At 39.9% G+C, this 129,942-nt stretch overlaps 3 protein-coding genes across 3 annotated transcripts; 1 reads left to right on the plus strand and 2 right to left on the minus strand.

Annotated features, from left to right (window-relative positions):
• Nucleotides 1-21,497: 21,497 nt before the first annotated feature.
• Nucleotides 21,498-34,349, minus strand: ndnfl1.1.L (neuron-derived neurotrophic factor like 1, gene 1 L homeolog). Its single transcript, XM_018251997.2, has 4 exons — nucleotides 34,166-34,349; nucleotides 29,090-29,306; nucleotides 24,657-24,775; nucleotides 21,498-23,732 (listed from the first exon to the last, which is right to left on the minus strand). Exons 2-4 carry the CDS (start codon nucleotides 29,254-29,256, stop codon nucleotides 22,381-22,383), a joined length of 1,638 nt encoding a protein of 545 aa, XP_018107486.1. The 5' UTR covers nucleotides 29,257-29,306; nucleotides 34,166-34,349; the 3' UTR covers nucleotides 21,498-22,380.
• Nucleotides 34,350-45,360: 11,011 nt separating this feature from the next.
• gpx3.L (glutathione peroxidase 3 L homeolog) lies at nucleotides 45,361-56,780 on the plus strand. The gene is given in 5 exon segments (NM_001091850.1): nucleotides 45,361-45,523; nucleotides 51,088-51,241; nucleotides 54,484-54,601; nucleotides 55,390-55,489; nucleotides 56,230-56,780. Coding segments are annotated over 5 exon segments (702 nt in total). The 5' UTR covers nucleotides 45,361-45,436; the 3' UTR covers nucleotides 56,473-56,780.
• A 1,983-nt stretch (nucleotides 56,781-58,763) lies between these two features.
• Nucleotides 58,764-114,472, minus strand: tnip1.L (TNFAIP3 interacting protein 1 L homeolog). Its single transcript, XM_018251287.2, has 18 exons — nucleotides 114,374-114,472; nucleotides 100,363-100,538; nucleotides 95,398-95,553; nucleotides 89,877-89,968; nucleotides 89,540-89,608; nucleotides 82,219-82,413; nucleotides 81,489-81,583; nucleotides 80,124-80,259; nucleotides 79,151-79,234; nucleotides 78,285-78,350; nucleotides 77,454-77,585; nucleotides 74,637-74,765; nucleotides 72,481-72,603; nucleotides 69,681-69,806; nucleotides 69,372-69,443; nucleotides 62,789-62,968; nucleotides 62,103-62,172; nucleotides 58,764-61,457 (listed from the first exon to the last, which is right to left on the minus strand). Exons 2-18 carry the CDS (start codon nucleotides 100,496-100,498, stop codon nucleotides 61,414-61,416), a joined length of 1,905 nt encoding a protein of 634 aa, XP_018106776.1. The 5' UTR covers nucleotides 100,499-100,538; nucleotides 114,374-114,472; the 3' UTR covers nucleotides 58,764-61,413.
• Nucleotides 114,473-129,942: the final 15,470 nt, after the last annotated feature.

Here is a 129,942-nt window from a genome sequence, read left to right on the forward strand (position 1 = left end):
GGGTTTCCAACTTTTTTGTACCCATGAGCCACATGCCCTATTTGGCAGTACACCTAGTTTTTATTCAATTAAAACTTGCCTCCAAGTCAAGAATTCAAAAATCAGCACCTGCTTTCAGGCCACTGGGAGCAACATCCAAGGGGTTGGTGAGCAACATATTGCTCGTGAGCAACAGGTTGTTGATCACTGCCTTTTACTATGGGGGCTCTTTGGTTGGGTTAGAGGTAGCAGTGGCATCAGGCCAAAGGACAGCCTTAGTGCTCATTCAAAACGTCAAAAAGTTCAGGATCCTGCAGATAGTAAATAACCCTCAATCTATTTAGAATTTAAAATTGGGGCCTCATCCTATTTAGTAAGCCGTAATCCACCCTTCCCCCACTAGAATGTCTAGACTAAATTGGGCTAAGAACTGAAGCCCCTGGTGGAAGTGCAACATAAATGAAGTAGTATGGAGCCCCATGATTTCTGATGGTGGCTCTAGCCTGGGGGTCCCCAAACTTGTTTACATGTGAGCAACGTTCAGATGTAAAGAGAGTTAGGGAGCAATGCAAGCATGAAAAATGTTCCTGGGTGGTGCAAAATAAGTGCTTTGATTGGCCATCTGGTAGCCCCTATGTGGAACAAAACTTGCCTCCAAACCAGGAATTCAAAAATAAGCACCTGCTTTGAGGCCAACGGAGCAACATCCAAGGGGTTGGTGAGTAGCATTTTACTCATGAGCCACTGGTTGGGGATCACTGCGCTGGCCTGTGCACAGGAAAGAATGAATCATAAAACCATCATATGCTATTTTCAGCTTTAAAATCTGTAGTTATGTACACACTACAGGAAAAATCAATATTTGCGGGGGCCCCTAATGCTGTTGTATTTTTTGCAATTACGGCAGACTTCTGCTTTCAATTAACTCACTACTCTGCCAAAGCAGAGCACTCCCAGAAGAGTTGCCTGGATATTTTCTGCCATATTTATCTATGCCAGACATCTACAGTTTTAAACTTTATTGAAAGACAGTAGAGGGGAATTAAAGCCCACATGCAAATGTTACCTTTTATAGCTTGTGTACAGCACTACCATTCCTCTATGCAACCGTATCACTGTGCACAACAAAACCATTCATCCATTGTAGCACAGAGGTGACCACCATGATTAGCCACATTATTTTCATTCCTAGAGGTTGTGGCTGTGATTTGGGTCAAAGAGAATGCAAATTGGGCCAGTACCATGGGTCGCCTTCCAGGTGAATGCTCCTGCTCACCGCCATGTAACCTGGAAATGGAACAGAATCTGGAAAACTTGGCAGAAGCCAATACCACTGGGCTGCTCTGCAGTTCATCAGCTGTGACGGTGGGTGCTGTTACATTGGAAGCAGTGAAGAGTGATGTGGTTGGACAGGGGCAGGATTATTCCCATTATGAATGGGATCTGTTTTCCAATAAATACCCTCTGGCATGTTATTCCATAAATGAGGTACCAGCAGAAACACAGAGCACCATGGAATCTAGACAAAACCACCCGTGTCACACACACACATCGTCCTTGACCAAGCCCAAACTATATCATGATCAGGATTATAAAAGTATATTGTATGATTTATCTTTGTGTTGGTTCCAACATGCCCTTCTATTATGTCCAAAATTAAAATTGTATATTTTCATGCCTCCCAGTCCCACTTCTGACAGCAGTCTCGCATTTGTACTGAAAAGTCCCGACTTTCTCTGCACTGAACAGCTACAAAAAGATAAAAAGTTTCTAACTTAATTGGCTTTTTGCAGAGAGCCCAGAACAGCCACCAGGTGCAACTAAGATACTTTTGCAACAATTTTGAGACAAGCAAATAAGTAATTGTAACAGTTTAGATAAACAGGTCTCTTGTGAGAAGTTAGACTCACAGCTTAAAGGGCAATTCAGCTTCATTAGCAAAACTGTAATAACTGGAAAAAAACTGAAATATGTTCAAACGTTTATAACCTGCCACATTTTGTAAAATGAACATTGTAATTAGGGGTGTGGCCACAAACATGGACGTGGTCAAAATTTTACGTGCTAAGCGCTGCATTTTTTTTGTCCCTCTTTTTATTTCCAAAATGTTGGGAGGTATGTATTTTATATTATAATATAAGGCATGACTGTATGATTTTACTGGGAGGGTGGACCCAGTAGTGCATGTACTGCCATTTAGAATAACTTCCCCTAAATTTATATATGAGATACATGTTTGAGCTGAAACAACCCCCAAAGTGTGGCACTTACTCTTGAAAGAGTAGAGGTAGTTTTATTATTATTTTGGCATGCTTTAGATATCCTTTCTAGCCATGAGTGTTATTTTTTTGCACAGACTTTTTGGTTTGGGGCTAACACTACTTCTGCGCTGTACTCCAGTATTCAAGATGCCAGCATTAAAACGTGCTTGTCAATGGAAAGATCGTTTTTGTGAGTTAAGCTGCACTGCTATACTTATCTGCTAATTGACATAGTTGCATCCAACAACATGCTATATATTCAGTAACCAAGATTTTATGGAATCTCAAAGAAGTTCTATACATACATACATTTCCCTTCTAGTTTGCTTTGCTTTGTGAACAATAACACCAAAAAATGAAAGTTTTAAATTAATAAAAATATCATGTACTGTTGCTCTGCACTGGTGAAACTGATCTCTTGCTTCAGAAACTCTGCTATAGTTCATATAAACAAGCTGCTATGTAGCAATGGTGGAAATTGAAAAAAGGCTATATGGCACAGGTTAAATAGTGGATAACAGATTAACATTATGTTCTACAGAACTTATCTGCTTTCTGCTGTGTAACCTGAGCCATTTCTTCTTTGAATGGCTGTCCATTATTTATATAAACAATAGTAGCATTTCTGAAGCAAACATCAGTTTTACCAATGCAGGGCAACTCTGCATTATATTTTTATTACTTTAACACAATTCAATTTTTTGATGTTACTGTTCCTTTAAATCAGACATTGCAGTGATGTTTAAATCTGTTACAAGATTCTTCCCATCCCCTTGTGTAAACAGAGACTTGGGAATCCAAGCCGCCTTATGCTGTTTCCCCTTGCTCCTGTCATTCATGTCCAAATTCCAAATCAGAGACATATGCTCAACATCTGGAGGCATACCACCTTCTTATTGCAGATATACACATAATATTTTTTGGCAACAACACTATATCTTTGATAATTCTAGTTTTACTACCATCAATGGAATTTTTATAGGTCCACACCTACTAACTGGACATTTTTTTCTCCAACGACATGGGACAGCAATTAGGGATTTCTTTTGCCCTCTCCTTTGACAACCTTCAAGTTGGTAGGAGGCCTCCCATGTCTTTTGGAAAATTAATAATAGAATAAACATGTAGAGCTGCCACAAAATATCAAAATAAGAAGTTGGGTGAAAAATAAGATATTATTGGCTGCTCTCATGCCTGTATGACCTACTGATTCACCTAAGTGTGCTTTTATTGGACAAATGTGGAGTTTGGTTCTGTTCAAGCACTAAACTATTACAATTATGCTGTCATAGCGAGAGAAAGAGGTCACTAGACTAGACTTTTGCAGGTAGGGTTGCTACTTGGCTGCTAAAAATTATGCTTGATGCCACTGTTATTGATAAGTAAGATAGATAAACATATAGGAAGGCTAGCCCTACTTGAGGGCCATTGAAATGTGTTGCTTGAAAAGCAAAACTTAATAAAATGAATTTATGCTTTCCTACGGGAATACATGTGCCAATGTCACACTTGCCATGCAAAGTATATTTAAAGCACATAATGGGGGCCAGATGTCCATGGGTCCATAGTGTCCCTCCTCAACATTAAAACACATATACATATATATCTCAAAAAAGACGTAGACTGCTTTACACAAATCGATACACCCAGGCTCTCTCAAGTGCAGACTCCCTCTTCTAGGTAGTATGGGGATCCATGATTTCTGACAGTAGCTCTGAGTGTTTATCTGATCCGGTACTGAGCACTCAACATCTGTACACAGTAGTAGTAGTAAAAATATTGCAAAACATACGTTTCAAAGATTAAAAGACAAGGAATCCCCCTAGGGATTCTAGTCACTTACTTCAGACCCCAAGTTAGTGTTCCTATTCAAAGGGACCCCTGCCCCATAGACTCAGTCTGTAAGAAATATAGGGTCTATGGGACAAGGTTCTATAGTGGGCCTCCTGTATCCCAGTATAACACTGACAATGGATAACTGGGGAGTTTAAATGGAAGAGGACAATTAAAGGTAGCATCACTAAAGGATGCCAAGTAATTAGACACCCCCAGGGATTATGGTTGTTTACTACAGACCCCGAGTCAATACCCTCTTTTGAGGGATTCCTGCCCTGTAAAGCAGAATGCAAGAACTATGTGGCAGATCTTTGGGGTCCGATTCTCTAATCGGCACAGTCCAACACTGACATAACTGGCAAGTATGAAAGGAAGAGGATTTAAGAGGGAGAAGATCATTTAAATCATAAGCAAGGATTTAAAAGGGGGTCAGAAGACCAAATAGGGTCACAATGAGAGGGTCAAGGCTAGCAAGTTTTTTTAAAACTGATCTCAGCAGGACCCCTTTGTACATACCCCATCCTGGACTGGACACCCATGAGACAAAGAGGGCCCCTGAGGCAAGGAGAGTCTCAGGAGGGTCAGATACATATGAAGGCATTAAATCATAATAACAGCTGCCTGACCATTAAATAATAATATAAGTGCAAGTGTTAATTTCAAGAAATGGAGCAATATTTATTAAATAAACAGTAATATTATGGGAGGTTCACTAAACACTCAGGGGGTACTGATTGCTTCCCTTGTCTTGGGTGCCAGAACCGCTTGGCCAATAAGATTTTACAGTAGTTTAAAAAAAGTGTAGTAATAAATTACTTTTTCTCAACATAAATTATATTTACATGCTTATTCAAGAGATGCCTGCCAAAAACAGAATTGTTGCTTGATGCACAGAGAAAGAAAGGAAGGATGATGTGCTGTGTCTCTGGTTTCCACTGAGGAATTCTAAACTTTGTGTATACGTGCCCCAGCATGTAAAATGAGAAAAAAGCAATTTCAAAGTAGTTGAAGGAAAATAAGCGATGATGGGAAATATCTGGGAAAAAGTGAAACAGACTCATTACAAGGAAACTGCCAACGCACAGTGGATAGTAATCCATTTTCACAAAGGCTAAAAGGTTATGTAAATCTTCCACAGACCTCTCTCTGTGAAAAATGATTTCCCTAAAACATTAGTGAAATTTTGTTCTAAATGTCTGTTTGCTTAGCTCTCACTTTATGTACAATTGTAATGCATAACCTAATGCAGTTAATGGACTGACATCAATGCTCATTTGATTCTGTTTAGACTGTCTGATAACTTTATCTTTAGCAACCTGTAAATAATGATTCCATTAGCACTTCCAGACACTTTAACCCAATGTATTGCCTTAAAGTTTTTATTTTTGTTTAAATTAAACCTCTGAATGTGCCATAAAGCATTTTGTTTTCATAAAACTGCATGTACACACAGAGGCATTTCTGGCTCAAATTCTGCCCTGGGTGCAGGACCTGATTTAACGATTTTACCTCTCTAGGCTGTAGGGGCTTGTCCCCCATTAATTTAACTCCCACCCACCTGCTGCCTGCAGTGTCCCCCCCTTCTTCCACTGCTGCCACTGCTACTGCTTCTACTCATGTGTAGCACCTCCACTGGGGAATGGGCAGGAGATTTAAATGGCTGTCAAAATTTCCTGCCAGGTCCCTAGTGGAAATGTAACCAGTGGGTGGCATGCTGCCCTAGGCTCATGTCTTTTTGGCTAGCCTACAAATTCGGGTTTGCCTAGGTGGCCAACCTGATGGCCATCCATCACTCCAGCATGCTAAATTCTACTGCCCTCAGAGCAGGGTTATTTCTCTCTGTTAAGCAGAACTAAATTTCAATTAAATAATAAAATTGTGGCAGCGATGGCAGAAGGAAGAGCTCAGCCTGAACCCACCCATAACCCACAAGTCTGGGTGTGGGTGTCGTGTGGAAGTCAGCCCAAACCTGGCCAACCTGCGGGTAAGCCTGCCAACCATCACTAACCAAAAGCTTAGGAAGAGGAGCCACTGCATGAGCTGTACAAACTGGTTACAAACCTAAAAATAAATATCCTGAAGCCGGCTACATAGTAGCTGGTGATTTCAATAACTGCTACCTAAAAAAATGCCTACCTAACTTCCAGATGAAAATCCTGCTCCCCACGAGAGGTGACAAGTCACTTGATCAGTGTTACACAGCCTTAGAATAGGTGTAAAAGGCTACTGTTTTTTAAACCCAGCCTGGGATGGTTCAATCCTTGCGAGATAAGACAACCTAAAAAAGGCATCTGAAGTCAGTACTGCCCCAAACAATGACAATCCAGAAATGGACATTGATCAACTGCAGGACTGCTTTAAATCCACAGAATGGTCACAGCGTAGAGACGCAGCTGATGCCAGTCACCAACATGGTGACAAGGTAAGCTGCTACATCAGCAGGTGCACCTGTGTTCCCCAAAAAGAAATAACAGTCTATCCTACTCAAAAACTAGCAAGGACCCTAAGGACCCAGTGCAATATAACATTGGTATACACTTGAAAAAACTACCAAGAAAGCCAAAAAGTACTACTTTGCCAAGCTGAAAAATAAATTCACAAGCAACAACCCGTCTGGATGCATTTCAGAGCATTACAAACTACACAGGTTACAAAAGTAGCTGCATACATATGGATGCTAGTCTTACAGAAGACCTTAAGCATTTCTATGAACGTTTTGAAGCTAAAAGCAAGGTCACCGCCAAAAAATCTCAGACAGACATGACCAGAGAATATCAGATATACAAAGCCTATCAGAGCTGAACTTCTCCAAGCTTGTCATCCCGACATCCTTAAATTTTTCAAAAAAAAGCAACCCACACAAAGCTACAGGACCCAATGGAGTCTCTCCAAAAGTCCTTAAAAATTGTGCAGATCATTTAGCTAAAGCCTATGAAGACATCTTCAATGCCTGCCTAAAGCAAGTCTTAGCACTTTTAAGACCTCAATGAGTATACTCTTATCACAGAAGCCTACAATTGATTGTCTCAATGACTATACCCATTGCCCTAACACCAATTGCTATGAAGTATCTCAAAAAAACTGGTCACTCAGGGCATGAACAACTAATAATCTGACACAAACCAGAAGCACAGATTATTTAATAGTATATTATCAAATGCAGTTAGACTAACCACCAATGAGCCCAGATGGAGTTGAAGGAAAACATTCTCAGGACTTGCCTATGTACCCATTGCACTTTTTATTTATGCTTGTATATACTGTAAAATTCTAAATGTGTTGTGCTGTTCCATGCTGCACAAAGAATTCTTATGTACTATATTACAAATGACAATAACTTTCTACTTGAACTTAGAAAATTATCTCAAGCAAGGACCAAATCTGGATGTGGATATGGTCCTCTCATGAAGGTTCTGCATGGAGTTCCTCTGTGATTAGATTTCAGGCCTGTGGGTCAACCAAGTGGATGTATTTATAAAGTGAATTTTCTCATGTATGGCAAATATTTATATGCCATATATAATACAGTATTTCATTTTAGTGGTGATTTGTTTATATTTACCTCCCGCTTAGACAGCCCTCTCTTTCAGGCCCTTCAGGAGAGTGTGGTTGGGGCATTGTGCTGGGTGGGGTTTTACTCACAGAAGAGGAGTTTACATCTTCTTTAACTCCAATTCTGAGCCAACATTTCCCCAACTGTCCTACAGTTTCTATTCTTCTAAAGAAAGAGAGAAATCAATGGTTTACATATGGGGTTCTTTACTTTCCCACTACATAGTTGGAGCCCTACAAAGTGTGTGGTCTTTGCAACAACCTCCCTCCTTTGCCTTCCCCTCTCACTTTGAAGACAGCTGTTGGAGATCTGAGCGAGAAATTAGATGAGCACTTAGTCACTGTTATACATAGAAAATAAAATAAATATCATTCCAGCTTGTCCTTGTACTGGGACTTTTTCCACCCCAGGCTCTTCACACACACGTTCTCCCATCATTTCACACGGAAAACCAGAGCTTATCTCCTTCCCAGCCTTTCATGCCACAGGGGGTCACCTGACTTCTTTCCAACAACAGAACTGGCCCAGTACACATGCTGTTGCTATTGAAGACTAGAGGATCTTAACTGCCATTTAAACTTTACGGTATGATTTTAGCCAGACTAGCTTGTCTCCTAGGTTCAAGTAGTTAAATACCACTGCAGAAAGGCACTCAGCAGATGCAATAGAATAATACTAAAGCATTCAAACATGGAAGTTTTATTGGAATAAATGATATTAATTAAAGGGGACCTGTCACCCGAAAAAAGTATTCAAGATCCTTTTTTATCACATTAGTCAAGCAAAATTAACTTTAATTACACAATATAAATTATTTGAATCTTGTTTCCTTCAGTCTGGGAATTCATAATTATAGCAAGCCGGCAGGAGCCATTTTGTGGACACTATGATTAAGGCAAGCCTTGTATCATCTCAGAATCTTGTTTGTGCACCAGAATGGGGGACCCGATGTCCATTCCCATGCACTGGCTACACAATTAAACAGTGAAGAGAACAAGGGGAATGTGTGGAGAGCAGTGACATCTAGGAAGTGCTGAATGGAAAGTGAAAGTGATTGTATGGCCTAATGCATAGAAGAGGAGCAGACAATATATGATTGACAGCTGAGATTTTTGATTGAGCTTACAATCGCTTTGCATGCTTTAATAAAAAATAGAAATTGGATTTCATGTTTAATTTGAAAAGGACTTTTGTGTCTGGGTGACAGGTCCACTTTAAATAGTCATGTAACAGCAACATTTCAGGCAGCAGTCTGCCCTTTATCAGACCTCACTGCTGTGTTCTCCCAGTGCATAATAAAACACACAAGAGGACCATTTACTATCCCTCTAAACAATCTGCAAACAAATAGACAACGTAAGTGACAAATAGAACAAGGTAAGTAATATAAAGTCAGATAGTGTTGCAACGGTAATCCGATGTGACACAACTGTCGGATGCAAATGCAGCCTGTCTATGCTCTGTGTGTGTTCAGTAGGGCCCTTCTAATTCAATAGTATTTGGAGCAATGACAGACAGAGGGGCATTTTGTCCACAATCATTAACCTTCTAAGATCAGCAGCAGACAAAATGCCCTGTGTGCCAGAGGAGTTTCAGTGCTTCAAGATTAATAATAATAAAGTGCCTTAAACTGGCCATAGACACAAAGATCCTATAGAGGATTTGTACGATTCTCGGACCATGTGTGGAGAGTCCTATTTTTCGTCCCATGGAGATCAGTCGTTTGGTCGATTGGCCAGGTTAAAAGATTTTCGTCAGCTGTATGTATTGCCGATCGTACGATTTTCAATGATAGACTGTCACTAGCTTTTGTCGGACATAGCTTTCGTACGATTGCTGTAGGGGCAGAACATCGGCTGATCTGTTCTTTACTGCTTTATTTGATCTGAAAGGTTAGTGGCAGGTCGGGAGATGGGGAAATCCGATAGTTTGAGGATTCAAAAGATGGATCTTTGCGTCTATGGCCAGCTTTACAGTTAGTAGCATGCCAATATCACTTTAACAAATATATTTTTCTTTTAGCAACTGGTAAAAAAAATGTTTTTACAAAGCTCTTTGCACTGCCAGAAAGAGCTTTTCTAAATCATTAAGCATTCTATTAACCTGCATTGCTTGTTAATTTGTGAAGTGCAACAATTCAGTAAAGGTATTAAAGCTCGATGCTGCTACTGAGCTCTAACACTTCAAGCTATAGAAAAGTATAGAAAAGAGCTCACGCTGACTGTAATGAAAGGACTAATAATAAATCTTCTTCATATTAATACAATGAATAAATTCTGTGGCTGTAACATCACAAATAAGTTGAAAGGGCTTAAGGGTTAATAAGCAGATAATTAGTGGGAGTTAGTTTTCAGTAGACTGGCTGCGTCACTGCACTGCTGAGCAAATTGTCTGTAACCGTTCATGAGTCACTTGTGGGATGCTGCCGCTGAGGCTGAATGTAATTAACTTGGTGCTGAGAGTGAGCAACAGAAAGGTTTCTGTGTTTACTTTGCTTACTGCTGCTTTCCATAGGTTTCTGCTGCAGGGAAGTTCAATGTGTATCCATATCAAAGATACAAGCATATATACACATAGAATGCTAAAGGCATATCTGACAGAAAGCTCTTAATCCCCAAGTCATACTATAGCAGTGTGCCAACTATTGTGAACATTAGACAGGGCCTATTTAATAAAGAGACACGCACCAGGTCAAGAGCCCACTTGCCCTTCCATCTGCAATATATGTGGCTGAAGAATCCCCCACAAATGACAGAGCCCTCATTTTAATCAACTGGAATAGTTCTACCATTTATATTTTTTTTATTTATTTGTTAATTCTTTTGCTTTAAGGCCGTGGTTTCCAAACTTTGGGGATGAAGCAGTGGCATGAACACCTTAAACCCATCTTGAAATCATTTGGAGTGAAATTCTAGGTATTCTTGAAACTAGGGCTGAATGGTTGATACCCCATTACTTTTTTCTATATCGATAACTTTTATATGTGTCTTAGGCACAACGCAGAGGGGGCACTAGACACAACTTTTTGTTTGGCTACCCTTAGTTCAGGGTCCTGGAGGAATTGTGGATGCAATTTTCCTGTGGACAAGCAGGGGGGGTTATCCTTGTCACTCCAGCAGTCACACACGCACCCGATCATTATGCAATAGTGTGTATTGTTTGGCACAATAGTCCTGTAAATACTTATTGCACTAGGTATATATTAAAGGGAAAGAGGAAGACATACCTTGCAGAACAGTACTCTGCACTTCAGCCTTTATACTTCTTATGTGAGAACTGCCATAGTGCTAGTTTTGAATGTCAGTAGTTTCTTTAGAATTTGCTGTGATGTTTGCACAGAAGCCTGGTCTGCGCTCCTTTTGTTCCTCTGACATTGCATTAAAGGAGAAGGAAAGGTTAAAACTAAGTAAACCTTATCAGAAAGGTCCACCTAAATATACCAGTAAACCCTCAAAGTAGTGCTGCTCTGAGTCCTCTGTTAAAAAAACACTGCATTTCTTTCCTTCTATTGTATACACATGGGCTTCTGTATCAGACTTCCTGCCTTTAGCTTAGACCTCCTTGCCCCGGGCGTGAGCGTGCTCAGTTTGCTCCTCTTCCCCTCCCTTCTCTGCTGTAATCTGAGCCCAGAGTTATAAGTGAGCAGGGAGAGACTCATATAGGAAGTGATGTCACACCAAGCTAATACTTCAGCTGCTATCCTAAACAAACAGAGAGCTTCCACTGCTTTTTACTCAGGTATGGTAAAACGTTCTACAGAATAAATATAGCATTCTAGCTTACACTATTGCAGCTAATCTATTAACAATAAATAGCTTTCCTTCTCCTTTAATATATCAACTAAGGTAGCAAATTGTAACAGGCTAGAGTCTGCTAATGATTGTCTGAAACACAGGCAGATTAAAGCAGAATAAAGGACAAGGGGTGAAGTTTGTTAGGAACCCTCTCAGTGACTGTTATCACTTGTGTCTTACCCCAGACTTGTGGTCCTCATCTTTTAAAAGCACACTGGTCCAGGATAGTTTTTTGCTGCTGCTTGGAAAGCTTCTCCCAGCTTTTCAAGCATCTCTCACAGCTCTTTACATTAGGTACTGTGAACACACCAAATGTGAAAGTCTGACACTAAAGCACAGGGGATATCTGGAAATCTAGAGGCTTCCTGCCTTGCACAAAACAACCCTAGACTGGTGCACCCAGTGAAAGGGCTAAGCGATTAGTGGATGGGAGGTGCCCACCACCCCATTTGATTTAAGTTTTCCTTAAAGTTATATATAAATCTTGTGTAACACCTATTTGGGCTGCATAGCACACAAATAGTTAAACTGTCCAGCTAGCAGTAGAAGCATGGGTTACACGCGACTTCACACAACAGGGTCAGGGCGTTCGCCATGTGGAAGTGTTCCCTCTATGGTGTAGTGCAACTACATCCCCCAGGCTACTGTGCATATAACAAAAGATGGGGTTCACCTGGTCCCCGACTTCTTCTCCAAAGCACATGGGCCTTTCTGGGCCTAGCTGTGCCCAGGCTCCCCTGAGCACACCCAGCTGGATCACCATCCACAGGCCAAAGAGGAAGTGGCCACTCCCTACACTCACTATATAGCAGTGTAGCAGGGGAGTGTCATTCTCTCCTGGCAGATCACTCTAAGAAAAAAGGTGGGGGCCTTAAAGCTGCAGGGCAGATTACCCAGTAGGGGTCCCTACATACACCCGGGGGAAAAACCCATTTCGTTCCGACAATGGTTTAAACATCCCCAACATATATCAACTTACAGTACCATCACATCCACTTCTGGTATCCTCTCCTAAGGCATACCTGGTAACAATGGTCACTGTAAAGGAAACACAGCATGCACAATACTGTATCAAACATTTTCAATTGCATAATAAACATTGCAGTTGGTCAACTTTATTACACATCAGCAAAAATACTTCTCCCCCTCCCAAGGGTCCACACAGGCCAGTCCTTGGGTGCAGAAACACTACTCAGCGAGTAGGTGAAGGCAGAAGAAATGGTGGTGGGGATCAATAGTCCTGAATTAGAACCCACTTAGTCCAGCAGTCCTTCCAGCCACAAAAAAACAAGCAAGCAGCACTCTAGGCATCTCACTCTGCAGGAGTCCATAGAAGAGCTGTAGCAAACAGAAGAATCCATCCTCCAGGTTCTCTTCTTCCAGATCCATGATCCGGGATCACACATGAGCAGGAAATGGCTCCATCCGGGACATCCATCTTCCTCCCATCCAACTGACATCCGCAGGCCTTCGTGAAATTCGGGGCGAACCTCCAAGCCCGAACCCACGGCCAAATACTTTGAAGGAAATCCATACGATTCGAACAAAACAATGCACAGCCTGGTTTTAGGGAATCGAGCCCCACGTTGGGCAGCCAAATGTAACACCTATTTGGGCTGCATAGCACACAAATAGTTAAACTGTCCAGCTAGCAGTAGAAGCATGGGTTACACGCGACTTCACACAACAGGGTCAGGGCGTTCGCCATGTGGAAGTGTTCCCTCTATGGTGTAGTGCAACTACATCCCCCAGGCTACTGTGCATATAACAAAAGATGGGCGCCAGGAGGTTCTTGCAGTAAAACAGAAACGGTTTATTTAACTATGCACGAGGCAAGTGACCACAGGTTTAGTAGTCACACAGGAGCTGAGGCAATAGCACATTTCTCACACAGAGCTGCAGGCATTAGGCATTTCTCACAGAGGAAAGGTCTCCATTAGGCATTTGCAGTATCACACACATTCCCTCCTGGAAGTTGTCAGGAAAGCAGCTTCTACCCTACAGTCCCTCTTCACTGAGGTCCCTGACTGGAGGCAACACATAAAGCCTCTGGGAAGCTACTCCCTTACTGCAAATCCTTGTTGGAGCTTCAGCTGCTCTTTCTCTCTCACCTCTCTGCCTTTCTCTCCTAGAGAGACTATAACAAGTCTGCCCTAGTGCAACTATTCCTCATTCACGGGGTTACCTGGTCCCCGACTTCTTCTCCAAAGCACATGGGCCTTTCTGGGCCTAGCTGTGCCCAGGCTCCCCTGAGCACACCCAGCTGGATCACCATCCACAGGCCAAAGAGGAAGTGGCCACTCCCTACACACACTATATCGCAGTGTAGCAGGGGAGTGTCATTCTCTCCTGGCAGATCACTCTAAGAAAAAAGGTGGGGGCCTTAAAGCTGCAGGGCAGATTACCCAGTAGGGGTCCCTACACTTGGAAAAATGGTCACAAACAAATCAGAGGTGCCACTATGTATTGGGTGCACTGGAGTCGAATTTGTGTGAATTTATAGAAATTGTACTGTAAAAGAAACTGTGAACAAATGAACTGGATTTGCACGATTACCTCTTACAAGGAGTTTGCCTTATGCAGTTTATTGAACAAGAAGTTGAGTTTGTAATTGCTTGTGGTGCTAATAGAGGGAATGACACAAGGCCCACTCAGTGATTATCCACATCTAGTTCAAATAAGAAAAGAATTAATCAAGCCAGTGTAATCTGCAGAATATAGTAGGTGGAGCACCAACAAGGCACAAAAAGCAAATGATTCAGCAGCTTCATAGAGCTTGATGCCAAGCACTATAGAAATAAAAGAGAAAAGTCAGTGTAACCCTTTCTTGGCAGGAATATCCAGGGCCACACTGTGGCGCTAACAGTATAGATCCCAAGCCTCCGCTAAGTGGGAGATTTGCGGGGTTTGGATAAGTTAAGTGCCTCCACCCAGGGCTAAAACCAGATATTGGTGGCATACAACTCCCTGGGAACTGCAATAGCAGTGATTTTGGTACCAATTGTAGCAGACAATAAACCACACAATAGGCAGATATGCAGTAATATGTAATATTAGAAATGCAATATATGCAAATGCAATAAGAACAGTGAAATAACAATAATACGATGAATATAAGACAATATAATAAGTATCACCCTTGGTATGAAAATGTCCACTGTCACTTTAAGAATGGTGAGTGTGCACACTAGAGGTCTGAGGGGATATACCAAAGTAGTAAGATCAGAGGTATGTGTTGCAACACTAGATTGATGCACCCCGGGGTGTGTAAAGTGAAGGTCTCACCAACTCCCAGTGATAATGAAAGAATAAAGATCCTGTGAGGCAGAGCAGATACAGACAAGCAGTCTGGCAGCTTTAATCCACACTGTGCTTGGAATGCTGGTGTAGGGAAAGGCTTCCTAAAATCCTGAGGATCCACTGCACGTGTCACGGAGGCTGATGGGAAATCCACAGTCCAGATCCGGTGTACACGCTGGCAACTCACTACAGGGCTGAAGTCCTATCTATCCTAACAGGGATTACTTCCCTAGCAATAGCTCAGGCAGCTGCACTTGTTCCAGTCACTATGATGGCTGACTGGAAAGGGTTAACTAACTCCCTGTGCTCTGACTATGGGATTGCCTATATGGGTAAATGTTCTATAGGTGAAATCCCTAGCTTCCTACTCAGATAAATCAGCAGGAACACTCACAAGAGAGAAGGAGAGATTGCAGGCTGCTCTCAGTGTATTAGTCCATGCTTTCCTCTTCTCTTCTTCCTGGTTAACCTAAGCCTCACTTTCATTTTGGCTCCAAACTTCTTTCAGAGAGGTCACAAGGTCAGAAGCAAATCCTTCTTGCTGATTGGACAGGCTGTGGCTGAAAACTGTCTCAATGCAGTGCAAGCAGCAGCCATGCTTTTGGTGGATCCAGATTTAAAGTCACAGGGTTATGCAGTTAGGGAAAGGGCAAATAACACTTCCCTACATTAGCTTAGAGCAAAATGCATTTAGCACTGAATATTTCCTATTAGATAGAGAAGAAGGCATTGAATATTGCTATCCTAGAGATTGTTTATGTAGCACACCCTTGAGTGTACTTTTGCTGTGTATTGAGGCGGTGTGTGACCAGGCTAAACTTGCTTGTAGTGTTCCCCGGACCCCCAGTGTACCAGTGCAACTCCCTGCAACTTCCGGTACCTGGTGTAGATCAATACAGCAGGATAATCAGCCAGACAAGTTTCTTTGCAGTAACATAAACTTGTTTATTAACGGAGAACTGTTGCAATGGAGTAGTTCACAGGTACTTAGATGTTCACAGACATAATAGGATAGATTTAAACAGCAAGATTCCCTCCAGGGGTACAAGGTGCTCCAGGTGAGCTAATATCCAATATATCAAAGTAACAGTGATAATATACTTAGGAGATAGTTACCACTCTCACTAGGCACTATCCCTCCGGATGAACAATAAGGCTTGGGTTTCTCAGCCTGGGGTCTTGTATCTTGGCACCGGACTTGGTCCTCACCTCGCCCACTGTATTCAGCCTGGGGTCTTGGGTCTTGGCATCCTATCTGGTCCTCAACTTACCCACTGTAGTCCCTGCTCTAGTGGTTCACATACTACGGGGTCCTAACCCCACTATTTCTCCTCGTTGGAGCCACATCTGCTCACTAGCTACCTTGTGCTGACTCTCACTCCTAGAGTGACTATTACCGTATTCACTATCACTAACTCACACTTAACTAACTTCACCGGCAAACATGGACCTGTAGTACCTCTCAGTGAGGCAAAGTCCCAAGACTGACCACATGGTGCTTAACCCCTTTATATTGACAAACAGTGCCTTCTAGTGGACAATCTCCATGAACTAATGTGGACCCAGCAAGGGACATAGCTGCCTGAGTTAACTAAAGGACCTTTAGGTGTCCTATTACCAAGGAGAAACTGCCTGAGATAAATACACCCAAATCTCAGGGTCCCTACATTTACTCTTAGGGCAATGATACACGGAGCTATTAGTCCCTGTGATTTTTAAAAAGCCTGATTGCGGCAACTAATCAGCATAACATTAGTAATGGCGATTTGTACTGGTAACTTTACCAGCCACTATATTCCTATTGTATATGAAGCCCTATTCTGCTACTGCAGCAAATCTAGCATTGGTTTTATTCCTTGTGGCGCTACAGGAGTCCTGTGTCTCAGCTACATGGGAGAGCAAGTACACTATGATTTGGTGTGTCTCCACCCAGGGTCAGGACAGACTGGGCTGTAATACCCTCCATGGGATCCGATATCACACACACAGAGGAAAGGTTGATGGGTTTATTTGCAGGACACTGTAACTTTGAATAACTGTGGTGCATACAGCCTGTCAGCCAGGAGAAACTTTACATAATATATCTGAGCTGCTGGGCAAATCTCCACTTATGTGGCAGTTTCTTCAGAGTCCTGAGAAGGACTCCCTTTGGCTTTCCATGCCCTGAGTAGAGTATGCTTTGCTCTTCAGAGCCCTGACAAGGACCACCTTTCTTCCGCACTTTTCTACCACTGGGTTTCCCTACTGAGTTTTTCACACACACAGTAATATGTGGGAGCTTGCAGCACCTTGTTTTCACTCTGCTGCATCTCCCTCACAGCAGAACTTCCTGTGCAGCACTTCCTTCCTGTCAGCTCACAGGGGTCTCCTCACACAGAGGAGAGACAAGTGTACATAACTCCCTACATATACATATAGTACATATAGTACATATAGTAATGTGCATTTTACATGAGGCAACTTGTATGTTTGTGTATGGGAGGGGAACTGTGTAGTAGTTGCCCCGTGCCTTAGAATCAGTCCCTCTGTCAGATGAACGCACACATTCATTTTGGGTTAGTGTGAACTCAGGTCACACAATTAGAACATTTCACCAGTCGACATGTGGGGTCTGGGTGCGCAAACCCCAGTCCTTCAGCTCTCCTTTGCGTAAGGCTGTGTTATATCCTTATTTACCTAAAATGAATTCTACGGTTCTTTCCTACGCCTGTGTGTGGGATCTGTGAGTGCCTGCTTTGTCTTCCTAGATGTAGCTTAAGCTAGTTAACCTGCCAGGACATTTTAAGGAGAGAAAACGTACTTATACTGTAGACTCCACACAGAGATAGGCCTTGTTGGAATTTATCCCAAGCTTTGCCGTGCAAAGCAGAAATGCTAGCTACGAAACATGACTGGATGGCTTATATGTAAGCAAAAGCAAAGAGAAGTAACGTTTACAGGAGAAGTAAAGCATGTGCACAGTGATATGCCCAGACAATTTGCAATAAGGTCGACTTTACCCTAGCAACCAGACAGTAGTTCGAATGAGAGACTTGAATCTGAATAGGAGAAGGCCTGAATAGAAGAATAAGTTATAAAGTGTAACAATAAGGATACATTAGCCTCACAAGATTTTTGCTGCTGGGGTCGGTGACCCCCATTTGAAAGCTGAAAAGAGGCAAGAGAGGAGGACAAATAATTCAAAAACTGTTATTAAACATACCCTTTGGGGAAATTTTTTTATCCCCTCCCCCCTCACCGGGCAGAAGTGCAAATGTGCTTAAGGGCATAGGAGCATGTCCCTTTTGTGTTCATGCAAAGAGCAATTCTGGCCAGGGGAATGATCACGATCACGAAATAAGAAATCCAGACAAGTGCCAGCAGGCATAGGCCCGCCTTTCCTTACCACTACTGCTCAGCTTGTGCATCTAAATCAAACACAATATGGTGGGTGGGAGAGGGACACCCATGTGCCTCTCTCTTTGCCCGGCCTTCATCAATAAAGCACTGCCAAACTCAGGCAAAACTGTATTCATCAGGTTCCTGCAGGTCCCTGTGGGCCAAAACAGAGCACAGAATCCTGCAGCACCTTTTCAAAGGAGGATGGAAGGGGTTGCACCCATTTTTGGCATTTTGCACACTGCCTTCCTGTTCATAAATTACCCATTTATAACTTTATACAAAATTTGGTAAATCTTTTTCTCCCCGAGCTATTGTATTCTACTCCCTTTATATAATGATGGTACAATTTTATTGTTTAAATTAAACAACCCCCCAAAAAATATAATGTAAAATTGCAGCTTGCTCTTACATACGGCCGAAGGCCGAGTGTTTTTATACAGGTCATGGAACTCCGAGGTGACTTCTAATATCCTTTCAGTGAGTCATGTGACAGAAATGACATCAGAACTCACCGTTTATAACTGATGACATCAGAACTCACCGTTTATAAGGATATAATTTACAAGATATTCATGGCTTTTGTGTATTATATACATATAATGAATTTGCAACAGGAGACTTGGATTAAATAAGACCCTTCGTACATCACTAACAAGTTTCTGACTGGAGAGAGCAAGGAGCTCTGCAAACTGCAGAGTGCACTAAACAATTTTACTTTTATTGGTTTAAAACGTCACATTTCTGAATAGAGAGTGGGCGTTGGAGTAGGCAAATGTCATGAAGGCTCAATGGTTACACTTCTGCCTTTCTGCACTGGGCTCCTACTTTTAATTCTGACCAGAGAACATTCTACAAGTATCTTGCATTTTCTTATTGTGCATGGGTTATTTGCCCTGGTGCTCCTCTTTCTACCAACATTCCAAAAACATACTGGCAGCAGAGGTTATACAACCCTTATAAAAGTACCTTTTGTGTTGGAGAGGGCGTCTAACACCTTAACTTCCCATTTCTGCCACAAGGAGTCAGTGTGCCACCTCATTTGTGAAAAAAAGGTTTGTTGCCATGAAGTAACAAAATTAGTTCTCAGAAATCCAGATGGTTACACAATATAAGATTTTAGACTCTGTAAAATTTTGCTCCAGGTGTTCATGCTTTAAAACTAGGGATGCACCGAATTTGGTTCTGGATTCGGACAGTATTCTGCCTTTTTCAGCAGGATTTTCGGATTCGGCCGAATCCTTCTTCCCGGCCGAATCTAAATCCTAATTTGCATATGCAAATTAGGCCCGGGAGGGAAATCGTGTGCAAATTAGGATTCAGATTCGTTTAGTTATTCGGCCGAATCTTTCACAAAGGATTCGGGGGTTCAGCCGAATGCAAAATAGTGGATTCAGTGCATCCCAATTTAAACATAAAAAAAAGGAATATGGCTAAAAAAAAAAAAGCTGTATTGTAGCATATGGTTTTATATGCTAAATTTGTTTTACCAGTCATGTAGTTAATCTGAATGAATTACTAATCATCCTTGTATTTTGAATATTATATTGTATATATGCTCTGTTGTGAGTCGGCTCTATAAGCCCAGGTAAGTGACAACAGCCGACAACATGTGATGTGTCAACAGAAAAGAAGATGGGGGCCTGACTGACGAAGGGACCAAATTGTCTCCAAAGTCTCCAAATTGTTACATCAATTTGCACATTAAACGTGCAGGGGTTCTCCCCACTACAGTTGCCTTTGTTTGCTTGGTATTTTGTTGTGGCATCCTTAGGGGCACATCTTCACTGCTAAAGGTTGGCCTTGCAATGATACATGCTGTAGCAGCATCGAATTGGGGCACTAGTGGTCCATTGAGGCTGCAAGTTCAAGGGCCCTCCTCGCAACCTCCATGGACCCCCTCTGACGTTGCCACCCCCCATGGTGCTCAACCCCATGTGTGCGTACATTTTGCCTCCTTTACATTGATAGTGTGGCCAGAGTAGGGAAGCAGGCCTAGGTCAACGGAGCCCATAGCATATTTTCCTGGGGTCCAACGAACCCAGTCCAACCCTGCAGTTGTAATAGTTACAAGTCTAGATCTTTGTTTAAGTTCTCCTTAAATGCATACTATTTCCAGGAAATCTTTTAAAATGGTTTAAATTTAACAAAATTCAAAACAATTCTTTTTTAATACAATATAAACAAATTTTATTTACAGATATTAAGGCAAAAATATAACATAGCATTTTTATTATAATATATATGGGCAGAATTAATTTGTATTTACAAGTGTACAGAACATTTAATACCTTTTATATAATTCCTTTTAATGGACAAACCTATAAGTCAAGTACAATGATTAATTACCTAACTTACATCGGGGTGAGAGACCATGGGGAAGGATGTGGCCCTTCACAGAATTTTCATGGTCCCCAGCATAGTCTACAAACATATGAGCATTAGTATATATACCTTTAGCATTTCTGTAGAAACTATTTTTTGTGATAGACATTATATTTTCATGGACCTATTATATTTGGTCAAACAATCTAGTTACAATGTATCTGCCAGTGCCACCTCAGAGAAGGGTCAAAGAAGATCAAAACTAGCATTGTGCCATCAGCCCTAGAGCTATGGCACATTGGGTATATTATTTATTGGCTTCTTTAAGCTGAAGAGAACTGCTACATGTCGACATGTCGTCAGTTATTGATGTTGGTAAAAGCATTTTAAGGCCTGAAAGTGTATATTTGTGCATATTTAAGCTGGAAATCACCTGGTACTGCTTTAATTCTAGCCAATGACAGGCAGCAAGGGAGGTAACTTTTCTATTAAAGAATGTACCTAGTTTCCATCAGCCCTAGGGCATCAGCAGGCAAAGTGGTTTCACCATTCTGTACTGTTAGGGGGTTATTTACTAAACTCTGAATGCAAAAATTCGTGATTTTTTTTTTTACAAAATTTGGACATTTAAAAAATCACGAATTTTTCATAATTTATTAAACTCTGAGGATGGAAAAGTCTGAATCTGAAAATCTCAGACCTGTCGAGGTTGCATACACGTCAATGGGAGCAGTCCCAATGATTTTTTGATGTGCACTGGGTTTCGTGCAATACCCTGAAGCAGGTACGGACTGAGAATTAAAATAGGCCCTGGCATTTCAGGTATACAGAGGCCCAATCAGCCCACATAGAGGCCCAAACAGCCCCCACCAGCCCTCTAAATAATGACTCTCTATGGGACCTTATAGCAGCCCCTCTGGCATTTGCTAGAACCCACAGATTGCCAGTCCAGGCCTGCCCTGAAGTTTTCAGAGTTTACGGGTGAAAATTCCAAAAAAAATCACGAAAATCAAATTTTTTCCTGCAAACCAAATTTTTCAGGAAAATGTAATAATAAATAAGCGTTACAAAACCCAAGTGGATTTGATCGGGGTTTGTGGCAGAAAATATTGAGATAAATTTGGACTTTGATAAATAACCCCCTTAGTTTTAAGGTTTAGAGAAGTTTAATTCAAAAGCCATTACATTTTGGATGTTAGTACATTTATCAGGATCACAGATGCAAGAGTGCTATTTATGTTCTAAAATGTGTCTGTGGAGTGCAGTGTAAGTGTTGTAACTAGCAGCTTTGTAGTAAGGCACTGTAGTAACACAACTGCAGCTACACATAGGCCTATACAGTTTTATGCGTACTTGTGTTTTGTTTTTGTGAATAGAGTCACTGTGCAAGCATCCAGGAAGCAGATAGCACCATTATATCTGGTAAATATAGTCTAGTGTTCCAGATCTGGTGTGCAAGGCGATACACTTAATAGTACATACTTGTGTGCTTACAAACCAAATTGCACACACCAAACTTGGTTGCTAACAGAATTAAGCATGATGCATTTATGAGCCTTGGAAGGATATAATTAGCTGGGGTCATTTCTCACATCAAGTCACACTGACATCTCAATCCACTTCCATTTGGTGAAACTCAAACTCTGTAGTGGTATGAAGGCAGATTATTTGTTCTGTTACATTAAGGACATTCCAGTTGAGTATTTGCCTCAGACTCAGACCCTAATATGTCAGAGGTCCCCTTTATGATGTATTTAACTTCAGTTTATTTGTTGCTGGACATGTTCTTGGTGTTTCTAGTTGTATATAAATGTATAATATTTCAGCACACATATATATCTGTATATTTATATGTGTATTTGCCTTCTCATCTTTAGAAAGAAATAAGCATTTTACATGCAGAAAACTTGTTGGTGTCACGCAGAGAAATCTCAAGCTTTATTATGTGGTGTGCTCAGGTGCACCAACCCTGAGTTCTTACAACACGGCTTGGGAACTTGATGGTACTGTTGTACAGACCTATGAAGTACAGATCCAAGAGATATGTTTTCCCAGGCTTCAGGTCTGTGATTTCATCCTCCCTTGGGGCATCGGGCCCTGCATTCTTGCAAAACACTTTTTCAGCTTTGGAGCGGGTGTTTGTGCTGAGGCAACTGTTTTGATGCATGTGAATCAACTTTAGATCCAAGCTCTGCTCTAGGTGCCTGGCATAAATGCAGTATTTGGTCCCATGTCCACTTCCAGTCCATGTCACAGTAGCTGATGAGCAGGTTGAGTTAGAAATAGAAAAACTCATGTCCGAGAAAAGGTTCGGGAAGGGTAAGTCATGATGGGCAGTAGTTGAAAAGATCTTTACCAGACCAGGGCCACCCTTACTAGATTTTAATGTAATGATGCAGCTGGCTTTTGGCCTGCCAGAAAGCTTGAAGTTATGAGCTCTGTTTATGTTTTGGGATACAATCACCTTTCCATTTACCGTGATCTGAAGATGAACCTTATGGAGACATGAATGAATGAAGAGCCATTTGGAGCCATGAGATGGAAGGTCAACGGTCATCATTCTTAGAACTTTGCTTTTGAGGAAGATGTTCACCATCTCATCATTAGGAAGAGTTGCTTGTGACCTGTGCTTGTTTTTGGTTTCCGCAAAAGTCCCTGTATATGCTAAACTTGTGCCTGTTTGAGAGTTTACAGCAAAAACATCAAAGTAATAAAGGGTTTTAGGTTTCAGCCTAGAAATGGTGGCATTTGTCCACTGTCCAACACATACCTTTTGAGCTCCCACAAAATTCTTGCTAAAAAAAAGGTCATTGTTGACGTTGTGCTCCTTAACATTTTCTTTAAGTTTGTTAGAATATGTTTTAGATGTCTTCATAGCTGTCTCTAAAGACTTACTTGATTTGTCTTCATTTTCATTCAATCGATTACTGAACCTTTTATTTGTGTTGGACATTGTAGCACATAAGGTTTTGACATTGTGTTGCTTATTTACAAATACACAATAATTGACCTTCTCGTCATCTCCCAGACTGGGTTTCCATGACAGCTTTATTCTATCTTCTTCCACAGAAATAATCTCCAACTGAGAATCATTTGGAAGTTGAGGCCATAGGTTACCTTGATTTTTGTGGTCCCAGACAAAAACTTGGAAGTTGGTATCTGACTCCAAAGATGCAATGTCAAGAAGATACAAACTATCTGATGTCACACCTGTACTGAAGGTCTCTTCTCCATTACCCTGAAAGGAAAACAGTGTTCTGGTGTGCATACGTTGGTCATAAGGCTTGAGGTGTTCCATATTAACTTCTAGGGAAGAATTAAAAAGAGAATTCAGAAAATGACATCTTAAAATTCAGCATTATACCTTTTTCATTTGACTGACAAGGCATTATATGTGCAAAAACAGATATAAAACCACTATAATTCTTTCTGGTGACGCACATACACACACACCAGCCTATAGTAAAACATTTGCCGATGTTCCCCACACCGTCCATCATTTTTTATGTTGTCTTTTAATTCACTTCTATAACTAAAAATGTATAGCCCTTTCTTGTTACACATGGGCCTCTCCAAATAATGTGAGCCTTGTTCAGTCTCATCTAAGCTTGGGGGGGATGCTAGCACTGCCAGCTGAAAATAGCTTGAGAAAGCCAAGGTTGACTTTCCAAGCAACCCCTTGCCTTATATCACCAGGGTCTGCCATGGGCAGGGAGTTTTAAATGTATATGAACAGAAAGCAACATCAGGCAAGTGAGGGTGTTTAGACCTTTGTCCTTCTCAGGGACAACTTACTGCCCTGTGCTCCTTGTTCATTGTCCTGTCACCATCCCTTTTGACCTGTGTCCTGGAAAACTTGACAGTTACTGAACACAGTCATGGTACCCAGTAACCTCTACATCCAATGTTGTAGGCTGCTCCAGTGTTCTATCTATAGGTTACTGGGCACTACAGGAATTAACTCACTAAACTTGGGAATAAAATATTGATTTCACTTTTCAGTTAGTACCCCACTGGGCCCTATGTACTTCCTAGTCCTGACACCAGTGGTAGGGTCTATTTCCATTATAGCTACACCCTAGCTGTACATTATTTTACCTTTTAAATGCCTTTTCATGTGTTATAAGTATAATAAAAGCTAAAATACTGTCTCAGCAGGGGTATTTTTAACCATGAGTCACAGGTGGAGCTGAACGTGCTTAGTAGGAGTTGTGTTATAACCATCATTACCTCCTGCCCCATGAGCCTTCTTGTCATGTACACTGGATAGGGTCCAGAAGAGTGGTGATTCACAGGGGGTTACTCGGAGTGTTAGTATGTCATGACTTCCATTTGCAAAGAAGTAAAATCTGTGGAAAGAAGACGGATTGCAGTGAGCAAAAACACAAGAGATATGATTTAGAACTTCTTGCAGTACATTGGCAGTCCCCCAACGGAACCAGAAACACAAGCTGGGTAAAGCTGAGGCAATCATTTGGTATTCAACCACTTATTTGCTTCTTATAGTACTACTAGACTGTTGTCAGTAAGTTTCTAGGCACTCATTCTGTCTCAGAGTTTATGACCCAGCTACCTCAACCTTGTGCTTGATTGGGACTGGGATTTCAACAGATATATCCTAGGGCTTATTCACCTACTCGCATGGGGTTCAAACCCCACAGCTTGCACTTAATTAGAACTGTCAGCTAGCATAGTTGCTACATGCAAATGTCATACTCAATTAGCTTTCATTTAACAAGGACTGATTTTATCATGCTATACAACTAATGGGACCACGTGTGCAGTATGAACTTATTTGTGATTATTGACATGACTGATAACTGAAGAAGTGAGGCCCTATTGTTTTCCAACCCTGTATTCCTCCCTGAACAACTGAACTCGGGTGCAAGCGATCAAATATCTCCACCAGAACAGATGGTCATACTGAATAAACCAAATACACTTAGTTAATGCATTAACTGTTAAGGTGGTCATACATGCTACAATTACAATCTTTCCTGCGACCACTGAATTGTCAGCTATGCTGGTAGAACAATAGAATTCTACCTCTAGCTGACAATTCAGCTGTGTCCCTTTATTGATGTTTGGGTGCCTTCAAAGGCGTACCGAATATAGTACCTAGCTATGTTTTGTACGATGATATCTTTGAAAGTATGGCCACCTTTACTCTTCTAGACACAAAATTGTATTAGTATAGTTTCTTTCTATGCATGTCTCACTGTGGTCTAATATTGATTATATAATGATATCAGCTTACAGCATAACAATCCCTTTGGAGGACTAGAAGACAAATACAGACCTCTGATGTATTTGCCCCCCAACCTGCTCAAAGACAAATAAATGGCCTATTACCCAGAATTGGAATGCATCTTGTGCATCAGCCAGGGTGCATTCCATTTTATAACATCAGGTAGGCTATCTGTAGATAGCCTACCTGGAAGAATGGAAGAATGGAAATTGTACATACACATGCACAACCACTGATACAATATCCATCCCTAATGTTATTGGAACCTTGTTCAGTGACTTACACTGCACCCACACATACATTTGGCAAGCAGAAAAAGGAAGTCAATAGTAACAGGGACTAAAGGTGAAAGTGCTACAGAGGTATGTAAATGTAAAGCCTGTGTTTTGATAACCTGTAGGCTGTCACACTGGGCTGGGGATCCTCTTTTCTCCACTTACAGATCTGCTCTCATTGGTGTATATTTGTACTAAAAGGCAGTGAGAATACACAAAAATCCATACACCATTCTCACACTGAAATCCGCTCAGACAGATGCAGTGCCTTTCAGTACAGATATAAATAGGAACTGATGAGTGTGGATCTGCTTTTCTCTGCCTGTGTACAAAACACAGAGACAAAATGTCAATTCCCAGCCCTGTGTGACATTAGGACATGGCACACCGGAGAACTGTCTCTGGCGGCAAAATACTCAGTAGAACAGACGATAAATCTTCCAAAGAGGATTTTCCATTGAATAATATAATGATCACTGCAAATAAAACATAGTGCCCTCTGTGATCTGGATTAATCATGGGAAAATGTGAAGGGAGGTAATTTCTCGTGGTTACATCAGATCGCTGTGAGTAATAAGCTGTACTTGCGCCCATTGTAATGTTATTCAATAGAATGTCTATTTCGGGAGATTTGTTGTGGAAGTGAAGATTTAATCACCGGCCTGTAACCTCACTTGCTATGTTAAGATAATACATATTTCTTTTATTATTATTTTTTTTTTGCCAAACTAATAAACGAAAGACTTTTTGCAAGGAACCTAATCTTTCTGTTTAAGCCATAACATAACGCCGAAGCATGAAGATAAATAACTGGCCATTTCATTAATACTTTATTAGGCAGGAATTCTAAAAGTATCTAAAAAAGATACTGACCTGAGTCAGCCTTTGGTTGCCATTGGGTGTGTAATGTGCTGTAATGCAACAGCAACTGAAGGGCCGCAGTTTAGCAAACACTGATATAAAGTGTCATCTTGCTGTGCTGTACCTGTTGTGTTCCCATTCCTCCTTCCATTGACTACTAGGCTATGGGACTCCATTGCAGGGCATTTCCTTCTCTATGCCCACCTCTACAGAAAGAGGTTTCTATTAATCTAGATATAAAGTGGACAAGTGGCACCCTTATCATATATATTATAGTAAGGGATCATTTACAACACCACAGCAGTGTTCAAGGTGCAAAAAAAACCCAATAGGCCATATTTTTGCACACTGCGTAGTGCCGCATGCCTCAAGTATCCAATTATCCAAGAGCAGTGGGCAGGGGGGCACATAGGGCTGTATTGGTGACCCTTAGAACTCTAGCACTTGTGCCCCAGGGTATAGCAAATGAGTATGAGCCCTATAGTGTTTTGCTACCAGTCAAAAAACTCTTACTAGAATATAAGTACATTTGCTCTTTCTGTATAAGTATATAGAAAATAACAGAAAGAAAGGTCAGCATTTAGTTTGATCTAGTAAAATTATGTAACAGAAATGTTAAACTATAACAACTGGCCTTGTTCCTCCTTATGCAAAGGCTGAATGGCAGGGCAGAGGTCCATTTTGGGGAATGGGTAAACAGAAAGACTTTCTCTTTTTATTTGTTTGCATTTGGCTTCCTGGAAAAGCCAAGTAAACTTTGCCCTAAAACTTATCAATTAACTCTTATCATTATACGATCATATAATGTTCCACAGGAAACACAACCATGGGTGTTGGGAGGGGTGCGTTTTCAGGATAGTCACTGACCCAAACCTAAAATATAATACTTTTACATTAAAAGTAAAATATTGAATTTAAAACATATTTTTCCAGAGCTGCTCGGGAAATATTTGGGTGTTGTTGGGCATACATGGACACAGTAGTTTGATGTGAAACAGTCAACCCAAATGTAGCCTATAGAATGTGTCACATATAAGTCTAGCACGTAACAGTAAAAAACAAAGACTGACCAGCCTATTTTGTTCAACTGAGGGACTATTTTCAGGTTTTTTTTTAGAGGTCCCATGCCAATTCTGGCAGTTAAGCTTACATTAAAATTACATCTAAAATTCCTTTTTTTTCAAGTTTTATCACCATCTTTCCACATTTATTATCTCTTTAAGCGTTTTTATGTGAGTGAATTATATTAAAGCTATGACTGACAGAACTTAAACAAACTTGCATGTCTTTGGTCAATAGGATAGAAGTTTAAAGCTGTCAAAACTGTTTTGCGTAAAAAAGTAACAGTGGGTGAAACATGGAAGTGCTTTGATAAATGAGCCAGATTGCTAGAATTAAATACGACTCCCCAAAAAGTAATGAAAAGTTAGTAACAGTAAATGCAAAATCTATTCAAATGTTCATATATCTCCTATAAGGCTATGGCCAGGGCCGAAAGGTGTGGGGATACAGGCTAATTTCAGCTCCTACCACAGGCAGTAGTTTCTTTCACATCCAGAATCACTCTGTCGGCTCCGGCACAAATACACTCGCCAGATATGGACCTTTAAGAGCTGTTTATGGCTCTGGACTGCCCAAGAGTTCCATACTGTATATTCCTTAGCATGAAATCATAATTTTTATTATACTTAAGTCCCTGAGGATGTGGTAAAGTAAATCAGTTGCCCACTTTAGGGACACAGTTGGGGTGATTTGGTTATAGAGAAATTGAGACCATTTATGGGTTGATATCACTGCAAAGCAGCAATGCTAGCTCCCTGGGTTTGTGTCTAACCAGATAACGTTTATGTTACTCCTGTACTGCTTTACACCCAAACAAGCCTGATGGTTAAGTACCATTAAAAAAATTTACTTTTTTTTTTTAACATTGAAGCGGAGTAGTCTAAGATTTTCTTGGCATTCCCCTTCTGAATTTCTGCTGTGCCATGTGTTGGATAGACTCTCCATGTCTGTAGACCAGTGAAGAGATACAGATAAGTGAATATTAGTCACTGCATCGGCCCTTCCCAGAGTAAGGTGATATAAGGACAGGAAGGAGGTAAAGCTTCTTACAACTGTCCCCATTTGACCAACAAACCATTTTAGCTTCCTTTTAAAGCAAACTTTTTTTTTTCCTTTTTATAATTACAGACCAATATTTTGTAGCACACATAAAGCATCGAAAACAAAAGAGGCAAAAGCATCGCCCAACAGTATTTATTGTCCAATTGTTGACTTACCTAGAAGGTTTGTCCATACGTAGAAAGCCATCCACTCTTTGTCCAATGGGAAGAAGGTTCCTGGCATGAATCTTGTGATTTGCATGTAACTGAGACAAGACATCACCCCCAAGACTATAGGATGAGGACTGAATGGAAAGCACTAGAATGAGAAGCAGCTTTTCCATGTTGCTCTGTTGTTCCTCCAGCAGAGAGGACAATGTGCTCCAAAGCTGCCCTATAATGAGAACACAGGAAAGCTTATAATGCAGAGCTGTTTGTTTGTAGTGTATTCTGGAACAGTACAATGCTCTGTGGAGCTGGATTCACTAGAATGTCTGCTACAAAATAAAATCAAGTGTTTTGTGCAGGAAAAACAATGCCATTGTGACGAGGCCTGTTCTACAATGAGACAGATATTTCTGTTTCCTAAAATAGGGCCCTTATTCTTTGTAACTGAATATATCTTGTTCCTTTTTTTAGCTATTGTTTGTGTTTCTATGGCCATACTATTAATATACTGTAACAGGTATGGGACCTGTTATCCAGAATGTTAGGATCAAGTACAATGTACTGTTTTATTATTACAGAGAAAAGGGAAATCATTTTTCAAATGTTTTATTATTTGGATAAAATCAAGTCTATGGGAGACATCCTGTAATTTCCAAATAACAGATCCAAAACCTGTACTAACATATAAAAGTAAAAAACATATATACAATTGGGTTCCCATGTCATGCAATGCAATAATAATATTCTATACTAATTTTATTACACTGATGTTTTCATTATATGCTTGAGAAGGTTTCCCTTTTTTCCTACTAAGAATGCCAGGTATAGGCACAGATAGCTGGAAGTCAAGCTACACACTGGGACAGTATCTTGACAGCGCTTTATAAATAAATGATTATGATGATGACAACAGGGATGATATATGATTGCTATAAAGGGCTGAATAAAATATAGTATGTTAGAACTACATATATAAAAAGAGGATAATGAATGAAGGAGCGGCAGCAGAATCTTACAAGGGATATTGCCCATGAAATAGCACAAAATGTGGTGAAATGCATGAATTTAAAGGCAAATAGTGCCTTTAAATATACATCAAAGAGAACAAATGGAGCAGTTCTATCTATTCTCTGCATTCCAGTCAAACAAGTTACAAGGGAAGCTTAGAATAAAAGAAATTTTACATTTAGCTCTAGGCTATTTGTTGTGTTATAAATACCCAAACTTGGGAAATAACAACCCTATGGAAAAGTGAATATACTGCTTGAAGAATGTGCCGTATCTGTTAAAAAGGAGTGTGTTGGGTGGAAAGGAATAAGTACTTGTTTTATTTTGCAACCTGTTTCCTGTACTTTTACATGCAAAATTAAAAGAGTAGGTGGGAGTGTCTGTTTTGATATATTTATGCTTTTTATCTGTGTGCAATTTAAAGGGGTTGTTGGCCTTAGAGTTACATTTTAGTATGACGTAGAGAGTTATATTCTGAGTCAAGTTGCAATTGGTTTTCATTTTTTTTTTCATTTGTGGCTTTTGAGTGATTTAGCTCTTTATTCAGCAGCTCTCCAGTTTGCAATTTCAGCAATCTGGTTGCTAGGGTCAGCATTACTTTAGTAATCATGCACTGATTTGAACAAGAGACTGGAATATGAATAGGAGAGGGTCTGAATAGGAAGATGAATAAAAATTAGCAATAATAATACATTTTTAGTACATTACAGTTTTTTAGATGGGTTCAGTGACCCCTATTTGAACACTGAAAAGAGTCAGAAGAAAGGTGGCAAATAATTCAAAAACTATAAAAAAGAAATAATGAAGACAAAATTAAAAGTTGCTTAGAATTGACTTTTCTAGAACATACTAAAAATTAATTTAAAGGTGAACCACCGTTTTAAAGTGCCAGCTAAAGCCTTAGATCATCCGCATGGCCAACTGGATGCCAATCAAATTATTAGAACATTTATAGCATAATGATTACTGAGGATAGCTGCCAACCACTCTTAGGGCAAAGGCAAATAGGATAATTTGTCGCCCACGGTAAATCGGCACTACATCTGAAGTTCCTTTTCACCAGAAGTAACTTGAAACACTACAAATTCCGTAGATTCTACATTTCCAGTTTATTTGATCCCATTTGTGGATAAGCAGTTGGCTCACCTTGGATCTCCATTAATACCTGTGCTTAAAAGAATGTACCTACCTGCCTGCCAGATGACTAGCCCAGAGACCCCCAGATGTAGACTGTATAATTTTCCTTAGTTTTGCATAGTAATGAATCTTTCTGTTATTTCTCAATAGCAACCATGTGATAAGCAGAGGCTCCTATCTTTTCCCATTAATGTGACCCAAAAAGTCTGTTGATAGCAAAAAGGAATCTTAGATGCGTGTGCTACCCAGCCTTGGTGATAGGTTTGTTCTAAATCTTAGAAGTAACAAGAGACAACCTGCCAGTTCCCAGCCCCACCTAAAAGCCATTACACCCTCACCTGTCCTGTCATAGCGTGCCGAAAAGTGATGTATATAAGGCCTGGCATTAATGGGAACCAGTGGAAGGAAGAGTAACAGGTTTGGTCTGTGAGAATGGGAACATCACTTGTACAATGGATTCAGAAAACAATTAAAATGAATTAACCTGCAAAATCTCTACTCAACACCCATTTTGTGTTCAAATGAAATAGGCTTGTATAATTAAAACTTGCATCATGGATCATACAGCTGTGATTTCCCAGGATTTGCTATGGGAAATGGTAACAACTGGTAAAAATGATTTAGCCTCTTTTGTCCCCAAGTGCATTATGGCTGTCAAAACTATCCGTGTGCTTTAGCTCTAAAGGGACAATAGACTGATCATTTAGGGCTATAGAAAACTTTTACCTTTCTTTCTGAGTCAACAATGGCATTCCAAGGTCACAAGGCACAACACACAACATTTTGATCACTGCTGCTTGCAACAGGACTAGAGATGAGCAAAGTTTGTCGGCAAGTTTTGTCACGAAAGTGATGCCCATAGACTCCAATGGGTGAAAAAATTGTCACGCGTCAAAATAATTGTCACTCATAGACTACATTTCTGCAAAGCGAAAAGGGTCAGATTCGCCCTTTCTACACGTGGCTGCTTACACTGACATTAATAAGTACACATATTCCAATGTAGTTTCTGCTGTAGAGTAACAACCTCACCCCAAGTGTGATAAATAGCGAGCCTAAGCAATATGAGCTCCGATGGAGCACGTAATTAACGAGTGGTTCACCTTCAAGTTAACTTTTAGCATGTTATAGAATGGCCAATTCTAATTTTAATTGGTCTTCATTTTTTCTTTTTTTATAGTTTTTGAATTATTTGGCTTCTTCTTCTGACCTTCTTTCCAGCTTTCGAATCGGGGTCACTGACCCCATGCTCTGTAAGTCTACAAGTGTATTGTAATTTCTACTATTTTATTACCTTTCTATTCAGGCCCTCTCCTATTCATATTCCACTCTCTTATTCAAATCAATGCTTGGTTACTAAAGTAACATGGACCCTAGCAACCAGATTGCTGAAATTACAAACTGGAGAGCTGCTGAATAAAAAGCAAAAGTAACTCAAAAGCCAAAAATAAGAAACACAAATTGTCTCAGAATATCACTCTCTACATCATACTAGCAGTTAAATTTAAAAGTCAACAACCCCCTTTAAATGCGTAATGTCCTATTCGGTGCATAAGGGTACAGAATTTAACCCAAAACCTCCCCAATCACTACCATTTTCTAAAGGGTTAATTTGCTGGCTTATAATAATTTAAATGTGCATTGAAAATGTACAGAGAATTTTTTGGCAGATAGTTTGGCAGAAATCCAGAATTCTTCAGTGTCTCCCCCTTTTTTTTTACTTTCTTTTTTTCTTGCTTTGGATCACCTAACGTCTAGGATGGAATTATCCGAGAGTAGCTAGAACATTTATCAGCCTAAAAGACTATTACTCTGTAATCTAATTTTCTGAAAATACTATCACATTCTTGGATGCAAAGCAAGGCAGGACTTTGCGTTAAATTGCTTGAAAGACAAATATCACTGTACACAGAATTTGAAAGCATAAACCCTTTAGTCTTTTTTTCCTAGATGCTCTTTGCTATTGCATGACACAGCCTGGCTGGTGTGCTTGGGCTGGTAGGCAGCATAGGACTGGGGGGTCTTGGCCCACCAGGGCTAAAACTTTGGGGCCCCCTGCCCCCATGGGCTCCAGCCCAGTCAATAATACCAGTGAGCCCCAGCCAAAAATCACCTTGGGGCCCGCCACTGCGGCAAATCCACCTGCCTCAGACGTTATCTTCCTCGCTCCCCTTCCCTCCCACACCAACGTGAACTTACGTATTTCTTCTTGTGATCACCAGATAGGGAGGTCAAGAAGCGCAGGAGCTGCTGGCCGCGGGGATCGGGTCTGGGCCTGTGGGGCCCACAAGGACTGGTGCCCACCGGGTTTTTTCCCGGTGTCCCGTCAGCCCAGTTGGACCCTGATTGCTGCCATGCAGCCCTGGGTCACATGTTCAATTCCAGCCAGGGCACTACCTGCAAGGAGTTTGAAAGTTCTCCCCCTTAATGCATGAGTTTCCTCTGGGTACTCTGCTTTTCTCACACACTGCACAAATATACATGCAGATTTTAAACTGATTCCTCATAAAATAGTTCCTAATGTATGTGAACCTTAGATTGTAAGCAGTACTGGAGCAGTGAATGATGTATAGCAGGGGTCCCCAACCTTTGTTACCCATACGCCACATTCAAATGTAAAAAGTTGGAGAGCAACAAAAAAATGAAAACAGTTCCTGGGGGTGCAAAATAAGGGCTGTGATTGGCTATTTGGTTGCCCCCATATGGACTGCCAGCCTACAGGAGGTTTTATTTGGCAGTACACAGGGTTTTCATGCAACTAAAACTTGCCTCCAAGCCAGAAATTCAAGAAGAAGCACCTGCTTTGAGGCCACTGGGAGCAACATCCAAGGGTTGATGAGCAACATTTTGTTCACAAGCCATTGGTTGGGGATCAATGATGTACAGAGTAATCTCTGTAAAGAACTGAAGAATAAAAAAATATATATTCTCAATCATTACCTGTTCTGAATAGAGGCAGTGAGTCCAAAGGGAAGTAGCCTTTCTTTGCTTGCCCTTTTCTTTTATTCCGTTGGCTTAGCCTGTAGCTTTGTATAGCAGCACGATCCCAGGTGATGTTTATGCCTGTGCTATTTACTTCTTACATCTGGCAGAAAGAAAGGCAAATGCTACACAGTCTTTTCTAGCAGAAATCTATTTCCCCGACGCGGCCGCACCCTGTGCAGACACACCTGCAGCTTTGCATGCAATCAGTAAAATCTACATATGATAAAAACAGGAATGCTCTATAATAATATTATATTGCGGCGTCTGAGAAATGTAACTCAGATCTAGCACTTCTGGGCTGTCCCCCCTCACACCTGCTTGGAGACAATTTTCTCAGACAGTAAGAGGATTTCCTAAATTCTGTACAGGTCAAGGGCTGCGGTAGAACTGGATTTAATTATGTAGTGAGTAATATTATGGGGAGCTGCTGAGCAGGGCTGGGGTAAAGTATGTGTTTGATGTGCAAAAACAGGTTGCGGCCTAATGCAGCACCGCAGTGACTGCTTCTAAAGAAGGGTTTCACTGACTGCTCCAGGGCAAGTGTGACATTCACAAAGATTGTGTCAATCCTTGGCCAATGACGCAATAGCATATAAACCTTTCAGTTAGACTTTAATACTTAAAGAGGCATTATACTGACAAATTAGGACTTTGTAAAAGTAGTAGCTGTTTTTCACTGCTTTTCTTGCCAACTGAACTGAAGCTCAGCACTATGTTTGCCCTTTGGATGTTTGATTGTAGTAAAATATTAAGCTGACACCACACAATAATCTCACTACAGGTATGGGATCCATTGCCCGGAAACTAGGGATGCAGTGAATCCACTATTTTGGATTCGGCCGAACCCCCGAATCCTTCTCGAAAGATTCGGCCAAATACCGAACCAAATCCCTGGGAAGGGGAAAACATGTTTTACTTCCTTGTTTTGTGACAAAATTTCATGTGATTTCCCTCCCCACCCCTAATTTGCATATGCAAATTAGGATTCGGTTCGGCCGGGAAGAAGGATTCTGCCGAATCCTGCTGAAAAAGGCCGAATCCCGAACCGAATCCAGGATTTGGTGCATCCCTACCGGAAACCCATTATCCAGAAAGCTCCAAATTGCAGGAAGGCAGTCTCTATTTGAATCAAATTATTCCGATTTGAAAAAATTATTTCCTTTTTCTCCGTAATAATAAAACAGTACCTTGTACTTTATCCTAACTGCAATATAATCAACCCGAAGCAAAACAGTAATGTTGGGTTTCATTAATGTTTAGGTGATTCCTTATTAGACTTAAACTGTGGAAATCCAAATTACAAAAACATCTCTTATCTGGAAATCCCCAGGTCACAAGCATTCTGGATACCTGGTCACATACCTGTATGTTGTCTCACGATGGCGGACAGTGATTGCAGGCAGAATTTTCATTGGAGAAGAAGACCTAAAGCTTAACAAAGAATTACACTATAAATACTGCACACTTTGGGGCAGATTTACAAAATTCGAGTGAAGAATTCGAATGTAAAAAACTTCGAATTTCGAAGTATTTTTTGGGTACTTCGACCATCGAATTGGTTAAATTCGTTCGAATTCGAACTATTCGAACGATTCGAAGTAAAAATCGTTTGACTATTCGACCATTCGATAATCGAAGTACTGTCTCTTTAAAAAATACTTCGACCACCTACTTCGGTAGATAAAACCTACCGAAGTCAATGTTAGCCTATGGGGAAGGTCCCCATAGGCTTGCCTGTGATTTTTTGATCGAAGGATTTTCCTTCGATCGTTGGATTCAAATCCTTCGAATCGTTGGATTCGATCGCAGGATTTGCGCAAAATCGTTCGACTTCGATATTCGAAGTCGAACGATTTTAGTTCCCAGTCGAATATCGAGGGTTAATTAACCCTCGATATTCGACTATTGATGAATCGGCCCCTTTGTGTTGGGGTTCTATACTAGCCCAGGGGATCACAGCCCTGTATCTGTAGTCATGTATCTAAGCTGCAGACCCCCTCACAGTTGTGTCCTAGGCACATTCCCTTCTGCTACCCATATTTCTTGTCCTGATCTGAATATTATCTCCCCATTTTTTTTCTGCTGATTACCATGAACTGCTTGTGGTTGCCTGAACTTAGGGACCACCTCACAATGTACAATATATATATATATATATATATATATATATATATATATATATATATATATATATATATATATATATATATATATATATATATATATATATATATATATATATATATATATCATGTACAGTGTCACTGGCACTGAAAAGACTGCTTAACCAAACCAAGGAATGAGTCTTAACAAACCTAATACAGAATCTGCAGTGTATACTGTAAATTACAGCATTTCTAGACACGTATTTTAGTTTACATTACAATAAGATCCTGCCTATTTTAGAGAGATGGGAAGTGGCATAAGGGCTTTTCTCCTCAAACTAGTGTGTTTTGTCAGCTGATCCAGGTGCTTCTGAGCTGACTGAAATATTCAGTCAAAGAACATGCCCCATGGGCCATCAGCACATTTAAAGTGGACATTCACCTACCCCAAAATACTAATTATACATTCAAGAATATGCTCCAATAAGAATTCATCATAAGAAGACATTTACAAGCATCCTTTCCATTAAAATGGGCATCCCAAGCCATAAAATATCTAGGAATCAACCTACCATCTCAGTTGGTAAAAATATACAAACTAAATCACATTCCACTACTGAAGGAAATTAGCACCACATTAAACCAATGGCAATCCAAATCCATTTCATAGTTCGGAAGAGTGAATGTACTAAAGATGATGATAATGCCAAAGCTACTCTATTTATTCCAAATGACTCCAAACTACCAAAACTATTTTTTTTTTAAAAAAAATAAATAAAAAAGGAATTCCCATGTTTTCTCTGGGCAAAAAAGCATCCAAGAATAAACTACAGACAATTAACAAAGCAGAAAATAGATGGTGGTCTAGCTCTCCCATGCCCAGAACAATATAACGCTACTCACCTGCACAGGATTTGGCTTTGGAAGAGAGATTCAATCCTCAAACTGTGGAAAGAACAATATGAGATACAAGGTAGTTTGAGAAACATTATGCATGTAAACTTTCCAGACTTACCTGAACAGATCAAAAAGCATCCTACAATATTAGCCACACTGGAGATATTGAACCAGCTGCAAGAAGAAAAAGAGGTATCACCATTTCCGTCACCAGAATTAGAGCTGTTAAACAATTCATAAATAACGGGGAAATAATACCTCTACACAATATAAACGAACAGTGGGGACATCATCCCAGGAACCAGTGGAACTATATACAGATAACCAACTATATAAAGTCTACGAACTCCTCAAATCTAAACAATATATACGAAAACGTATCAGAGAAGTGCTGGTGATGCAACAAGTTAGAAGGATCATTCAGTCACATCTGGTTCTTATGTGAAAAAATAAGAGAGCACTGGAAAGAAGTATCGGAGACTTAAGACCTAAGATGCACACAAACTGCATAGAGACAGCTGTATTTAGTCTTGACAAAAACAAAAAAAAATGTGATAAAGGATAAGCTCATTATACATATGCTACAAGCAGCGAGAATGGTCATCCCAAAATATTGGAGAAGTCAGGAAACACCACATAAAAATGAATGGATAAGAGAAATAGAAAATACTAAGGTAATGTAAGAACTAACAGCATTCAAGAATGGGACAACCAAAACATTTAGAAAAGTCTGGACAGACTGGATACAGTATATTGGCTCAAAATAATAAACAATCAAACATGTAAGGACACAAGTACAAGAGTGAGCACTTGTAAAGGAAAAGTTAACCAAAACAAAACTCTAGACCTGAGTCCATACCCCCTTTACACCCATGCCCTAACCCCCTTTTTACCCTCCCCTCTACCCCCAATCCTATTTACTGTTCAGTAGAAATATGAGGTTAATAATAAATAAAATTGAAGACAATCGGCAGTAATCTAATATTGGAGACAATATGTGTGTATGCAATATTCGGATGATTCATGTTATAATTTACCCCTCCCCTTCTTCTTCTGTACCCCTTGTTAATATGAAAAGCAAAATAAAGACTTCAGAATTCATCATAAGAAACTATATGTAGTACTGGGTCCGGAATAAGTGGAAACCAATAATGTCTAAGAGATGTAAATTGGTAGGATACATGTAGATAAGTAATGTAACTAGTTTTGACCAAGAAAATTGAATTGGTAAAGGTCACATTTTGTGGACCAATGATACCGAGGGCAGATAAATTGGAACTGTAAGAGCCCTACTGAGCCATTCACATCTGCATGAGAGGAGGTTGAGAGAAGGCCATTTTCTTGCTGTGGTTCTTCTTTAGATGGTGTCTGTATTTGTGTCAGTTACTGGATAATCTAGGCACCACAGCTGCAAAGTAACATCATTGGCAAATTAATAAATCATAATAAATAAATGACCCTCCAGCACCTGACACGACATGATGTCCAATGTTTGTTAATTGACTTTAAGGTTGAAGTGTCAATACGGCTTTAAAGCTGTTTTGCAACATTGAATATTGTTCTCAATGCGGATCAATATTGATTCAGGGAGGGAGCGAGGTTTCTGCTATACAAAGGGCTGGTACTCTTGTTTGCATGTATGTGTACTTTTATTTAGCACTACTTATGTACGTACCCTTTTAAGGGCCACCACTGAGATCACCTGACTGTAGCTGGGAAAGGTGGGAGCTGTCTGGTCACAGCCTCATTGCACCCCTGCCTAAATGTTTAAAATTTGGTAGTGAATACAATTTTCCCTTTTTTCTTATAGTTTATACAGGATCAGTGACCAGCTCTATGTTGTAGATCTCACCCTTTCCTTCTACAGTATAGTCAGGTGATCCCAGTGTGGCAATAAAAGGGCAATTTAGGAATTGGGAGTTTTAACCTTAAAAGCACCTTAGCCCTAAAATGTTCCTATTATCACCCCCTAGATCTCCCAAGTAGGTGACCCAGTCTTTATTACAGATAAAGGAGGCTGCTCCAATATCCTAATGCAGTACTAATATCCAATATCCTAATACATAGTACAAATACTGTACTGTAAACCCAGACCAGTCATGAGTCTCAGACCTCTACGGAAAACCTTGCTTGATGCTGTATACATGTTTTTAAGGCTTAAAGCCGCAGCAGCCTTTATTTTTTCATCAGTCAGTGTCACTAAACGTTGAAATTCATCCAACACAGTATCAGTAACAGATCTTAAATCATACCAGAATCGACACTGTTTTAAAAGCCACAGTAGTAAATCTCTAGCATGATCAGTGGCACAGGGTTACATGCACTGGTACTAAGCTCTAAATTTGAAACCGTATCACGAGGAAGAAGTTGCAGTCAGCGACCTAATATTTTGTTTGTAATATAAAGTTTATTACTCAGTGGGAGGCCTTTGGTTAATATTTCATCTTTACATGATGATCCCAATAAAACAGAGATATTTCTGTTATAGCAGTCTGAACTTCTTCTCTTAGTTTATACCAGAAATCAGTTTCACATGTATGCCATATGTACCAGTTATCCGATCTGTTATCATACTTATGACTGTTAGATGATTTGGTCATCATTGAGTCCCTAGAGTCTATAGTATGTTTTACAACACTAGGCGGTCTGTGTTTTTTAGACCAGACATTCAATGTTTTACACACTAAAAGCCATTTTACTCTAGGAAAACTGTTATTACTTTGCTGCACAGGACACTGATGTGATGGTTTTTTGTTTGCTGACTCACCAGATACAGGATCATCGATATCCAGCGCAGTTAGTCTGTTGCACTGATTCGTAGGATCTACATTTAATGGAGACAGTATCTCGAGTTCATCAATATAATCAGATGGCTGCTGAGTGGGAGACTGAATTGATGCTGTTAAAAAATTAATTAATTAAATGAATAAAAAAAAAAAAAGCATGAAGCATTAAACATACGCCATATATCCGTTAAATGCATCCTAGTCTTGACTAGGGTTTATGGCTATTACACAAAATGGCGGCTGCGCAGTGGACGGGGAATGCTTTGCAGCAGTGCCTGTGGCTATATCAGGTCAGAAAGGCCAGCTCAAACTTAGCTCTGCCCATTAGGGGCGGTAACTCCTGAACGTTAAGAATGCAATGTAATAAAAAGGTGCAAAGTTTGGTACAAGTCTAGTAACCCACAGCAACCAACTGGCAGGTCAGCTGTTGAAAACAAACATCTGACTAGTTACTAAGCGTTAATAGACCTGGTCAAACATTGCTCCTTTAATTGCATTGCCCTGTATTTATTAGAAGCATCTAAATGTTTAAAGAGAAAATATATTTTATAGAAGAAATAAAAAAAATGCACTTGTTATAAATGCAAACTGTATTCTTGGAAAATAACTAATGTAAACAAGGTGAAAAATTCTACGTGGGTTTATTATTTTTACTCTCCAATTTGTGCCTGTAAAGCTGGCCATAGACGCAAAGATCTGATCGTACGAATCGAGCTATATAAATAAATGATGATGATGATGATGATTCGTACGATTTTCGAACCGTGTGTGCAGAGTCCCGACATTTTTCGTCCGGCGGAGATCGGTCGCTTGGTCGATCGGACAGGTTAGAAAATTTCTGTCGGCTGCCGATAATATCTCTGCGTGTATTGCCGATCTGACGATTTTCAGTGGGAGACTGTCACTAGCTTTGGTTGGACATAGATATCGTACGATTGCTGTCAGGGGCAGAACATTGCTGATCTGTTCTTTAACTAATCTGACTGGTAAGACTTTGATCTCAATGGTTAGTTGCGGGTCGGGAGATGGGAAAGTCCGATCGTACTATGATTCGTACGATCGGATCTTTGCATCTATGGCCAGCTTAAGTTTTCCACAAACAGGGTCAGACTGGTGGGTGCAAGGAGCACCGGAGCTGCCGCCTCAGGGGCCCCTGCACCTCCAAAGGGTGGAGGGGATCGCTAGCGGAGTTCGGGACTTGGCCCAGCCTGACCTTGTCCACACTCTTAGATTGTCAGCTTTGTGTGGCAAGGATCTTAGCACGTGGCACTTTATACTTGTAACTTCATATTTATTTATTTAATTGTCCTCCCTCTTTGTACTATTGCTGTACTGTAAAAATGTACACTTCTGCATATACAGTAGCACTATCTTAGTAAACACATACATACATAGATACATTCAGCTGGTCTGTTTTGGAGTAAATATTTGAGCAAAAATGTTGAACTTGAGGGCCAGGTGTCAATTCACTACACTCAGAATTTCACAGTGGGCCCCAGCCATAGCAAGCTTTTAGATATCCAGGTTCTATTTCAACTTGATGAAAATATATTAAATCAAGAGACAGGGTTTCCAAATAGTAAGTGATTACTCACCACATAGAGGAAGAGGCCCTGGTGCAGCGCCTTAAGCCCTCAGCATGGGGAGCGGACAAACCGAAAATTGTTTGGAGCAGGCACTCAATAAAGGCAATCTTCCATCAGGCAATTGGGTCAACATGAAAAAATTGTTTGTGTCCACAGCCTTATGCATTTTGTGTTAACTATTTTTTCACATTGAACCAATTGCGTGGTGGAAGATTGCCTTTATTGGGTGCCTGTTCCAAACAATTTTTGATGAAAATATATGTTTACATAGAATTCTGTATGGATAGCAGAGGAACTTCAAGTGGCAGAATCTATCACTTTGTGATGAAACAAGGTAAGGGAGGAGTTGTATTACAACGGGAGCCTACGGTTTATGTAATATATATTTATTTCTGGTAGTTCAAATAGTGCTTTTACATAAACCCAACAGAATGAGCTCATGTCAAAAGGAGAGTATATTTTCCCTTTGAGCGGTCCTGAAAAGAAATATACATATGCATAAGCATTATGGGAAAGATATAGGAAAATAAGCTATGCAGAGGGCAGTTACACATGGTATCAACTGGCTACAATAAAAAACAGCCAAATGTAAATTAGAACTAAGATGTGAAACATACCTTCAGGATTCCCAAACATTTCATTTGTGGGTTTATATGTTATAGGGATGGGAAAGTTGGTTAGATGAGCAGACATTACATTGAAAGCCTTCTTAAAACTCTAAGGCTATATTCCCCTTTGTTCATCATGAATGCAATAAATAGGGCTCAACACACAATAAATAGGGCTCAACATACATCTATCGCTTTAATCTTGAGCTAAAGAAGGCAAACAGGGAAATGAAAGCTGTTCCATGTTGGCCATTGTAAGGCCATTTAAATTATATGATAGCTAGACAGTATCACACATGAATCATACATGTATCCTAAATGTAAAAAAATCAACCATACCTAAAAGGACAGAGATACCCAGGGGAGTCTCTGAGCTGCAGATGATTTCATGTGAGATACTGCTTACCATTTTTTTATTATATTGTTTATTCAGGCTCTAGGGTGGTATTCACGTGTTTCAGGAAATCGCTTAATGAAGTGCTGTCTACCCCTTTATTCTCACTATAATTATTAAATATGACTTAGCTTCCTAATTTCATTAAATTCCAAATTTCATTTAAATAAAATGTATAATATAGATAGATATAATTAAGAACATACGTGTTTAATGTATTAGACATAAAAAGCCATTGCACACCTACAGATATGTACCTTGTCCATTGAATGTTTATACAAATGATATTCCTGTAGCTCCTAAATTTGCATCATGATATGATCCTATGTGTATGTGCATAAGATAAGCCTTGTCTGTATAGTCTCTGTGACTGAAGACAATCAGATAGCAAAATGCCAGCACTTGAATTACATGCCATAAAGTTTTTTCCAATACAGGTATAGGTATAGTACCTCTTATCCAGAATGCTCGGGACCTGAGGTTTTCTAGATTACAGATCTTTCCGTAATTTGGATCTTCATATATTAAGTCTACTAGAAAATCATGTAAACATTAAATAAACCCAATAGGCTGATTTTGCCTCCAATAAGGATTAATTATAGCTTAGTTTGGATCAAGTACATAGTTTTATTTTATTATTACAGAGAAAAAGGAAATCATTTTTAAAAAATTTGGATTATTTAGATAAAATAGTGTTTATGGGAGATGACCTTTCCCTAATTCGGAGCTTTCTGGATTATGGGTTTCCGGATAACGGATCCCATACTTTTTGCAGTGGAATACATACCTTGGGAGGGAAATGGCCACAGCAGAGTATGTCTTGGTAAGAACACTGGAGAGATGGAATGCAATGTGAAAAAGCTAATGGTATCCAATTTCTTACAAACAGCTCTTGGAAGTCATGCATTATGCATATTGTTCAGGTTTAGTCTGCTGGTGCAAATAAAGGATTGTGAGCTTCCCATAGTGAAACACAAGAGTCACGGCAACGTTTTCAGCACAGAAAAGGATGCTGAGAGCACTTTTTACATTTGAATGCAGCTTTGCTGGCTTTTATTTTCAACACAAGGAGCAGGTTCATCACATTTGCTTCACATAAGCATTAACAGTCCCGCTTTCACACCCTCATTGGCGTTCACACAAATTCACTTTTCCAGCACTTATTGCCTTCACTGGACACAAGTCCCAGAATCCTCTTTGGGGCTAGTGTTGCCACCTTTTAAAAAAAAAATTAACGCCAGTGGTGGGGGGCAGGATGTGAGACAAAAGGGCGGAGCCGGCAGGTTGTGTCACAAAAGGGGCGGAGCCACTGGTAGTGCCACAAAATGGGCGGGCTACATGGCCAGAAGCGAAGAAAATGTTTTCATGGGATTTTGTAAATAGTGTTACAAATTACCGGCAGCTACTTTGCCGGTAAATTTGTAATACCGGCCCCGGCAGGTGTTTTATCGGCTAGGCCAGTAAAATATCGGCCGGGTGACAACCCTATCTGGGGCACACTGGAGACACTCTTGTCTCCTGGGAGGGGTTTCTCTTTTCCACTCTCCAGTCCTTTGGAGCTCTCTCCAACTCAGGGGGAAATACTCTTTCTTCCCAGCTGCACACAGGCACCTTCCCTCCACTCAAGGTGATACTCAAGTGGCCCCTCACCTTCTTCCACTCAAGGAGGTCTCTAGGTGGAAGCTCTGAGGTGTCTAACATTTGGCACCCCCAAGTGGTAAATGACTTTCCTTCTCCTACTACAGCTCACCTGTAGCTAATTACTTAGCCACCTCTACGTAGGCAGCTGCAAAACCTTTCATGGAGCAAGGAATGGAAGCCAACCCTGCTCTCTTCCATTCACTCCAGGGACCCATTATCCAGCTTTTCCTAAGCCAGAACAGAATTAAACAGCATTACTTGCTGCAGCCACACAGACTTTTCCCTGGAGTTTCACATACAATATCGTGCTCTTTTGACACACATATCTTACACTATATATATATATATATATATATATATATATATATATATATATATATATATATATATATATATATATATATATATATATATATATATATGCCCAGTATATGGCTCAAAGGACAACCCCCCCCCATCCACGCAGTGGCGTAACTAGTTGTTACTGGGCCCCATAGCAAATTCAATTTAGGGCCCCAAAATATTTATAAGTTGGCCTATTTTACCAAGATATATTAAAATTGCTAATTAATTAGGGTCTCACAGGGTCTGCTTCCTCTATAGTTACGCCCCTGCATCCACGGGTTCTGTAAAAAAGCACAAGAGAATTTGCTCGACAGAAACAAAAAGTGGAACAGGACAACAATAAAATCTAACGTTAAGGGTAAGGCCACACTGGGAGATTCGGGGAGATTTAATTGCCTGGCGACTAGTCACATGTTCTTCTGGGCGACAATCTCCCCGATCTGCCTTCCCCTACCTTCCCACCGGCTATAATGAGAAATCGCCAGCGGGATGGCACACGCGGCGCTTCATTTTCCAAAGTGGCACTTCGTTTTCCGAAGTCGCCCGACGTTTCCTCGTGAGGCATTTATGGGTGATTAAACCTTAATTGTGAAAATGTTCATATATTATTTGGAAGCCTTACCAATGTTATCTTTTTACTGAGGCTAAATGAACTGCTAGAATATTCAGCTATTCTGGGAGTTAACAGTTTCCAAGCTGTTCCTCTCCCGGATTGGCTGAATGTGACACAGCCTCAAGCCTTTATCTGTGAGAGCCTGGAATTGGTCAGATTATTCCTGAGAGCTGGAGGAAAACACAGATAAATAGAGCAGGGGCTGTTGCACAGCACAACACAGAGAGCTGATCCTTTGTGCTTCCCCAAAAATGGGGGTCAAATTTAGGGGGCTCTTAATGCTCCCGTGCATCCTGGCTGCATTTATCCATGCACAGACTGATGTGGACCAGAAATCGGTAAGAGAAAATCTCTCCGTCTCTCTCAGAGGTCTGAAGGTTAGATTTATGATTCTTCTGAAGGGATATTTGCTGTTGTACGTCTATGACCATGTGGGTGATATTTTTTTAAACATTTTTTTAGCTAATGCATTCAGAATGAGGTTATTTGCATTCAGAATGATGCTGATCTCCATTTGTGATAAATATATTCAATCTAGTACATTCTAGCATGAACAGCCCCGGGAAAATTGCTGTGTTGACGCTATTTAAATATAAAATAATAAATAAATACGTTGTTCATGTTGCTGCCCTACTTTGTGCTGCTGTAGATCAGAGTCTGTACTAAATGAGCATTAAGCTGGCCATAGACGCAAAGATCCGATCGTACGAATCAACGTACAATCGGATTTCCCGTACAAAAAGGTTCCACCAAAGCTAGTGACAGTCTCCCTCTGAAAATCGTACGATCGGCAATACACGCAAAGATATCACCCGTAGCCGACAGAATTCTTTTAACCTGTCCGATAGACCGATCTCCGCCAGACAAAAAATGACTCTCCACACACGGTCTGAAAATTGTACGAATTCTCGATTCGTACGATCAGATCTTTAACTGTAGTGGCTTTGTCAAATTGTTTGCCTTGGCCAAGACATTCTCTATAGATTTCCATAGAATATCAACATCTCATTATGGGTTTGACCCATAGTGGGGGCGTAACTACAGAGGAAGCAGACCCTGCAGCAGGGGGTCCCACGAGGCCCTAAATAATGAGCAATTTAAACCTATATTGGTAAAAGAAAGAGGACAACCGCTGGTTATATTGGGGGCACTGAAATGAATTTGCTGTGGGGCAAAGTAACATCTAGTTATGCCTCTGGCCCACAGAATAAATACTGATCGGGAAGGTACTATGTTCTCGCATCTACTGTCCCTATTGGAAACCACCATTAGCGAAAAAACAAAGGTTTAGCTAGAGCTGACAAGGCAACCTTCTGTGCTACAAGTGTAGTTCAGCAGCAGCGTTTTGGGTCTACAATTTGCATTTCTCACATACCAGCTGCACTTAGCAGACATATCCCTACTTAGCACATAACTAATATTTACTCAGTACCGCTCTGTAGGTTGCTACAATGTAAATGAAGAGAAAAAATGTAAGTTATGTTAAGAAAAAGCACACAATAACTTGCATATGTCTTACATGTCAGGGGACCTTTGCAACCAACCTTTTTACCCGTGAGCATCAATCAAATGTAAAAAAAGAGTTGGGGAGCAACACAAGCATTAACAAAGTGTTGGGGTGCCAAATAAGGGCTGTGATTGGCTCCTAAGTGTACTAGCAGCCTACAGCCTCTGTTTTGCAGTACATCTGGTTTTTATGAAACCAAAACTTGCCTCTAAGCCTGGAATTGAAAAATAAGCACCTGCTTTGAGGCCATTGGGAGCAATATACAAGGGTTGGTTCACTGCTTTAATGTGTATAGCCACATGTATGATATCCATCCTTTCAACCCACAGGTTAATTGTCAGATAGTCCAGGCCATCATTAGTCTGGAAGGTCCTATTCAATCTGTGCTGAAAACACAAAGCGTTGGCAGACAGACGTAGCCAGCTCTAGATTGTGTTATCACGGCTGGTGTGGCCGTCTCTATGCGCCAAAGTTTCGGTCACGGTTTAAGGGTGGAAAAACATATGCAACAGAGATAAGATATTGATAATCGTATCTTTATTTGTAGAGTTTTTTTTTTTTAATTATAGTGGGCTTGAGGGTTGCGTTACTAAAAAACTTACATTTGTTTTACCTGTGAAAGGTTGCTAAAAAATAATTCTTAAAGGAGAAGGAAAGCTCCAATCCAATAGGGGGTGCTGAATTTAAGGGCACCCAAGGATTGTAATTGCTTACCTAATACCCCACGGTTTGCCAATGGTTTGTGGTTTGCCAAGTCAGGCAAAGAGGATGCCACACAAGCAGATCGGCACAAATGCTGGTGGGACAAACCTTTGTCACAAAGGTCATCATGCCTAGGTGGTTGGTGATCCCCATTAGTGTGTACCTAATTACAAGGTATGTCTAAGGCTAACCATCAAAAAGCTGGACCTATTGTTTCTATGAAACGTGAGCATAGACCTTTCACTAAGTAATATCCTAGTACCTCTCCTTGTTCCTTAGTTACAGGCATGATGACAAGCTCTTTTGAGGCAGGGGACAATTCAGAAGAGAACAAAACATATTTGTAGTGTTACAGGTATGAGATCTGTTATCCAGAAAGCTCAGAATTACAGAAAGGCCGTCTCCCGTAGACTCCATTTTATCCAAATAAAAATCTTCATAGTCACATTTTTAAAAATGATTTCCTTTTTGTCTGTAATAATAAATCAGTACCTTGTACTTGATCCCAACTAAGATATAATTAATCCTTATTGGAAGCAAAACCAGCCTATTGGGTTTATTTAACATTTACATGATTTTCTAGTAGACTTAAGGTATGAAGATCCATATTAAGGAGAGATCCATTTTCCAGAAACCCTCTGATCCTGGGCATTCTGGATAAAAGGTTCAATACCTGTGTTATATAGATTCTATTTAACAAATGGTACTTACTTTATAATGTCACCCACTGTAACCTGTAGCGCTTAATATCCTCCTATTTGTGTCCGTAAGTTACCCTCCTTTTTAGATTGTAGCTCTATGGAGCAGGGAGCTCTCTTGGACACTTATATTATATCTTAACTGTAACTATACTTTTTATTTATTATTGTAATGATTCCCTGATTGTTGTTGTATGAATTTATAGTTCTGCTGTACAGCACTGCGTACATAAATATCGCTATATAAATAAAAATGTACATACATATGCATACAAATGGAATGCCTCTCCAGTTTGCTGTGTTTATGTCCTAACGTGTTTCATAACATCTGGAAAGAATTACAGCAGCACGATGAAAGAATGCTAATAACTGGATTCAGCCAGAAAATTAGGAATTTCTTCATCTCTCTGGTGGTTTAATGCTTGTTATTGTGTAAAAGGTTTCCTATTTTATTCCCTTGAAACACGGAATTGTGGGGGACGGCTTTGCACAATGCAGACTGCCAGTTAATATATATCAATTTTCAGAATTTGTGAATTAATCCCCCTGCTGCCTCTTTCTTTAGCCAACGGTGGCCTGGTAGGAAGAACAGAAAGAATCTTATAGTTTCCACTCAACCACCAGATATGAGACACTACAGGAAAATAATAAAAAAGCAGCAAGCCCAACACAGACCTGACTATTCTTCTGGTACACTAGTGATGACACCAGTATACATTAACTTGGGGATGCACCAATAATTTTGTATAGAAAACTAGATATCTGTCATATTTACTATACACATAATATATCTAATATAAAGATAGTTTGCTATTGACTTGGACCCACCCCACGGTTCCATGATACTGAAGAATTATGGTTGCTGATATTATATTGTTATTAAACCATAACATAGTCCTGTTTTGGCATTAGAAAAATGAATGGACTACCTCCAGCAGTAATTGCATCAATAAAGAACAAGAGAGCAAGTTGGATTTTTGCTGAAGGATCCTCTTTGTTGGGTTGCTGGTCCTGGAGATCTGGACAAAGGCATGCTGGGAGCTGTAGTTGAGGAACAACAGAGATGTTTCTATAAATCCAGTAAATAAATTTATCAGTCAGTGGCCCAAATATTGCAAAAGGATCCTTCACTGAGAATCTGTACTGCATAGTTTTCTCTCATTGATTCATATAATTATAGCTGGAGGACACATTTTGTCTAGTTCTTAACACCTAAGCAGCACTATGTCTGCTCAGCTTTGACTATAGTATAACACTTGCAAGCAAAAGTTGCACAGTAAACTCCAGAGGGTAAAAAGTGTGCGCCGGCCCCCCTGCAAAAAAATCTGGTCTGGTGCATGGCAATCCCTACTCGGCCGACGTTCTGCCCACTCCCTGCCCCATGCCTGTTTCCTGCCCACCTACAACCCGCTTCTCTGCCCACAGGTAGGAGAGCAGCTGGGGAGGTGGGTATTCTTTTCAGCTATAGAGGAAGCAGACTTTGTTGTCTAGGCCCCTTTGTTCCCCGGGCCCCCCTGATTGAGGATCTGCTTTATATATATATATATATATATATATATATATATATATATATATATATATATATATATATATATATATATATATATATATATATATATATATAGTCAAATACAAGAGTCCTCTGCACTCAACCCATTATCAATATATTTAAGACAGCGACATTTTGTGCATACTGCTACTAAAAAATGCCTTACCCTTTAAACAAAGCAGGGATTGTTTGTCCATATATTGCAATATATTTAAGCTGGCCAACTACGTCAAAGTCATCCCATATCTGGCCAGTCCTATGCTCAATTTGATCTGATTCATTAAGAATTCTGTTGCTTCATTATACATTTTACAAAGGGACTTGGTTTTACCTGCAACTTAACTTGCTGCTTTCAAAGTAAACCTCCATACTTGGCTGCCCTTTTATTAGACACCAGTGGGATCACCTGACTATAGCTGGGAAGGGTGGGAGCTACAACATGGAGCTGGTCACTGCTCCTGTATAAACTATAACAAACAAGGGAAAGTTGTGCTCACCACTATTTTTTAAAACCATTAGGCGGGGGTGCAATGAGGCTGTGACCACAAAATACATATAGTCAAATACAAGAGTCCTCTGCACTCAACCCATTATCAATATATTTAAGACAGCGACATTTTGTGCATACTGCTACTAAAAAATGCCTTACCCTTTAAACAAAGCAGGGATTGTTTGTCCATATATTGCAATATATTTAAGCTGGCCAACTACGTCAAAGTCATCCCATATCTGGCCAGTCCTATGCTCAATTTTATCTGATTCATTAAGAATTCTGTTGCTTCATTATACATTTTACAAAGGGACTTGGTTTTACCTGCAACTTAACTTGCTGCTTTCAAAGTAAACCTCCATACTTGGCTGCCCTTTTATTAGACACCAGTGGGATCACCTGACTATAGCTGGGAAGGGTGGGAGCTACAACATGGAGCTGGTCACTGCTCCTGTATAAACTATAACAAACAAGGGAAAGTTGTGCTCACCACTATTTTTTAAAACCATTAGGCGGGGGTGCAATGAGGCTGTGACCACAAAATACATATAGTCAAATACAAGAGTCCTCTGCACTCAACCCATTATCAATATATTTAAGACAGCGACATTTTGTGCATACTGCTACTAAAAAATGCCTTACCCTTTGTTTAAAGGGTAAGGCATTTTTAGTAGCAGTATGCACAAAATGTCGCTGTCTTAAATATATTGATAATGGGTTGAGTGCAGAGGACTCTTGTATTTGACTATATGTATTTTTTGGTCACAGCCTCATTGCACCCCCGCCTAATGGTTTTAAAAATAGTGGTGAGCACAACTTTCCCTTGTTTGTTATAGTATATATATATATATATATATATATAAACAGTTGTTCTGTAAATGGAGCCTCAAGCTGTGAATTTAGAGATTTCACCCTATGCAAAATAATATATTTGCTGCTTTTTTTTCTTGTTTAAGGTGGATTGTTACAGCTCCGCTGATGGGTCCATCTATGATTATGGGGCTACTACATTAGACGGGAGTCAGTTCATCCCTTTCAAAGCCTACCAAGGGAAGTACCTCCTGTTTGTGAATGTGGCCACATTCTGAGGTCTGACCATGCAGTACCAAGGTAGGACTAATAGAAACTAGTATTCTGCTTTAGCTGAACCCCCATTTGCTTTATGGGTTTTCTTTTCCAATCTCCTTGGTCACTTTAAACTGCTTACAGGAAATCTGCCCAATATGCTGAACATTTTCTTATATACATAAATAACTATTGATTAAAGACTAGTAAATGCTGGAGGGGTTGAACTTGATGGACCTGATGTAACTTGTTGATTTGCTGTTATGGGTTACTGAAACTTGAACCAATTTTGACTATATTATGCCCATCAGTTCCATAAAGAGCTAGATTTCACACATGATTTTCTATCCCTATGAGGTTGGTAGCTCTTCAGGGTACAAGTTGGTAAAAATGTGGGGTGAGGGTTAGCAGGTCCAGGTCAAAGTGGATCTATCCAATATGTCCCTTGCACCCTGGGCACCAAAATATGGGGCATACAGTGAATGCAAGAATTGTGGTCTAAAAATGCATCGTTCTTGGTATGGTGCAAATGTTGAGAAGATCACTTTAACACCCCATTTAGCCATAATGAACATAGTATTAAGGTGTTGTTCACCTTTAAATTAACTTTTAGTATGATGTAGAATGCGGCATTCTGAGACAATTTGCAATTGCTTTCCATTTTTTATTATTTGTGTTTTTTAAGTTATTTAGCTCTCCAGTTTGCAATTGCAATCTGGCTGCTTAGGTCTAAATTACCCTAGCAACCATGCACTGATTTTAATAAGAGACAGGAATATGAATAGGGGAGGGTGTAAATAGATATATGAATAATTGTAGCAATATCAATAAATGTGTAGCCATACAGAGCATGTGTTTTTAGATGGGTTCAGTGACCCTCCCCATTTGAAAGTGGGAAGGAATCAGAAGAAGAAGGCCAGTTGAAAAGTTGCTTAGAATTAGCCATTCTATAACATACTAAAAGTTAATTTAAAGGTCAACCAACCGTTTAACCATAGACATGCCAGTAAAATCTTGACAAAAATGGCTTCAAGAGCAGCTCATTGCAGAAGACTGATTCAGAGCAGTTCACTGTAGAAAGTGGATTCAGAGCATTACATTAACCCCAGACACGCTTATGGGGATTGCCTCAGTTGTCCTTGATCTGGCCCTACACTTTTCTATCCCTGAGGTCAGATGCAGTATCAGTTTACTTAAATACAATGTCCCAATTGCATATGTGTTAACCGTGTAATAGATATACGTATATCTTTTGAAGGAGCCCCACGTGATAAGGCATGCCTTTACCCTGAAGGTACACAGTCCTAAAACATAAGTCCTCGGAAGCACATTAATGACCTAAATTGCCCCCTACACTTTGGCTGGTCCCTTTTGCTATGTTAGTCTTTAAATACTCATCCCTGCCAAGTCTGTACTCAAGTACACACAAGAAAAAAATTTTTTTTCCAAACACTTAGGCTTGTATACACAAGCACCTTTATCTCTCAGACTCTGCAGGATATTAGAAATGGGTGGGTTGTCATTCTGGGAGTGGTAAATTGTGGAGGATGACAGCAGCTATATATCATTGCACAGATTTGCCTTGATCCAGCTAAACCCGACAGCAGACTGATTTCATTAGGGCAGTGGCACATTACTAGGTGTTAATTGCTGCAATCAGGCCACTTAAAAAAACAGATGAAATAGCACTGGATTACAGCTTCATTCTTTGGCAGTTCATTTTCCATGAGAAAGTAACACTGGCCTCTAAAGTAAGCATTTAATTATGATAAAATATAAAATGCAATGGAGGGTTGAAAGAAAAAATGCCACATATTTAAGGCCTTCGTGGAAAAGTTAACTTTTATATTACATATATAGGACCTGTTTTCAGTGTCGGACCCCGGCGGGGGCCCCGACCCTCGTGGGCCCCCGCCGGGCCAGACCACCTCTAATAGTATAAAAACTTTGAAAAAGTTTTCGGCGATGCGCATCGCGTCGCCGCTTGCGCATGCGCATTGCCGCTTGCTCAACGCGAAGCGCTGCTCGCGCATGCGCATGGCGGCGGTCGGGCGGCGGTCGAGCGGCGGGGGGTGGGGGGCCCTGGACCAGCAGTCCCGGTGGGCCCTGGGCCCCCCAGTCCGACCCTGCCTGTTTTCCAGAATGCTTGGGACCTGGGGTTTTCTAGATAAGGGGTATTTCTGTCATTTGGATCTTCATACCTTAAGTCTACTAGAAAATCATTATAAACATTAATAAACCAAATAGGTTGGTTTTGTTTCCAATAAGGATTCATTTTATCTTGGTTTGGATCAAGTAAAAGGTACTGGTTTTATTATTACAGAGAAAAAGGAAATCATTTCTAAAAAATGTGAATTATTTCATTATAATGGAGTCTGTGGGAGATGGCCTTTCTATAAACTGGAGCTTTCTAGATAACAAATCCTATACCTGTAACAATTATTAAAACTGCAGCTCTTCTTATTAGTGTTGAATGGGTCAGAAATCCAGCTCTCGTCTGCTGCTTTCCAGCCTCCACCCAACCCAGTCCAAAATCCTTGTCTATTCCTGCACCAGGTCCAGCCACCAAAGGGGAGGGGTCAGCACTATTACATGAGCAAAAGGGAGGGGCTTTGCTTGAATTTTGACCTGCCGCCTGTGCATCTGGACTCGCTTTGTTGGCAAGCACCCGCTCTTCCAGGTTTCATCTCAATTCGCTCATCGCCACTTAATATTCATGTATATGGGAAGAAAATAGCATCACGCAGCAAGGTTTTCATCACTGTAACAAATTGCAGGGATTGTGTTGTGTGCTCCTAAGTAGCTTTAAAGGGCACCTGTTGGGCAAAAATATTCTCCCCAACCAAAGGTTCGAGCTAATAGAGCCTGTACTTTTTTTTTTTTTTAATATAAAAAATATTTGCCCCCCGCCAGAGCTAGGACACGCTCTCACCAGGAGGAGTTCCCGGTGCGAGTGGCATAGCGTACATAGCACATACGCATAATGAGCTTATGACATCACTTAACACACACAATGAACTAATCGCAGCATTAATTCATTATGCATGTGCCCCAACATGGTCACTCGTACCGTGCGATCCCTCTCAGTGCAAGTGTCCTAGCGCTAACAGGGGCAATTTAAAAAAATAAATAAACTACTGTTACCCCCAACTGGAGTGCGGGCTCACACCTTTGGTTGGGAATAATATTTTTGCCCAACAGGTGCCCTTTTAGGTGTTTCTTACTTAAAGTTTAGTTCTTGTACGCTTTTCTATATTCTTTAACTTCAGTTTTCTATTTTTTTGCAGAAATGAATGCACTACATGAAGAATTAAAATCCAATGACTTCGTTATTTTGGGATTTCCTTGTAATCAGTTTGGGTTGCAGGAGCCTGGAAGAAATGATGAAATTCCTTTGGGACTTAGGTAAGTGGGTTGAGCACAGAAAAGCCAGTACAGGTATGGGACCTATTATCAAGAATGCTCGGGACCTGGGGTTTTCTGCATAATGGATCTTTCCTAATTTGGAAGTCTACTAGAAAATCATGTAAACATTAAATAAACCCAATAAACTTGTTTTGTTTCCAATAAGGATTAATTATATCTTCGTTTAGATAAAGTTCAAGGTACTGTTTTATAATTGCAGAGAAAAATTAGATTATTTTTAAAATTTTGGATAAAATGCAGTCTGTTGGAGACAGCCTTTCTGTAATTCAGAGCTTTCTAGATAACGGATCCCATAGCGGCACAATGATTTGGGAAATTACTTTTTTGTGTACTAGCAATGGATTATAGGGAAATCAGTTTGCATCAAAGTATACAAAAGTGGGAGTAAAATGAAAACCTCTTTTTATAAGCAGCACTAATTTAGGTGTTTCAGTGCAAGTGAGTTTTCATTTTATTTTTTAACTAAACCGGGACAATGAAATTTTTTTTTGCGTGGTACTTAAGCCAAAATCAGCACAACAAAGGGTCAAGAAAGGGGGCTGTTTATACAGAGCTCATTATCTCTGGTTAATCTAACAGCTAATTACATTGAAGTTAGTAAACTGAGGATGGGTTGTTTATACAGTTCACAAGTTAATATAACAGCTAATTACAAGGAAGTTAGAGTAAAAAGCTAAATAATTCTCTATTACCGCTTTATAGTGAAAACAAATAATTAATTAACAATGGCAAACTTTACTAAAAGTGTAACTGTTTTTGACTGCCAGGTATGTGCGTCCCGGGGGAAACTTTATTCCAAACTTCCAGTTGTTTGAAAAGGGAGATGTCAATGGGCGGAAAGAACAGAAATTCTACACTTTTCTCAAGGTATGAAATTAAAACCTTTTATTATATAAAGCAGAGAGCTGCTAACAACATTGGCTTATAGAGTGTTGAAATAAGGTGTAGCCCCCCCGTCAGTACTGTCAATCAAGCTCTTTTACAATTACACATACAACCCCTATCTCTGTACATTGATCCAAATAATTGGCATAATGTGTCAGATAAGCAAAATATGAAATTCCCTAGGTGTTTCCAATTGTACAATATCCAAACAATTTTGAATACCAATCACATAACTCTGCCTGTGTGTGGTCGGCTCCAGTAAAAAGTCACTTGCCTGCCAATGGAGTGTAATCATTTACAAAATTATATGTTTTTAAAAGGAACCAGTATTTCATAGTACTCCTTAGTTTTCCAAATCAGCATACTTTTAAGTTTTCCCCTATTCTCTTCACCTCGAATAGTATTGTGCAGGAGTTTTGTAGAATGGGCCTATATAAATATTTTTTTTGTTTTTATTGAAGTTAACACATTCAGATATATTACAAAATATCTATTATTGACAAGAGAATCAATACAGAAACTCAAACCAATGGTTGATAGCAAAAAAAATATTAACCATATTTAATTAATGAATTAGTTAATAACTTATTAGGGATGCACCGAATCCAGGATTTGATTCAGGCAGTATTAGGACGAATCCTTCTGCCCGGCTGAACCAAATCCTAATTTGCATATGCTTATCTTTCTGCTTATAAATATATTTTAACTTCTTTATCACAAAGAACTCATGCCCTCCTGTTGGTGACACCTTTGGTAACCCAGCTTTCAGACTGAATTGGGAACCCCTAAAGGTCAATGACATCAAGTGGAACTTTGAGAAGTTCCTTGTTGGACCAGATGGCCGTGCAGTGAAACGCTGGCACCCCCGCACCTCTGTCGCCCAAGTGAGAAGAGACATTGTGTCTTACATAAAGTTACAGCAGGGAACGCAAAGACTTCTTATGCTTGGACTAGAGCAAAAGTAAAATCATTACAGTGATGTTCTTGTAGTTCAATCCATGTTTGCTGTGCTCATGTATGTGTTTTGAGTGGTCAGTTGGAGATCCAAGGGAATCTAGAAGCTATCTGTATGAAGGCCAAGTCCAAAAGCATTTATGTGTGGGACTTGGCTGGAAACCAGTGCTGGGGCAGATGCTACTTAGTGCATTCAGGCATCTGTGCCAGGCTGGGATGGGCTTCATAGTGTTACCCTTAGCTCCCAACTTTCCTATTGAACACTAGAATGGAATGTAATTTGTGCCAATAGTCAATAAATAACATTTGTTTGTAAACAGCCTTCCTGAAGTTTGAATGTGTTGAATAATAAAATATCGTTCAAGGGATATAGAGTGACACAAACTTTTATCTTGAAGACATCTGTGATGAATTAGAGCTATGATTGTCATAGTCTGCCAATCGGTCTCTGTGTTTAGTCTATAACAGTGGAGGAAAACAGTGGCCCTCCAGATGTAGAGCTATTACAACCAGAACCTTATCAGTTTGAGGATGTTGAGGATTTTAGGCTTGTAGGAGGTCTTCAGGAAGCCCATTCCAGGTCAACACAAATACTTCCAAACCATTCATTGAACTACGCGCAGTATAGGGAGCCCTATATCATTAACTGAAGGCAACCCTTGATACTGGATCTAAAACATTTGTTGTCCTTTGATGGAAATTCATCTAGTGAGTGATGAATGACATTGAGTAGACCTGACCAAGTGCTGGATCACGTAAATAGGGTTGAACCCTATGAGTGGAATGTTATAACAGATGCTGAGCTTTGTTCTAGCAACCAATCGGCAGTAAGCATTTTCTGGTCTACTGTTTGAAAGCAAACGTCTGCGAAAACAATGTACTTTATAACTTGTACCAAATAACTTGCAACTCTGAGTCAATAACAACAGTAGACCAGACTTAACTGTAACTATTTTTATTTATTATATATGTGTGAAACCATATGAAAAGGTGAATATACATAGAGCCTATAAGGTAATGTTTCTGACAAAATCCAGTAAAATATACTGTACATCCCCAACTAAACTGATAAATAAATGTCTTGGACGATTAGTCATCTGGGGACTGCAAATGGTACATTTTCTTACTAAGCAAATGTAATTGATATTTGTCCATTTCAACTTATAGAACATTGACAGGCTAGGCTGCCCCCTCTGTATTGAAGATATAGTCAGGTTTCTGTCATTCCGCAAACATACCCTACCTATGTATAGGTACAGTTTGGCTTTATTTTTAATTTTCCTGAACTAGGTGGGAATGTATAAGGTCTTTTATTGTGTGCATAGAATATCCTTTTTTTACATATCTGAATTTCTACCTAAAGTTGGAACTGCCATACTGCTTGCTGCAAATGACCTTCTCCATGGTCTTTATCTGATAAGCTTTATGTAGTAATCTAAAATAGATACAGTAACCATCAACTTTTGGAGGCTTCAGGAATTCTTTTTTAAATAATTTCCTACCAACCAAAAGCTACTCTACAGAATTTTATATATATATTTACTTTTTATAATTACTTTTATATATTTGCAAGCTATATGGAAGATCCTAACAATTACAATATTAGCATGGACGTGCACTGATGATATTGCTTTTTCCTGCATTTTCCAGTGCTTATGTGGTCCATGTGTTTTACCACTGACACCATTGACAACAATGTAAAGGTATTTTCTGATATTTTGCCATCTAAGCTGAAGAAGGTTAAGTGTCCCAAGGGTTCAGCATCAGTTCTGCTGAAGAGCAGGATCTTGTCCAGTTCCTGCAAAAAGTGCTGGGATTGGGCTACATTTAAATGGATTCAGGGCATCTTAAAGTCACCCCAAAAATGTATTACAAATCCGATTTTATTATGTTAGTCAAGCAAAATGAACTTTACTTACACTGTATAAATAAATTGAATCGTGTTTCCATCATTCTGAGAACTCATAATTATAGCAAGCAGGCAGGAGCCATTTTGTGCACACTGTTATTAAGGCAAGTCTTGCATCATCTCAAAATCTTGTTTGTGCACCAGAATGAGGGACTCCTTGTCTATCCCCATGCACTGGCTACACAATTAAATGGTGAAGAGACTGGGGGAATGTGGGGAGAGTAGTGACATCTAGGAAATGCTGAATAGAAAGTGAAAGTAATTGCTTGCCCCTCCTCTATGCCTAAGGTATAGAGGAGGTGCAGGCACTATTTGATTGACAGCTGAGCTGTTTAAATGAGTTAACAACAGCTATGAACACTTTAATAAAAAAAAAGGAATTTAGATTTCATGTTTGATTTGAAAAGGACTTTTATTATACAGCTTTTTATGTCTGGGTGACAGGTCCACTTTAAAGAAAACATACAGGTATCTGTCATTGTAAACATGGCTGACTGCAAGCTGAGTTTTATTTCTAAGTAGGGGAATGGTAAAGAATGAAACGCTTTCATTTAAAGTAAAATATTCAACATTTAAATAGCATCAAAGAATATACATACCGTAGCTAAAAAGGAACAACAAAATAAAACATGAAAAAGGAGAATTTAGTTGACAAGACAGCTGCTTGGATGCTACTGTACTATACAGAGATTAACTGTATAGTACAGTATATAGTACTGATTTCCCAAACCTCTCTCCAGTTATATAACTTATATACACTCTGTCTATTTTAAGGACCACCATACATTTATAGTCTCATGGAAATAGTAAGAGGTGAATCATTTCCCTCTTGCATGGTTTTCTAGTTTGTTCTTCTGACAGCTCTCACCTATTTTTTACTTGTTGCCTGTTCACAATTCTCTCCTTCCAAACACTTCTTCTCAGAGTAGGATGCATGGTCTAGAGCAGAGGGCCCCAACCTTTTTTTACCCATGAGTCACATTCAAATATAAAAAAAATGGAGATAAGGGCTGTCATTGGCAACTGGCAGCTCCTATGTGGACTGGCAGTCTACAGGAGATTCTGTTTGGCAGTACATTTGGTTTATATGTAACTAAAGCTTGCCTCAAGCTCAAAACTCAAAAATAAGCACATACTTTTAGGCCTCTGGAAGCAACATCCAATGGTTGGTGAGCAACATGTTGCTCGCGAGCCACTGGTTGGGGATCACTGCTCTAGTATAACTGAGGGCATGGCCAACAGGCATAAATTGTATTCTAGAGGCCTAGCTGCAGAAGGAACAACATCTGTCCGTATAGGTATTGACTATATCAAGCGCAATACAGCAGGAACAAAACACAACTGGCGCTGAAGTTCTGTTCCTTTTCAACAGATATACAGGCTCAGTAGCACAGCAAATGAAAAAAAAGTCTCTTTCGCTCTTAGACCCACATATTCAAACCCATAATTCCATGGAAATACAGATTGGGGTATATTTATCAATGAATGACGTTATGGATCGCCACAGTTCACTAGAGTGATATTTCGCCACTCTCCATTCATTTCTATGGGATTTTTAAAAGAGTTTTTATCAAAGGGTGAAAATTCATCCTTTGATGAATATACCTTTCACTTTGATAAATATGCCTTGTTCTTTGATAAATATACCCCATAGACTGTTATATGAGGTTTGCCAATGTCTGTCATTTGCTTCACCAGTATTGAAGTGAAAACAGCAAAACGAGTGCTTTCTAATTGGATATTCTGCTGCCAGCACCAGATTTCAAATCAGTGTGCCCCTGGGCCAGACTGCAATCTCGTTCCTCACACATGTGCACGCACACTAGAAGTGCTGAGGCTAAGTGCCCAAATCTTTCATTTATCAACCCCTGCATGTGTCCTGTAGCCCTTTACCTAAATAAAACCAGAGCTGCACCAGAGATCTACAGCCTTTCTGGCTGTGCCACAAATCCACGACTGTCTGCTGCTCTTGACTTACACATCCCATTATCCACAGATAGCTCCCCCATTCTCTGGCATACAGCTACTATGACCCTTGATCACCCAGCCGTATTTACTGCCACTCAGTGGTCATTTGGCCTTGGAAAACATAAGCAGACACTTATATTACATTCAAGAAACAGAAGTGGGCAGGAGGCCATGTTAATGGAGACAGTGAATCGTTTCCCTGGCCAATTTTTTCTTCCAGCTCACATGGTAATTCTATAAGATCAAATATCAGAAATAATTTCCTTTTTTTTACCATCAACATTCATCCAACCTGAAAATTACAGTTAATTAAAAAAAAAGTTTTAATTATTAAAAGGGCTAATCATATATTTATAAATAGAGTTTATATTTAATTTTTTCACATTAAAAGTATAATACAATTTAAGGGGCATGGAGCTTTATAGGTTCAAAAAATCAGGTTCGGAACTAGGGGTTGCCCAGGAAGCAAAGGTGGTGGTGATGGACACTAGGCATGTACTTCTTCTGTTTGATCAGAGCTGCTTGCCTTGGATGCCCTCCTAACTTGGCCCAGCTGTTAATATTGCTTTTCGTTCTACAGAGCCATTACATTGCTTGTCTTATCTAGGGCATTCAATAAACACAGCAATGTAGAATGGCACTTCTGTTTATGATCTCTAGGTGTAGTGTTGACCTAGCGTCTATAGGACCAGAATATAATAACATACCAAGATTCACATTCTATAATATAACTAACAACTGCAGAGTCTTGGAGCAAACCACCTCATATGATCTCTGTATTGTATGAAAAAAAAATTAACCTCTAGTCACCCAATACTTATTAACCATAGCTCCTAAAGGATCCATACTGTCTTTCTTCTTCATCTGGATCTGGTACCCTCCTCTATCCACAACAACTAACCATAAAACCAATTTTTCATTAGCTCCAAGGTGCATTTGAATTTCCTTACAAGAAAACCACTTGTGGGTTCAAGCCCAAGCAGAAGCACATAAGGGTAGATGTAATAACACAGAATTATAGGTGTCACGATGACAACAAAAAATCGACAGCATAGGACATCCCGTCTGCAGCGCTTCATGTCTGTCTTGGTGCGTTCTGTGTGCCACTGCCAGAAACATCTAGAAAAGAAGAGGCGATAAATGTTTAAATAATAAGGCCTGATTTTTCTGACAGTTTTTAATGAACTGACACATATATCAAAGTTGATACAAGTGTCAATTTGTGTCATGTTTAGAATGGCATTTTCATCTACTAACTCCTGACACCCCAGTGCAATTTGCATGTGACGACAAAGGATTTAAACAATTATTCGTTCAATAAATTCAATCCTAAAGCAACAAGCAGAAATAATCATTACCCCGCAGTAAACTGATATATCAGATCCATGTTTGTTTTATTTATTTTTTTGTTTCAAATGCAAATTGTAGAACATGGGACCTGCTGTTTAGGTTCAGGTCAAACGGGGCTGAAGATTTCTCCTTTATTCGTTTAAAATAGTACATCAATTGTATCCAAATAATCCAGATTTTTAAAAATGATTTCCTTGTACTTGTACCTTGAAAACCTTGTACTTGATCCCAACTAAGATATAATTAATCCTTATTGAAAGCAAAACCAGCCTATTGGCTTTATTTAATATTTCCATTATTTTCTAGTAGACTTAAGGTATGAAGATCCAAATTACAGAAAGGTCCATTAACCGGAAAACCTCAGGTCCCAAGCATTCTGGATAACAGGTCCCATACCTGTAATCAATTTCTTACCTTGTTCCTTCTTAGTTTTGGAGTACTGCATTCTAGGAAGGACGGTGGCCATTCTCCATGGGTATGCAGGCTGTAAAGATAGTACACAGCTTCAATGAGAGGCTTATTTGTCAAAGAATGAAACAACAATTTGACATAAATTCCATATAAGTGATTAGCGTTTTCCTTTGCTGAATTTTCTCTATTCATCCTTTGGTAAACATTCACAATAAAATCATATGGCAGAAAAGAACCAATTACCCATTGAAATATTTTATATCCTTTCCCTGTGCTTGTATTCTTTTACTGAATTTGTTTCTGCCATATTTGCTGGATGGCTACTCCATTTATTTATCCCATCGGGAGGGACACCTGGGAAAAATTTGATAAAAATATCCATCTTCATGGAATACCCTGTACGCTACATCTCACCTATTAAATTTACTGCACACCCAGAGCTGATCAGATCCCAGTTACAGCAAAGAATATGCCATATGCGCAATGAGCCTAAAGTAACGTAAAAATTGGCTTTTTAAAAATAATATAAATAAGTGCTAATTAAATTAGCTAAATATTACACTCTGTGCTTGATCAACATTTCCTAGATCCCTTTCTCCTGTCCAGCAGATAACCATTCAGTCTGTGTATGCTGGCCTAAACACTGCCACTGAGCAATAAAGTACGACATGTATAAGCTCAGAACTTACGGGAGGAACATTGGGCACATCCTGTATTTGAGAGTGTTCCGGATGAACCACTGGAGGGGGGTAATGGATTTGCCAGTCTTCAAACGCTGGATAGACCAGGCCAGGTGGGTTGTATGGATACTGGTATGGGGGACAGACACGGCCCATGTGGGGATCTGCTATATACCTCTCCCCTAAAGCCTGAAAAACAAAGGCAATTTAATGAAATTCACTCTGATAGATTGTAAGATCTTGCACTCAGGACCCTAATTACCTTATGCATCACTTTGTCAGTTATTCACCCTCATGTACAGTGTTGTGGAAAAGGTTGAGGACTTATAAATTAAGGTAATTATAATTCATAAAAGGGTTGTTCAACTTTGAGTTAACTTAGTATGATGTCGAGAGTGATATTCTGAGACAATTTGCAATTGGTTTTCATTTTTTATGATTTGTGGGTATTTAGCTTTTTATTCAGCAGCTCTCCAGTTTGTAATTTCAGCCATCTAGACGCTATGGTCCAAATTACTCTAGCAACCATGCATTGCTTTGAAGAGGAGACTGGGATATGAATAGGAGATGAGAAAGATGAGCAATAAGAATAACACTGCATTTGTTTTAGATGGGGTCAGAGCCCCCCCCCCTCCATTTGAAAACTGGAAAGAGAAGGCAAATAATTCAAAAACTATAAAAAAAAACAAAAAAACAATGACAATGAAAACCAATTGAAAAGTTGCTTTAAATTGGCCATTCTATAACATACTAAGGGGTACATTTACTAATGGTCGAATATCGAGGGTTAATTAACCCTCGATATTCGACCGTCAAAGTAAAATCCTTCGACTTCGAATATCGCATTTCCTGCGATCGAACGATCTAATTGAACGTTTCGAAGGATTTTAATCCATTGATCGAACGATTTTCCTTGATCAGAAATTTGTTAGAAAGCCTATGTGGACCTTCCCCATAGGCTAACATTGATGCTCAGTAGGTTTTAGGTGGCAAAGTAGGGGGTCGAAGTTTTTTTTAAAGAGACAGTACTTCGACTATCGCAATGATCGAATATTCGAACGATATTTAGTAGTTTGATGTCGTAGTCGAAGGTCAAAGTAGCCAATTCGATGGTCGAAGTAGCCAAAAAAAACCATTCTTCTATTCATTCACTCAAGCTAAGTGCCCCTAAAAGTTAACTTAAAGGTGAACCACCACTTTACTGCAGTTCAGAACGAATGCCCAAGTTTCTATTTTAAGGTGATTTTCTCAATAACCAAACACTCTCCTTATTTCAAGCCTCAGAGAAGATCATGACAACCAGCTAATCATACAACCATATGTCTGCTAAAGGTTGAACAATTCAGTTGTTTTTAATTAGATTGTTGTACAGTGCCAACCCCCATCTAGCTACAGGTTATGGGATTATAACACAATAGGAGGGCTATAGGAGTTGATAAAATATGGCCATGACACAATAGGAGTTTAGGCAAATTAGGAGGAAATTTAGTTCACCTCTTCTTATTAGATACATACAGCGGTCCTTTTATTGCATTACTAAATCTGTGACATTTAGAAGGTTTACTTAAGCATGGGTTCTTACAATTTATTTACATCAGTTACCTGTATCTTTAAGCAAATAAAAAGCTTTACTAGTTAAACCTGTGGAAAAATGTGAAAAAAGAAGAAGCAGGGCCGATCGGCACTTGAGAAATTCAATTAAAAAATATTTGTATCCACCCTACGCGTTTCGCACCCATTCAGGGCACTTAGACATGGAAAAATGTGGCAATACTTGATTTTGGGTTTAAAAATTCCTACCGTTCAGTTACTGTAAGTCGAATATTAATGGGGAAATCTATGTAAGCGTAGAATTGGTGTACTGGTCTAGCTACCAATGAGCAGTGCCGGTAAGCGGGGTCGTATTTACTATATAGGCACTTAAGGGTCTGTGGCAGCTTTAAGGGGGCAGCCCTTGGATGCCTATATGGTAAATATTTCTTTAAAAAATCCGGTGGCAGAGGTAGAGGAGTAGGGGTGTTGGGTCTGGTGCCTAGGGAGGTGCGGGATCAGAATACATTGCTGCCAATAAGCATTCGCTAGTCACAAGCAAGCATCTCATTGGTTATTATGGATTACTGAATCTGGGCAAACTTACCCTATATGTAGTAAAAGACACTAAGTTTGCCCAGTAGCAGTAACCCATAGCAACAAATAAGATGGTTGCTTTTAAACAGGTGACTAGTAAATTCTACCTGCTGATTGGTTGTTATAGGTTACTGCTCCTGGGCAAAATTTGTGCCTTTTATTACACAACCCCTACCGGTGGTAAGTGATGAACCTGAATCTTTATGTCAAGATGCTTTAAAGCTCCGTGCAACTGAATGGGACAATGTTTTTGCTCATAAATTCTGCAGCCACAGAGCTGAACTAACTGCAGGCTGGTGATGTTTTCAACTAAGAGGAGCACTGGCCTGGGGTCTCAGGTAAGGGATTATAACTACTGGGGGGGGGGTACCTAACAATTAGCATCTTCACGTGATTATACCTTTCCTTCTCCTTTAAAAGCTCCTGAAGGTTTTTATTTATCATTTGACTTTTATCTGTTACATTGTGAGCTTTGTACCTGAACAGCCATGTCTACAGAATACAGGACAGGTATTGGATCCTATATCCGGAAACCTGTTATCCAGAAAGCTCCGAATTACGGAAAGGCTGTCTCCCATAGACTCCATTTTATCCAAATAATCCACATTGTTAAAAATGATTTCCTTTTTCTCTTTAATAATAAAACAGTCCCTTGTACTTGATCCCAACTAAGATATAATTAATCCTTATTGGTATCAAAACCAGCCTATTGGGTTTATTTAATGTTTACATGATTATCTGGTAGACTTAAGGTATCAAGATCCGAATTACAGAAAGATCCATTATCTGGAAAAAGCCCCAGGTCCTGAGCATTCTGGATAACAGATCCCATACCTGTACTTTACCAAACTAATTTATAATTAATACTTATTGAAAGAAAAAAAACAGTCTATTGGGTTTATTCAATGTTTAAATGATTTTCTGGTAGACTTTATCCAGAAAGCCCCAGGTCCCAAGCATTCTGGATAACAGCTCCCATACCTGTATTTAATTTTCTGACATCTTAGCATCCAGCTGCTTTAGTGAAAATGCATCTGCCGACCTTTATAACTGAACATTTCTAGAAAATGTCATGACTGTATTAATGCCTGACGCACATTTGGTGACTCACCAGGGAGATTTCCATTTACACAATATACTTTCCTCCATTACTGTGTTCCATAAAAATACTCTATTCAGCTAAGCAGCAGGGAGATTTTATACCATCCACCTTCTCAGTACAGAACAATACTGAATATTGCTCCCCCCAGCCTCATTTGTGTTTGTGCAACCCTTTGCTGAGAAGAGATATATTCAGCTAAAAAGTCCTTACTGTTTAGGATTTATGCCTTGGTGGTTGCAAAACTATCTGTTTCTGGGAAGGACCCCCTCCTTTTGTGAAAGTGGGCCTCACACATCTGTAACCCATATTTTCATAACAGCGAGAACCCCTGAACTATATATTTTTGCAAGCTTTGACACACAGATGGTTTCTGCAGAACACACAAAGCTGAACTGAATTGAAGGGGTGTAAACCCAAAACATTTGGAAATTGTTATTCTTAGAGAGTTATTTACTAAAATCTAGGGATGCCCCAAATCCACTATTTTGGATTCGGCAGAACCACCGAATCCGAATCCTAATTTGCATATGCAAATAATGGGTGGGAAGGGAGATTTTTTTTTACTTCCTTGTTTTGTGACCCAAAGTCATGCAATTTCCCTCCCCACCCCTAATTTGCATATGCAAATTAGGATTCGGTTCGAATCCGAATCCTGTTGAAAAAGGCCGAATCCTGGATTCGGGGAATCCCTACTAAAATCTGCCACCAATCTCTCATACCCAATTTTACCTTATTATTAAAAAAGCTCAATTCAATCGGTTCAGGTAAAAACTCTATAAAAACATTAGCAAAAACCTGAATTGTACGATTTTTCATGGGGGTGTTTTTCCTCCGAATCACTCAAAGTTTTCAGATTTTTTCCCCGATCTTTTTTTCCCCCCAATTTTTCGTATTTTTTGCCGGAAAGCCTAGACTTTCAGGCTAATTCCAGCACTGACCACAGAAACTAGGATAGGGACGTCTGCCATTGACTTATACATAACCTCGGTAAGTGTGAGATGATGGATTTTCGGATTCGGGCTTTTTGCAGCATCAGATTTAATAAATCTTGAAAAATTCAAGTTTTTAAAAAAAAAAAAAACATGAAAAATCCTAATTTTGACCTCAAAACCCCCCTAGTCAGTTTACAATACATATTATTACACATTGTTAATGGTTTTAAAGTTACTTGCAAATATAGCTGCTACAATGTCCTTTTCTTTTCCCTACTCTAGTGGTTCTGACTTTTGACGCAATGTAGCAGCAGAAGCCAGATAATTAACAGACCTGTAAAAAAAACAGCATGCATAGCTGAGCTCTACTACATTGTTTCAATAGTGAAGCAGTGCAAAGATGTATAGTGTTTATGTATGTTTGTGATATTCTGGGACTTGTTCCCTATGCTTTCCACAGAATCAAATGTGCACCACCCCCTAGGGAACGCAGAGAAACATCAAGTCCCAGAATCCATCAAGAATCCATCATTTCACATTAAATGTTAGGGTGGGGTTCAATGACTGTAAGACTAAAGAGGGTGGTGGAATGGACCGTGTCTCACACACACTTATTTATATGTCAACAAGGAGGAGCACTCACCTAACAGGTCCAACATTCCTGGGTGCAGGTAAAAATCTTTATGCAATAGTAGGACAGAGTACCACACTTATCAGCATTACGTGCAAAAGATTTATTATAGAAAAATATATATATTTTTTCAGATAGTGTTTATGCACCTAGATAAGACCAAAACTGAAAAAGCGTGTGTCTAAAAGGGGCTATTTTTTTCCTCTTTAATGAATATACTGTAGGGTGGAAAATTGATTTGAATGAAATCTTATTTTATAAGGCAAAATGTTATTTTTGGGTTTACATCCCTTTTAAAGTGAGATACAAAAGTAGGCCCATAGATCGTAGAATATATAATCTGTGGATAGAAAGACTCAAGTGCCACAGATCGTAGATTCTACGATCTTCTGCACTTTAGGGTTGGGGAGCAGAGGGGAGGCTTTTCAAGTCGCTCAATCTGCCCCCACTCGTTCTCCGAGTCCCCTGCCGCCGAAATCCCTTGTCGAGCTGCCACCCTACCATCACACATGCGCGTGTGCGTATGCGGGCATACACATACACATATACACACACACATATACATTTTGGGGAACAGGGGCATCACACACATTCACAGCACTCACACGCACATAACACACCCTTTGTCCAGTGCAGACACACATATGCACACTTACGCAATTTTGTGCCTTATTTTTATCACATAATTATTTTGCACGAAATACCGGTTTTACTGCCATTGCCAATAGTGCAGTCACTAACCACACTGTGCGATACCTTTTGTATGTTATTACGGTGATTATATTGTGAATTTGGTGCATTTGTAGCCATTTTATTGCATTCTCAGCTCTGCATAGGTGGTGTTTGCATGTTTCTGTCATACACACCAGGGGGCCGATTCACTAACTTCGAGTGAAGGATTCGAAGTAAAAAAACTTCGAATTTCGAAGTGTTTTTTGGGATACTTCGACCATCGAATGGGCTACTTCGACCTTCGACTACGAATCGAAGGATTCGAACTAAAAATCGTTCGACTATTCGACTATTCGATAGTCGAAGTACTGTCTCTTTAAGAAAAAATTCGACCCCCTAGTTCGCCATCTAAAACCTACCGAACTCAATGTTAGCCTATGGGGAAGGTCCCCATAGGCTTGCCTTAGTTTTTTTGGTTGAAGGCTAATCCTTCGAATCGTTCGATTCAAAGGATTTAATCGTTCGATCAAAGGATTATTCCTTTGATTGAACGATCAAACTATTTGCGCTAAAATCCTTCGACTTCGATATTCGAAGACGAAGGATTTTAATTCCCAGTCGAATATCGAGGGTTAATTAACCCTCGATATTCGACCCTTGGTGAATCGGCCCCCAGGTGTTATAATTGTAGCAGCCAGAATGTCAGTCGTGAAAATGTATATGCACTATTTGCATATGTGTATTACACATAGTTTAGTAAATCTATGATTATTTGGAATCAAACTGTTCAGTAGACCTGTGTAACTAATTCTATATGGGCGATAAGATGCATAATTATAAATAGCAATTTTTTAAAAAAAATGTTGGTATTTCACTAAATCTATCGTGGAAATACACAAAAATTCAGGCACATTTAAAAAGCTCAGGTTCGAAAAAAAAAAAAAACAATGTATAGTAGGTGAGCTAAATCCTTCCCATTATATGCCTCTAAAATGAGTAGAATGTTCAAAAACATCTGGCACCAAGTGCAAATTAAATGCATAATTTTGCTGAGGGTTAATCGAAAAACTCTCGCTTTTGTTTGGCAAAAGCATAAACAATAGAAAAGAAAATAATTGACCATCATACCTGTTGCCTTACAGCGTCACGAGCAGTTTCCCTTTCCCTTTCTCTGCACAAATCTTCCTGGCAAGAGTGCAGCTGAAACCAGACAAGGGTTGGTGGGGGTGTTAGACAAATCAAACATATTGGACTCAGCAGCACTGAATATGTTCTGCATTCAACCATAAATTCACAACTATTTTTATTTAGCGTCATAAAAATGCATTCTCCCTTTTGATTTACACAATTGTAACAAGACTGCAGCAGCACTGCTTCTTTCTGCAAAACCTGCACAACCCTAAGTTCTCTGATTATATATAGTTCTCCAGCATTTACCTGCGCATTGATCTGCCCCAATTGAGTGTGTAGCAGTTCCAGCTGTCTCTTTAGCTCTTCTTTATCCTCGTTCATTCTCTCCCGGTCTCTCCTTTCCTTCTGGAAGTCTTCTTCAAAGATCTTCACCTGAATAGAAAGAGAGCACTGTGCAGTAAAACAGCTAGTCTAGTCCTGTTACATGGACTCTTGGCCAACAATTTAGGGACTCTATTATGTGATCCCACTGTATCACAAGAGCTGTTGCTAAGAGAAAATTCCATGTCACCCATCCCACTAAGCTGCCAAAAATGATAAATCTTGTAGGTTGGTCTCCCAATTGGCTCATACAGGAACAGGTCTGTCCATGACTAGATTATGGGTACATGACATTTAGTCATCTTCGCTTCCCTGTGTACAACAGAATGGCAATAATGAATGCAAAATACAGGTATGGGACCTGCTATCCAGAATGCTCTGGACCTGAGGTTTTCCAGATAACAGATAAGTAATTTGAATCTTCATACCTTAAATGAGTTGTTCACCTTGGAATTAACTTTTAGTATGATGTAGAGAGTGATATTCTGAGACAAATTGCAATTGGCTTCATTTTTTATTATTTGTGGTTTTTGCATTATTTAGCTTTTTATTCAGCAGCTGTAAAGTTTGCAATTTCAGCAAATGACCCTACCAATCATGCACTGATTTGAATAAGAGACTGGAATTTGAATTTGTAGCCTTACGGAGCATTTGTTTTTTTAGATGGGGTCAGTGACCTCAATAGAAAATTGGGAAGAGTCAAAAACTATAAAAAAAAAGATAAATAAATAATGAAGACCAACTGAGAAATTGCTTAGAATTGGCCATTTTATAACATACTAAAAGTTAACTTAAAGGTGAGCCACGCCTTTAAGTCTACTAGAAAATCATGCAAATATTAAATAAACCCAATAGGCTGGTTTTGTTTTGATTAATTATATCATAGTTTGGATCAAGTACAAGCTACTGTTTTATTATTATAGACAAAAAAAAAATCTGGATAATGGGTTTCCAAATAACGGATCCTATACCTGTACTCTGTTTTATATTGATGCACATAATGGTTGTGAGCTTGTAGACATCTTGTCTCAGTGAATGCCAGAACAATAGCAATACGTCTGGTCACGGCTTATACTGACAGTTGCAAGAAAACAATTCAGCAAAAGAAGTCCTCTGTACTACGGGGAAAAGCAAGCCGTGTAGTGTTTACTGTCCCTTAATGCACCATTGCAGTATGTGCTCATAATTTTCAAGTGCTTTTAAAGTAAAACAGCCTTAGTGTACGGCATATTTATTTCAACACTAAAGGATCTATTACCTAAGCACTTTCCATTTACACAATAGCCTGCTGCATTAAAGGGTCTGTTACCCAAAGTGCTTTACAAATACAAAACACGCATTGACTTAAAAGGGTCAGTAACCCAGATAACTTCACAATTACATAACACTCACTAAATTAAAGTTCTACTTACACACACAATGTGCATGGCTGGTCTGAACCCCTCTGCACTGTACTGTATTCAAACATCATGTTTAATCAAATGGAATGAAAGCAAAGCTTTTATCAATATGGTAAACAACATCTTTCACTATGCATCCTCCGCCCCCATAATGTATTGTAAGGTTAAACCATTTTTATTTCATGGGGAGTTTTTGGCCTGGCTACTCACAAGCTACTGCTATTGCTAATGTAGTAAATAGAGAATTAAAAAACTCCCATTATCTTGTCTATTTGTAGAAGCAGAAGAAAGGAAAACAAGCTCTTTGCCCCGAGTTCAGGGATTGCTGGGAACGGAGATATTTGCAGTTTCTCATAAGTTAGCCTGAATTTAAAAAACTCTTACTATGAGTGACATATGGCTGCTTAAAACATGTTTATTCTGATCATCAGTCCCACTGCAAAGTCACTGCAATTACGTACATTTTATTTCTCCTGCTCCCTGAAAAAGTCAGAGAGCTGTTTGTATGTTTAGACCCCAAAGTTAATTTAAAAAAATTCCAAAACCGTAGCGCTCTGATCACTACTAGTGTATTTTCTTTTTTACAGTAATCAAATATATTGGTGGCTCTTCCCATTGTTAACAAGCTAAAGCAAAGCAAAAACACCAATATATTCATTATCACTGAAAAGGGAAAAAAGGCCCTTTTACATGGAGTTTTTCTTTAAAGGAGACATATTTATTGTGTGAAAAAACAAGAATGTGCCAGTGCATTATAATCTTTTAAATAGAAGGAATGTGCTTTAAAAAGTAGTGTTTGTAGTTGATTTGAACTTTCTGTAAAAACCCTAGTAGTCACACCCATCTGTTCCACCTTCTGCTGCCTCCTTTCCCAGATTGTGCAGGGAAGCACTCAGCACACTGCATTGTAGTTTTGGAACCAATCGGCAACTAGGCTGACCCGATAGGAAAACTCGTCTTTGCTTTTGTGACTTCACGCCTGTTATTGGCTATTCCCCTAATACTGTGCTTCTGGCAGGGACCGTTACAGCACGCCCACCCCTTATTTGAAACATGGACAGGGATCATAGCACATCTATAGGGAGATCCAACGAAGAAGCTATTTTAAAAGATAATATTCATTTTTTAGCACCAAGTGAAACCAGTGCCATTTATTTTTCATTATTTCCTAAAAGAGTGTAGTTTTTTTTTTTTTAAGTTATGCTATATGTCTCTTGTAAATGTTGCACACAAACAAGTTCAAATATCCCGGCCAGATGCACAAATGGAAAGTAAAACTGTTTCCCGAAGCCCTACTCTGAGATGGGTTGAGAGTCCAAAAATACCTGTTGCTTAAGGACATCATTCTGCATCTGAAGTTCCTCCCGCTGGGGGAGTCCCGAGTCCTCGAGGGATGAGAGTAAGGAGGGAGAACAAGGCCCAGGCATATTGAGTGCTTCTTTCAGAGCCTAAAAGTGCAAATATACTGTTAATTATAGTGCAAAGATACTGTTAATTATACAAATGTAATGGTTATAAGGTGGTTATACCTATAGTAAATGGACACCGACACAGATCAGTGTTCATATCGTTGTTACTTATTATAAGTTTACTGATTTTATCCTGAATAAGGTCTATGTTCAGAGTTTACTTATTTTTTTCATGAATACCCTTGATTAAATACATTTCTAACCATTATATATACTTCTTTGAAGTATGTTTTTTCCCCAGGTTACTAAACTAAGCCATAATCAAAAACAATCAATATATACAAAAGTGTTAAAAAAATAATCTACAAACATTTGAAATGAATTGAGATGTACCCCAAAGCCATTCCTGCTGCCTCCCAATAACTTCAGTGACTCTGTTAGCATAAGAGGTTCTTGACCAGTAGGTTCCCCAAAGGTCGACCTATATCTCTATACAGTCATATGAAAAAGTTTGAGAACCCCTCTTAATTCTTTGGAGTTTTGTTTATCATTGGCTGAGCTTTCGAAGTAGCAACTTCCTTTTAATATATAACCTGCATTATAGAAACAGTATTATTTCAGCAGTGACATAAAGTTTATTGGATTAACAGAAAATATGCATCATAACAAAATTAGACAGGTGCATACATTTGGGCACCCCAACAGAGATATTACATCAATACTTAGTTGAGCCTCCTTTTACAAATGTAACAGCCTCTAGAAGCCTGCTTTAGCCTTTGATGAGTGTCTGGATTCTGGATGGTGGTATTTTTGACCATTCGTCCATACAAAATCTCTCCAGTTCAGTTAAATTTGATGGCTGTCGAGCATGGACAGCTTGCTTCAATTCATCCCATAGATTTTCCATGATATTCAGGTCGGGGGACTGTGACGGCCATTCCAAAATATTGTTCTTCTCCCACTGCATAAATGCCTTTGTAGATTTCGAAGTGTGTTTAGGGTCATTGTCTTGTTGGAATATCCAACCCCTGCGTAACTTCAACTTTGTGACTGATGCCTGAACATTTTCCTGAACAATTTGTTGAATTCATCCACCCCAGTCCCGGAACTAGCCACACAGCCCCACAGCACGATGAAACCTCCACCAAACTTGACAGTAGGTAGCAGGTGTTTTTCTTGGAATGCAGTGTTCTTCTTCCACCATGCAAAGTGCTATTTGTTATAAGTGCAGAAAGGGCTTCTTTCTTATCACCCTGTCATACAGATGTTCTTAGTGCAAATTGCGCTGAATTGTAGAACAATGTACAGATGCACCAACTGCAGCAAGATGTTTTTGTAGGTCTGTGGAGGTGATCTTTGGGTTGTCTGTACCCATTCTCACAATCCTCTGCATATGGCGCTCCTGTATTTTTCTTGGCCTGCAAGACCTGGGTTTTTCAGCAACTGTGCCTGTGGCCTTCCATTTATAGATTACATTCCTTACAGTTGAAACTGACAGTTTAAAACTCTGAGATAGCTTTTTGTAGCCTTCCCCTAAACCATGATACTGAACAATCTTTGTTTTCAGATCTTTTGAGAGTTGCATTGAGGATCCCATGCTGTCACTCTTCAGAGGAGAGTCAAACAGAAGTACAACTTGCAATTGGCCACCTTAAGTACTTTTTCTCATGATTGGACACACCTGCCTATGAAGTTCAAGGCCTAACGAGCTAATCCAACCAATTTGGTGTTGCCAGTAATCAGTATTGATCAGTTATATGCATTCAAATTAGCAAAATTACAAGGGCACCCACATTTTTGCACAGCCACTTTTTCACATTTGATTTAATTTCATACAACTGAACACCGCTTCACTAAAAATATTTGTTCAGAAAACACCCCAGTACTCAGATGTTCCTGGGAAATAAAAGACATACCACTGTTATCTTTTTTTGTTGAAAGTGGAGTAAATTATTATGCAGGCTGAGAGGGGTTCCCAAACTTTTTCATATGACTGTATACCATTTTCTCTAGTGTGTCCAATCCCCTAAACTTCTCTCAAGCTGCCAACAGCACCCTTGTAGCTCAATTACCTTGTTTAGTCGGGTAATCTCTCGTTCCTGGTATTCCCTTTGCTTGCTGGTGGAGCTCAGTTTCTCATGCAGAAATTTGTTCTTCTGTTTTAGTTCCTGTAGCTCAGATTCCAGTTTCTGAATCTGTGACTGTAAAAGAGAATAATGGAAAACGTTCAAGAAGTGTACGGAGAGACCTCCCAGCAGCAGGTTGCAGCCTTACATTGTACTGCTCACTACCTGCTGTATCTTAAAATGAACAGGCTCATCAGTATCATAATTACTTCTTGGACATCCTGTAAATAAGAATTTGTGGGTCCTATTTTAAAGAGCTTCAATTAACTCAGAATGAAGATGTTTCGGTAAAACTATATGCCATGATGGGTGCTCTGGTGCTGAATCTAGAAAGCAAGAAGGCCAGAAAAAATGGATTCCCCAACACACCCACTAAACAGTCATCTCAACTGTAGAAACATTTCAACTTTATGGCATATGATTCCAAATATGAGGCATGTGCTAATAATGTTCCATGGAATGCTGAATAGTCTCTTATGGGCTTCAGGGAAGTTGTGTTAATTTCTATTTCATGCTTGGGGGCAGTGGACAGAACTACATTAACAACATTGTAGACTTCAAGCTCTAAGGGGCCCACTTCCTCTATTTCGCATTATAGTAATTTAAAGCTGGCAGGAGTAACTGGGACTTGCACACATGGGTGCATATCAAACATTTTTGAATCATTCATATGTGAATAGATTAAAAGGTATGTGGAGGACTTTGAACACATAGTGTAAATATTTATTTCCCGTGGTTACTATTTTACTTGTGGTGAAAAGCAAATACATGACTACTGTGCACGTGAAGACTTGCCAAACAGGATCACTGATAGATAATTATTTGCTTTTAAACAAATAAGGCAATGGGACAAAATAAATAAGGTGATTAAGTTCCCGTACCCCCACATAGAAATAATCTGACATGACTGCTGCAACAGAATAACCTTTATAACCTGCTATACTGGACTTTCCATTCCAAAAAACAGTGCATGTGCTGAAATAAAGGTGGCCATACACGGGTCAATAAAAGCTGCTGACAGACGACGCCGGCAGCTTATTGGCCCATGTAGGGGGCCCTCCGACAGGCTTCCCCAATATATGACCAAAAAATGGTTTTAAAAAAAAAGTTAAATTTTACAGCTCATTGATGCGGTCCTTGCTCTGAATTTTTTTGTGCAATCAACAAAAGCAGACCACTAGGCTGGCTGATGACCAAAAACCCAAATATAATAGGGGAGCAATTTCATACCTAAATCTGACAAATTAGCCAGTGGGGTGATCTAACAGTTTTGGTTATTTCAGGGGTCAATCTTCTCATTCTACCCCCTTGCCTGCGCTATTCAGCATGTCACCTCATTGGATGTGGTGTGCTTGCTCTGTTGGCCTGGAGTCCAGGTAAGATGCACCATCTGTTAGTTTAAAGGGGCAGTATACTATAGATAAATATTTTATTTTATTAACATAAATGCAATGACTAGGGCTTGGGCTGAACATCCTTTTTTTGCATATGATAAACTCAAATAATGGACAGCACTTCTGGACAAAGGTTTATTAGTAGGCTGCTGAAAAATGCCTAACGCTTTTCAGGAGTGGATCCCTTAATCATAGGCTAACCCTCAATTACACACAGCAGTTCTTTTATAGAAACAATTCTAGCGACCCCTAATGGGCTTTCTATAAAAGTGCACAGTTTATTTAAATACTCCCAATCACGTGTCCACCACTCCCCAAGTGACAGAGGATAAGTTCACAACATTTAGTATGTCCTGTCCTTCCTTTTTGGATTCATTCTCAGTCTGTAGGGCCTTTCCCCAAAACCGTTTCCATCCTCTTCTAGTCTTCTTTCGGGTCTGTCCTTTCTCCAGTTCCAATCTCCCCCTTTCTTGTTTCTTCTATTTCACTTATTGTTCCTGGTTGAAGAAGTTTTTTGACCTTTTTGACCGTTTCCATCCTCTTCTAGTCTTCTTTCGGGTCTGTCCTTTCTCCAGTTCCAATCTCCCCCTTTCTTGTTTCTTCTATTTCACTTGTTGTTCCTGGTTGAAGAAGTTTTTTGACCTTCTTGTATTATCTGGGACCTCCCCTGAATCACTTGAAAAACAGACTGACTTATTGTGGTAACGTTATTTTGTCTTGTACCTCAAAATGGATTTTGGTCTCTTCCACGTATATACTGTATTGCTCTCATAGTCAGCTCTGTCTCTGTTAAGTTTAAATTTTTCCGTAAGCTTACTGTTTGTTCAAGAATTGATAGATGCTCCTTTAGTTTTATATCCAGCTTGCTCAGCTCCGGTAATTCATTGTAGCTTGACAAAAGAAGTTGGGATTCATTAATAAGCTCCCTTGTAGCAGATAATTCCTGCTTCTTATAGTCAATAATAAGCCCCATAAAATCAATAGAGCATCTGGACAGGATATCATTCCATTTCTTCACAAATACCTAATCTTCTCAGCCGAATGTAGGGAATTTTCTAATCCTCAAACCCCGGGGATCCACTTCTTATGGACGAATGCAATAATGGGAGGCAATGTTTGCTTCCATTTTGGAAAGTCTAGGAAATATTTATAACAGATCATATGCCAGGAAGGGATATTTGTTTCTCAAACAACTTCACTGATGGTAAAATGTCTGCACCAAGAGCTCTCTCTAGTGGCACTTGTTTGTCTGGTTGCAAGCTGACTAAGACATGCCTATCGTAAAATGAATGACTATATCCCTCCTTTTGACTTATTACATTCATCTTTCCTCTTTTTATTACCCACCAGCTCCTTTACATCCTCTCACCTCTTTTTCCTCAATTTTGTCTCTAGCTAACAGAAGTTTTCGGTCAAAATCCCTCTGCTTCTGATCCCTTTGCACTTCTTGCTCACTTTCAGCCTTCACTGCTTGCGAGAGCTTCTGCCTCAGAGATGTGATCTGAATAAGAAATTTGACAGTATAAAGAGTGGGCTGAATTTTATATACATATCATTTTATGATTAATGTTGATTAAGAGGTTTTAAAAGGGGTTGTTTACCTTTGAATTAACTTTTACTATGATGTACAGAGGGATATTCTGAGACAATTTGCAATTGGTTTTCATTTTTTATTTGTAGTTTTTGGGTTATTTAGCTTTTTATTCCGCAGCTTTCCAGTTTGAAATTTGAGCAATATGGTTGCTAGAGTGCAAATTACCAATTACTAATTATCAACCATGCATTGCTTTGAATAAGAGACTGGAATATGGCCTGAATAGAAATATGCATAATAAAAAGGAGCAAAAATAGATTTGTAGCCTTCTAAATCATTTGTTTTTTGGGGGGGTCAGTGACCCCCATTTGAAAGCTGAAAAGAATCAGAAGAAGAAGGCAAATAATAAAAGAAAAAACACTAAAAAAAGAAAAAATGAAGGCCAATTGTAAAGTAGCTCAGTAGTACTGTAGCTGTTCTATAATATAATAAACCTCACATAAGTTGAACTACCCTTTCAAACCTAATCATCTACAAAAAGAGACATCATTGTAAAAATGAAGAAGAATCAGAAATCTGCATTAGGCCATTAATCACAGACACTTGAAAATGTAAATAAAGTGAAAAAGCAATAGAGGCGGGACCATTTCCTTTATTAGCAGTTACCTTCTCTTCATATTGCATTTTCATAGAGCGGAACTGTTGATCCCATTGTTTGTTCACTTCCAGAAGCTGTAAGAGAGAGAATATTAGTGCCCGGTACCTCTGCAGAACTCGGATTTGCTGGTAGATGCCTACAGGCTGAATTGGCACCAGTTATAATTCATCAGTTTGCAATCTGCCTAGATACTTTAGGAAGACTCGTCAGGAGAAAACATATGATTTAATTTAATAACAGGATATATAATTTTAATTTATTTCAATTTTACCCTTCTAGGTCTACATATTTAATTTACTGGCAATAATAATATTAATAAATAAACTAAATAATATTAATTCAATTGGTTTAACCATCAAATAGTATATTAAGGACTTCTTAAAACGTCCTTTTGTAAATTTTCCTTCCTTTTTTTCTTTTTTCTGTCACTGTTTGCATGGCCTAGGTTGTAATTTTTCAGTTAAAACTACAAGTAGGTATGAATTCTTTACTGGCACGTGGGAGGTTAAACAGGAACATGGCATTATGCCTACGTAATGGTGCCCAACACAAAGGTGTCTTCGGCTGCACTATTGTTTAATAAGAATGGCTCTGAATGGAGAACAGTATCATCAATCATCAATGGCACTGAATGGAGAACAGTAACATCCTTGGCCAATTCAATTCTTCACTTCACCAAAAACAAGGTGTCCAAGACCCTAAAATTGCCCATTATTGTCCCCATAAAAATTGAACATAGGCAAATGTCATAGATCTTACCCAAAAGCATACATACTGTAGCTGTGTAATATTTGACCTACTTTTCGAGTTTCGAGTTGACTCTTACTCATTTCTCCATGCAATTTTTCTATTTACATGCAGTTTTAATATTTACCTCTGTCCTCTGGTGTTCCAGTATTTTCACCTTTTTCAGCAGGGACACATCTTTCACTGCTGGCTTCTCTGTCAGCTTTGCTACCTACACAGAGATATGTCATTGGTTACTGGGGAGACTGGGGGCTGCATTTCAGCATTTGGAGGTACCATAAGGGACATCTGTAGCCTTGACAGAGGGTGGCAAATTCTATTAGTCGTGTAATATAAAGCAGTAGTAACATCAGCAACAGTATAAAATGATAGCATTGCGTGCAACACAACAACATAAATCAGATGCAGTATTTTGTGTAGTGTCAAATTCATTTGTCCACCATGTTTACACTAGGGATGCACTGAATCCAGGATTCAGTTTGATATTTGGCCAGGATTTGGCCTTTTTCAGCAGCATTCGGATTCGTTGAATACTCGTGCCTGGCCGAACCGAATCAGAAACCTAAAATGATGTGACTTTTGTCACAAAAGCAAATATTTTTTAGCAGCATGATGCAAGCGAGGCTCTTTTTTTTCCTTCCCCCACCATCATTTGCATATGTAAATTAGGGTTCAGATTCGGTTTGGTATTCGGGCAAATCTTTCACGAAGGATTTGGGGGTTCGGCCGAGTACAAAATAGTGGATTCGGTGCATCCCTAATTTACACAGACCCAGCTATCTCCCATAGCCTTCCTACTATGTTATAATTTCTCTACAATAAACCAAAAATTTGTGTTACCTAGTGGCCATGGGGTGTGAGCTCCAACATGGCAACTACATCTAAGTCCATAGATTTTCTCTAACCCTGTATAGAGTGTGGGAAAACTCGTTTCTGATTTACTCCTTTATTTGATTATCCTTCTATAGTATCAGCATTTTTTGGTGGAATTGTTCATCGTTCACTTCGGGTCCTTGACAGGGGGTGGAATGTAAAAGTTCCCTGTCTCATTCACACAGCACACACCTAGTGGTAGAATGTAGCATAGGATTAGGACTGACCTGTTGGATTCCGGAGTTCTCTAACTTGGCCGCATCTTCTGGTGCTCGAGTTTCTACTCCACCTCCGGGGTGAAATCCTGTCCCGCCCCCTCGATCACTTTGTAGGATAAGTTTCTTCAGTTCCAGGTTCTCATACCTTTCAACATAGTCAGGAAAACCCTTGTTACTGATAACATTTTAAAAACAGACATGTCTAATTACGATAATTTCGAAGGATTGGTCGGACTTCCCTAAAATCGGTCGTTCGGCAAGAAGAATCGTCGCGTCTTTGGGGAGTTTAACCTATAGCTCTCCATTATAGCTGAATTAGTAGAATGTGATACGAATAATGCTAGTTCAACAACAAAGTTAGTAAACAACACTGCAGGATCAATGCAGGTGAATTAAAAAATCATTTCACAAAAAAAAGACACCTCCAAAAAAATAAACTAAACTGCGGCCCATCAGCTGAATCCGAGTAGACAACACTGAAGCATATGCTAATATATCTAGCAAGTGTTACATTATATAATCTGTCCCTTTCCCTTTTGACATCTTTCCCAGCCATGTTATGCTGGGGGCAAAAGAGGCTCCACTAAAACAGCCACAGACAATATCCAGAGTCTGCCTCCTAACCTTACAGGTGCTTCACACAGACTCTCTGCTGGTCAAATAAAAAGTTCTCTGCACCCCAGCAGAAGTGAGCATGGGGGCATCCATTGATAAAATCAGTCCATCTCTGCTAATAATTTGCTAAATTCACCGATACACTGATGTGATGTCTGTTAACTCCTTCACATGGAATCTTATAAACTTTGCACCATTATCTGAGCTGTGACTCCATTGCAATCACCTGAATGGAAAAACTCTTAACAGCGTCAGTACTGGAGCTTTTAAGCCTAAACACATGCACTAGAGCATCTTAGGCTGAAAATGCCGAAGGAGGGAAGACTTCTCTGATGGCTGATCTTTGCTGGTGGAGGATATGCCGCAGTTGCCACAAGTCTTAACAGAATTTTCTTAATTAGTCCCCAAATAAAAGCAAAAGTGACACCCATGTCATGCTGATTGTCCCCTAAAATAGCCAGATTCAGGGTCTGCAATTTACTCAAACAGGCTGGTCAGAAAAGGAGCTCTCAAAAACAGTGCCAGTGCTGAAAACCAAACACGCTCGCTAGAACCAGTACATTTAAGAGAAGGGAGGAGCAAGGACTCTGATGGCTGGAGGATGCCCCAGATGCCACAAGCCTTAGGATCAGTTATTTATTTTTTATAAATAAATGTACTTAATGTCCAAGATATTTTAGCAACAGCACATTCTTTTATGAGATTCTGTTTGATTCCTTTGTGGAGTATTCATTATGTGGGGGGAGGGGAATATCTCACCTGTGGGCTTGCTCGGCCTGCGTCCTCTGGTTCCAGTCGGCTTCCAGTTTGGATCTTAGCTCTTCATTCTCCTTCCTAAGCTGCTCACACAGAGTCTGTCAAGGTCAACATGGACACTGGCATGATTGTGTGACTCTATTAACATCCTGCATTAATAGCTGCATAAAGAAAATGCTTCATGGGAGAACTAGGTAATCAATCGGAAATTTTAAAAGCTGCATTTTTCTACATTCACAAGCAAAGGAGGAGGGCAGCATGGGCTTATGAATAGGGACCTCTGATGTGAGGCTGCAGCTAAATTTGCCCACTGAATCACTAGGATACTGCTCCAACAATGAGATCACACCAAGAACCTGTATAAACCAAACACACGTTGGGATTTTACATCCTTTTTGACCAATATTTGGAAGGCCCCAATTGCAGACGGATTTGAGAGGTCATTGAATTGGCATGATCAAGACAACTGAGATGCCAGCCAATATCAGCCTGGGTATGGCCTGTGTAGAACAGGCGATTTAATTTATTACTGTATAAACTTCTTAAAAATTCACTCTGTTCATAAGTTATGGAACTTATTATATAATTATAATTTGATTTAATGTGTTACAGGACTGGTTTAGGACTTGAGTGTAAATAGGCTGGCACCCATACATGGTGGCTTAGATGAAAAGTTGGAGTTCATACATGCCAGTGGATTTTAGCAACCAACACAAAGCCAGTGGTCAGGTACCTGCAGAACAGATGTCTTCTGCTCATTCCTATGAACTTTGTTTGCCAGTCGGCTGAAGTCAAGAGCCAGGCGGCTAATGTGAACAAGAAGCCTGTTCTGATCGGGCTCTTCTGCAAACATATTGAGAGAGGTCTCCATGCGTTGCAAGTGGAGTTGCACAGTATCATCCTCCTGTGGCAGGGTGGGCCCTGGATCCTGTAACAGCCACAATGGTAAATTAGTTTATATATATAGTAATTATATTATATTGTAATGTATATAATGTGACCCAACAATGTATAACTGGTAGATCATAACTGTACATGCTAATGTTAGAGCTTATAGGTATAACTTTCCCTCCGCTAAACTTTATATACATAATTTTAAATAAGATCAAGGAGAGGGAAGACCACATGTCATATGTTCATTATGGTACCAGTATTAAATGTATGCTTACAAATGCAAGTCTGACAGGAAAAATCTGACAGGTAAAATCGGAGAGCTGGAGGTCCTGGTGCTGGAGGGAAAATATGCTGTGATTGGTGTGGCCAAAACATGGCTGAATGAGTTGCATGACTGGGCAGTTAATACCAGCGGCTATACTTTGTTTCGGAGGGACAGGGGCAACAGAAAAGAAGGAGAGGTATGTCTGTTTGTTAGTTAGGATTTAAAAGCTAATATAAAGGAGGAGGTGATGAAAAGTAAGTGCTGTATTGGCGCATGCGCAGTTGGAGCATTTTCCCGGTTCGTTACAACTGTGCATGCACTGAAAGTGGTGAAAATTGCCACCTGCAGGGACATCACCAATTCACTAACAGGCGCAGGAGCTAATTTTCTTGTGAAAGAGACCGTCGTTAGTGTTCATTGGCCCTCTATCGCCAGACAACTTTTCGCTCTGGCGAAAGATCGTTACCTCTTTTGCCAGAAAGCGTTCGGCGCCCAGGGTGCAACTTCGCATATTAGTGATTTAGCGTAGTGAATTTGCACCTGTTGAAGATGTGGGTGAAGCAGTTGCTGGCGACAATTCCCCCTTTAGTGAATCTGCCCGCACAGGAAGGAATTTTTTCCCCCTCTGAGGCAAATTGGAGACGCTCCAAATTGTTTTTTTTTTTTTGCTTCCTCTGGATCAGCTAGCAGCTAGGCAGGTTAAAATATTTGAAAGGTTGAACTTGATGGACGTGTGTCATTTTTCAACTTGACTTACTATGTTACTATGTAATGTTAACAAAGTAATATAGTAAGTTAGACTGAAAAAAAAACACAAGTCCATCAAGTTAATTTTTTTATGTGTATATATAACCTGTCTAACTGCTAGTTGGTCTAGAGGAATGCAAACACCCTTTCTGAAGCCTCTTCAATTTGCCTCAGAGGGGGAAAATCCTTTTTGACTAAAAGATAGCACTGGATCAACTCTGTATTCCCGGCCTTGCTAAAAAGCCATCCAACACTATCTAAGGTATCAGCTATCTAATGTATAAACTATCTAATGTATCAGCTATATAATTTATCAGCTATCTAATGTATTTATCTAATGTGATGTTATGATGGCTGATTCTGTTAAAGATGGCTGATTCTAGTAAGGATATGGGTTTATATAATTTACGTGATGGTATGGGGGGGGTTGTATATGGATGCTGGGTTTTCATTTGGAGGGGTTGAACTTGATGGACTTGTATCTAATGTATCAGCCAGTATGACTGATTCAGGGAGAGAATTCCACATGTACACAGATCTCACTGTAAGGAACCCTTTTCAAATATTTATACAGAACCTACTTTCTTCTAATTGGAATGGATGCCCTCATGTCTGCTACTTGTAAATAAAGCAATAGAGAGATTATTATATGATCCCCTTATACATCTATACATAGCTGTTTCTCCCCTTAAGTGCCTCTTCTACAAGGTGAACAACCCCAACTTGGCCAGTCTTTCCTTATAGCTAAGATTTCCCATACCTTTTACCAGCTTAGTTGCCCTTCTCTGTACCCTCTCTAATACAATAATGTCCTGTTTGAGCTCTATAGACCAAAACTGTACTAGATGGGTCCTTATCAGTGCTCTATAAAGTGTAAGAATAACCCCATCCTACATGAATCAATGCCCCTATAAATACAGCTCAATACCTTATTTGCACTTGATGCTGCTGACTGGCATTGCTTGCTACAGCCTGTACGTTCATTATCTACAAGGACTCCTAGGTCCTTTTCCATAATGGATTTACCTAGTGCAGTCCCATTAAGGGTATAAGTGGCTCGGATATTTTTACATCCCAGGTGCATGACTTTACATTTATCAACATTGAATCTAATCTTCCATTTAGCTGCCCAAATTGCCAGTTTGTCAAGTTCCTGCTGCAAGGATGACACAACTTGGATGTGTCATGGGCAAATACTGATACATTACTTATGAAGTAATAAATAAGTTAATATATAATAAGTTAAATAAAAGTGAACCCAATACCAAGCCCTGAGGGACCCCACTAAAATGTACCATTAACAATCACCCCTATACCCAATCCTCTAGCCAGTTACCTATCTATGTACAGTATAAACCTACCAATTTGGCCTTAGTGTGTCATCTTGCAGGTATAAAACTACAGCTCCCAGCATAAATTGCTAACCAGCCTCGAGACTGGTCACTGTAGCTACTACATAGCAGCAGGTTACACACCATTGATATGGTAAAACAGTATTGTGACCAGTATGAAACGGCAAAGCTCCATATCAGCTCACTCCCCACCACAACTCACATCAACAGAAAATCTGTTTCTGTACTTTATCTCCCTTTGGATGCCAAGTCACAAGTTGCCTTTCTGAAATACACTAACACTTGTATCTAGAACAGACACATGCTAGACTCATGCTTCTGGCTGTCACACGAGTGTGTATAATCTCTCAGATACCTGGCACATTCCCTTGCAGCGCCTATGCTTTCCCACTCGGTACAAGGTGAAACCAACCAAAGCATGGATGCATAGAGAACAAAATTAATCTAAAATTCTTGAATGAAGTAATGCTGGGCTTCCTTATGTGACTTGCCAAACTGGCACTCAAACATGAACATTACCCAGCCGGGGGGGGGGGGGTAGTGAGAGAGGGCAAATATGTAGCAAAAACACTAAAGTATGACCAGCACATGACCATCCATAATAACGGAGTTCATGAATAATAATCAACATGTGCAACTACGCATAAGGGTGTGGGTAACAAGGCTCCCTGGCAAGTCTCCACAAGTGCCAAGCAGCCTAAACTTAAGGGTGCAGTACCCTCTGCTGATGAGTTTCTCCACAGTCCATTAGTTCTAAAAGTATATTAGCAGCTTGAAATCACTTGCAGTAAAGAGCTGGATAGAAATGTGTCACTGCCTCTCGAGGAAACTTTGAAAGCCGAAGGGACTTGTGTGTTTTCCCACTAGCCATTCCATTTGCTATCGGTGGAAAAGCATTCGGAGGAGACTAGTCGCCCACACTACAGGAGATTGATCACGGGGTGTTTGGGTGGAATTGTGCAATGCAGAGAGTTTTTGTCTTCCTAGAAAGCTGTCAGTCTTTTATTTCCCTTTGGGAGGTATTTATGGCATTCCACCGCACTTGAGACTGTTGTGTAATGAACATGATGCAATCTCTCCAAAAATTCCTGTATTGCTCTTGAATCGAAATAGAACAAAGTACTACAGGGTCCTCCTTAGCTCGCAGCAAGGTTACAGATACACTAAAACTTTGTGGTGTCAGCCCTTCAACCATCAGTCCATGAATACCTGGGACAGCAAACAAGTCATCGCACAAACCTCAACCCTTAAATTGGGCTGCCATCAGTGTCAAGGATAAAAAGGCATTACCCCAAAGTTCACCCCAATTGGCTTTTAAGCTTCCAACCCCCAGCCATTTATATTTTACAGGTCAGTGGTTATGGGACTTTTTCAGTCATCTAGGGTATTAGATAAGTCTTCACCACCAAACTTCACACCAGAGTCCTACATGGGTCTGTTTTTCCAGACACACACCCAACCCCTACTGGATTAGACCCATCCCAACACTCACATTCATTTACCCATATTTGTGGCATCATTGTGATAAATCCGACCCGTCCTAAACGCAAGTGCCACAAAAACCTTAAGTGATGTCAAAGAAACCAGACATGACATCATGACACTGCTCGTTTTCCAGCAACTAAATCCACCAGTATAAAAAGCCTGTGATTCAGCCACAAGGTCAAGATAATAATATTCCAACTGAGTCCTGGCCGATTTGTGGGTATTCTGTGGGTACCCAACCTGCTGCAGGACTCTACCTCAAACTAACTTGCCACCAGCTGGGCTTCGAGTTGCATCTAAGAGAACAAATATTCATTCTCCCCCCAACTCATCCTAACTGGCCTTTGTGCGAAGCCCCTCGCCACTTCTTCAAGTCTCCCCATGGGGTTCCAGTCCCGCAGTTTAGTAACCACAGCTGTAGGTCCATTGTATTACCCATTCCAGATCAGCTCACTGAAGAATATCCTTTATAATATATCCTCTCCAATGTTTACACCACAAGAACCCCATATTGTTCACACCATCATCCATCCCTCGTCATCTTTGGAGCTTGTGGTAAGTATTTCCACTCATGGGCCATTGCATATACAGAACCAGCACTGCATGGCTTTGGTGTTCAACAGACATATTGTGGGAATCCCTTATATATTATGCTTCCTTATCTTTAAACAATATATTTCCCACCAGCCTTGAATCATGTAAGAGAGGGCAGGCACACCGTTTCTTTTATACAAATTACACCAAAAAAAATAACCCTTGAGAATGGAATGGTGTTCTGCTTACATCTAGGTTAGTTCACAGAACAGCTATGTATTTTCCCAATAGAAAAAATTCCAAACAAGTGACTCCTGATAAAGGATAAAGTGGCTGCAATCCAGTGCCTACAGCTCTTCCTGTACCTTTAGTCAGTCTACTTACACAATCCCCCAGAGACATCAATCTACTCACTGTCCCTTGGCCCAAATTGTATGAATTTCATATAGCGTGAGTCACAGCGAGCAAAGCGATTGCAGCCCAAAAATTACAGGATTGCGAAACAATAGGGAAGCGTGTTCTGACTAACTAATCTAGACACCGCAAGTAACACCACAAGAAAGGAAATGTGAGGCCACCGATCAGACCATTGTGCCTACAAATAGATGTTTCTATTCACAGGTACAAAAGCAATGGATGAAATCACCAGATTACTGAACACATCCTCAGAGTGTATTCTCTGCACTACTGCTTCAGACTCCTGAAACAATGCAGCAGAAAGCCACAGGTTTGAAAAAGAAATTACTTCTGCCATATGGTTTCAAATGTCTGAACCAGAGAACACAAAGGGATAAACAAATACTGCTTTCAATAGCAATTACTTTTAGTAGTAACATTGGAAACACTGAACATGTATATTGGAATGTGGCTTATATTTCCATTTTCCTTCATGAAGAGAAAAGAAATGTTTGGGGTGGAGGTTCCCTTTAAACATGTTGCTTTGATCACAGGACTGTTCCTGACCAGGTCAGCTCAGTTAAGCGAGGAGGGGACGCATCCGTTTGGCACCATAGAATCCTGTAACTCTCATTCAGCATAATGACTGGAAATCCCCAGCTGTAACTACAGTATATAATCACATACCATACACAGGCACTAAAGGCCCTCCCTTAAAGGATCCTCCCTTAAAAGTGCACTGAGTGCAGCACTGCTAACATTTTTAGATCAAATTTCACAGATGGCCACTTTCCATACAGTAATGTCCTACACTACAGATTCTGTTCAAAATATATTAAAGTGGCGGTCTCAGGCATCCCTACCACTGATGCCATAAAAAACAGAATTGGAAGTTGGAAGAGCTCTCTACTTTGTGCAGTGGGAGCAAATCATAAGTGCCTAGGTCTGATGGTTCCATGTATACTCGCTTTCCATTGGCTCCCACTGCCTGCAGATGAGGGCCAATTGATCGACTAATTAGATATTTGAGGCATCACAGATAGGGTTACCCGAGGCAACTGGAAGTACTTTTGCAGTGTGCAAAAAGCAGGTGCAATCTGCTATATATTTTGCACTGGCCTTCTCTCCAAATAGAAGAAATGCTGCAGGCCCCTGTGCTCCATTTTGGCAGATAGGCATCCCCTCTCCAGTCCCCTACCTTATGTGTCATTCAGATGTACAGGGTAGGATGCGCTGGTGGGTACAGGGTGCAAAGAAGCCCTGTACTTTATCCCTGTAATAATCGAGCACAAGGTGTATAGTGCTGCACTCGGAGGTGCAGGCCAGTCCCATAATGTGAAAAGCGCAGCAACCCTGTCCTTACTGCATGTAATAGGTCCTGTTTCCACGGCAGCTCCCTACCTGCTCATCTGAATCACAAGTTAAGGGACAGGTAGGGGAAGGAAGAGGGACAATTATGTACCTCTCCCTGCCTGCCCTTCATTAATCCAGCACTGCCACAGGCTGGAAGTGGGGTCGGCCTCAGGTCTCTGTGCTCATTAACAGAAATCAAACAGAATACATGATGAGATGACTTCTCACCAAATTGGGGAACCCTGAAATAAAGTATTTAATGAACTGCCATTTATCAAATCAGATACCTGTGTCAATTGCTCACAATGTTTTTGAGTGGTGTTAGCATTAAAACCCTATTTTGATTGGGTGGTGTTCTGCACTGCGATTTTTGTATACGATCCACACTCACTGAATTTTCTGCAGTATTTTTTTATTATATTATCACCAAAACAGTATCAACGTTTTGGGAGGGAGGTTCACCTTCCCTTCATCAGGATACACATCACACATGTGCACCAATCACCTTTATAATCATTGAAGCTGAAGTGAATTACAGGAGTGCGGTGAATACAACACATACGGTGTTCTGCACTGACCACTGAGTTAGGACTACACAAATGATTCCGGCACGATCCGATGTGCTGCGACAAACCGCATGCGACAAAAATAAGGAAAGAGATAGAATTGTCGCAGTGTTGATCCGATGCGACTGTCGGATGCAGACGCAGCGCCTGCATCCGACCGTCGTGTCGCTTTGGATCAACGCTGCGACACCATGCGACAATTCTATCTCTTTCCTTATTTTTGTTGCATGCGTTTTGTTGCAGAGCATCGGATTGTGCCAGAATCGTTCGTGTAGTCCTACCCTAACACTTGCCTGAGTCCTAAATGCCTGTTGCATATTGCATGCAGGGACAAAGGACAATTATGAATACATTTTTAAAGCCTACAGTGTCGGTAACATTTCACTATCATTTTGCTCATGTATCGGCATCTGATAAATCAACCTGGCAATGTCTTTTCCTTTCTAATGATCAGTTACTCACCAACTTTCTACTTTCTGGAGTCTTTCTTGTTTCATATGCATTCAGGATCTCAAACTCTGAAGAGCTTCCCTGAGTAAGCAAATGATAAATAAAATGTTAACCCCCCAAAAGGCATGAAGGAGCAGGAATTATGCTCTGCAGAACAAGGTCCATGGAAACACAGTATTCATAAAACACCCCTAAACAAATTACTGTACAATCGCTCAGAGTGCTCATTAGAGAACTTTTGCAAAACATTCTTATCTTTCGTTTAGGCAGGTGATGCAGGATATGTAGTTAAGTTGATAAGATCTGAGATCAAGACAGATAAGGAACAGGAATATAAGTATGTACTCACACTAGGAGGGGTTTTTTGGTTGCCTTTTGTATGAACATCTGAACCTAAATCAGTCATTTTGGAACTTTCTAACCCTTCCGTTTGTTCACTCCCTAGAATGGAAAAAAACTTCATTATAAAAAGATCATATACAAAGAAACACACGAAGGGGATACTATAAGCGTTCATTTTGGCACTAAAGCCCCAAAAAATCTCCCTAGCCCTCCCAAAACACCCACAACACAAATTAAATTGGCAATCTTTATTAATGCTATGTAATTCCCAGAAAGATTATGAATTTTTGCCATAAAATAAGCAAGACATTGTGCAGAAAGGGAAAGTTTAGCCGTCTATTTTTTATTGCTACTTAAAATGCTATTTGGTTGCTAGGGTAACAAACAATATATTGTAATGTAATACAAAAGCTATCGCCCACGCAGCAGTTTCATTGCTAATACTTATTGCAGCGGTCTGTAGTTTGACGTTTCTGTAGATTAATGCAAATATCACCCAGTTACTGCTCTAGGATTTCTTTAAAGGAAAACTATACCCCTGAACAATGTATGGCTCTATAAAAATATATACACATAAAACAGCTCATATGGAAAAATCTAAATCTAAATAAACCATTTTCATACAAATACTTTAGTAGTATGTGCAATTGTGCAATCCTAAATATAAATTTGCCATTTTAAAAACTGAGGACCAACTCCTGGGACCATACGATTCACGGTGCAAACAAACATACCAAGGGCACACATGCAAGTTAGGTCACATGAGCCAATTAAAAGATAAAGTTCTGTATTTTACTCCTACAATTCTTCCTGTTACAGTGAGAGCTGCAGAATTTCTGGTCAATGGGGTTCAAGGAAAAAGATGTAGAAGGGCAAAATTTACTGATATATAGCTTCGTTTGGTAAGATTGTCTAATACGCCACTTAATATACAGTAATATAAATGATCTGTTGGTTAAGTTTTCATTCTGGGGTATAGTTTTCCTTTAAGCAGATAGCTACATAGTTAAGTTTGGTTGAAAAAAGGTCAAAGTCCATCAAGTTCAACTACTCCAAATGAATCCCAGCACACACACCTACACACCCACTGAAACTGTATATACTAATATCTATATTAATTGTAGATTTTAGTATCACAATAGCCTTTGATATTATGTCTGTCCAAGAAATCATCCAAGCCATTCTTAAAGGCATTAACTGAATCAGCCATCACAACATCATCCGGCAGTGCATTCCACAACCTCACTGTCCTCACTGTGAAGAAACACCTACGCTTGTAAAGAGTAATTATATCCCCTCGCAAGTGTCTTTTCTCCAGAGAAAACAACCCCAACCATGACAATCGACCTTCATAATTTAAATCTTCCGTCTCCTCAACCAGTTTGTTTGCACGTCTCTGCACTCTCTCCAGCTCATTTATATCCTTCTTAAAGGGATACTGTCATGGGAAGAAAAATTATTTTCAAAATGAATCAGTTAATAGTGCTGCTCTAGAAGAATTCTGCACTGAAATCCATTTCTCAAAAGAGCAAACAGATTTTTTTATATTCAATTTTGAAATCTGACATGGGGCTTGACATATTGTCTATTTCCCAGCTGCCCCAAGTCATGTGACTTGTGCTCTGATAAACTTCAATCACTCTTTACTGCTGTACTGCAAGTTGGAGTGATATCACCCCCCTCCCTTTTCCCCCCCAGCAGCCAAACAAAAGAACAATGGGAAGGTAATCAGATAGCAGCTCCCTAACACAAGATAACAGCTGCCTGGTAGATCTAAGAACAGCACTCAATAGTAAAAACCCATGTCTCACTGAGACACATTCAGTTACATTGAGAAGGAAAAACAGCAGCCTGCCAGAAAGCATTTCTCTCCTAAAGTGCAGGCACAAGTCACATGACCAGGGGCAGCTGGGACATTGACAAAATGTCTAGCCCCATGTCAGATTTCAAAATTGAATATAAAAAAATCTGTTTGCTCTTTTGAGAAATGGATTTCAGTACAGAATTCTGCTGGAGTAGCACTATTAACTGATTCATTTTGAAAAAAACATGTTTTCCGACGACAGGATCCCTTTAAGGACTGGAGTCTAAAACTGCACTGCATACTCCAAATGAGGCCTTACCAGGGACCTATAAAGAGGCATAATTATGTTTTCATCCCTTGAGTTTATGCCCTTTTTTATGCAGACACTACTTTATTTGCTTTAGTAGCCACAGAATGACACTGCCTGGAATTAGACAACTTGTTATCTACAAAAAACCCTAGATCTTTCTCTGTTAAGGGAACACCAAACACACTGCCATTTAGTGTATAACTTGCTTTTATATTATTTCTGCCAACGTTGCATTTATCAACATTGAACAAAATACACAAATATCCAGTATTGGTAGTGGTATATAACAACTTTGACTTACCAATAAAGATGGAGGGTCCAGGTGCACAAGCCCCAGACCTTCAGCGTGTAGGAGGCAATGAATGCAATAGAATTTTCGTAGTAGGACTGGCACAAACCAGATGTTGCCACTTTGCAGAGTGATTTGACTAAAGAGGAAAACTGGGCAGCAAATGTTGATAAATTCAATAGAATTTTTGTAGTAGGACTGGCACAAATGATTAAGTGCCCACAAGGTAGTTTTCCGCTTTAGTCAAATCACTCTGCAAAGTGGCAACATCCTGCATGGAACTTATAGTTCTGCGCAATTTAGTATCATCAGCAAAAATAGAAACAGTACTTTAAATGCCTACCTCCATTAAGAAAATAAATAAACATATATATATATATATATATATATAAAATGCAGGAATTGACAGCACTCCAAGGAAATACATCAAGTCAATAATTCAAATGAAAGTGGAGATTTATTGGTGATCCAACGTTTCGGCTCCGCACAGAAGCCTTCGTCAGGGAAAGAAAAGCAGTGCACAAGTGTTTGGGGGTTTAAATAGGGTAAAAAATGGCTCCAAGACACCTGTATACGATGCCTGTCACTCATCGTTTGTTATGCAAAGTAGTATATACAAGTGGATACAAAGGCAAATGTTGTTATCCATGTTAGGTATGCCCCTTTGTATGGGAGAGTTCTGCTTATACACAGGGTGCGTCCTACTGTTACCCCACTCTGTCACATTATTCTGATGTGTAGCGAGCTACCCGTCCTATGCCCTGTATAGATGGGCTGGAAATGCACCACAAACCCACAGTGAGCAGTGTTGTACCGTTGCTAGGCAACCCATGTCCGTCGCCGAGCACTCAACTGCTAGCAACCGCAAAGGGGTGCCAGCAGAGACAGCGCTTGTGGGCGAATGTTAGCGGAGGGTTTTGCGGAGTGTGCAGTCACTGAAACCAATGGCTGCCTACTGCCAGCGGTTCTACCCAGCCGCATCATTAGGGTTACATGGGTGCCACCGGCCTTCGTACTGCTTGTGCTCAGCTCACCTTGGTATAGGGACCCACATGCAGGGCAGGGTAGTACAAACACGTTAGGGCCATGCAGAGTTATGTTAGGGGAACTGTCTAAAGCACCACCGCGTCCTTAAGCCAATTAACCTCCCAGTGGTCATCAGTGGGACAGACAGACAGGGCAAATATGGATACATAACAGATGCATATAGTCAGAGTGAACTGCGCTGTGTTTACATAAGAAGGGGAGGACAAATGGGTAAACCAAAATGACAATAAACATAATTGGACAAAAAAGCAACATTTGTAGCAAGCTATATGGCAACAAAACAGGATACAAGGTAGTAAAAGTCAATATTGTTTCACAAAAAGCAACCCAAAGGCAGGGTCTCATTGAGACCTCGGGGAGCAACTGTGTCCAGTTTCAAAATCCAGCGGGACTCCATTCTCAGTAGGGCCTGGTCCCTATCACCCCCTCTTACCAAGGGGGGTTGATGGTCAATTGCCATGCACCTGAATGTAGGGAGAGAGTGTCCTTTGTTGAGAAAATGTTTTGCCACTGGTTGTAGAGCCTTACCCTCTTTAAGAGCCCTGCTGATGGCAGACCGATGGTTTGCTATTCTCTCCCTTAAAGTCGTACAAGTTTTTCCCACGTAATATAGTCCACATGGGCAAGTAATGATGTATATAAGATAAGATGAGGTACAGGTAAGTCTGTGATGGATTTTGAACCTTTTGCCAGTATGGGGGTGTGGAAAATCAGGTCCAATTAACAGGCATCTACACGTCACACAATTCGGGCATTTATAACATCCAAGCTTTTTATTCTGTGTTAGCCAATTGGTTTCTTTATGATCATGTCCCTTGAAATCTGTGCGGACCAATAAGTCCCTAAGGCTTTTGTCTCTCTTGTATATATTATATATATATATATATATATAGTTAAAGTGAAAAAGCTTAATATGTTAAAAATAACTCACATAAAGATGCAAAGCATGCTCAGTGTATTCAGGATCTGGAGTACACTGCTATTTAACAAATCACAGCAATCTCTTTAAGACCATAACTCATACAATACTCACAGGGCAAGCAACAGCCTTCCTGACTCCAAATAACATTTAGACCAGTCCCTTTATTAACTGTGTACACTGAATATTAATATTCATATAATACTAATAGTCCAGGGTTCTTCCCAGCCCCATTTAGCTGAACACACCGAGCTGTGCTTGTATAAAAAGTCTGATGCGTTCGCTGGCTGGTTGAGACTTTTGATTCCAAGAGGGGATGTGGCCTACCTATTGGTCCACTGTTTTAGTTAATACAATGGATATTGTTTTGCTAACATATTAAAAAGTCACTTTTCAGCAGTGCTGTTGGTACTTTTTCCTTTCCTTATCTTTAACAAAACCATGCTAGCCATATTTAGTCCTATTCTAGTTACCAGGTTGGTATAAACTGAATAAAGACCACAAAACATAAGTGGTGGGCCTCTCTGTTGACCCATCAGGTATACTTCTATGATTGTCCTTTATTATGGGGAAACTGCAGCAATCGTTCCCTCAGCCACAGATTATTTCCTCCAATTAAATATCTTGAGGACAAAGGGGTTGTAATCTGTTGGATTCTTGTAATCTATTCACATTTTGTTAGTATTTTTATTGTGGAAAAATACAAAATTGACTTGGGAGTCAGCCTTGCTTGATGCGCTGACCTGAACTGGGAAATATAATTATGTATTTTCCCAAGCAGACTCATACTCATTGACATATTTTATGCTGCTTGTTCATGCCTTCCAAGAACTGTATCTATGGCCTATTAACTGTTGGATTTCAATGCAAGACTTTTTTTTTCCATGGGTTGTGGGCGCTCTCATTTAAAAACACATCCCTGGATATCAATTATCACCATCATGAGACAGAGAAGAAGCACTCAATCTGAATAGAAGACACAACAAAAACAACCAACTGCAAATATTAAGCGCTATGATTCATTACAATTTTTGTACCATAAGCTGTTTGTAGGGCAACCCTGTTTCTACATAGGTATGGGATTGTAAAGATCAATATGCAGGGCCACAGTGAATAATAAAAATGGTCTGTCGGTGGCATCATATCAGTGAACACTCACCTGCTCCCAGCTCTCTAGGAAGGACGGTTTCCTCAAGAAAAGATGGCTGGGAATCCAAGGAAGCAGAGGGCTGTAAATTCTTATTATCTTTTACCAGAGCTTCTGCCTTCTTACGGAGCCTGAGAACTTCATTTTCTGCCTCTTCCAGAAGTCCCCCTGACAAAAATGAACAAAGGTCATTATGAGTAAAATAAAAGAAGAGCTTTGAGCAATAATGAAAGAGAAAGTGAAAAAAACCAATAAGGCGTGGCAAGAAGATGTCAAGAAGATGTCACAGACACAGCCCTCTCATTGTAAACTACAACCTGCAGCATTCCATAGAACCAGCTTTGTGGAAAAAGCACTTGGAAATTCATAGAAATGTTATTAGTTTTCTATATTAGGAAAGAACTAGAATTTACAAGCAGATTTTAGCAGATAAGAAAATTATTTTCAGGTCTTCCTCAAGTCAGGAGGAGCAGAGAGTAATGGGAATACAATGCAAGTCTGCCACCCTTACGCATTAAAAAATTGGAACATGAAGAAAACAGTAAAACACTTGATAGAACTATGACACACCTGTTTCTCAAGCACATGTTACCTTCTAGATGTAGATCTTGAATTACTTTAGCCTTGGATACAATACACTTGCCCAATAATTCATTCAAGCAACTCTTATAGGCATTTAAGGTACAGTATAAACCCCTTTCAATCTAAGATTAATGAATAGAGTTTTGGCTTAGCATACTTTCTGCCTATTGTAATTAAGGAATATGCATGGTTGTTGTTATTTCTGGCACTAAACAAGAAAATTAAGTTTTAGTGCCACTTTAGTTTCAATGCAGTACTTCTTATTACTTCATGGCCCACAGAACTTCAGAGGAGCTGATAAAACTACAGTTCACCAAGAAGCCCCAGATACTTAGCTGCTCAAAGGCTGCTGCTTCGATAAGGGAAAGGTTTGTTTGTTTAAAGGTATTGGAAGCTCTGAATAGATTGCCGTTTATATAGGTGGGGAGTACGGTCAGCGAAAATAGCCCACTGGGCCCAACAGCGCAGCACGGTAGGACGAGTAGGGAGATAGTACGTATATGGAGACACTTTGCCCAATCTGCAACCCTTTATTTTGTTAAAGTAAAAACCTCATAACCCTTTAATAGCTGAAGGCTAGGCTTGCATGGAGATGTATCTAAAAGAAAGCTGAAAATGAAGTCCCATAAAAAGGTTCCACTTTATTTAAATAATAAGCTCCAGTATAATCTTTACCTCGGACCCCACTACTACCAAAAACGCCATTGATGTAAAAGGGACACCCTTGTTTGCATAATGCAGAAAATGACTTATACTGGCATAGTGACATTCCAATAAACATCTGGCATTAAGTGCAATAAAACCTATAACTATCAACATTACAGGAACCTACCTGCCTTTTTAATAAACGTATCTATCTGGGGGATAAACAGATGATGGAAAAAGGCAAAAAAATATCCCCACATTTCTGAGTACTGGAACAAACTATCAGTTTTGTAGAATGACAAAAGAGCTATTCCTTTCATAGAAACTCTGGGAAATATAGTATGCTAAGAATAATAAGTGGAAGCTGGTTGTGTAAGTACCTTATGTGTGGAGGCTAGGGAAGTTTGCTACAAAGCAGAGCTCTAATAGAAACCACAGTAAGGCCGGAATGTTTTGTGGTAAACTCCAAAGTAATAAATATCAGCTACACTTCACAGATTATTTCCCCAAAGAGTTATTATATACATTTTTTTTTAAAAAAAAGGGTAATTACAAATAGAGTAAACTTATGAACTTCTGTTTCTGTTTGTGTAAAGCAGCATTTTCTTGGAATTGTTTGGGTCAATACGAGGCCCACCATTTGGCTACCGCCCCCTTTAGGGGTATAAGCCATAGCTCTAGAAATATAATACAGAAAAGAACTGTTCACCCCCCTATCTCAATTTAGCTGACCTTCAAACTGAGCTTCAGGGAGCATCTAAGGACATTCAACAAAAGGATCTCCTAGTTGGTTTTTAGTTTGGGTTATCCTGGGGGGGTTGGCCCTACAGTTTAGGAGCCATCAATGTAGAGCAGTGGTTCATGAAGAGTGGGGCTGGCCACCATGGAGGGGCTTGGATCAGTGGCAGCAGGGCTCAGTCTGCAGTCCATTTATTGGGCACGTCCTCCTCGTAGCCCTCCAGTTTTTGCAGAAGTGCAACATTCACTACCTTGCCTGCTTGTTGTCAAAGTGATAATAAGGGCAGTCAGCATGGTGTGTACACCTCAACCTCTTCTCCACATCAAAAACACATTTGAGAAAACAGAGGCAGAGAATATGAAAAATGTGTTAATTCTGAAACGGTTCTGGTTGAATACAATATAGACCAATTGCCTCTAGGGAAAAAAACTTTCCAGCTAAATATAATCTTTTCAAACAGACTAATCTCTACAAATATACTAATCTGTGTGTGACTGAGCAGATCTCTTTGGTGCTGGAGATGCCAAGAAGGAGGAGAGAACATAAAGTTCTGCTCTGATGCCAGATTGCTCTTTATCCTTTACCATGAAGCCCAACTGGCTTACAAAGTTTGTTACAAGTCAACATTGGTTGGACCAAAACCAATTAGAATAAGCTCTCATGTCTGTGAATTACAATTGTGAAGTATAGTATTTTTCATAATCTATACAGTATGACAGATAAAGGTCAGGGTGGTGGATGGTTCAAAATAAAAATAAAAAAAAATAAAGATTTTATGAAACAGGGTTGATATATTGAACCAAAAAGAACAACTGAAAATGAAACCAGAAATTCTATTAAATGATAAAACAAAAAACACAGATTCACCAGTGGCAGCAATACCCACAGCATCAAAGATCTTCGGGTCATAGTTTTAAAGGGTAACTTCAAGACACAACAGGAGCGGAAGAAGTGGGAATTTAAACTCCTGAGAAAGTTCAATACCATAGAATGTCGCCCGAACAGATGACTTTAACTAAAAGATATGACACCTAGAAAAAAACACAGCTAAGGACAATCTACATCAAGGTGCTGACTGTACTAATGTTTGCTTCCTTGACTAAAGCTAAAGTGCTCACCCTTGGGGGCTTATCAATATCTGGGCTGAAATATTGTCTTATCTTTACAGGTCACAATTCCTATTTGTAGTTTATTTGTTACAGTCTGGTATGGACGTGTGAAGTGGATAAGTTCTGGTTCCATATGTTATTCCACCAGTGGAACCCTTACCCGTATCTTCACTTTTTTCTTGTCCAATTCCTAATTGTGCACTTTTGTTTTAACCTTACCCTATTCAGTCTTGGTCTACTTCAAACTATGTCCTGACTTAATTCAGATCCTTGGACTATTTACAACCCACCCTAATTATTTTTCTTATCTCTACAAGTTATCTCTGACTATCTGTAACTTTCTAATTTATTGCCCATAAACCCTTTTTCGGTGATCTAACAGTATATATAATGTGCCTTTTCAGCTTTCATTTGTACGGTATTTTGCCTGAAGAAGGGGCCTGTGTGTTCCGAAAGCTTGCAATTGTTTCTTATTCTGTTAGCCAATAAAAGATATCACAAAACGTCTTCATTGATTACTCAGCAAGTCCAGTTGTTTTTAGATTGACCTATACTAGATATATCACCAAACTTTACATCTTCTGAATAATAAAACAAACACAATTGTAAAATAACTCCTTCCACTTTAAGTAACTCCATGAGATTCCTTGTGCCACTGTGACCACCCAAAGAGTTTGGAGATCATGTTATACTCTCAGTTTTACATCTTACACACATTATTGTGTACATTATTCTTGATGCTTCCAGTTCAAAAAAGCTCAACACTAGACTGGCACATGGCCTGCCCTAAGAAAATGTAAAGGGCACGAGTATGCATTTTGCCTCTGAAATCGACTATGGGTGCCTGCACCTAGGCCAACACACAGGCATATTAGAAGGCTGATGCGAGAGCAGGGGTTGATTCTCTGCCTGATGTGGCATAGCCTTAAAGGAACAGTAGCACCAAAAATGTAAACAAATTTAAATATGAATATATAATGTACTTTTGTGCTGCACTAGTAAAACTGGTGTGAATGCAGATTCAGGCATCGGAGTTCACCGCAGCCTTCATCCGGGTCTTCAGTAAGGTGAGATGAGATGGAAGGGCGGCAAAGCGGTGCATGCACAGTTGGAGCAATTTACCAGTTTGCGACAACTGCGCATGTGACGAAATGGGCGGAAATTGCCAAAGTGCCGGAAAAAGACATGAAGACCTGGAAGATAGTTAGCTGCGTTGAACTTCGATGCCTCAATCTGCACCGAGAGGTAGGTAAAAGGTATGGGGCATTTCCCCAGGGGGGCGGCTAGGCTGGGGGGGAGGAGGGAGGGGAGTCTACGTGGGGTGGGGGGTAGGGTTTTTTTTGGTAAAGGGTTGAATTCTCCTTTAAAGAATATAAAGACAATAAAGAGATATATACCCAACACAATTTGCTTGACAGGTCTCACCATATAGTAATTTTTTTCCAGATTCCTGTCAATCACCCTGTCTTAATAATTGGCCCAGACTGCTATAAAAAAAGGTGGTGAATGATGTGAAATGGCCAGAGCGTATGGTGGACAAAATGAAAGGCATATGGGGGCTCCATAATTCCCAAACGCAGCCCTGACTTAAAAAAATTATTCCAGAAAAAAGGATTATATGGGTAATAAAAAAAAAAGATTCAATAACTGAAGGCAAAATAAGCAGAATCTAATCTAGCCCTGCAAAGAGAATACTATTATACAATAATTCAATCACCAATCTTGCTATGTACAGAGTTGCATTTTACAGTGTGCTCATGTTTAGCCATAACTAGCCGGCGATTTCATGTGAAAAAAACAGGCGAGTCTTGCCCTAAACAAAATTCACTAGCAATATTCACTTATTGATGTTTCCCTTTAATATCCATATGCCAAAAGAAGATTTCAAAAGGTTTTAGTTACCTAAGCTTCTGATTCCTTCCATGCTTTCCCTCAGTGCTGGGTTGTCCTTCATCAAAAACTGTGCTCCCTTGTTAATGGAAGGGTTTGGTTCACTACCCCCCGGGTCATATATTCTGTATGGTCCTTTGCTTTCCATCTATAATGCACTCAGCCATTCAGCTGCACACCTGCACACCCTGAAAATGAGAAAGGAAAGAAATCATCATCTAGAGATCAGCACGGTCATATTCATTAAGGTAATCCCATTTCATTTGCCAAAGCAGAATTGTCCAATTGGTGTGTTGCACTTAAGCCACACCTTTTTTTTTTATAATATATTACAACATCATTACAAAAGACACTTCTACATAACCTTGGAAAATCCCACATCTAGAAACATGTATGCCAATATATTCATATTTAAATGGACACAATGCCCTATTTTACTACCTTACTTTGTTTTATTACAGGGGAAATACATTTTTTGCATCTTTGAGAATACCTAGAGAATTGTCCACGGCTGCTCCTTCCATGTGCTAAGGTAAAAACTCAGGCAGCATTGTGTGGCAAGTTACTACAGGTATAGGACCTGTTATCCAGAATGCTTGGGGTCAGTGACCCCCATCTGACAGGTGAAAAAAGTAAAAAAAAATCTTTAAAAAATAAATAATGAAGACCAACTGAAAAGAAATGGCCATTCTATAACATACTAAAAGTTAATTTAAAAGTGAACCGCACCTAAATATATGGACAAACAATCCCCTCTTTTGTTTAAAGAGTAAGGCATTTTTTAGTCAAAAATATACAAAATATAGAAAATGTTTTGTTAGTAGAAAATGTCTCAAGTTCCTTAACATATTAATAATGTGTTGAGTGCAGAGGATCTCTTGTATTTGTCTGTACTCTTGATCTTGCCTATCCCCACACCCTATGTCTCATACATATGTCTCCTTTTAAGTTGTAAGCTCTTGTATCAGTAAGCTCTTGAATCAGTATTGTAATGGCTGTTGTATGTAAAAATTTTACAAAACACATGTATGGTATAGCCTGCTTAAAGGGATCCTGTCATCGGCAAACATGTTTTTTTCAAAACACATCAGTTAATAGTGCTACTCCAGCAGAATTCTGCACTGAAATCCATTTCTCAAAAGAGCAAAAAGATTTTTTTATATTCAATTTTGAAATCTGACATGGGGCTAGACATTTTGTCATTTTCCCAGCTGCCCCTGGTCATGTGACTTGTGCCTGCACTTTAGGAGAGAAATGCTTTCTGGCAGGCTGCTGTTTTTCCTTCTCAATTTAACTGAATGTGTCTCAGTGAGACATGGGTTTTTACTATTTAGTGTTGTTCTTAGATCTACCAGGCAGCTGTTATCTTGTGTTAACTTCCCATTGTTCTTTTGTTTGGCTGGGGGGGGGAAGGGAGGGGTGATATCACTCCGACTTGCAGTACAGCAGTAAAGAGTGATTGAAGTTTATCAGAGCACAATTCACGTGACTTAGGGCAGCTGGGAAATTGACAATATGTCTAGCCCCATGTCAGATTTCAATATTGAATATAAAAAGATCTGTTTGCTCTTTTGAGAAATGGATTTCAGTGCAGAATTCTGCTGGAGTAGCACTATTAACTGATTCATTTTGAAAAAAAATTTTTTTCCCATGACAGTATCCCTTTAAGTCAAGGTTCTTACCCGAGAGCATAATGCAGAATAACCAGGGCAGGTCTCTCTGAAAATGTTGCTCGGCTCTAAGCCATTCCTTAAAAGTGAAGGAGAAATCAGCAGATTCTCCTGAAACCCCCCACCCCACTTTAAATAAAATGAACATTAGAAGAACTGTTCCGACAATGTCAGCCATGTATGATTGGGACTTTTTGACTCCCAAGGCGGGGAGAAAAAAAATCAGCTTTGTTAAAAGGTTCTTGGAAATTCCCCGAGATACGGGTCAGAGCTTGCTCTTAGGGTGGAAGTATAGGTCAGTGATGATAAATTGATACTGCAACAAAGTGATTTTATTCTATCGGCTAAAGTGCTGTTTATCCATAATGTAAACTGGCAACTTGGCAGTATTGAAGCTCAGCACTTTCTCCCATATGTAATAAAAGGTACTAAGTTTGCCCAGGAGCAGTAACCTATAGCAACCAAATAAGATGTTTGCTTTTGAGCAGGTGACCGGTATATACTTCATGCTGATGGTGATTAGACCTTTAGCAAATGTTGCTCGTTTTATTACATTTGCCCGTATCGTATCATATAGAGCAACCATTAATACCTGAGTTGGCTCTGCTTCTGTGCTAGGAACATATATGGGATCCGTATATTTAGGAGAGAAATGCTCAGACTGAAGGGAACAAAATGTAAATAATTTATATAGTATAAGTCAAATTTATTTTGCTTGAATAACATCATAAAATAGGATTTGAAATGATGTCTTAGGGTGACAGGCCCCCTTTAAATAGACTGACAGACAGACACACAACTTACAAAACTGTATGACTGCGTTAATCCTACTAACTTGTTACTGAAGTTTGGACGAAATTAAAACAAATCAAAACCCGAATATGAATATTCATATTTGAGGAACTATGGATCCCCTCAGTGGACCAAGTCACTCCAGACTAAGCAGCCTACTTAAGAATGCTGGTGCTTTTTGTGAACAAAACCCTGTGCTAGTTGGTAATCTAAAACTTTGTCAGCTTTTAGGTGTCAATGCTTTTCTTTGTTAAAAAAGCCTGTCCGGCAAACTTACAGAGATTTTTTTCAGCACATAACTCTGCATGACTGGTAAGCTCACATGGGGGTTTTGTTAAAGATTGCTTGTGCCGAAAATCATGGGCCCCCCGTCATCAAAAGAATTAAAGCATACCCAAAAATTATCAAGCCATCCTAGCTTTGATGCAGAATAGAGTATCAGGTTATGGATGCCGATCTCTCATGAAAAAGTTGCCCTAGGCCCCTATTGTGATACAACTGTTTGCACAGGGGCCAAAGTTTCCGCCCCAAAATGTTCTACCAGCTGACAATCATTTCACTGATTGGTTGATAGGAAAACCAAGGTGTATTTGGGCAGATACAGTTTGCAAAAAGTTAAGAGAAATGAGAAACTGAGTTAAGAGATATTTAAATTAAAGGGGTAGTTCACCTTTAAAGTAATTGTTCAGTGTAAAAATAAAAACTGGGTAAATAAATAGGCTATGCAGAATAAAAAATGTTTCTAATATAGTTAGTTAGCCAAAAATGTTATATATAAAGGCTGGAGTGAACAGATGTCTAATAAAACAGCCATAATCCAACTTCCTGCTTTTCAGCTCTATAACTCTGAGTTAGTCAGTGACTTGAAGGGGGGCCACATGGTACATTTCTGTTCAGTGAGTTTGCAATTGATCCTCAGCATTCAGCTCAGATTCAAAAGCAACAGATATGACCCATGTGCCCCCCCCCCTCAAGTCTCTGATTGGTTACTGCCTGGTAGCCAGGGTAACCAGTCAGTGTAAACCAAGAGAGCTGAAAAGCAGGAAGTAGTGTTCTGACTGACATGTTATACATCAAATCATTCCAGCCTTTATACATTACATTTTTGGCTAACTAACTATATTAGAAACATTTTTTTATTTTTTATTTACCCAGTTTTTATTTTTACACTGAACAATTCCTTTAAGTTAACTTTTAGGGCGTTATAGACTGGCCAATTCTAAGCAACTTTTAAATTGGTCTTCATTATTTATTTATTATAGTTTTTTTAATTATTTGCCTTCTTCTTCTGACTCCATTCTTCTTTCAAATGGGGGTCACCGACCAAATCTAAAAACAAATGCTCTATAAGGCTACAGATTTATTGCTATTGCCACTTTTTATTACTCATCTTTCTATTCAGGCCCTCTCTTATTCATATTCCAGTATCTTATTCAAATCAATGCATGGTTGCTAGGTTCGTTTGGAACCTCGCAACCCGACTGCTGAAACTGCAAACTGGAGAGCTGTTGAATAAAAAGCTAAATAACTTCGAAAACCACAAATAATAAAAAAAGAAAACCAATTGTAAATTGATTCAGAATATCACTTGTTACATCATACTAAAAGTTAATTTAAAGGCAGTGTCGGATTGGCCCAGCGGGAAACCGGGAAAAAACCCAGTGGGCCCCGACCCTCATGGGCCCCCTCTCCCCAAATTGGGATTCCACCAAAAAGAATAAAATTTCAGTGCTACTCCGCCTGCGCATGTGTGCATGCCGAGCGCTCCTACAAGTGTGCACGCAGAGGGACGCGTCACACTCATCACTACTACAGGAGGGGAGGCCGGAGGGGGGGCCCTGGACAGCGGTCCAGGCGGACCCCCCAGTCCGACTCTGTTTAAAGGTAAACAACTGCTTCAACAGCAATCAGCAAACTTTCTTGTGTTACCTAATAGGTTACATGCCAACTAGGTTATTTCTACATTTTTAAATATTATAAGCAAAAGAAATCCCCTTCTTGTTAAGAAATTTTGAGATAATTCCAGAGTTCTTCCCTTGTAAGAATGGCAGATTAAGCTACTAAACTGGCCTGAATTGCAACAATAAAAATCACAATGGAGGAGTGGGGAACTGACTCACTAACATACTTGGTGAAAACAACATTATGTTCAACAAACTGTTCATATTTTAAGGCCAAAGGTGACAGCTTAACCGTAATGGAAATGGAGTGGTCAAATGGAAAAAACAAGAACAAAAGATTTCTTTAAGGATTAACCTGCTTAATTTGTGGATTTAGAAATATAAACAAAAATGACAGAAAGCAGTGAGTAAAACTCCTCCTTTCTTCCTGTAGACTGCACTAAAGGGAATGTCAACCCCAAAAAAATATTTTGCTTAATAAAAGAAAACCTAATTCTAAGCAACTTTATAATATACATTCATTACACATTCTCTATGTTTTTCTATGTTTTTTAAGTTATTTGTATATGTATTGCTATTGAATAGTGATGGGCGAATTTGGGGCGTTTCGCCGAAAAATTAGCAAAATTCGGGAAACGACGATAAATTCCGAAACGTCGCTGGCGTCTCGTTTTTGACGCTGGCATGCGTTTTTGGCATCCAAGAAAACACCCATCACTACTAGGCAGCTTCCAGTAGGGCCAATCACATGATAGGCCAGGGGGCCATTATAGGGACCAATCTGACCGTGAATTGTAATGATGTCAATCACAGCTAACACTGTTGGGCCAATAGGGTGCCATTTGGCGAGCATGCCCAGTTTAGTCTGAATATAAGATCCAAACTACACAGCTCTTACAGAGGGTCTTCGGGGGGCATCTATATGTATTGAGTTACAGAGGTTCTGGTTCATTTACCCTCACAGTTAAGGCACCAGGCTGCAGTTGCCATTATACACTTTGTGGGCCTGATGATAGAATGATGTCTATGCAGTACTATGTTCAGGTTTTTCTGGCCTGAGTCACTAGTTTTTATTAGGGATGCACCAAATCCACTATTTTGGATTCGGCCAAGCCCCCAAATCCTTCGCGAAAGATTAGGCCGAATACCGAACCAAATTCTTGTTTGCATATGCAAAAATGTTTTACTTCCTTGTTTTGTGACAAAAAATCCCACGATTTCCTTCTCCGCCGCTAATTTTCATATGCATATGCAAATTAGGATTCATTCGGCAGGGCAAAAGGATTCAGCCAAATCGAATCCTGCTAAAAAAAAGGGAAAAACATAAAGCAGCTCAAAATATAAAGAGGAAGCAGAAAATAATAGAGCTTAATTGCCTTTTCCATATATCTAGGGTACAAAGGATTATATTGCACTTGGAGGAAAATACCACCAAATCGCCAGTTGATGTATATGTAAATTTAAGAGCGCCAAAACGATAATTAGACATTCACTTCTTAATGTTTACAGTCTGGCAGACCTGGTGGACCAGGGATTAATCTTTTTTTTTTTTAATCTCTACAACGTTGGCAAAACTAATGGGGCAGACCCTACACTGAATGAGTTTATCCTCTCCTTACAATGACACACAAACAGATTAGGATGTAAGGTGACCATAACAAGTAGGCTAACAATTTAATATCCTTACCCTTGAAGGAAACCTCATATAATTACTTGTGAAAAGCAGATACTCTCTGTATTAAGTACTTTTGGAGCTACTGGCACAAATTCAACTCATTCTTGATTTCCATGTGCCCAGGGCTGAATTTAGAGCATATGTTTCTATATAAGTTTCTGCTCTGTAGGGATGTATGTTGTGTTGACTCAAAACCTTGATGTTGGGTGGGTGCTGAGTGTGGGTCAGACTGGGGAGATAAACTCCTCCTCTGCCCCCAAAGACTCCCTGTCTTGGAACCAGAGGAACACACAGAAGTAGTGTCTGGAGAGGAAAGACACAGGTAAGGATTGGGTAAGCACCCTACAATGGCACAAGAACTCTGATTTAGTACTTTGAAACATTGCACCAATGCCATTGCCCATCAACGTCAACACGTTTTTATTAGTCTACAGATGACAAAAAGTCTGACTGTTATGGGCAAGGGCACTGCTGCAATTTAGTGTCTATGATGATAACTATGTGTCTATGATGATAACTCAGCTCCACCCAGTAGGGTTGCCACCTGCTTGATTCCAATGTTATTAATAGGGCAGAAAGAAAAAACTATAGGAAAGCCGGTCTTTTTCTTTCTTTATTCTACTCCCTCACAAACATTTGCAATAAACTTTGTTTCAATCCAAGCTTCATCGTCACATGCACTTCTGTATGTAATAACATAAAGTAAAATAGTAAACCACTTGTAGCAATGTATAAGCAAGCGCTATATATTTTTAGCAGTAACAACTCCCTATAATAATTTGTATCAGAGCCTATAATGAATACGGGGACCTGAACATAGGGCATTAATAGAGGTATTGCAGGAATTCCATAATAATTCCACGTAATTCTCCAATGCAGCCATATTTATTTGGTTAAATAGTTTTTTGATTTCTCCTGGTATGTCAGCTCCTGTGCATAAAAAAATGTTGTAATGTTCTCGGGTGGGTATCAGAATGTGTAAAATATGTCTGTTGTTTTACAAGTGTATAACAGATTCTTCAAGCATTAATTAAACCAATTGGAATGCTTTACCTCCAATACGCAAATTAGGATCCGGATTCGGTATTCGGACAAATCTTTCGCAAAGGATTTCCGGGGTTCGGCCGAATCCAAAATAGTGGATTTGGTTCATCCCTAATTTCTACTCCCGCCTTACTGTCTTAAAAGGAAGCTGACATCAAAAAACACCAAAAAACTTCTTTTAAAAAAAATTATTCTTCACTTGAAGTTACCTATAAGTCATGCTGACTGTTTTTCCTAAAAGTTTTGCACCGGACAGTCTGGCAGCCCGACTGTGGCTTTCTCCTGCTCCTGCTGCCTGTCAGAATGTGAGCTCGATGACGTCACAGAGTGGGTGGAGCCTCTCATTCTGTTTCCCTAGCAGATTCTACTCTCTGGTTTCTCTTCATCTACAGTCTGTCAGTATCCTTTACATCAGCTCGTTCTCTACCTCTCTCTCCCCTCTAGTGAGTTGCCTGCCTGCTTCAAAGGGCTCTCTCTCCCTCACGCTGTAACCCGATTCTCTGTATGTAAGGAAAAAGGTGGGAGTACTTTGGAGCAGGCAGCAACGGACAGCCTGTCTCCTATCGTGTTACAAAGAGGGGAGCAGCGTGAGGGAGAGCCCTTTGAAGCTTGTGCTTGTGAAGCTTGTGCTGTGCATTCCCTTTATCGCTCTCTCTTGTCTGGTACTGACTCGAGTATAAGCCAAGGTAGACTATTTCAGCACATTTTGGGTGCTGAAAAACTTGGCTTATACATGAGTATATACGGTATATTTTGTCTGACCATTGCTGCCTGAATGCAGTGGCGAACAAAGTGGCCCATAACGTCTCCCGTCTTGGCCATTGTAAATGCCAGCTGCATGAGCAGTAAATGTCTTGCTAAAATCTGTGCTTAAATCACAGCAGCTCCACAGGTATATTCTGCTTCCAGCACTCCATACATGGAGATGAAGACCATGTTAACCTATATATTTTCGCTTAGTTCCGGGCATTGTAGATATTAGTGTCCCTAGTTAAAGTAGAACTGATGCTTTACTAAAGAAGTAGGGCAGAAATGATGTACATTATATTTTGGGCTTCTATACCAGCCCAAAGCACCCACAGCCCTAAAGATCTGTGTCTCCAAAGATGCCCCAGTAGCTCACCATCTTCTTTTCTGCTGATTTACTGCACATGCTCTGTACTGCTGTCACAGAGTGTAGGTATCCATTCACAATATACTGTATATTTATAATATAAGGCTGAAACTGTTTAATAAATAATTATTGGTACATGGAAGTTCAAAACCCAGCACAATTGGCATCAAAATATAATAATCTGCCCTGTAGCATCAGCTTATACCTTATTTTCTCCTTGATTATTTGCGACGATCCCTAAGCTGAGCTTTTCAACAGCTGCACAAAGCACAACCAAGCATGTGTGTGTCAGAGACACTCCTAACAAAATCCAAGTTGGGAAACTCCAGTGGCAACTTTCAATCTGGATCATTACTACTATATAGTACAGGGGTACCCAAAAAGTAGATCTGGATCTACCAGTAGACCTTTAACTGGTGAGTAGATCTCGAGACACTGCCAACAAACCACTTGTCTATATTACCCCCCTATTTCATGCTTTTTATTCAGATATTTATTACATTAAAGTTATATAAGAAATAATTGTTGAATATAGCAATACACATTTTCTCATAAATCAATATTTAAGTACGGTAATATTTTCCATGGAACAGAATGCTAACAATGCTTTTATGAATGTAGTTCATAATGGGACAACATCACTAAAAGTAGACCTCGCATTAGTAAAGTATGGGCACTCCTGATATAGTATATGCTGAACCTTTAATCTGGTTCAGCATATAAAATATGGCATTTTAGCCATATTCCTTTTAGGGTTTAATTCTCAATCAAGGGTAGGCCTATTCTACTTTAGTTCTTTGATAAATATCTAAAGCACACATCTGTGTCCCCTCCTCAGTGAACAAGAGATATTTTTATAGCCCCAAACCTGGTTCTGGTGTCTGTAAAACTCTGCCCTTTGCTAGCTATTTAATTGATTAATTGATTAATTAGGCTCTGGTTTTCCCAATCAGCTACATATAAATTCAGACCCAGTATTGGGGATGGCACTCGTGTCTGGGGCATGGCACGAGTGCTAACCTTTCCTAAGTGCTAAAATTTCTCAAGTGCTTAGAAATGACAGTTAAACAAGACAGTTGGACAAGGCATTGACAAGGCAAAAGGAACCGGACTCCCCTGCAATCATCAGTGAACCATCTGGGATAAGAAGAAAACAGATTTGTTTGTACCTGCTAGTTTGTTACTTCTTATTCCAAACATGCTTTATCCTGCATTTCTCCTCCTTTCACTCTCATGCTTCATAAAACATTTTTCACTACCTCCTCCGGCAAGTCCCACTTCTATACAAATCTCAGCCTCTCTTCTCTCCTCTCCTTCCCTCTCCACACATGAAGTTTATAAAGTACTCTGTTTAGCTATTCCACAAAACTCCTCCTTTTCATACAAACGAAGGACTTATAAATCCCACTCACACTTAGTCTTTCTTTCCTTTCTATTGCTGGCAGCTGGGGACATTTCCCCAAACCCTGGCCCTTACCCCATCCCAGTTATATCACGACCACGAGCTCCTTCTCTCCGGAGCAAATTCCAACAGTACAGAACACTTACTCCTATACCCAAAAACCCAGTTAATCTTTCCTGTGCTCTCTGGAATGCCAGATCTGTCTGCAACAAACTCACCGCTATACACGACCATTTCATTGCAAATTCCTTTAACCTACTCGCACTTACTGAAACCTGGCTTTCTCCTACTGACACTGCCTCACCTGCTGCCCTGTCCTATGGGGGCCTACACCTTACTCATACTCCCAGACCTGGCAACAGACCTGGAGGTGGGGTAGGTTTGCTTCTCTCTCCCCGCTGTACTTTTAAAGTTCTTCCACCTGTTCCCTCTTTATCATTCTCCTCATTTGAGGCTCACTGCATTAGGCTCTTTTCTCCGGTTTCACTGTGCATTGCTGTTATATATCGACCACCAGGACCAACTGCACAATTTCTGGACAACTTTGCTGCCTGGCTTCCTTACTTTCTTTCATCTAACATACCTTCCATCATATTAGGTGACTTTAATATACCCGTTAACAACATTAACAACTCTTCTGTCTCTAAACTTCTTTCACTAACCTCCTCCCTAGGCTTATCTTTGTGCTCAGACTCCCCCTCTCACTCCAATGGTAATGCTCTGGATCTCATATTTACCAGACTCTGTTCAACCACCAATTTTACTAACTCACCATTTCCCCTCTCTGATCACAATATGCTCACATTTCAACTCTCACTAACTCCCTCCTCACCCCCTGCTATTCCCCAAACACGTACCTACCGTGACTTGCAAGCTATAGACGTGTCACATCTCTCTTCTTCCTTTGACTCTCTTCACTCTAATATCTCAGCCATCTCATGTCCTAATGTGGCTACCTCTGTCTACTATAGTACTCTCACCACTGCCCTAAATGAGCTTGCTCCTTTAAAAACTAAACGTTCTAGACCCAAACCACTTCAACCTTGGCATACTGCTCATACAAAAGCGCTCCAAAGACACTCACGTGCACTTGAGCGTCGCTGGCGCAAATCCCGTTCAGAATCAGACTTTTGGAGCTACAAATCTGCCCTGCGCTCCTTTAACACCAGCCTCTTCCAAGCCAAACAAACATACTTTACTTCACTCATTAACTCCCTTTCTAAAAAACCAGCACAACTTTTCTCCACCTTTAACACTCTCCTTTCCCCTTCTCCACCCCCTCCATGCACATCTGTCTCTGCTCAAGATATTGCTGAGCACTTCAAAAACAAAATTGACACTATCAGAAGGGACATTACACTACTCAACCCCCCTAGACTTCCACCACCCTCCCTCCACACTCCCCAGTCCCTCCTGTGCTCCTTCACCCCTGTCACTGATGAGGAAGTCTCAAAGCTTCTGGCCTCTTCTCACCTTACCACCTGCCCGCTTGATCCAATTCCCTCAAAACTTCTCCGCAATACCAATCCGTGTCTAATCAAAGCCTTAACTCACCTATTTAATCTTTCCCTCTCAACTGGACTGTTTCCTTCTCAACTAAAACATGCTCTTGTCACCCCCATCCTGAAAAAACCCTCTCTTGATCCCTCCAATCTTGACAACCTCCGACCTATCTCTCTGCTACCTTTCATCTCTAAACTACTTGAGCGCCTAGTCTACAACCGACTTACCTCATTCCTCTCTGACAATAACCTGCTGGACCCCCTACAATCTGGTTTTAAAGCCACAACACTCCACGGAAACTGCCCTGACTCGACTGACTAATGACCTTTTAACCGCTAAAGCCAACAATCACTTCTCACTACTAATACTGCTTGACCTCTCAGCCGCATTTGACACTGTAGATCACCCTCTCCTCCTCCAGTCCCTCCAGTCACTTGGCCTTCGTGACACAGCCCTGTCTTGGTTCTCTTCTTACATCACCAATCGTTCCTTCAGTGTCTCCTACAATGGAGTAGCATCTTCTCCCCTACCTCTTTCTGTTGGAGTTCCCCAAGGCTCTGTCCTGGGACCATTACTATTCTCCCTCTATACTTCCTCCCTTGGCAAATTAATAAATTCTTATGGTTTCCACTACCACCTCTATGCTGACGATACTCAGATCTATCTCTCATCTCCTGATCTCAACCCAGAACTCCTAACTCGCGTCTCCTCCTGCCTGTCCGCTATCTCTACCTGGATGTCACAACGCTACCTTAAATTAAACCTCTCTAAAACTGAAATGGTTCTCTTTCCTCCAACTAACAACAGTAGCATCCCCGAAGTATCCATCATAGTTAACAATTCCACTATCACCCCCTCTCCCCAGGCCCGGTGCCTTGGGGTTATCCTAGATTCTGCCCTGTCATTCACTCCTCATATCCAGTCACTTATTAAATCTTGTCACTTCCACCTAAGGAACATATCCAAAATACGATCATTTATCACCCAAGACGCTGCCAAAATTCTTATTCACTCTCTCATCATATCGCGTCTAGACTACTGTAACTCTCTTTTAATTGGCCTCCCCCTCCAGAGACTGTCACCTCTCCAGTCCATAATGAACACTGCTGCGAGGCTCATACACCTCAGCAACCGCTCCTCCTCTGCCTCGCCATTCTGTCAATCCCTGCACTGGCTTCCGTTACCTTTCAGAATCAAATTCAAATTAATGACACTGACTTTCAAAGCACTTCATAACTCTGCCCCACCCTACATCTCTAAACTCATCTCTATATACTCACCCACTCGCTTACTACGCTCCTCTACTGACCTGCTACTCAACTCTTCTCTCATTACCTCCTCACATGCTCGCATTCAAGACTTTGCAAGGGCTGCACCCCTCCTCTGGAACGCTCTCCCACGGTCTGTCCGACTTTCTCCCAACCTTTCTACTTTCAAGAAATCTCTGAAAACGCACTTCTTTCGAGAAGCCTACCCTCACTCTGCTTAACTACCAAACGCAATACCACATTTCTCACCCACTTAATTCGATCTTGCCCACTCCCACACCTTGCGTATTACTCCCTTCCCTTTAGACTGCATGCCTATGCATAGGGCCTTCCTCACCTTTTTGTACCTGTATTGATTGTGACGTTTGTTACTCCATATATTCTATGTATGTAATTCATGTGATGTAGTTGTATAATCACATTTACTTTACAGTGCTACGCAATATGTTGGCGCTATATAAATACATGTTAATAATAATAATAATAATAAGTATCCATAGGCAATTACATTTTAGGAAATCCAGCTGCATGGATGGAGCACAGCTGCAAATTGCAAACCCCCTTCACCCTGACTGAAGCAAGGAAAAGCTGCTGTCACAGCATCAGGCAGCAAGCAGCAGAACAACGGGCTAAGAAAAAATAGACAAATTTGTAGACAAGTGTATGGAGGATATGCAGCCCAGTTTTGTGTATTCCCTTGCATGCAGTAACAGGTCTAATTCTGCAGTGCCTATCCGTAGCCACAGTCAGCGTACAACGCAGAAAACATATGTTCTTATCCTGAGATATGGCAGGATCCTGCAAACTAAAGCATGCAATCTAGTAGGAACTGTACTTTCTATTAAAAGACATACAGGTGCTTACAATTTCAAAAGAGCACACCTTCACAGGTGCATCTAAACGCAAACGCAGCGTCTTGCCAATTCAATGTCTCATTTCAGAATTTCGGAATGCTCATGTATATTGCTCAATTTACTCCCCACTGTACCTTTTGGAGGAGGTTTATTGAGCTCAAGCATGATTAAAAAACCCAAACTTGCAACCATGTGAACGAGCTTCTTATAACTCACAGAGCTGGAAATTAAATGGGGATGAAATATAAATAAGAAAGCAAGAAGGAAGGTTAAAATATAACAGAGCTGGAGAAACAAATGCTTTCAGTTCACTTGGATTTCTATCATTTTAAGATGTTGTACCGTGTTAGTCCTTGAAAAAATGCAGAAAATGTAAAGTTTACCATTTATCGGCTCCGGAGATGTGCCAGATCTGCCAGATGCTGCTGTAGTGGCACGACTTGTGTCCACAGTATATTAACCATTCCCTGCCTGGCTAGAAATCCAAGAAAATGTAAAGTTTGATGATACCTTTTTTCGGCTAACTGAATAAGTAAAAATTGCAAGCTTTCGGAGCACCCTTTGTATTTTGCCTGACGAAGGGGTCTGGATGCTCCGAAAGCTTGCAATTTTTACTTATTCAGTTAGCCGATAAAAGGTATCACCAAACCTTACATTTTCTTGGATTTCTAGCCAGGCAGGGAATGGTTAATATACTGCGGACACAAGTTGTGCCACTATAGCAGCATCTGGCAGATCTCCCGGGCACAGCACATAATTAAATAAGGCAAAATGCACAAATGGAACCCGGCAGCACTTACCAAGATTTCCCCCCCTGTCTGTTCTGAGGCTCCTCTCTCTCTCTCTCTGAGCAGGGAAGGTACCTTGTCACCACTTCCTATTACAAACGGCTTGGAATTCCCCATCGCTTCCTGATTGGTTCCCGTGAAAAGTTAATCCCACCCCTCCAGCCTGTCAGGTTGAAGAAGGTTGCTGAGTTAAAGGGAAAGTAAACTTAAATGTTTACCTTTTTAAAGAAAGGAATTGTAAGCAAATTTCCAACACACATTCCTTAATAATATTCAGTGGTTATAAATACAATTGCAAGTGGCTGTTCCCTTCAATACAATTGGTTCTGCCTGCCTCTTGGAACAATTTAGTAGAACAAAAAATCATCATTTCATGTTAATCATTTGCAAAATAGATGTCCGCTATGAGCGCTGACCGACACATCCACTGGAGGTGCAGGTATTATTAACAATGCGGCTTTATTAAGACAAACAATGTGACATTAAATTAGTGGGTGTGCAAAAACGAAAGACATTCCTGGTAACCAGGGCCGGAACTAAGGGTAGGCAGAAGAGGCACCTGCCTAGGGCACAACACTAGGGGGCCCTGTGCAGGTACCTGTCTTCAGCCTACCCTTAGTTCGCAATCAATCCCATTTGCTGCTCTGCCCTGCCACTTTCCCCTCCCCGCTCTCCACACCTGTCCTCCTCTCTGCTGATATCCCCACTCTGACCTTCCCCTCTGCCCTTCCTCGACCACATGGTGTGCATGGGTGTGCAGTACGTGCGTGTGCACGTGTTCCCGTACGTGCACACATGTTCGCGAGATACAGGGGGAGCGAGTTAGCTGACCTGGTTGCCTAGGGCGCCCGGTCGGCTTGGTCCGGCCCTTCTGGTAACTTCCAGGTAACCTGGTATTTCCAGATAATAAACCAAAAATTCATCTCTTCTAATGCAGTGTTCTCTCTACAGCCCCCCAGGAACTCCTCCAATGCATACCTTCCAACATTTTGGAAATAGAAAGAGGGACAGGCCACCCAAAGTATATTTATAGAAAGTGATTCAAGTGATTTATCTATTTATCAATCCAACAGCTTTCAGTAGTGTCAGCAAAGCCTTAAGAAAGGCTTAATTCAGCAGCCACGAAGTTGGTCTGTGACATATTGTGAACCACGAACCAGTGGTGTAAATAGATGTTACTGGGCCCCACAGAAAATTAGTTTAAAGCCTCCAAAATGTCCTGTGGTTGACCAGTATTTAAATAGAGCCTTATGGACCTAGTGGCGTAACTACTTGCCAATGGGCCCTGGTACAGTATGGGCACCTGGGCCCCCCCTGTTGGTCCCTCCCCCCCTATGAATCGCAACAACAGACTGGGCAAAATATGACCCGCCAATGGATTTTGATGGCAAGGATTCTATTGACTCCTTAGTGTGACATTATAATTATAATTTAATCTGACCCTTCAATATAAAGTGACAAATTATCAGGCTTCTAAATGTAAAATGTTGCACAATGCTGAATTGTAAATTCATATGAACTGAGCCCTCTCTATGGGGCAGATTTATCAAGGGTTGAAGTGAATTAGAGGGAATTTTCGAAGTAAAAAAAATCGAAATTCAAAGTAATTTTTTGGATACTTCGACCATCAAATAGGATACTATGACTTCAAATTTACTTTGAATTCGATTAGAAGTAAAATAGTTTGAATATTTGACCATTCGGTAATCAAAGTACTTTCTCTTTAAAAAACTTCGACTTCAATACTTTGCCAAATTAAACCTGCCGAAGTGCTATGTTAGCCTATGGGGACCTTCTACAGCATTTTTCTAAGTTTTTTGAAGTCCAAGTAAAATCATTCGATCGTACGATAAAATCGTTCGAATCGTTCGATTAGAAGTATTTAATCGTTGGAACGTTTTTACTTCGACCACAGAATACACAAATTCGATGAAAAAAGTTGGAATTCTATATCCGAATTCGAAGTATTTTAATTCGATGGTCGAATTTCGAAGTATTTCTTACTTTGAAATTCGACCCTTGATAAATCTGCCCCTATGTGTGCTAGTTTGCATTCATAGATCACTGTGTATTAAAATTAAAAATGCTCTATTTATCATATTAAAAGAAACAGAATGGACAGATTTATAAAAATTATAGTAGCTAGACACTCTCAAGTTTTAGGAGAGGGAAGTGTGTACAGAAGATGCCTTTATATAATTGTCTATTTATTGTTCTGCTTTTAGACTACAATTCCCAGAATGCCCTGTTCTAAGATTTCTAGTTCGTCAGCAGCTGAAGGCTTATTACTGGTAAGAAGGTAAAAGTCATAAATTAAAAAGCTGTTGCTAATATCAGTTTGTTTCTGAAAAAATAAGGCTAAACTAGAAATGATTATATGGCATGTGGCATGGGCAGCATGTGACCTATATGCTCCAGTAGCACCGCTCTTATGGCCAAACCTTAACCCTGGCTCACCTCATCTGATGCTTTCTGTGTAAGAAGCAGAATGAGCTTCGTAAATGGTGTTTAGCATTTTATGTAATCCAGGCATGGAGGTGAGTGTGTGAAGAGATGACAAAGGTCCCACGGTCCCCTTGTCCTGTGTGTACTGGCCTCTTCCAGGTGCAGATAAGGAAAATATTAAATACACAGAGAATGAACCGGGAACGGAGAGTCCCCTAAAACCAAGGGTGCTATTAAAAACAGCCATGCATGGTTTCCAACCTGGTTCCTTTTCCCAAGACAGCCCATCAGAACCCAACGCTATTATTGTACAGATCATGTAAATGCAAAGTCAACTGGTCCCTTGGAGACTCAGCTCTGCAGGCCACATGTAGGGTCAGTACAATAAAACGTGCTCTACTCCCCCCCCCCCTTGCCCTATAATTACTGAACAATTATCTGCACAGCTGGGAAATTTGAGGGCAAAGCAGCCAAGCAACAGGACTTCAGAGAACAATCCATAACGGGTTGTTATACCTCCTGGGCCCACACTGCAGCCACAGAATCTGCTTTCCCTGTACCCTTATGTAAGGATACCTTAAAATACAGGGTTATTTTAGCTACAGTATTAGCTGCAAGATTTCCCCCATAATGTGCTGTCAGTTTCCTACCACAGAGTGTGTGCAACCAAAGTAACAATTTCATGTTCAACTAAAGGTTGGCAATAACATATCATTTGTCTAACTGGCAAAACACTGGTCAAGCCTGGGGCACCCAGTTATGCCCCGAATTCAAATCACTACCCAACCATTCTGTATCAGTTCTCTGAACCAACAGGTTACAGCCCTCGATCCATCTCTAATCCCCTTGCTTTTATGATCAACCTTCCCACTTAAGTCACCACCAGTAATGTTCTATTTCAGTGTATTCAGTGCTCCCCAGGCTTGGTGAAAGAACACATCTAGAAGTGGTGTAAATACCCTATCTATGTATAGATAGGGTTTGGGATATTTGGCTTGTGTCTGGGCATAAATGGGTATCGCCAGGGAAGATCAGGGTTGTGGGCTAAAATGTTCAATTTTTTAAAGCTCAAGTATTGGATCTAGGATACATGATAAGCATCTTCCCCAAAATGAAGGAAGAAAAATGCAACCTATTTGATCTCCTATTTTCCGGTTTTCAGAGTACCAGCAGAAGTTGGTCAGGCTGGATATGTGGGGATTTCCAATCCACTTTCTGATCCATAGACTTTGTTCTTCAGCTCTTTCAATTCAAGTTTTACAAACTCTACATTCTTCTAATATACGTCTCCGGAAGAAATGCAGACTGCATGTCAATAAATGTTTCTTTAGCTATGCAGAGTGTAGCATGTGGGATTAAAGGGATAAAACAGCCGTGCTAATAATCCAGTTCAAATGTTTCACGCTATAGCTGCATAAATTAAGACCTATAATTAGACCTATAAAGAGACCATTCGGTAATAAAGAGGGTTTTCACATGTTGAAATGAAGTACAGGTTTGGGATTCATTATCTGAAACCTGTTATCCAGAAAGTTCTGAACTACAGAAAGGCCGCCTCCCATAGACTCTATTTCATTGAAATAATCTCAAAACAAAAACTATGGTACCGTGTTAGCCAGTAGCAAAAATAACAAATAAAAATACAAACAAATACAAAAAGTATTGTAGAAATGATATCTATATTGGCTAACAATAAAAATACATTGCAAGCTTTCAGAGCACCAAGACCCCTTCAACAGGTGTGTATTTTGCCTGACAAAGGGGCCTTGGTGTTCCGAAAGCTTGCAGTGTATTTTTATTGTTAGCCAATATAGATATCATTTCTACAATACTTTTTGTATTTGTTTGTTTTTTTATTTGTTATTGAAATAATCCAAATTTTTTAAATGATTTCCTTTTCCTCTATAATAATAAAACAGTTTCTTGTACTTAAAAATTAACCCAGCCCAATTGGTTTATTTAATATTTACATGATTTTCTAGCAGACTTAAGGTATGAAGATCCAAATTACAGGAAAAATCCATTATCCGGAAAACCCCAAGTCCCAAGCATTCTGGATAACAGGTCCCCATACCTGTACTATTTGTGAGTTGTGCAATAAAGGGAGAATGAAGCATTGGAGAACTTGTATCAATTGGCATATTTATATTTTGTCTGCAATCACAACTGATTTCAGGTACTTTTCCCAAAAGCTTGATGCTCATGCAGCAGCAATACGCTGATTATTCAATCAGTTTGACGGGGAAATTCACAAAAGTGACTTAAAGTGATACTGACACTAAAAAACTACTTTTTAAAATATGAATGTACATTAAAAGTTGCCCATAGGTCATGTTGATCGGTTTTTGAGAGGTTTGTTTTTGTAAGTAATTGTTAGTTGAAGTTTCTAAACCTGACTGTTTTGCCGACCTGACTGTCCCATCTCAGCCTGTCAGTTAAAGTTTCTAATGCTAACGGACTCCTGCTGCACAAATATGGCAGCCCCCTCATACGGGAACATGGGGCATCAGACAGGTAATGTAAAATCATTGTGCAAATACTTTATAGCAAAGTTATAAGTAGCTTTCAAAGGCAATATTATAATAGATGTAAAAAATAGTTTAATTTCTGGTGTCAGTATCTCTTTAAGGCAAATCCAAAAATTCCAAAGGGAATCCCAAATGTCTAATTTAAATATGTCAGGGTCATATCTGAAACAAGCTCACCCTTCCTTGTGGAAAGCTAAACCTGGCAACTGGCAACTTTTTTGCATTGTAATAGTGAATCATGGTTAGAAACCAGGTTCCCTCCCTTATATTGTGTTTTGTGGGTATGCATTCTATAAAAAGCCCAGTAAACTCAGTAAGCAGAACCTCAAAAAGCATTCTTCCCTGTTGTGCAGATGAATTGGGAAATTCCCAAGTATACCTCAAACAGAATTAAGGAATATCCAGAAGCTTTCATTTTGTACATAAATTCAATTCAGTTAGTCTGTTCCATCCACAAGCCGCAGGGAAATCTGTTTGTAGGGTAACATAAATTATGGTTCCAATCTGAAGGTCAAACTGTGGAGCTCCATAGCAAAAAAAACCTTTTAGAATTCCAAATTAAAATGATGAAGACCACTTTAAACCTCTCCAAATACTGCACCAAATGGCTCAATTACAAGCATAAGCACAATGCATGAAGATGGAAGCAAAATTGTGCAAATACTTTAGATCAAAAAAGTATACTTACTGTATACTTACTTTATATTTAGCCTTCCATTATAACTAAAGGCACATTTGTAAACTCCCCATTTTTGTGAAAGTCAGTATTTGACTTTTGACCACATGACATTTGATCACAATTAGGAGTCAAGACTTGTGACCCACGTGAGTCAGCACAGCAGTGCACTAACCACATAGGTGTCTTAGAACATATCAAATAAAGACTCTTACCATGCGCATGGTCTTATTGAGGTGGGTGGATTTTGTTGTGGATTGGGGGTTTGTCTTGATGTAAAAACTGTCTAAAAAGTGCATTTTGTTAGTTTTCAAATGTTGGAAAATATGTGACGCAAGCTAAAGGCACGTGGGGCTTATTCATGCGCTGTAGCTGCAAATTTTTAGTAACCAGAAAATGTGTTAGAGGACTAAAGCATCCCTCAATAGACTTAAAGGGGTGTTGGAAGTTCAACAGGATCCTTTGGAGAACTGGTGTTTGTACATGGCTTATTTATTGATTCCATCCTCCCCCTTAGCTGGGTCCCTCACCAGTGACCTACTTCTTTAACTGCAAAGCTTCTTCCTTCCCCAGTATCTTGGCTCATTTACTTTTCAGCCCTTAGGTTTGATTTTTGGTTCTCATTCAAGCCAGCAGCCTCTGTATTTTATACAGATGTTATATCTTGTCCCCAGTCTTATTTATGTTTATTTCTTAAAATACAGGGCTACTTGAGCACACAGTGCTGTACAACACATAAGTAGAACAAACAGGGGTCAACACAATAATAAAATAAATAAATATTAACAAGAGTTTCATTCTCTTCACCGCCACCTTCCATAGGATGAGGGAGCTTAAATCAGATTAATTTTTTTCTTTTTCATCTCAAGCATCTGTTGTATTTCCTATTCATGAGACATATAGATATTTTTCTCATGTAGCGTCAGTAATGCTTCCTGTTTACCTGGTGCCCATCAGAGGGGAAGAGCCCTATTTCTTGCTTCAGTTCCACTAGATGAAGCTGTGCTGCAAAAGCGATTAGCATGAAATCTTGAAATATATGAAATATATGTACTATCCATTTAAAGAAAATTTAATAAAAGTTGCACCCACATATATACACATTTTAAACTGTGCATACAATATCACCCGTTATTTGAATAGTTTCCTTTCTACTACTCATTATAGTCATCAAACCTCATCCGAGTTGATCTCATCAGGCAGTGAGTAGAATGAATCAGCTCTGTACAGTTCACAATATGAGATCAGCTGATTATTTGCATAACACATGTATGTTTTAAGTTAATAGTATAGTAACTTAGATTGAAAAAAGACACATATCCATTGCATTCAACCTAACCTGCCTGAATGCTAGTTGATCCAGAAGAAGATCCTGTGTCCGAAAATCTGCCATCTCAGCCCCGACGAGGTCCTATATAAATCAATGGGAGAGGCACCTATGTCAAGTTTAAGTTTTCGTGGTCTGCACTGGGTTTGGCCCAAAAATCATGATTTTCGGGCAAAAACTTGAAAAATTAGAGCAATTTGGGAAAAAAAGACCGAAAAAGTAGAGCAGTTCAGAAAAAAAAGGCCAAAAAATTTTTTTAAATAAAATATGAGATAAATCATATTTCAGTAAATAACCCCCTAAATGACTGATTTATAAAAGTCGACCCAATACAGAACCCTATGGGACCCAATACAGAACCTTGTGGGACCCCCACTAAGAACCCTTCTCCAAGCAGAGAATGTACCACTGCCAGCCTCTTTAGGCACCATCCTTTAACCACTTTCTTATCATTGTACAAACATCATTACTGAGACCAACAGACCTCTTCTTATTAACCTCATGATAAAAAGCAGTCAGATATATCTGACATGATCTATCCTTCATAAAGCCTTTCACATTACTGCTCATAATGTCATTCTCCAGAACATAACATTGAATGTGATTCCTTAACAAACCTTCAAATAACTTGCCCACCACAGACATCAAATTTACTGGCCTAATACTTCCAACCTGTGATCATAATACCTTTTTATATATTCACGCTGCCCACCAAGTCTCCAAGAATGGTGAGTTTATTTAATCTGAAGGGGTAAGATGCACTGCTAATCTATTAAAGGGGACCTGTCACCTGAAAAAAATATTCCAAATCCTATTTTATCACGGTAGTCAGGCAAAATTAACTTTAATTACACTACATAAATTGTTTTAATTTTGTTTCCTTCGGTCTTGGAACTTGGAATATTATAGCAAGGAGGCAGGAGCCATTTTGTGTATCCTGTTATTAAGGCAAGTCTTGCATCATCTCAAAGTCTTGTTTGTGCACAAGAACGGGGACCCCATGCACTGGTTACACAATTAAATGAATAGAGAGAGGGGAATGTGGGGAATGCAGTGACATCTAGTAAGTGATGAATGGAGAGAAGAACCTAACAGAAGTCTGGGATTTAAGACTATGAGGGGAGGGTAAGAGAGAAGTAATTCTCTTTATTACAGGGAAAGTAGCGGAACTACAGGGAAAACAGGGGGTGTGATTAGGACAGGGCCAGCATCCCTTCAGGGCCCCCCGGCAGCACGTGCGCCACTGCTATCCATCGCACGCTGCTGTTTTCTTTGTGGAGAATGGAGGGGGGTGGGGGGGCCCGGCGGCATGTCCCGCACCAGTCTCCTTATTTCTTAGTACCAAATTCACTGTCAGACACTTGCTGATAGTGGAGCTATGAGCTGGGTAAACCTCATCATTTGGTACTGCACATGTAACAATGTGTAGAAGAGTTGGCAAAGGGGCATATCTAGCCTAGTGCTATCTATATATAATTATGGTTCAGGATATAAAGTGTGACCTAGGGGTTTTGGCAGGTATAAATATTCTGCTGGTGTAATTTGGTACTTGAAATATATCCAAAGCATTAAAGTACAAATGTTTACCCTTTTGACTGCCAATGATGTAGAAGTGAAGTAGATTCTATGGAACCAAAAACACAGGAACCAGGAATATTAATATATTTAATAATACGAATAAGTAAAATGCTTTGGGCCAAGCTTTGTTATTATGAATAAAGCATCGGGTGTTAGTGTCCCATTAAGGATTGCCTGTGGGTTATGTTGCAGTGCTCACTTTTCCTGCTCAGTAACGCTCAGAAGGAAACAGCAGCACAATAGGGTGATATAGAAGCCTTACATAAGTCATGTTATTAGGGATATGGGACATATGTGTTGCGACATAGGAAGAATTTATTCTGTGCACATTTCCTTTCCTCAGCATGATGTTTGCACATTTTCATTAGCTGATGGCAAAACACCGGGTAATCCATAGAAGTACAATGCTAAAAGTCAACAGCAACATATAGGCTGCCAACAGTGTATTGCAAGTGTGGAATTTCTACTGCTGGCTTCAAATACACATGATTGAGCTATCGGGAACTCCATCTTACCTACTACCTATCCAAAGCTCTCATGCAGGCTTTCCATGAACACTCAGCACCACACTTGTACTAGTATTAACTTGCTGTATAAGATTACATTGCGGTATGTTGGTAATTGTATATATACATATATATATCCTTAAATGTATCTGTAACCTGCATTCAGGTAAGGCTTTCTATCCACTGCTTGAGATCCCTTTAGTAAACCTATGGGGACACTGTGTATGTTGAATGCCTTATTTCCCCTGTATATATGGTAGACCAACCAATATCAATATGAGTGATTGCATTGTAGTAGCACAAAATGCATTATACATGAATTCTAAAAAAAAAACAGCAGTTCTCAGCCCTTAAAAAGGTTCATCCAGCTAGTACATTAAGGGGCAGATTTATTAAGGTTCAAGTTCATTTTTGAGTCAAAAACGATTTTTCAGTGGAAACATTTTTTGAGTTTTTTAAAATAAACTCACATTTTTCAGGATTTATTATACCCCGACCCTGGAAATAGGTTGAATCTCAAAATAAAACCTGTCAAGGTCATGTAGGAGTCAATGGCAGAGATCCCTTGAACCATTTGAAGATTTTAATAGCCTTCATGATGTTTGAGTTTTTGTCGGTGAGTTTCTCTCGAAAACTAGATAAATTTGTGTTTTCGGTTTTTGCAACTCAAACTTGCTAATTCCATTTTTTTCCAGTCTAGTTTTTTCCTAAATAAGAAACCATTTGAGTTGTGAGTTCATTCGAGTACATTTGAGGTTCAATAAACTCACACAGCTCTAAAATTCGACCTTTGCTAAATAACCCCCTAAAACATTTCATACTCCTTCTTGTCCAGTACAGGCGCAAATTTATTACATTGCAAATAGTAAACAAGGGTAGACAGTTCCATTGTGGAACGATAGCCCTGTACTTCTGACAACTGCAGTATAGAAGTGATAGAAACGTTTTTTTTTTTTTTTACAAGAGTATGTTGTGGTGAATTATTATCAAGTTTTAAATGGTTTTATGAGGGACAGATCATGCTGAACAAATGTACTTATTGCAATGGAGTGAGAAGAAAGACAAACATTTATACTAGGTCTATAAAGCTGGCCATAGACACAAAGATCTGATCGTACGAATCGAGGATTTGTACGATTTTCGAACCGTGTGTGGAGAGTCCCGACATTTTTCGTCCGGCAGAGATCGGTCGTTTGGTCGATTGGAAAGGTTAGAAAATTTCTGTCGGCTGCAGATAATATCTCTGCGTATATTGCCGATCATACGATTTTCAGTGGGAGACTGTCACTAGCTTTGGTTGGACATAGATATCGTACGATTGCTGTCAGGGGCAGAACATTGCTGATCTGTTCTTTTACTAATCTGACTGGTAAGACTTTGATCTGAATGGTTAGTGGCTTCGTACGATCGGATCTTTGCATCTATGGCCAGCTTAAGTCCTAGAAAATCTCTTTTACATAACGGAGAGTAGCTGTCAATGTTGCATCCTCTGCTGTGATTTTGCTTTCAATGTCTGGTGTTTATCTCACTGTAGGGACGTCCTTATGCACCTATACAGGACATACTTGTCATGAAAGATGATTGGCACATGATAACAAAAACATTTCAACTCCACGAGAAACAGAAGAGTTCTGTGCCAGGAGCACAGCAAGATCAGTGTCGGACTGGCCCACCGGGATACCAGGAAACTCCTGTTGGGCCCAGGTGTCAGTGGGCCCTGGGCCCTCATGCTCCTAAACATTTGGCCTATTTCATGGCCATTACCTATTTCTATGAGAATAAAGAGGCTAAATAGATGGAATAATAGATAATAGTATGTAAAGAAAGAGACTAGAAGAATAGAGGTTGCGTGAGGAGATGAAGAAAATAGTACGGAGGATGGGCCCCTGGTCTAAAAACTTTTGGTGGGCCCCTGGTCTAAGGTTTTTTGGTGGGCCCCTGGTGTCCAAGTCCGACACTGAGCAAGATATATGTTAGGATCAAGTACAGGGTACTGTTGTATTATTACAGAGAAAAAGGGCATATTGAATTATTTGATCAAAATGGAGTCCATGGAAGATGGTCTTTCTGCAATTTGGAACTTTCTGGATAACGGATCCTATACCTGTGCATCAAGAAAAGCATCGGTTTTTATCACCGATACTCCTACTAGATGGGCACCAATGCTATTCTTTGGAAGCTTAGATAAATTAAACCATGATCATAAGGATCCATTAAAGCTGATCTGAGCACAATTTGAACACCCTTGTGCTGGGCCAAATCAGACTGATGCTAATATTTGACCCACAGGCCAATGATTGGATTATAATGCAGGCTTTTCTGGAGAGGACTGATACCAGTGCTTGTATACGATTCATTCATTGTGTAGGACACTCTACAAAATACATAGCAACAACAATTATCATACAGTTGTTGCAGGAACTGAGTGGGGAAAAAAATAGTAATTTCCCACCTTGCAGCACCCAAAGACTGAGTTGCAGAGGGCGGAGGTGGGCTGGAGGTTGGACATCCCTGATGTACTGTATATACTAAAATTATCTTGACAGTTGCCAGACTTTCGTTTGTGTTTTCCTTCCAAGGGGCACCTATGAAACCAGGCACACAGAGCAAATTACTTCTGATCTCTATCTTATAACTGGACACATTCTTTAATTCTGTACAGCAGCCACATAAATCTGCACTGAAAGTAGAAACATCAGGGCTGAGATAGTCTTGATCTTCTATATTTAGTGCTGCCTGCATACTGGCACGTATTATACCGTGTGTTTTACCAGTGATGACCATTAAAAACTGCTTTACTTTATTGTGATACAATCACACCACGTTTGCTGTGACAAAAGCCGGTGACATTTTGAAGCATTTAACTGGACCCCTTCATTCTTTTTTTTTAATTTCATGTGTATATAACACTTGAAATGTTGCTATGCAGTGAAGATTATATTGGTATCACATATGTATATAACTCACTTGCATAAGGAAGTCAAGGTGTAAGAGGAAGCAAGAAGGGAAATTCCACTGCAACCTGTTGCACATTTAGCAGATCTCTAGACAATACTGTCACCTGACTTGATAGAAAGAAAACGGGGTCAGATGACATTTTGTGGGCATTTTTAATGTTCAGTCGGGGATTCTACCGCTAAGATGTTTAAGTTGGCTTGAATGCTGCAGCACAGAAAGACTAGACGGTATCAGGGGGAAACCAAAATAGATACTCCCTCATAAATCACAAACTGATTCAAAACATGGTTAAACCCATAAAATAACCTTCCCCTAAACTCTTATGCATTTCCCAGCATTGCAAAATGGGTGACCCAAACTAATTTTAAGATGCAAGTGGAATCAATGTAAAGAGTCCTTCCTATATGCGCATGCTCCCTCAGGCTTCATGTCGGCGAAGAGACCAGAAGAGAATGGGAATGAGCAGAAGATGGTGGGAACTCTGCTGCACTGCTCTCCATTTTATATTCAGATTTTTTTAAGGGGCACCTTTTTGAGGGGAGGGGGGCGATGGCAGGCAGTTTAGGGGGGCTTTTGTTACTAGGAATGGACTAAATGAAGATATCCAGTGTACCAATTTTGGCTGAAAAAATGGCTCAGGCTGGCTCCACCGTGTGTTCCTGTCGTCCCACACAAATCTTGTAGTAAATAACCAAAATGGGTGAAGGAAGCCTCAAAAGCAGAGCTTTGCTGCAATTACATTTATTGTTTTTTTGTGCCACTACATGTTTCGGGCCACAAGACCTTCATCAACTGCTTTTGAGGCTTCCTTCACCTTTTTATTATTTATTACTAGGAATAAGGGCTAATGCGCATGGGTCTCTGCTCTGACAATGGCATACAGCTGTCAGTGAGCACTCATTTTGGCCAGAAAATGCACATTTGAGCATTTACGAGAATATAAATGGAAAGTTACATTATTTACGTATATGAAGTACTTTTACAAAAATGAGGCCTGTGTATGCAGTGATGCAATAGGGTTGACACCTGGTTGGTATTCCACCTCTCTGGCCAGTAAAATATCAGTCAAGGCAGGGCTTGGTAGTACAAATTTAAAGCAATGTATTTGTTTGTATTTTTGGAATCCAGCAGGATTTCTGGCTTGGGTGTCTGTAGGCCACTGGGTCCTAGCGCCTGATTAAACACGCGTTCCTCCGTGCAAGAGCATGGGGGATTATGCGTACAGTACACGTCCCCATTGCATCTGGCTGTATGGCGAGCTGCCCCTTAAATCTTGCCACCCTAGGCCCAGGCCTTTGTGGCCTCACCACAAATTTAGGCCTGAATCCCAAATTGTTCTGCCCCTAGCCCAACTATTTGTCCCAATGTCCTCTCTCAGCTCCCCCTCTATCACCGGAGCAGCTCTTCAACCCTATCCTACTCACTAAATGCTCAATAGATTCTACCCTTTATATCAATATAAACATTTATTTTATATTTAAATAAAAAGATTTCTAAACAGAAAGATAAAAATAATAAAATTGTAGCCTCAGAGAGCAGTAGCTTTTGAGCTGCTGGGGCAATAATTTGAATATGCTAAAAACAAGTAAAACTGAAAACCAAAAGTTGTTAAAGGTGAACTACCCATTTACTGAAATGTGTCTTTTCTTCAGCCTCATTTATGACATAATTATCATCAACTGTGTAATTGAATATGCTTTTAATAAATCCATATGTCGTATTACCTTTCTAAAAATCCAGATAATTTAATATATAAATCATGTGATTATACTAACCTCGCACCTATTAATAAATTTAGGTCAGTATTCCCTTATGGTTTTATGTAACCACTATTTCACAATGTTTCTTCTTTTATTTTCCGTTCACGTTCTGTTAATAGGGCTTCTGAATGTGGTCTGAAAATAAATGTACAACCACAAACAGCTTAATAGAAACATATGCTCATGGAATCAACCTTACTCATCCAATTCTATTGCACAGATCAGAAAGGAAATCCCCCTGGCAGTAAGTCCAGTTTCTTACAGATGAAATAAATAAATGTTGGCCCAGTGTATTTGTGACCAAATCAGGCAAAGATCCACATGTTTGGCAATGTCTCAGCATGTTTAGGTCAGGCAGATTATTTTGTTTAGGAGGCTGGGGGGGTAACATTTGGCGTTACATAACTTTACTCCCACCCACGGGCCTGCATTAAAGATCAGTGGGAAATTTGGGGGTGGTCACAGGTCCCCTGGCCCCCAGGTTCTAATGCCTCTGCTTTAGGTGAACAGCCACGAATCCAAAAGAACTTGTAAGTGAAACTAGTTTACCTTTAATGTGGTGGATTGCCATTAGGTTAACTTTTAGTATGGTATAGAATGGCTGATTCCAAGCAACTTTTCAATTGGCCGTTATTTTGTATTTATTATAGTTTTTCAATAATTTGCCTTCTTCTTGTAACTCTTTTCAGCTTTCAAAGGGGGGGGGTGTCACCCAATCTAAAAAACAAATGTTCTGTAAGGCTACAATTATTGCTACTTTTTATTTAGGCCCTCTCTTATTCATATTCCAGTCTTTTATTCAAATCAGTGCATGGAGAGCTGCTGAATAAAAAGTTGCATAACTCAGAAACCACAAATAATAAAAAATTTAAATCAATTGCAAGTTGTCTCTGAATCTCACTTCCTACATCATATTAAACGTTATTTAAAGGTGAACAACCCCTTTAATTTGTTTCCTTATACAAGGTATATTTGAACAAACAATACTTTCTGCATGCAGCGCTATATCAGTCTCAGCACTCACCAAGTTTTTCCTTTCGTTTGGGTGCATGTGCCCTTGCTTAAAACTTTCCCAACACTCCATTTAAATTCTGGTCTGGGTGATATGCCCTAAGCCCATAACAAGAGGAGAGAGCCCACCAAATAAATACAGTATGGATGTGCACTTCACAGACCCTTTGATGGTCTTAAGATCAAGGATTCTTCATTTCACACATATATATATATATATATATATATATATATATATATATATATATATATATATATATATATATATATATATATATAAAATTAACTTTTATCTATGTACTTTTATTTATCCAGAGATTCTGTGAAAGGTATTACTGGTTCAGGCTGATGGTTTTGGCTTTTATTTTACTGTAGGCCATCGTACCACTACCAAAAGGGCTCTAGCCTTTTTATATAATCACATTACAAGAAGTCAGGAGAGAGTGTGGCCTGATCAGCAAGGGAGCATGGCATTACTTCACTTGGATCGGGAATAGCCAAATGGCGCTTTGTTTGCTAAGAACAAATCGCTGATATTACTTGTGATGAGATACTGTATATCATATGTTGATACTAAATTCTGCTGGAGAATTTGAGGGTATAATGGCTTTTAAAACATAGGCTGGTTCTTTTATTTCATAAAAAAGGACCATCGTAATGATCAGTGCCGGATTTATGCCTTTGGCGCCCCGAGGCCGCTCTGCGCCGCAGCGGCGCCGCTGAGTTCTAGTGACCATAAATGTCATGCGCAACCCCCTGTTCCTCCTCAGGTGCGTGTGTGCACATGCAGGT

Source organism: Xenopus laevis, chromosome 3L, assembly GCF_017654675.1.
Source record: "Xenopus laevis strain J_2021 chromosome 3L, Xenopus_laevis_v10.1, whole genome shotgun sequence".
In the NCBI taxonomy this organism is placed as follows: domain Eukaryota; kingdom Metazoa; phylum Chordata; class Amphibia; order Anura; family Pipidae; genus Xenopus; species Xenopus laevis.

Bases quoted from the DNA above. Each gene is read 5' to 3' on its own strand.
- ndnfl1.1.L (XM_018251997.2), bottom strand. From the start codon at position 29,256: ATGGAAAAGCTGCTTCTCATTCTAGTGCTTTCCATTCAGTCCTCATCC. The intron at 24,776-29,089 runs GTAAGTCAACAA...TTCTTTCCACAG, and splicing joins CGTATGGACAAACCTTCTAG to ATTTTACTTCTTTGCAAATG. The intron at 23,733-24,656 runs GTAATGATGGTT...ATTCTTCCCTAG, and splicing joins GAAGGCTCATGGGGCAGGAG to AAGTTAATATGGAACACCTC.
- tnip1.L (XM_018251287.2), bottom strand. From the start codon at position 100,498: ATGGAAAGCAAAGGACCATACAGAATATATGACCCGGGGGGTAGTGAA. The intron at 72,604-74,636 runs GTAATTGAGCTA...TTGCACTTTTAG, and splicing joins AGATTACCCGACTAAACAAG to GCTCTGAAAGAAGCACTCAA. The intron at 62,969-69,371 runs GTATGATGGTCA...TTTGTTTTTCAG, and splicing joins GTGACGCTGTAAGGCAACAG to GCTTTAGGGGAGAGGTATAT.